This window comes from Pseudonaja textilis, chromosome 1 (assembly GCF_049901715.1).
Source record: "Pseudonaja textilis isolate UNSWEBS1 chromosome 1, rPseTex1.2, whole genome shotgun sequence".
Lineage (NCBI taxonomy): Eukaryota > Metazoa > Chordata > Lepidosauria > Squamata > Elapidae > Pseudonaja > Pseudonaja textilis.
The window spans coordinates 328,253,560-328,375,455 of NC_141990.1; the positions used below are offsets into that span (position 1 = coordinate 328,253,560).

General features: G+C 43.9%; 1 protein-coding gene across 1 annotated transcript; it reads left to right on the plus strand.

The window, feature by feature from the left end:
- Positions 1-53,660: 53,660 nt before the first annotated feature.
- Positions 53,661-121,423, plus strand: ONECUT3 (one cut homeobox 3). Its single transcript, XM_026698401.2, has 2 exons — positions 53,661-54,753; positions 121,131-121,423. Exons 1-2 carry the CDS (start codon positions 53,661-53,663, stop codon positions 121,421-121,423), a joined length of 1,386 nt encoding a protein of 461 aa, XP_026554186.1.
- The last annotated feature ends 473 nt before the right edge of the window (positions 121,424-121,896 follow it).

Sequence of the window (121,896 nt, forward strand, 5' to 3'; positions counted from 1 at the left end):
AACGCAGCAAGGGTCTGTCTATGGCAAAGAGAGTGGTACCATTACTCCCCATTATCTGGGTGGCATAATTCTGCTTGGTGCAGCCTTAAATGATGTCTACTTTTTAGCATCAGTCTCACCTTGCTGATTCATATTCTGTTTTTAGCCAGGTAGCATTCGCAGATGCTCTTCCTGCACCTTGACGTAAGGAATGAAACTGCAGGTGCAAGAATAGTAAAATCAGCCCTGGGGGCGGGGAGCAACTCCCAATCTCAAAGTCACAAAGAAACAGCTAAATTTTTACTGACTCCAAAAAGCGGGTGGGGGAAAGGCCTGGAATTTAGACACAGAAGCATAGAAGTATATTTAGGTTCTGATTTCTGTGTACCATAATAAGCACATCTCTATGCTGATGGCTTCATTCTTGTCTGCAAAAAGTCCTGGCCATGATGAGTTTGGGATTATTGTTGTAATCAAGTTCTTGCATGCAGGGTTAAGGGTTTGGAGAGCCGAAAATTGATATATATGACAGGAAGGCTCCCAGCTACCAAGCCACATATACAGGTAGTCCTCAACTTACTAACTTTCATTTAGTGACCATGCGAAGTTACAATGGCACTGAATAAAGTGACTTTATGACCCCCTTTCACACTTACAACCATTGCAGTATTCCCTGGGGTTATGTGATCAAAACTCAGACACCTGGCTCAGATATATGATGGTTGCAGCATTCTGGGGCCTGTGATCACCTTTTGCAGTCTTCTGACAAGCAAAATCAAACTTCAGTTTACTTTAGCAGTCAGGCCACTAACTTAGTATCTGTTGCAAGAGAGGTTGTAAGAGCCGTGGTGGCACAGTAGTTAGAAGGTTAATTTTGTATTGCTGGTTAATTCTGCTGACTGCCAATTGCCACAATTGGCAATTCGATCCTGACTGGCTCAAGGTTGACTCAGCCTTCTATCCTTCCGAGGTCAGTAAAATGAGGACCCAGATTGTTGGGGGCAATATGTTGACTCTGTAAACTGCTTAGAGAGGGCTGTAAAGCACTGTGAAGCAGTAAATATCTGTGTATGTTTGCCAATTGCACAGTAGCAGATAGGAAAGTGCTCCAGAGAGTTAACATCATTGCCCAGAGGATCATTGGTTGCCCTCTCCCCTCTTTGGAAGAGCTTTATAGCTCCCGCTGCCTTAAGAAAGTTCAAAACATTCTTAGATCCATCTCATCCTGGGCACCCTTTTTTAAAAAAACTATTACCATCTGGCAGATGGTACAGGATAACAAAAAAGAAGGACAAATAGGCTGAAAAACAGCTTCTATCCCAGAGCAGTAACTATATTGAATTCTACTCTATAGTGCAATATTAATGCAATATCAAGAGTTTTCAATTGTGTTTTATTTTTTGAAGTTATAATGTACACTGAAGATGGTGTTTAATTTCATTGTACAAGGTACAACAACAATAAAGTGAACTAACTAACTAATATAAGTCGAAGTGCTATTGCTACGTTTAAAATGAGTCAAAACTGTCTCACTTAGCAACATAAATTTGGGGCTCAGTTGTGGTTGTAAGTTGTGGTCTACCTCTACCTCATTTTACTTCTGACTTTATTTTTCCAAGTGATGTTAAATTTCATTCAGTTAGTTTGAAATCTAACTGTTAATTTAACTTTTTTTGAAACCTAACTTTTTTAAAAAATCTAGCTGTTAATTTAACTTTAACTTTCTATACAATATAAGTTACTTCACTCACACCCATGGCTCCCACAAACATGGTATGCATTTCTTTCATCTTGTCATCAAAGACATTGCTCATAAAGAGTATCAGTCAGTTTAACTCACAATGAGGTTAAAGTACATGGTGGGAGTATATTTTATGCAAAGCATTTGGGGATATGGGGGTTCCCTCGTTTAAAGGATGGTAGCCCCCCCAAGACCGTCTCTGCTCTTCGATTGGGGTAAATCTCATCTTTAATTATTTGTAGGACCATCACTCAAGTCTCTTTCAGGTTGCAGGTGGGGGTTTTTTTGTGTTGTTAATTTAATTATTTTCTGCCTTCCATTGATCCCACCTCTTGATACACTGCTTTCCCATTCCTGGATGTAGCATTCCTGCAAATGCATTTCACTCTTTTTAAAAACATTTGGGCAATGCTTGAATGGGAAAAAGGAGATTTTTGCCTGGAGGAACGGAAAATTAGAGCACAGCTGAAGTTTGGATCCCATCACTAATGTTGGATTTGCAGAGCAGACTAAGGCAAAATGAGATAGGGGAGCAGATTGTGAGAACACAGACATTATCTTATCTGAATAGATACTATTTCCTATATGTTCTGCTTCTAACCAGAGAACATTCCTAATAGGAATATCAGATTTCACTTGCAAAAATTGGAATGACCAGTAGGTGGCAGGAATGAGATTTATAAAGAATTGCTGCCATCTAGGGATGCACTGATTTGTTGCAGCCCAGATACAGGAGTCATTGAAAGGCTCATATGGGGAGATCTAAAAACAGGTTTTCTTAATTGATCTTCCTGCCCACCACGATTTTGTTCTTTCCCTCTACCATTTGCCCCCTCTCCCCCTATGCTGTCCAAAATCTACCACTGTACAGAATAGAGAACACCCCCCACTCTATTAAATTTAATTTGTAAATATAAGAGAGCTCTCACGTATTTATTTCTGCTGACTCTGCTTTTAGTATAAATCTGCAGTTTACAACTTTAAGCTCAAACATTGTTAACTGTGGGCGTTTACAAAGTTTGCATACTACTTTGTAGTTATTTTAAAAACTCTGTTTTTGAAAAGACAATGAAAGGGATGGATGGGTGGATGGATGGATGTAAGTAAGGCAGACAGGCAGGGCAAAGATGCTCAGTGATCCTGTAATACTATCTGATATTTGAAAGGTATCAGGAAATAGAAATGGAAGAAATTACTTTTAATAATTATCAGCTCTGGAAAGACAAAATAGAATCACACCTGCTTCTTTCCTCTGATTTGATGAGTTGATGATGAGGCAGAGAAAAATGGAATAGAAATTTATATTTGTTCATTTTCCATTTGTGGACTTTATTTTTTTTAACAATTATTATTACATTATAAAAATAGCATTTAAAAAAGCTTATAAGTTTGATTGCAGGGATATCTTTTTAGATTCAATATACTTTGATTTACATTTTTATTTAAAATTATTGTTTATTTAATAATATTTATTTAAACTAAATTTAAATCAATTGTCCTGGGAACCTTTCAGGCTTAAATATGAAGGCATACATTTTTAAAACCATAGCTTTTCATGGTTAGGGCAACAATTAATTAGGGTGAGCGAAGATTGTGGAAACAGAATATCTTGCTGTTTACTGGGATTTGGATTATGAGATGAGCTCTTTCTTTCTCTCCTCTCTCCTTTTTCCTGTGCTGAACCCACTTTGGCGTTTTTCTTATAGTATTCACTTTTTTCCCTTCAAAATAGCAGGAAACTAATGTTTTAATGTCACAATCTTAGATAATTCCAACAACTCCAAAAAAGGGGCGGAGTTTGTCTCCAGGCTTCCCAGATGCCAATTCTGCTTTACATTTGAGAAATTTTCTGACAGTGAGAACAATTAACCAATGGAACAGAAGTTGCCTTCAGAAATTGTGGGAACTTCTTCACTGGAAGCTTTCAAGAAGAGACTGGACCGCCATTTGTCACAAATGATGTAGGGTCTCCTGATTGAGGTTGGATTAGATGACCTACAAAGTCCCTTCCAACCCTGTTATTCTAAATAACAATACAAGTTTAGATGATAGATAGATAGATAGATAGATAGATAGATAGATAGATAGATAAATAATAGGTAGATAGACAATATATAAATAGAAAGAAAGAAAGAGAGAAAGAGAGAAAGAGAAAAAAAGAAAGAAAGAAAGATAGATAGATAGATAATAGGTAGATAGACAATATATAAATAGAAAGAAAGAAAGAAAGAAAGAAAGAGAGAAAGAGAAAAAAGAAAGAAAGAAAGAAAGAAAGAAAGAAAGATAGATAATAGGTAGATAGACAATATATAAATAGAAAGAAAGAGAGAAGATAGATAGATAGATAGAGAGAGAGAGAGAGAGAGAGAGAGAGAGAGAGGAGAGAGAGGTGGATAGACGGATAGATGGGCAAACAGACAGACCAATCTTTGGAATTTACCATCAAATATTTTCAATTTGAATCCTTATTGGCTGATACTTGTTCCATTGCAAATAATGCTAACGTGACCCCATATCCTGAGATTGAATTTTAGAATGCCAAGATCAGTCTCATGGGCTTTTTGGATAAGTTCCCTTTGCCTTCTCAACAGTAGCCTGGATCTTCTGAATCCTAGCTCAACTATTACATCTCAACGTGTCCCATTTGTTTTTCTACCCTGGTTCTCTTCTGCAGGCTCAACCGAGAGACCCTGAGTCTCCCTCTTCCTTTTAGACCAGGGGCCTCCAAAGTTGACAACTTTAAGACTTGTGGACTTCAACTCCCAGACTTCCCCAGCCAGGGCTGGGGAATTCTGGGAATTGAAGTCCACAGTGGCCAAAGTTGGGCACCCCTGTTTTAAAGCAAGCCAAATGAGCAGAGCCGCCAAGGGACAAGAAAAACATTTCCAAGGCTTCTGTTCCTGCAGTGTTGGGGAGTCTGGAAGGCGGCAACATGCCGCCATTGACAAGATTCCAGAGCAGGTTGGCTGTGGGTCAGCCAGTGTTTTTCGCTCTCCACTCAATTTCCACTGGACGTCCACCACTCGCCAGAGAAAAAGTCAATAGAAACAAAGCAAGGTTATTAATTTTTCAGAAAAGAAAATGCATTATACATTTTCAGGAGAAATATTGATAAAAAAAAGGAGCTCAATGACTGCTTTCCTTTCTCTCTGCCCCCACTTTCACCAAACCTCTATTCATCTTCAGCTTGCTGTGGCTTTCCAAAACGACATGTGTTAATGTATTGGAGGGAAGTGGGCATCTCTGTTCTTTTCAAAGTGGCTTAAAAAGAAAAAGAAAAAAGTCAGGCGCAAGAATGTCAGGAGCCAAGGTAGGCTTCAAAAAGTACTATGAGTTTATTTCATGCTACCCATGCACCCAAGACTCCGAGCCACGAATGGCAAATTGGCATCAGAGAAGAGTCAACAGACTCTGGGTGGGGGAGGGGTGCTGGATTTAGGTCTCTTATGGGGTTATGGAGACTCCAAACGAATGATATGTTTGACCCCACTCTTGGGCTCAGCCTGCTGATAAAATAATAGCGTTGGAAGGGACCTTGGAGGTCTTCTAATCCAGTGGTCGCCACCAAGAAAATATTGGTGGTCCACAGAGAAATGTCACCCCCAAAGCAATTAATCCAGGCTGCACGGGAACACAAGGCTGCGCTGCCCACATGGCCCCTGGGAACCCTCCCACCCATTCACTTCCTACTTGGCAAACTTGCCTACTAAGTTGCTATTTTTCCTTTTTTTTTTCCCCGACCATCCGTTGTTTTGCTATGCCGGGAGATTTAGATTAGCTAGAAAGCAGGAAATCGTTGCATTTCTTGCTTTCTAGCTAGTCTTTAGATCTTCAGCTTTGCTTTTAAGCAGAGTCGAACCTTCCTTAGGACTGAAGCTTCTATTATTCAGTGCAGACTCACTGCAAGCAAATTTTATGTGACAGACTCAGGTAGCTGATGGCAGATAGATAGATCTCTGAATGATTCTGTGAGCAACTCAACTTGCCTGCCTGCTTTTGGGTAAAAGATGCTCCTTTTTTTAATAAAAAAAATCAATATTTACATAAATATTTATAATATTTACATACAAGCCATATCCAGCCAGTCACATGACCACCAAGCCACACCCACAAATTAGGCCATGCCCACAGAACCCATCGTTAATAAATTTGAATCCCACCCGTGCCTCTGTGTGTTTGTGTGTGCGTGTGTGAGAGAGAGAGAGGGGGAGAGAGAGAGGTTAGATCAGATCTCTCTCTCTCTCCCTCCCTCCCTCCCTCTTTCGCTCTCCCTCTCTCTCTCTCCCACCAATGTCAGCAAGCCACCGTCAGTCAAAATTCATATTAGTGATCCCTGGATTTAAAATTATGAGTTTGGTGGTCCCTGAGGTCCAAAAGGTTGGCGACCCTGTTCTAATCCAATCCCCTGCAGGAGACCCTATATCATTTCAGACAAGTGGTTGTCCAATCTCTTTTTTTGAAAGCCTCCAGTGATGGAACACCCAGAATTTCCAAAGGCAAGTTGTTCCATCGGTTGATTGCTCTAACCCAAGGGTGTCAAACTCATATCGTCAGGGCATCGTCATGTGATGTATTGCAACTTTCCCCCTTTCACTAAACTGGGAGTGGACGTGGCCAGGGTGTGATGCATGCAGCCTATGGGCTGCAAGTTTGACACCCCTGCTCTAACCAACAGGAATTTTCTTCTAGGTTGCTTCTCTCCCGTATCTAATCCTAAGTCCTATATCTCCTACATTTTCAAGCAAACTATGAGATACGTGTTTGTTCTTTTGTTCCGTACCCTCTTAAACCTCCCCCCCCAAATCCCATAAATATTCTAATTTGCCTTGATATTTTTTTTTTAGATATCCTAAACAGAGCCGTGTGGACTTCTAAAAAGGCCCAGCGCTGACCAGGAAGAGATGAAATTTATAATGAAAGCCAGTTATGTCAAACAAGACTTCTGATTCAGTCTTGGGGTGCCATGTGATCCTTCAAGAACTTGCTGATACTTTAACTTCATTTCATTTCCCAATCACAACTGAAGAGCATCAAAACTCTGGCTGACTTGTAGAGTGTAATGGAATGTAGTGAGGAGGTTAAATCCCAGGAGGGAGGGCTGCATTCTGGAGGAGTAAGAGACAACTCAGCCTAGATATTATGTGTGAGAGAAAGAGGGTGAAGACAACTCCTCCCTAATAGTTCACAAAATATATTGTAGATGCAGGTAGTAGAATCCTCAGTCTGGCAAGACTTTGCCTGTAGATGGGAAACAATAAAGAACTCAGCTTGGGAGAATTGCCACGTGCCATTCTTGGTTTGGAACCTGACAAGGACTTTCTCTGCACACCATCACGCTCTTCGAGAGCTTTTATCCATGACCACAAGAAGCTAGAGAAAGCATTGGACTCAGATCATCATTTTGCCATGAAATGGGTGGTCTCCTATCAGCCTCACAGGAGTTGTGTGAAAATCATATTGAAGGAGGAAGAGAAGGACTTAGATACTGCTGCTTTAAACTTCTTGGTTGAAGAGCATGGACTGAATAAATAATCAGGGACTAGAAACATTTTTAAAGATGTTCAGCCAAGTCAGATTGAATTGTCAGCTGTTGTCTCTCTCAGTAATGTTATTTGGGCTATGCCTTTTCCAGAAGTGTTCTGGGTCAAAGAAAAACTCCTGTCTGGATTTCTTCTTCGATTTCAGGTTTCCAAAATCCCAGTGCTTATTTCTGAAGTGGAACTGATGTAGTTGCAGTGGAATAAATAGATATAAGAAACAAAACAGAGACGGCACCCTTCTCAACCCCATTTTAGATATGCTAAGGGTCAAAACCTACTTCACCCCTTTGCCTAATCCCATCAGGCCCAAATTAACCCTGCAACCCCATCTAAATCAGAGAACAGAATCCTCTTCATTAGCTCAGGTATGGCCCAAGGAGAATTCTTACAAGTAAAGAGAAACCAAATCTTCCATCTTCCATCAGCTGATGACTTCAGTGTATTATCTTCTTTAACAATGGGCTTCCCCAGCTCTGCGGCTTTCCTTAAATGTGGATTTTATCTAAATAGGACTCACCTCAGGCACAGCGATAGGGACCGGCCTAGATTTCCCAAAACTGACCAGCCAGTCAGATCCCTAGGCTTTGTCATCTTGTAGCCCTCAACCTCTAGGCACTAGCTAGCAACTGGGAGACGGTGAGTTCTAGAGCTGACTTAGGTCTGAAAGCTGGTTGGGCTTCTTTGGATCAATCATCAGGAGACTGATTACTAGTCCTGCCTTAGGCATGAATTTCAACTGGATGGCTTGTGGCCAATCACCAGGAGACCGTGAGTTCTGGTCCTACCTTAGGCATGAATGCCAACTGGATGACTTGGCCAATCACCAGGAGTCTGTGAGTTCTGGTCCCGCCTTAGGCATGAATGCCAACTGGGTGAGTTTGGGCCAGTCCCTCTCTCAGCCAAACCCACCTCACAGAATGGTTGTTGTGGGGAAAATAGGAGGAGGGAGGAGTATTAAGTATGTTCACTGCCTTGAATTATTTACACAAATAATAAAACATAATATAAACAAGCAAGTACATACATTAAATTTTAAAAAATTCTTCGGGGTCTTTCTTTCTTCTAAAGCAGGCACTCAATGATGGTGTCAATAAACGCGGTTCTTCTCATCGATGTGATGCTTTCTATTCAGACTGAATCCATGACAGCAATCTTCCAATTTTTTAAATGTTGTACAGAACGCCACTGTTAATTGCTTGGTTCTCTTGTGCCCTTTTCCCAATTGTACATAGCTAGAATACTACTGGAAGATGAAAAAAGTTTGGGGCTACATCCAAACTCTTCTCACAAGGGAGTGGTGGAGCCAATGCCTATCAGCAAAGCACAACAGGAAAAGACTCTTGATACAACTGAACTAGAAATCAATTCAATACAGGATTGCTCTTCCTTTCCCTCTCCTGCCCTTTGGCAGAATTTCATCCATGCAGAATATACACTGGTAATATAGAAGGTTCAGGCCAGGTGAAATAACCTGAGAATCGGATCAAGCTGGAGCAGCCCTAATTTGAGAATTAATTTTAGAAATTCTCATTAAAAACAACTTGAGGAGGAATCAGTAGGATACAATTCAGAGCAACAGGGGAACAATGAAACAATAGGAAAAAGTGAGATGAAATTTGTTTATCGCTGGTCTAGAAGTATCCGTTGCCTTTGCAGATGTCCACAACTACAAATCTAGTTGTTTTCCAGCGTATGTGCTCCTCCCTTGATGTTTTTCACACCAGACTTTAGGTTTTTATATTTTTTTTAATGGGAAGCTGATAGGTTGGAAAGCAAAGGCTCAACTCTCCACACCTTCTTCATTTGCAAGAATAATTCTGGGTCCCATGTGACCCCCCAATACCACTTTTAGCAAATAACAGGAGGTTACAACCTCAAGCTTTTCCCATCCCTCTGCCCATCTGCCCTGGGATGGTGGAGAGTGTTAGATCGGGTAGATCGGTCCCCATAGAGACACGAGACCAAAAGTGAACATTCAGCTCTTTATTGAGTATACAGGTCTGTACAAGACCTGCACTTCGCGGCAGCCCTTCATATAGGAACTGTCCGCGGCGCGGCGGACAATGACAGGGCTTTGAATCTCCCGCGATCGGCTCGGCCAATCGCGGTTGATTCTAAGCGCGCCAATCACGGCCGTTTAGTTATCCAATCAGGTTGCAGCCCGTGTGGACCAATCAGGTTTCAGGGTTTGGAGTATGCTAATACAGAACAGAGAGAAACAGAGAAAAACTGGCATGGAAGACAAGATAATTCTTGCATCATCTCGTTAATTCGTTTCTTATAAATCACTCTTTTGTGATTGGATAGGCACCACAGGGCAGCCATTTTGTGAGCATGTCCATGGCCAGTTTTCAAAATTCCAAATGGACTCCTTACCTAGAAAGTTGGCCTGCCTACCCTGGAACTGAGATCTATGTCTCAGTTATCACCTACTTCTGTTTTGTTTCAGCAAATCTTGTTTCTCCCATTGACTTTTCTTGTCGTAAGCCAGTGGGGAAGGTCACAAATGGCAATACCATGACCCCTGGGATGTTGCATCTGTCATAAATAGATGCCAGTTGCCAAGCGCTTGGATTTTGATCATGTGTCCATGGTCTTGCTGCAACAGTTGTAAATGCAAGGATTAGTCGTTTCTTTCTTCAGGATTGGTCACTAAACAAAAGATTGTAAACCGAGAACTACCTGTACAGAAAACTATAATAAGCCAATTAAATTCTGTCCACTTCCCAGCATTGGATCTACTGACCCAGTAGAAGACTGAGCTGGGTTCCATGTCTCATATGTTCTATGCAGAATTATGGCTGAACATAAGGACAATTCTAGGAGTGGTGCAGTGGCCTAGAGATGGAGCTGTCACCTCACAATCAGGAGGCTGTGAGTTCGATCCTAGGTAGAGGCAGATATTTCTCTCTCTGGGCACAATGAGAATTTATCTGCTGAATATAACTCTGCATTGGCAAGGGGAAGGGCATCCGGCCAGTCAAAACTCAGCTCCATTCAGTTGCCCAGACCCCACCCCACAAGGGACTATGGGGTCGTTACAAGAAGATGATAAGGACAATTCTAGATTGCGCCCCTGGTTCATTGGAGACCTATCCTTTTGGGTCAGAAAATGTGTGTGAATGATGAATCAAGAAATGGTATTACAGCCAGGTGAGAATATTGTAGTAGCTGCTGAGATGGTCTCTTCAAGCCATTCATTGCTGACAAACCGTTTCTAATCCTATCAAAGCTCTAAGTGATAGATGGACGCTGTCTCCCTCAATCTCACAATATAGCAAGCATTGATTTCTTGTTTTTTTCCCCTCTTCCACCCAGGCAGATTTCAAAGACAGCCTTCCCTTTAAAAGCGATATGCCTATATGATTTTCCTTCACACCTCTTGGAAACAGCCAAAGGATTTTTCTTGGTATTTAGCTGTGAAAACTAGACATTCTTTTTTCCAGAAGTTTTTTTTTTTAAACGCCATCGTGTGAAATCCGATCTCTATAAAACGGTACGTGATACCTTAAATTGCAGATTGTTTTCTTGATTAGCAGCAAAAAATCAATGAGATACATCCAAAAATGTTCAGGAAGCAAAATCTTTGTGGTCCATTAGAATCACCAAAGCAGGAAGAGAGAAAAGTATGGTAGGTTTACTCTTAGGTGTCATAAACACGCTTTCCCAATTGTGGCAGCTGGGAACTCCTATGATTTATTCCTCTAGCCTTCACCATGAAGATACAGGAATTAATCACCTTCCATTCAAGTTGCTGTGGTGTTAGCATAGCTCAGGGTATACCTCTCCAGTGAAAGGATACAATCTTGGACAAGAAAATAATTTGAAGATGCAACATTTTATCACAGTGGGATTATAACTGATGAATTGGTGTCAGAAAGAAATGTCAGAAAGAGTAAAGCAATGTTTTGCAACCTTGGCAACTTTAAGATGTATGGACTTCAACTCCCAGAATTCCCTAGCCAGCCACGTGAGCCTAAAGTTGCAGAGTTGAGAAACATCGAGCAAAAGTACATTTCATCCTTGCAAAAAAAAAATTCCAGCAGAAATCTATATCTCCTTCAGCATTTCAAGCTCCCTTTTACAGATGAACAATCCTATTTTGCATGAAGAATGACTAATCCCACTGGATGCAATCCCAGGCCATCTAGAGATGCAGCAAGAAGTTTTAATAAAATCATGGGTCTGGAAGGGTCCCTGGAGATCTTTGTTTTTTATTTTATTTTATTTTATTTATTTATTTAGGTTTGTCAATTGCTTACAAGATAATAGGTATAAGTAAAAACATAGTTATGAATACATAGATACATATAAGAAAAATAAAAGAAACAATAGGACAGGGATGGTAGGCATGTTGGTGCACTTATGCACGTCCCCTACAGACCTCTTAGGAAAGGGGTGAGGTCAATAGTAGACAGTATAAGGTTAAAGTTTTTGGGGTTTGGGGAAGAAACTACAGAGTCAGGTAGAGTATTCCAGACATTGACACTCTGTTGCTGAAGTCGTATTTCCTGCAATCAAGTTTGGTGCGGTTAACCTTGAGTTTGTATCTATTGTTTGCTCTAGTATTGTTATGGTTGAAGCTGAAGTATTCATTGACAGGTAGGACATTGCAATGTATGATTTTACATACTATACTTAGATTGGACTGAAGGTGGCATAGTTCTAGATTTTCTAGGTCTAGAATTTCGAGTCTGGTGGCATAAGGTATTCTGCAACGAGTAGAGGAGTGGAGAACTCTTCTTGTGAAATATTTCTGGACTTTCTCAACTGTGTTAATATCAAATACGTAATGTGGGTTCCAGACTGATGAGCTGTATTTGAGTATTGGTCTAGCAAATGTTTTGTATGCTCTAGTTATTAGTGTAATATTACCAGAGAAAAAGCTATGAGGATTAGGTTAACATTTGGATTTGGATTGGATTTGGCTATGTAGTTACAGTGGGCTCTAGCACTTAGATCATTAGTCCAACCCCTGCCTGGGGCAGAAGTTCCTTATTCCATCCAAAATAAATGGTTGTCTAATCTTTTCTTGAAAACCTCCTGCGACGGAGCACCCACAACTTCTGGAGACAATCTGTTCCATTCACCAATTGTTCTCATTGACAGGAAATTCCTCCTTAGTTTCATCTGGGACTTTCCTCTGACAAGCTTCCATCCATTGCTTCTTGTCCTGCCTTCAGATGCTTTAGACAGGGTCTCAACCTTGGCAGAGGTCTTCACTCCCAACCTCAGCTGGCAATTGGCTGAAGTCCACAGGTCTTCAAATTGCCAAGGTTGGAGACCCCTTCTTTAGACAATAAATAAATGCTCTCTTCCCTGTGACAGCCCCTCAAGTATTGGAAAACAACTACCATGTCTTCCTAAGACTTGTCTTTGTTAGGCCAAATACACCTAGTACCCTTAGCTGTTCCCTTCTTACGAATAGACTCCATATCTTCTTGGTTGCTATTCTCTGTGCTCTTTCCAGGGTTCCAGCATCATTTTTTTTTTTTGTATCATGGTGACCAGAATTGAACACAGTACTTCAAATGTGGGCTTAATTAGTGCAGTATAGAGTGATGCCACCCCTCCTCATGATCTTGATTTCTGGCTAATGCATGGGATTAGACTGCGCCCCCCACCTCAAAAAAAGTGGGGCTTTCCGTTTGGAAGGGAGTCACTGGGCAGGAAGAGAACCATCCAATAACCTGTTGAGTTGGTGGCTTCATGTATTTCCCTTTTTCCGTCTCCTGGTTGCCCTTGTTTTATCTCCTGGGCTTTTGAAAGCCGATGCTGTAGCATTGGGTGGAACTCCTGCTGCGCTTCACACAAGGCAAATAAAAGGACAGGGTTTATTTATTCGAAGTGCTTTATGTCATGCCGAAGTCAGTGCAACAGTAAATCATAAAAACAATGCAGAATATATTCTCATAAAAGCTATACACCAGGAAGAAAGGTTGCAATGTACCTTCAGTTTGGAAAAAAAAACAAACAAGGAGAATATAAATTCAATAATAAGTCAATAAATGGCATGTGGAAATCTTTGCTAGTTAAGACTGCTAGTTTGGTCCCTTTTTCAAAATGATTGCATAGATTTTTTTTAAGGAACAGCGCAGAAATATTAATGACCACGAACCGTGGCAGTTGGCCAAGACAATCTAGCTGAGATTCAGGGCTTCTTCTGTCTTCCTCTTCCCTTCTAGAGGCTCCATTTGCTGTTGGAAAGAGAATTTGGGGAACAGGTAGTCCTTGATTCATGAATTTATGCAGTGGTGGGATTCAATTTTTTTTATTACCGGTTCTGTGGGCGTGGCTTGGTGGGCGTGGCAGGGGAAGGATACTGTAAAATCCCCATTCCCTCCGCATCCCACTAGCCTGCTTTCCAGCTCTGTTCTCCTGTGCAGGGCAACCAAAGAAGACCCAGCCAATCAGCTGGGACTCAGGAGGCGGAAAATAGATGGGGTGGGGGGGCAGTCAGAGGTGGTATTTGCTGGTTCTCCAAACTACTCAAAATTTCTGCTACCGGTTCTCCAGAACTGCTCGGAACCTGCTGAATACCACCTCTGAATTTATGTTGCTGAGCAAGACTAAGTTAGTCACTGCCTGACTTTACGACCTTTTTGCCCTGGTTGTTAACTGAATCATTGCAGTTGTTAAGTGAATCATATTGTTCTTAAGCAAATCTGGCTTCCCCTCTACTGATTTTGCTTGTTGGAAGATGGTTGGGAAGATTGCAAATAGTGAATACATGAACCTGGCACTCTGCAACCATCATAAATATATGCTGGTGGCCAAGCACCCAAATTCTGATTGATTGGCCAGTCAGGGGATGCTGCAACAGTTATAAGTATGAGAACCAATCCTTGGTCACTCTGTTCAGTGCTGTTGCAAATAGAGTGGTCGCTAAATGAATGGTTATAAGTCAAGGACTACCTGTATAATGGACATTTTATCCAAACCAGGAAAGCAGTTAATTTCCTAGAACAAGGGTCTTCAACCTTGGCACATTTAAGACTTGTGGACTTCAACTCCCAGAATTCATGAGCTAACATGACTGGAGAAGGAATTCTGGGAGTTGAAGTCCACAAGTCTTAAAGCTGTCAAGTTTGAAGACTCCTGTCCTAGAAGGAGACTCTGCATCACAGCTAAAAGTTGGACCTTTGCGTAACGTCTCGCCCTAAAATCAGGGAAGGAACTATCAACATTGATGTCCTTGTTCTGTTCCTTGTAATCTTCCATAGAGCTTCTGGAATCCAGACACAAGGAGAACGGGGACTTTTGATGCGAATCCTTTATGAATCTTTTCTTATATTTCTTTGATCAGAATCTCTACACTGCAGATCCTAGAACAAGGGTGTCAAACTCAAGGCCCAGGGACCGGATCCAGCCCATGGGGTGCTTAGATCTAGCCCCATGGGGCTGCCCTAGAAAAAGCAAAGGGTTGTGTTTGAACTGGGGTGGGTGTGGCCAGCTTGACATCACTCGTGTCGGGGGTGGGCATCTGTGGTGGCCCGCGGTGCCTCTGCCAGCAAAAACAGAGCTCAGGAGGGCCTCATGCAGCCCTCCCAGGCTCCATTTTTGGCTGCAACGGCCTCCTGTCACCCTCTGCCAGTGAAAATTGAGCTTGGGAGGGCCCAGGGGTGGGATTCTACCAGTTCGCACCTATTCGCTAGAACCGGTTGTTAACATTCTAAGAAGTACGGAGAACCGGTTGTTAGAAGAAATTACTGGCCTAATCCTGTAAGGAAGGCAGGAAGGAAACATTCTGGTGTTGCTTACAGAAACTGCCTCTCTGTTAACCCCTATTACATTCTTGGCAGGACTAGACTTCCTTTCTCAGGAATGTCTCTGGAGTTTTTTCCCCTCCTTTGCTGGTACTTTGCTTGTGTGGAGTGACCATTCAAAGTTACAATGACACTGAAAAAAGTGACTTATGACCGTTTTTCATACGTACAACTGTTGTAGCATCCCCACAGTCCTGAGAGGCCAGGTGAGGAGATGAGTACCTCGATGTGAGTGATATTGAGTTGGCCACACCCAGCCAATAACATGACCACCAAGCTACGCCCACCACCTAAGCCATGCCCACAGAACCGGTTGTTAAAAAAAATGAATCCCACCCCTGGGAGGGCCCCCTAAGCTCCATTTTCATTGGCAGAGGGTCACAGGAGCTGAAAATTGAGCTCTGGGACCCATTTTCACCGGCTGTTGTGGTTTGCCAGCAGCAGGTGTGGATGGCTGAGGTCTTGGAGAGCGAGGACTCAGATGAGGGGCCTGCGTGTGATGCAGGGATGGGGTCAGGACCATCAGGAAGTAGAGTGCTGCCTTCGGAGACCGTGGAGACTGGCAGCAGTGATGCAGAGGTCCCTGAGGAGCCTGTGCCCAGTGCGTGTGCGTGCAAGGCTGCTTGAAGGAAAGAGCAGCTGAAGCAGCATGGGCGATTTGGGATTAAGGCTGTAAGGTAATGGCCCCTTCCTTAAGGGATAAAAGCCACCTGAGAAACCGGAGTTCTTTGCAGGAACCAAATAAGTTTTTTCACTCAAGCCTTGTGGACGTTCAGAATATCTTGGTTGGTGTTTGAAGACTCTTCATGTCTGAAATATTTCTTAGTAACTTTATCTAGTGTTCTTGGCAGCCTTGCATAACCTTGGCAAGGCTCGTTCTTATCAGAGACAATTAGTTTGAAACAGCCTTTTAACAATGAAGGAACAGAATTCGTAAACAATCATTAAAAAGGTTTTGCTGTTCCGTGGAACAAGGTTTGGGTCAGAACGCTGGCAGAGCACTCAGGCCACCACAGATCCCCCTAACATGAGTGATGTCAAGACGGCTATGCCCACCCTGGCCACGCTCATCCCCCGCCTGAGATCAAACACAACCCTGATGCGGTCCTCAATGAAATCAAGTTTGATGCCCCTATCCTAGACAGACAACACCCTTATCCCCTTTTCATTCTGGCAGAGGTGGAGAAGGGCCACGCTAGCAGTTTCTTTGCTCTTTCTCTCTCTCTCTCTCCCTCTCTCTCAATTCTTCCATGCACATCATTAAACCTGCCTATTTAATGGATCTTAATTTAATGTGTTAGCAAACGGATTATTTAATTAATCCTGCAGACCAAGAAAAAGACGCGGAGAAGATTTATGAAAGAAAAAGGAAAGAGCTCTGGGGTGCATCCTGATGGCAGATGGACCATTGAACGACTCCGATTCCCATCAGTCTGAGATAGTGTGACCACAGGGCAGGGATGATGGGAGTTAGAGAGAAAATGGCCAGCCGTTGAGCAGTGTGTACTCTGTTTCCTTTGCTGGCAGCAGAATCAGGTTGTTTGGCCTTCTTAGTTTATGACCTACAAGGAGATTAAAAAGCAATCACATGAAAATGAAATTAGAGAGCTGCATAAGAAGCAAAACGTTGCACTGTAAAAGCAAAAATAACACCACGGAAGTACGTTGCCTGAGCCACCAGAGGCTGGTTTGTTTTTCAGTACATTACCAATGTAGATCGTGCAACATCTGATGACTTTTAAACAGTGTTTCTTAACCCTGACAACTTTAAAATGTGTGGATTTCAACTCCCAGAATTCTCCATCCAACGCACCTGGCTGGGGAATTCTGGGGGCTGATGTCCATACATTTTAAACCTGCCAAAGTTGAGAAACACTGTTTTAGAAATATAAAAATGATATAGGACAAATGTTTTTTTAAAAAAAACTAAAAGGTGTGTGTGTGGGGGAGTTTTATCGGAATAGCCCCAGAGAGGTTGAATTCATAGAACTCAGGAAATGAGGGAGGGTCATTGTGACTGAGATGTATGGAAGATACCCAGCCATGGTCTCAGTAGGCCGTGTGAAACAGGCACTCCTGAATCAGGAGACATGAGGGCGGTGCTCCGGTATCTGAGGGGCTGCCACAGAGAGGAAGGGGGTCAAGCTATTTTCCAAAGCAGCCAAAGGCCAGACAAGGAATAAATGGATGGAAACTGAACAAGGAGAGATTCAACCTGGAAATAAGGAGAAACTTTCTGACAGTGAGAACAATCAACCAATGGAACAGAAGTTGCCTTCGGAAGTTGTGGGAGCTTCATCACTGGAGGCTTTCAAGAAGAGACTGGACTGTCATTTGTCAGAAATAGTATGGTCTCCTGCTTGGGCGGGGAGTTGGACTAGATGACCTACCAGGTCCCTTCCAACTCTGTGAATCTGAATGTGTTATGCTGCAATACAGATGTGATCTATTATGGGAAAGGGGTATGGAATACTATGTGAATACAATGATTCTGTTCTGGGAGGGATCCTTGGTGGTCTCTGAGCTTGGTTGTTTTCTTGTAGACGTTTCATTACTCAAACTAGGTAACATCTTCAGTGCTGGTATAGATAATATCATCAGTTCTAGTCTGACTCTTATGTTTCCTTGTTTGATACAGAACCTTGTCCTGAGCACCTTTGATCAACAAATGATAAATAAACACACACACACACACACACACACACACACACACACACACACACCCTAGCTTCTTCTTGAACAACTCAGTCCCTGTACTTCTAAGAACAAAACGAAACGAGCAGGTCACTCTCTACTTCCACAATAGGCATTTTAAAAAGCTGGAAGCTTCTGAAGAACAACTGGAAATCACAATGCATCTCTCTCTTTTTTCCACCCTCTCCCTCCCTCCCTCCCTCCCTCTCTCTCTCTCTCTCTCTCTCTCTCACCAGTCTGGTAATGTGCATCCAAAAGACTTCACTCACTCAACTGAGTGCCTCATCCACATAGCATCCTAAGCTTAGCTGGGATAAATCGTGGTTAGCTACCAGTATTCCTTTGTATTTGAGAAGTTGCACGACCCTATTGCATGGCCATTTGCTGTGGTTTTGATTCAGTGTAGTTTGCAAACTCTGGCAATGGATTCCTTCAGCAATAAGGTTAAGTGTACTGTGGGAATGCAACCTGCAGGTCAAAATGCAGGTCCTGGAGTCCAGTGTTATGCATCCTTTAGATTTTACATCTGGCTGTTGATGCATCTGGGTGTAGGAGTGGTTTGTAATTCTAAGATGGGGTCCCCAAACTTGGCAACTTTAAGACTTGTGGACTTCAACTCCCAGAATCCCATAATGGGAGTTGAAGTCCACAAGTCTTAAAGTTGCCAAGTTTGGAGGCCTCTGTTCTAAGATTTGTGTAATCTTCTTCTGCCTAATTTCAAGGCCTTATTGAAGAGCTCCATTCAGACCTCCCAAAGCCCAAAGATATTGTTAAAAAGAAAAAGGCATCAGAGAAGGATGGGATGTTCTGTTCTGCTTTTTGCTTAACAGTTGATTCAGTTCAGTCCATTCTGTCTTCTTCAGGCTGTTTGCTTCCAAGGAAACATTGTTCTGCTGCCTCTAATCAGGCTTTTTTTTTTTTGGTCAGTTCTGAGTTTGCTGAGTTTATTTAGAAATTAATCAACCTTTATGACATGTTTAAAACCAGGAATCTGATTAAATATTAACTGTGGGACTCGACATCTTAGCAGCAGAAACAATACTTAGGAATGATGGGAACTGGCGTCTAACCCTTTGTTGGAGTTTAGCATGCTGGCTGGGGAATTCTGGGAGTTCAAGTCCACAAGTCTTAAAGTTGTCAAGTTTGGGGACCCCTGCTTTAAAGGGAGAGATGTTCATAGGATTATATTTACTAGATGATTTCCCTCGACACATATACAGGATACTATGGCAGCCACTCCTTATCTTCAAGGAAGGCAGCCTAAGAAAATAGCTTTCCATCAAGGCATGTAAAGAGCAAGTTTGCAAACTTCAGAATCGTCCTTTTTTAAGTTATTTCATGTTATTCTGACCAGTTCTAAAGAAGAACTGGTAGCGGAAATTTTGAGTAGTTCGGAAAACCAGCAAATACCACCTCTGACTGGAGATTTTACAGTATCCTTCCCTGCCACACCCACAGAACCGGTTATTTTGTTATTTTAAGTTAAGTTATTTTAAGTTATTATTTTAAGTTATTATTTTAAGTTATTTCATTTATTCTTATCCTGCCCTTTCTCTAATAACTGAAGACTTTGGACTTGAGGAAGGAGGTACCCTCTGCCAGTGAAAACAAAGCTCGGGAGGGCCCCCCTAAGCTCCATTTTCACTGGCAGAGGGTGGCAGGAGGCTGTGGCAGCTGAAAACGGAGCTCTGGAGCCCATTTGCACTGGGTGGGGAAAAAATCAAGACAGAATTTCTATCATCTGTCTATCTATCTATCTATCTATCTATCTATCTATCTATCTATCTATCTATCTATCTATCTATCTATCTATGTCTGTCATCTAACCATATCTCTCATGTATGTATGTAGGTAGGTAGGTAGGTAGGTATTCTCTATCTACCATCTTTCTATCATCTTTCTCATCTCTCTATATATCATCTATTTTCTTATCTATTTTATCTATTTTCTTATCTATTTTCCTATCTATCTATCTATCTATCTATCTATCTATCTATCTATCTATCTATCTATCTACAAATGGATTTTTCCTGTGTCCTTTTTAAAGGAACAAAGCAGGTATCTGGCTGTAGAAGAGTAGAAATGGAAAGGAAACAGATCAGTCGATCACTGGGGAGCTAGAGTAGATCCACGAGGTCTTCGACGCCTAGTAGCCAGACGGTAGCATGAAAGCATGGTGGAACGAACGCCAAGTAGGATTTTCGGACGCAAAGGACTTGTGGTCGCTACCGAAGGTGAGGCGGCTTATTGCTGAACTCTCCTCTCAGGGGTGGTGTGAGGGTGGCTGCCTGCAACGAGATAGGGAACCAGGCTCGGAGGGTGAATTCTGCAGCTTCCAGCAAAGGCTGTGGGGTGTCCAGGCACGCGCCCTAACACGCCGAGGCGCAGGAGGGTTCGCATCAGCTGGCACTAAAGCGATCCCTGCGATCCTCGAGCAGGGATTTCCAGGGCAACCGATCTAAGGGATTTCTGGGAAATTGCGCCCCGAGGGAAGGCGACGCGGAGAGCCTGGGCGTAGGAGCACAGGAGGTGGGATTTGCAAGGAGGCTAAAGCAGATCCAGCTCCCCCAATTGGGTGCCCAGAAGGAAGAACCCCCCTGCCTGTTTGCGTGCGGATCCAACTTACTAGCGAATACATTTCGTCTGTCCCAGAAACCCTGCCTCCCATGGGTCCCTTCACCTTTCCCCGGATCGTTGTCAACTGATAAAATAATAATAACCGAGGGGCCCAAAGCGCTGGAAAGTTAGTGGTTGTGGGTGTAAAAGAAATCTGTTTGATCCTCCTCGCTATGAAGTGGGGGCAGAAAAGGGAGAAAGAGAGAAGGGAGGGAGGGAGATAGATACGAGAGAGAGAGACAGAGACAGAGAGAATGATGGATGGTAGACGGATGCGTGGATGGGAGAAAGAAGGAGGGAGGGAGGGAAGGAGAAAGAGAGGCTGAAGGGAAGGAGAGAGCAAAGAAAGAAGGGTTCAAGGGGCAGGTTGGGAATGAAGGGTAAATTCATCAAAGGACGATTTTCCTGTGAATTAGTGGCAATAGAGATGCTGGCCCGTATTTTGGGCCAAAACAGCTCTTGGGGGAAACCTCTGGGTGATGAAAAAGAGAAGATGGCGAAACGTTCCCGTTCTTTCTCTCCGGGAGCCCGGTTGGAGGCTAAAACTTCAAAAGCCATTTCCTCCAATACATCCCCGTTGAAATCAAGGACGAAATCCGGAGACTGGCGGGGCAGCCTTTCCCCGTTGTCACGTTCTCGCGCGCGACGCCTCTTCCTCGCCTTCGAGTTTTTCCTTTCTTCCCCTTTCCCCTCCTCCTGCCGTTCCGTCTCTCTGTCGAAGGTCTCGATCGCTTCTTTTGATTTATTTTGTTTTCGGATTTAAACCGCCTCCCAAAGGCCCGGTGGCTTGAAAGGAGGGGTTGGCCTGGTCCCATGAAAAGAAATTGTACACAGCGAAAACCAACCCTCCCATGGATTACCTCCCCCTCCCCACACCCCCCAGCCCCGTCCTTTGCTGCAATGGGGTGGAGGGGTGGGGGGTGTTTCGCGCCAGGCTTGCTAAGCGGCGGGAAGGGATCGATGGCGATCAATGGCGAGCCCGATCAATGAAACTCCCATTCCGATCAATTTGGCGCAGGATCCCGACCTCTTTGGCTTGGCGCGGGGAGCGGAGCAGGCTACAGCCGGGGCTGCCTTCAAACAAAGCTGTTGGGTTCCTTGGCACTTTTTCACAATGGGCCGGGATAGAAAAAGATGGATTGGGGAGAGGGGGGGCAGCTTGAATAAATGAACTATTAAGCTAGTAATGAGGAAGTGAGGCCTGGCTGGTGGAAAGGAAAGAGACGCCTTGTGTTTTTCCCCCCTTTTTAAAACCACCTTCGGAGGTTTTGAATCTCTCAAAGGAGACTTAATAGAAAAAATCTGATTACAAATTGGCTTGGTTGGTCTTTAGGGGCCTGGTGGGGGGGTCGGAGAGAATAATACACATAGGAGGAGCTGCTCATAGACACACGCCACCAAAGCGGCGTACGGGTGAATTAAGTAGCGAAGGGGCCATGCTCACTTCCTGGTTTTACCCATTGATGCTCTGAGGTCCCCAAACTTGGCAACTTTAAGACTTGTGAACTTCAACTCCCAGAATTCTCCAGCCAGCATAGCTGGGAGTAAAGTTAAAGTTGCCAAGTTTGGAGACCTCTGCGTCTGGACAATCGCACTGAACGAAGAAAGCTGGCCAGAAAAAGACGGCTCAGCCCAGCTTGGCAAAATGGGCAGAGAAAGTGGGGAAAATACATTTAAAAAGAAAAAAGAAAGTGGGGGAGGCCTCGTAAAATTTAGAGGCACGGAATAAATTTTTGCTAAGTCTTGCAACGCGATTTCTCCAGGATACGTTTAGTGAGAAAGCTAAAGCCTGAAGCTCGGCCTGGCGGCTGGGCAGGGCCAGGCCGGGCTGGATCCGGGGGCAACCGGAGGGAAAGAGGCCGGGCGTGGCTTCTGACTACTAGGCCAAGGATTGGGCCCTGGAGTCATCCTGGCTTTTCGGGCACGACAAAACAAGCGCCCGCAGGGACCTGATTCTTAGGACGTGAGAAACCGGAGAAGCGGGAAGCAGGTCCGTTTGCAGAATCAGACAAGCGTAGAGACAAGCGGGGTAAATTTTATTTTAAGGGAAAGAAAAAGCAAGCAAGAGGATGGAGAGGGGGAAATGGTCACGGGTTCTTCCTCGTCTATAGGAAGAAATACACTGGATGCGGATGGAGCAGACTCCGGAAGCATGAAAGTAGACATTATCAACGGCTTGCAAGATTAAATGGAGGGGATATTCAGAGTTAAACTGCAAAGATTAGGACTTCCGCAATATGGCAGACAAAAGTTGGAGGTTGTTTCTTCAGTCTCTTTGCCGCTGCCAGAAACTGTGTGCTGTGGCCCATATCTAGAGGCCTTGTTTAAACTCATCAAACTGAGCGAATACGGGCACTTTTTGACGTTCGAGGAATGAATCGCAGCTTGCTCTGTTTCCATTTTTCAAAAGTTTTGGGGTGTCAGATTTCTATTTCCAAAGCATCACCCGGAGAACTATCAGCCTGCCCGACCTCGACCCTTTTCCAGCAAAATAAAGACAATAAACAGTTAACCAAAAGAATAAAACACACCAAAAAAAGACAGCAAACACGTCGCGGGAATTGAGAGGTGGGGGCAACCATTTCAGCAAAAACAAAATAAAAAATATAGATACAGAAGCCCACAGGCGTCGCTTCCTCGCCGCATTTCCCCTCAAACCTTTCCGTAAACTTTTTGTGTGGCGATGGGAATTTTTTTTTTCCTTCAGGCGAGAGCTCCTTGAAAGAATGAAACCAAAAAAGGGTGTTAATAAAGACCGAGCGGCCATATTCCCCAAAAAAGGCAAAGTTGTCGAACCTGTTTCGAAAAGGGAGAATGAATAATTTCCTTTGATTTAAACCAGCCTGCAATCTGGGGAAACCCGGACTTTGCCCCGTTTAGAGAAAGGGGGAAGGTCCTGCCAAGCCGAGGCCACCCTAAGATGATGCCAGGCGTTGTCAGAGGCGAAAGAAATACAATTAAAAAACAAAATGGTAGGAAAAGCAGCCCTCCCCCCGCCCTTTGGCCTTAACGGCGGTTAAATCCAAGGGCTGGGATTTCAAAGCGAAGGAAGGCGTCGCTTAAAGGCCCGGCTGAGGCGGACTTGAAGCAGGCAAAATAATTTTTCTTTCTTTCTCTTTGGCTTGGATGAAATTTAAAGTAAATTTAAAGTAGCTTCCGGGTTTAGGAGTAGGGATGAGCCTGAGTTCCTACCCATTTCCCTGCCCGCTCCAGCAGTTTCCCTCCCCTTGGATAAGGGGAAATGGCGGAAAGTGATCAGTCCAAGGCGCCTTGTGTGCCTAACTCTACTTTGCCTGCTTGTGGATTAAAAATCCTCCTTTGAAAATGAATCTCTGCAGACCTCCTTTGAAAAGGGCTTTCGCGCAATCTGCCTCAGCTACGGCGCAGATCCTATCCGAGCTACTTCCAGGACCTATAAAATATATGAGTGTATAAGGTATGTGTGCACCTTATATTTGCACTCTCAAAACTTACGTTTTCTCTCTCTGCTACACTCATACATTACACACACACACACATCTAGCTGCGGCCCATTACCGCTGGACTTCGCCAGCTGCCATCCAGGGCCGCCCATGGCGCACGGAACTGGCGTTTCTCGGCGGTTCGAGTCGAGACAAGCCCTTTCTTTTCCAAAGCGGCCAACGCCAGCCTCCCCTCCAGACAACCCTGGCTCTAACACACGCACACACCTTCCTCGCTTCTTTTGGGGTAACCTTGCCTTTGAAAATGCCGTCCGTCCTCCTCCTGCTCCCGGCCTCACATCTGGAGCACCCGTCCCGCTGCCTCCAAGGAAATCCCTACCCGGGCTCCCCAACTTTAAACCACGTTTCCTTTCAAAGGGAAAGAACGACGCCTTTGCAGAGTGCCTGTTGTTTGCCCTCAAAACCGCAGCTTTCCGCATTGTTGATTGGGGTATTAGCCACCCGTCGCTCGCGCACACACACCCCGTAAACCCCCCCTTTCAAGGGCGTGAAGCCAAACCCCCAAATTCAAAATGAGACAAACGCTAAATTTTCTCTCTGGGTCTACCGAATAAAATCGGGCAACGCCAATATTTAGACAGCAAATCTCCTTCCCTGAGTGCCAAGAACCACTCAGGGAAGAAGTTTTGCTGCCTTCCTCCTGCCACGGAAATTCGATTGGTTTCGACGGGTTTGCTGTGCGGAGCCAACTTTCCGTAGGGTTTGAAAGAGGGGAAATTAAGATCCACGAAGAACAGCGCTCTCGTCTTAGTTAAGGGAGTTTCCGGACGGTCTCTGCCGTCCTTGGTTTCGAGGTAGGCCTGGGCCAAGGTCGAACCAGGAGCCCCAGTTTCCTATCTTAGTAGCGCCACTCAAATCTAATTTTCCGGAAAAAAAAAACAGGTCGCAGGATGAATTCCAATTTATTGGATGGCTACAGCTTCCATTCATCTCTTTCTCTTCCCACTGAAAATGTTCAGCTGCTTCACCTTGACTGGAACAATCTGTGTCTCTAGATTCTGCAGCTCATCTTTATTTTTAGGGGATGCGTCTCCCCTAAGATCTTGGGCTTTGGGTACCCTTCCTTTTCCCAGGGGTTACCACCTGGGGAAAGGCAAAGGGAGCCACAAAGGAGGGGAGAAGGAACCTGGGAAAGTATCTTTTTAAGGAGGCAGTGGCGAAAAAAATGCCCTACTTCATTCTTGAAGGGGAAATGTTCGTTTTTACACATTTGGCTTGCCTTCATCTCTGTATGTGTTCAGTTTGTGGACCTACGTGCGTAATTTCTCTCATCCCATCCCTGCCTTTTCTCTGTATTTTTCCGGCCTCCAACTTTGGTTAAATGAATTGTTTTTGTTCCGAAATTATTTCTGACACCCCCCGTACCTCTCCCTTCTCGTTACTGGGACTATTCCGCCTCCTCCACCCCCGTTTGAGGAAAGCCCGGCTCACCGCAAGAGCCACAAATGGAAAATGAATATGGATTTTTTTAAGGGACGCCGGCACGAACCGCATAGTCTATAAAACGGCACCTGTGGGATTCCCGCCTTTAGCCAAGAAGAAAGCAAAACGAAAAGAGGAACAGAGTAAATTCTGAGCTTGCTCACTTGGGCGTTTAATAGGTTCCATTGAGCAGGGCGCAGCTGATGTGCAGATTGTCCCATCAGCCTCAGTGGCAACCAGTTGAAAATTTGAGGGGTAAAATCCACCTGTTGCTTTGTAGCGCGATCCCCACCAGATTTTACTCAAAAGGAAACCAAACAAAGTTGAAGGGTGGATTGCAGTTTGGACCCACTTTTCACTGCACGTGGTTGACTGAGCACAATTAAAACTTGATGTTGGAGAGTTGCGCTGTTATTTCCTTGTGGCCCTCCTTTCTCCCATTTTGGATAGCTGTCGTGCCAGCCTTTTCCACTCTCGTTGAATTTGACATTTGGGGATCCTGTCCAGTCTATCCCAAAGGTGCTCTTTTCCCCCAAGAGGCAACTGGAATTTCTTGTTTTTCTTTGAAGATTTATCTTGTCATCCAAAATGCTTCAGCTTCTTGGATGAGAAGCGAAACATCTACAAAGAAAACCCAAGAAAGTCCAGTTGCCTCTTGAAAAAGCACCTTTGGGACAATGGTGCCCTGGATGAATGAGACTCTCCATAGACAATCTCCAGCCTATGTTAAATGCCCCGATCCTACTCAAGGTTACTGTATTCTTCAATTGGACCTTCTATCCCTAAGAAATATATTGAAATTTGCTGCAAAAATGATTGTCATGTATATAGCAGAGAATACATAAAATAACTTGTAGAGAAAGAAAAAAAAACCCAATCAATTTGAAAGACGTATTGAAATGTAAATAAAACATTGCATCCTGTGGTGGATGCAACAATAAATAAAGAAAATGTAGCTTCTTTTTTTTTTAAAGTGCGAATAAAATCGATTGAAATAAATTTAGCTTTTCGCTTTTGATGCCAACCAGGAAAAAGGAAATCATACAGGCATTTCATTCTCCCAAAAATATTAAAGCAGTTTATTTTATTTTATTTTCTTCTTCTTTGAAAGTAAAAGTTTGGAGCAAGTGAAAGTGAAAGGGGGAGAGAATGCGCCAGAGCAAACTGATGAATTTTCTTGTTTTACTTTTCTACAATTAGGAAACGAAACTTTCCCCATCCGTATATTATATTATACAATATCCACATGCTAATGAAAATTATAAAGGGTACAAGGGATTAGGATTAGGAAACTAAAGTTGAGTTTAGGAAACTAAACTCCACTGATCTGTCTGCGTCAAATATTGTACTCACATTCGCAGACCATACACGAAACGGACTACGGGATATACACAATACGGAAAAAGTCACCTTAAACTCTAAAAAGTTTGAGGCAGGCTAAAAACAACGTGTTTTTTTTTCCCGATGCTCTGAATTTACACTTATATAGGATCATTTGGGAAAACAACCCACAAAACTGAAATGTTTTGCATTCCTCTAAACCACAGGAGACCGATATGGAGGGTGAGGAAATTAACTGTGTATAACTAATATTATTGAAGATAGGGGGGACAGAAGGAGGGAGGATTCCCTTTTTAATGCGCCCTGCCTTGTTTATTAATTCTGTACGGCTGGTAATCAGAAACGTTTCAAAAGAAGGGGCCCTCAGCGTTCAACTTGGGAGGGAGGGAGGAACATTGTAAGTATAGCATTCATTATATAAGATTAGTCGCACCGTCAGCCAGATGTTCAGACCGGATTTGGCATTTTTATCCACCTATCAAGCCCTTCCCAAGGACCTGGAGTAGGCAGATGTGGATGTTTGATGGTGTCAAAGGCGCAGGATGTAAGCTGTTCCGAGTAAAGCTGCCTTTTGCAACTGACTGATAGTGATTTTGTCAACACCGGTAGTATTTTTTATTATATTTCTGCATTCCGGGATTGCACGCTGTTGTTTACTCTTAAGTAACCCCCCTACTTCCTTACATCCACCCACCCATCAAAAGCAGCCTTTTAATCCCCATCCTCTTCTTCTCCTCTATACACAGGCTGGAGGGGGGGAATTTCAGTTCCCATGTTAAGCATTCGGGCTGGCCCAGAGCTCTCCTTCCACGATGGTGCCCTCCACAACTTTCCCAGACTTAACAAACGTCCAGTCCTTTGTCTGGGAAGCCCATAAGGACAAGTCTTGGAAAAATGAGCTCTGTATATTTAGTCTTTGCATAAGTTGGTCGCGGATTAAGTCGTGGCATTATTTCTCTCAGCGCCTTGCCTAACGCTAGCGAACTTAGATGCGGAATTAGATGGCCGTGGGAATCTAACCCTATCTGACTCGCTTTTTCAGAAGGTATCTGCCGGTTCAGCTCCCCAGCTCCTATATCAGTTGATGCGACTTTTGTTCTTCCTAACGATGAGAAAATAGACTATAGGAAATAAGTTGCATTCCGCACGCCCCAAGGCCTCTTTATATGTGGCTTCTCAGAATCCGGATGTGGCATCCTTCCGGTTTTTGACTGTCACCAAGGGCCGTTCCTTCTCCATGAAAGGAAAGATTTAAAATTAGAATTTATATGGGAGTCCTTTATGATGCTCGAGGTAATATTATAATTCATGGGTTCAATACCATTCGCTTTTCTGTATGTATTTATGTTTGTATGTAGAGGGAGGGAGGGAAGGAGGAGGAGCGGGGAAGAAGAAGAAGGGGAAGGGGAAGAAGAGGTGGAGGAAGAAGAGGAAGAAGAAAAAGAAGAGATAGAAGATCGACATGATGGATGGTAGACGGATGGATGAATGGATGATAGATAGACAGACAGACAGACAGACGGACAGATAGATAGATAGATAGATATGGTAGATAGATAGATATGGTAGATATGATAGATAGATTGATTGATAAAAATATAGATATAGATATACAGTAGATATATAGACATACATACAGATAGTTGATGGATGGTAGATGGATCGATGGGAGGGAGGGGGAGGGAAGGAGAGAGGGGGAAGGAGGGAGAGGGAGGGAGAATGATAATATCAAGAAAAAATCTTTTGTCTGGCAAAGTACTAACGACATTGTTCTCCCTTTCTGTTTCCCATATCCTAATTTGATAAATTCCATATTTCTACTTTTATATGCCACTTTTTTTTAAAAAAACAGGTGCTTCCAAGCGAGAAATGCATCCCGGAAGCTGACCCTCACTCTCACCTGCGAGGTAGGACAGTCCGAGGCAGAATCTGCTCCAGGCTAAAAGGAAGCAAGTTTCCCGGTTAAAAGAAGACCGGTCTCAGCCCTGGGCGAAACATCGCTGCGGACCCCGCTTTTCCTACATCTCCTATATAGAGATCTTTCTGTGGGGCCCCTGAAACCGCCTTGTTATGTGATCAGTGATGGGGCCCTACTTAATAGGGCATAGGATGTCCTGTTAGACAGGATGATTTATTATTATTATTATTATTATTATTATTATTATTATTATTATTATTATTATTATTATTATTATTATTATTATTATTATTATTATTATTATTATTATTATTATTATCCCTCTCGAAGGGTGAAGGGTGAGCCCCGCCGACCCAGACTCCGACGTGATTTCTCTCCTCCCTCCGCCCAAGACTTCTCCGGGTATTTTCCAGGCGGTGGGCCCGGAAAGTTCTCGGCCTCGCCCAAATCTGGCTCCGGCCGCCCTGGTTTGGGCTGGGCTGGGGGCGCCAGTGGAGGCGCCGGGATGTATTTTCCCCGGGCGGGCACCTATCGATTGCCCGGGAGAGAAAACAAATCTTTACTTGTCGAGGCTGAAGCGTTTATGATAGATCTGCGGAATGTAGGGGTGGAGGGGACGGAGCGGAGCCCCGAGAAGGACCCGGGGAAGAAAGGGACGGCGAAAAAGAGCCGACTTCCTCTTTTCTTTCCCCGCTTGTTTCATTCCTTTCGTGTTTTAATACTTTCTCTTTAATTGTATATTTTCTCTGTCACCCCTTCCTTCCTTCCTTCCCTTCCCTTCCCTTCGCTTCCCTTCCATTTCTTTCTCTTCCTTCCTTCCTTCTTTCCCTTTTTCTTTTCCTTCTTATACCTTTCCTTGCTCTACTCCTTCCTTCCTTCCCCCTTCCCTTCCTTTTCTTTCTTTCCTTATCCTTTCTTTCTTTCTTTCTTTCTTTCTTTCTTTCTTTCTTTCTTTCTTTCTTTCTTTCTTTCTTTCTTTCTTTCTTTCTTTCTTTCTTTCTTTCTTTCTTTCTTTCTTTCTCCCCCCTCTCTCTCTCCTCTCCCTCTCCTTCTCTCCTTCTCTCCCTTTCTTTCTTTTTCCATTTTCCCCCTTCCTTCTCCCTTTCTAAATTTTCCTAGAATTAACCTTCCATAGTCTCCAGACCAAGAACAACTTGCTTCCTACCCGAGCAGGTAAAATAATTCTTTTTGGTGCAAATCCTAAATTGGCATCCTTTGGAGTCACACATAAGGGAAAACCAAAGAACTGTCCTATTTGAAGGGGGAAGTATTTGTATATAAGGCGCTTGTGCCCAAATGGCTTTGATATAGGAACTTGTTTCACTGAAAGATACTTTCTGTCAGGAAAATTGAATATATCTGCCTTAGAGAGTTTGCAACAAATGACAGAATGTTTACTACCCTAGTAGTACCCCAGACTCACCATTATATCAAATATTATACCAAGTTCAAGGATCTATTAACATGCTGGGAAAATTAAAAATATGCTTTAAATTATTTCAGCCAACTATTTTGATTTCCACTGTTTATAGCTCATAATTTTGGATGTAATAACTGTTTTGGAAAAAAGTACTAGTTATAAATAAACAAATATAAGTTATTTGACCCAGAAATTACTTACACATATAAGCCACCTAACCTATAGATGTAGTAGATATTGATATACCCTGAAACGTAAACAGAGGCAGGTCCTAACCCAGACATTTTGGTTATGTCCACATATTTTGCAGTTATATGTTATGTTGGTTGGGGCTGAGGATGTTGAATTTACACAGGCACCATAATTTGCACTGAGCCAGTCAGATATATGGATGAAAACGCTGGACAAAATCCTTCAGCCATGCAAGCTCATTGGCTGACTTTGGGTCAGTCCCTCCCCCTCAGCCGAAGAGCCAATCAGGTGCAGCAGTGAAGGAGTGGGGAAACCCTGAAGTTCACTGGGCCATTCCTTACTTCTCAGCTCAACCTACCTTACAGGGCTGTTGAGGAGTGCAAAGGATATAGGATATAAATCAGAGGTGGTATTCAGCAGGTTCTGACCTGCTCTGGAGAACCGGTAGTGGAAATTTTGAGTAGTTCAGAGAACTGGCAAATCCCACCTCTGACTGGAGATTTTACAGTCTCCTTCCCTTGCCATACCCACCAACCCACACCCACAGAATCGGTAGTAAAAGAATTTGAATCCCACCACTGATATAAATCTTGCAAATGAGTGAATGATTATGGGAGGCAGCTTGCTGTTCCTTGAACCAGGGCCTGCTAGTTATACCATGAGGGCTGCATACCAGAGGCATAGTTTAAAAAATAGCAGGAAGGTGGGATTAAAACTGAAAATGGATTTACCGTAATTCTATTTTAAGTGAAGCATAACTAACCTGAGCATGCTCTGCATTTAAAAAAGTACAGTTTGATCATAGATTCAGCATATTTCTGGGGGCTGCCACATGGATTTTTTTTTTAAGTGGATATGATATCTTAGGGATCCAAATTGTGCATCTCTACATTTTTGGCTTAGCATCTTGGAGATACCGAGGCAATGGTTACCAAAGCATAGATAAAAGAAACAATGGTTTAAAGTCACATGTAAACCCTGACTTTTCTAACAAAAGCTGAACTATAGAAGGGGACTATATTAGTCGTTTGAAAGTGGTCATGCACAACACCCCAAACCTGGTCTGGCTATTCTGGCAGTTCCTGAGACAGAGAAATCTCCTTCCATCTAAGTATCAGTCTGTTCCTGTCTGATCTGCCTCACACGATTGTTGTCCTTGGGCTAAGGACGAGAAAAGGCCAGCACTAAAGGCAAGCAATGAATTAGTATCAACCAATCTGATCTGGAAGAAGAATCCTGACCTCAACACATGCTGAATAGTGAACGGGGAAACCATCATCTGTGACCTCTTGCAAAAGGTGATTTCCAGAGGAGAGCCTAGAAAGAGATAGATAGATAGATAGATAGATAGATAGATAGATAGATAGATAGATAGATAGATAGATAGATAGATAGGCCTGAGATCAAGAATGACAGGGACACAGAGATGTTGATACTGATTGCTGTCACATCTCTTTCCCCTGTTTAAATATATGTGCATTCTATGTATTTCCTTTTCTTTTCTCCCCTCCTCTCCCCTGTTTTTACCTCCCCTTCCTCTCTCCTTCCTCTCTCCCTTCCATATGCCTCCTCTTCCCTCCCTTCCTCTCCCCTCCCTTTATCAGCTGCCTCCCCCTCTCCTTACTGCCACCTTCCCTTCCCTCCCCACTCCTCCCTCCCATTTCCCATCCCTCCCCTTTGCCCCTCCCCTCTCCCTCTCCCTTCTCCTCCCCTGCCCCTCCCCTGCTCTCCTGTCTTCTCAATTAGTCATTTACTTTCTCCTCTGTCCCCCTGAAAATAAAAGAGTGTTTATTTTCAAGACTTAAATATCTTCCCACATCCACATTACAGCCAGGATCAAGAGTTACCTTAGCTGGGCCAGTGATTGGGTTATTCAAAAATCTATATATTCAAATCCCAGTTTCTGCAGTTAGCAAATATTCCTCCAGATCTCCTGTCTGAAATTTTGATGAGCCTCTGACGGTCTCTCTTGCCAGTCATGAGCCACATGAGCTACCTGGTGTAAAGCAGCTTCCTAGCTGGTCTCAAAAGCAGTTCCTATTCTTTTGTAGCCTTTGTCAGCTGTGAGGGCCCACCACAGAAGAGGCTTCGGCCTTAAATGTGCTGCTTCACTGCATCTTAGAGTAGGGGTCTCCAACCTTGGCCACTTTAAGCCTGGAGGACTTCAACTCCCAGAATTCCCCAGCCAGTAAAACTGGGAATTCTGGGAGTTGAAGTCCTCCAGGCTTAAAGTGGCCAAGGTTGGAGACCCCTGTCTTAGAGCCATCTTGTTGGATCCTGCAGAGTACGGGATGAAGGACTTTTGATATGTACTTTATTCAGCCATGCTACATTGAACAACAAGGCTGCATCTATTTAATAATTCATTTTTTTGCAAAGAAATAAATTATTACTATTAATGGGCGATTAATAATAAATTAATCCACCTTGGATAAGGGCCAGGACATTTCCTGACTTGTGTTCTTAACCAGTTTGAAAATTGTGCTGAAGGGAAGGGAAGGAATGGAAGCCAGGACATTTATAAGATGGTTGAGCGCTTTTTCTTCCTGTTTGAAATGTTGGGAGGGGAAGTAAAATGTGAATTCCTGCAGCATTTTTAAAGGCGATAAAAGATGTGCTATCACATGCATTCCATTAGAAAGAGAGAGAACACTGCATTGCCAAAGGTTATTTCGTCATACATTTATAACTTGACCCATATCAATAGATTTGAGGGGTTGACACTATATATAACCATTCAGATTTATTTTTTTTTAAAAAAAGAACCTACCAAGTGAGGCTGTAGGGTCAGGCATTGAAATCAGAGGTGGTATTCAGCCAATTCGGACTGGTTCTTCAAAACCGGTAGCGGAAATTTTGACTAGTTCGGAGAACCGGCAAATACCACCTCTGGCTGGCCCCACCCACCTGCCCCTTCCCTTTCCTGTCGTATATTCCTGTTCTGACCCAGGCTTCGTCAAACGTAATTAATTACAAACTTGTTTTAAAAGCCAAACCTATTTTATTGCAATGCTGGGAATTGTTTTCATTCCCAGCCAAAACTAATCTTAAACAGTCCCCCAAGATAAGCACACATTCTGGGGAATGCTGCCAAAAACAGAAGTATCCAAATGAAGTATAAAAGAAACCAACCACAGTACAAGAAAAAACCAACCCAAGTACACAGAGCTTGAGGATGACTTGGAACCGATCGAACTACTTTGCTTCCTGCAAAGGTTTTGTCATTGAGGTCTGACTTTTATCCCTTATGGGAGGGGCAATCACTTCCCAGCCTTACTCCCGAGTCACCCCTTTTGTTTCAGCTGCTCTCGCCTTCTAGCAGCTCTGCGCACACGCGCACTGGGAACAGGCTCCCCTGGGTCCTCTACCTCGCTGCTGCCAGACTGCAAAGGCTCCGGAGGCAGCACCCCACTCCCAGATGGTCCTGGCCTCATCTCTGCATCGGATGCAGGACCCTCATCCAAGTCCACTCCGGATTCCCTAACTGGTCCCCTTTCTTCCTCACTGCCTGATTCCGCTGCCATCTGCATAGGCTGCCAGTGAACCACAGCAATTCCCTTGTTTTTTTAGCTCAGCTGATTTGCGAGCCAGAGCAGATTGCCGCGCCTCAGCTGAGCTAAAAAAACAGCCCACCTCACTAGTGCTGACAAAGAGGGTGATTTCCAAGTGCTGCGCGTGTACACACAAAGCTCTCTCTCACAGAACCGGTAGGAAAAAAAATGGAATCCCACCACTGAATGAAATAAGGTAAGTAGATGTGCTGGAACACAGATGAATATATCTAAATCCCAATGAATACAAGATCCAAGCAAATTAATACCAGGCCTATAGAAATGAATCAACATGGAAAGAGAAACTGAAGACGTATTTTTGCCTTAAGATGGCTGTTGATGTGTGATGCAAAAGTGAGAAGTGTCCAAAATGCAAAAATACAAATACAGGTAGCCCTCGACTTATGACCACAATGGAGCCCAAAATTTCTGTTGCTAAGTGAAACTTTTAAGTCAGTTAGCCCTGTTTTATGACCCTTTCTTGCCACAATTGTTAAGTGAATCACTGCAGTTGTTAAGTAAGTAACACAGTTGTTAAGTGAGTCTGGCTTCCCTCTTGACGTTGCTTCTCAGAAGGTCACAAAAGGGGATCATGTGATCCCGGGATACTGCAACCGTCATAAATATGAGTCCGTTGCCAAGCACCTGAATTGTGATCACTTGACTGTGGGGATGCCGCAACAGTTGTAAGCGTGAAAAGTGGTCATATGTCCCTTCTTTCAGAGGCACTGTAACTTCAAATAGTCACTAAACCAACTGTTGATAAGGACTAATCTGTGATAGTGAAGTGGGATATAGACGCTTGGCGCGGCCTTTGAAACACAGCATCAGTTGCTGTCAACATGCAGAGAAAACCAGGGATCAGTTATGGAGAGGTTTCATCCCGGCGTACACCAAAATTAGGAGACCTGGTCAGAGACCCAATGTGGTGCAGTGGCGAAGTTGCTGGACTACGAACAGGCTGACCCACGGGTGGGATTCAAACATCCCAGCAACCAGTTCTAGGCCTGGTTGCTGGGTGGGTGTGGGCATGGCCTACCAGAACTTCCTGTTTCCGGCTTCCGGTGGGCCTCCAGAGCCTAGAGGAGGCTGTTTTCACTCTCCCAAGAATCCGGACACCTCCCCCCGGGCCTCTAGGAAGGCGAAAATGGCCTCCTCTGGGCTCTGGAGGCTCTCTGGAATCTGGAAACAGGCCCATTTCCAGACTTCTGGAAGGCCCATTTCCCCCCTCCCAGAATCTCCGCGCGGACCCTGCACTTACCTCCATCAAAAATGGGCCATGTGGAGACTCCTGGGAGGGGTGCGGTGGGGTGGGACCAGCCGGTTGGTTCAAAATACCGGTTGGGCAAACTAGATGTAACTTTAACATCCGATTTGCCTGAACTGATTCGAACTGGTAGAATCCCACCCTGGGCTGACCCACGTTTTAGTCTCTCAAAGTTCCCAATTGTATTTGGGTGCCTACAGCCCTTCCTTTCTCGGCCCAGCTTACTTCACAAAGCTGTTGTGGAAAAGCAAATAGGAAGAGGGAGCCTTCCATTTCTGACCGTGGGGTACCTTGAACTCCTGACTGTAAGGTGAAATATAAATCTAATCAATTGATCGATCAATCTGGCTCGACCTCTGCGGTTTCCCCAGCTTGACCTGCTTCCTTGACCCTGAGACCTTTGCATTGGCTTTCCAGGATAGGGAATTACAGGGATCCCGGGATAGCCAATGCAAATCAGAATAGGTTAGCTACAGTGGTGGGATGTTGGTGTTTAGAAGCTCTCCCACTTTTTTGGATGAGAGAACTTATTTTCTGTTCCTTTTTGTGGGGTTGGAAAACTGCTTTTATCTATCTGTCTGTCTGTCTGTCTACCTACCCATCATCTATCTATCTATCTATCTATCTATCTATCTATCTATCTATCTATCTATCTATCTATCATCCTCTCTCTCTCTCTCTCTCTCTCTCTCTCTCTCCCCTATCTATCATCTATCTGAGAGACACAGTGGCTCAGTAGCTAAAACACAGTGGCAATTCGGTGGTTTGAATCCCTAGCACTGTATAATGGAGTGACCTCTGTTACCTATCTCAGCTTCTGCCAACCTAGCAGTTCGAAAACATGTAAAAATGCAAGGAGAAAAATAGGGACACCTTTGGTGGGAAGGTAACAGTGTTCCGTGCGCCTTCTGGATTTAGTCATGCCGGCCACATGACCACAGAAATGTCTTTGGACAGCACTGGCTCTTCCGCTTTGAAACGGAGATGAGGACCACCCCCTAGAGCCGGAAACGACTAGCATGTATGTGCAAGGGGAATCTTTGCCTTTGCCTATCATCTATCTCGATCTATCATCTCTCTCAATCTATCTATCTCTATCATCTATCTATCTAATCTATATATATCATCTCTTGATCTATCTATCATCTGTCTATATCATCTATCTTCCACCTTTTTTCTTTTTGTAAATAATTCAAGGCAACAAACATACCTCCTCCTCCTTCCTCCTCCTATTTTCCCAACTATCACAACCTTGTGAGGTGGTTTGGGTTGAGCGACTGGCCTTCATGTCTGAGGCAGGATTGTAATTCACAGTCTCTTGGTGATTGACCCAAAGTTCACTCAACCAGTTTTCACGCGTAAGGTGGGCTGGGACTAGAACTCACGGTCCTGGCATTTCTAGTCTGGTGCTTTAACCACTAGACCAAAGTGGCTTGATAGAAGAGCAGACTCAGTTTGCAGAAGTCTCTGCCAGCTGTACTAAAAGGAAGTAGGAAAGACTCTTCTCTACTTGCCACTCAGGAGATCTACTGTCATTTAAAACAGGCTATTTTAGGGATTATTTGCGCTATAGGGATGGCACGCCTTACCTGGACAGTGAAGCAACCCATTTTATGGATTCAAACAATATGCTGCTTGGGTAGGGTTCATGCATTAGGCTAAGCTGAAGGGAAATAAACCAAGGGTAACACTAAGCATACATTGCATGCATAAGAGCCTTGGTGGCACAATGGTTAGAATGCAGTATTGCAGGCAAACTCTGCTGACAGCCAGGAGGTTGATTCTGACAGGCTCAAGGTTGATTCATCCTTCCATCCTTCCAAGGTTGGTAAAACGAGGACTCAGATTGTTGGGGGCGACATGCTGAAGTTATAAACTGTTCAGAGAGGGCTTTGGAGAGGTAAGTGCTGTTGCTATGTTGTGTAAATGCAATTGGAAATTTTTAGTTGTGTGCGACATGCCAACACTCCCTACACAAGAAAAGGGCCTCTGCACAGGGTTTAGTTATTGACATGACTATAGAGCAGGGGTGGGCAACTCTGACAGCTTTACGATCTGTGGACTTCAACTCCCAGAATTCCTGAGTCAACCAGAAGTCCACAGATTGCAAAGTTGTCATAGTTGACCACCCCTTCTATACAGGGAAGATTTGTATTTCAAGATGGGTTACATAGGTCTTGTCCCTAAGGTACTCTAGAACAGGGGGCTCCAACCTTGACTTGTAGACTTCAACTCCTAGAGTTCCTCCGCAGCTGGCTGAAGAATTCTGGGAGTTGAAGTCCACAAGTCTTAAAGTTGCCAAGGTTGGAGCCCCCTGCTCTAGAGCAGTATTTCTCAGCAATGTGTGGATTTCCCTGGTCAGTATGACTGGGGAATTCTGGGAACTGAAGTCCACACACCTTAAAGTGCCTGAGGGGGAGAAACACTGTTCTAGAGAAGAGAGGCAACTTGCCCCACCCTCACCCATTTGGTTGCCAGTGAAGGATTTCAAATTCATTCCAGCATCTCACCACCAACCTGACAATTTCCCATTCAGCAAAATCAGGCAGATAAAAGACTTCTGAGCTTTTGGTGTCCAAAAATCCAAAACTGTCTGGCAGCACCTTTTCCAAGTGACAAATGACATTAAATTGTAAAATTAAATACCGCTGCTCATGAATCATTTAACAAAATGTGCCAGTCAGAAAAGGTGACACTGGAATCCTTCCAATTTTTTTTTGTTAACTAGACCAGTACAGCTGTCCTACAACAATAAGGACTGAGTTTTTCACAGGCTTGGCGGGTGATTTGCTGCTACAAGATATATGGTACACTCTGCCAGCTGAGATGACTATCATTGGTCATAAGTGAAAGAAATCATGGTGAAGATGTCTAACGACAACTGATCTTTGCAATTTTTGTGTAGTGGTTAAGATACTGGCTTAGAAACCAGATGACTATGAGTTCTAGTCCTGCCTTAAGCATGAAAGTCAGCTGGGTGACTTTGGGCCAATCATCAGGAGACTGTGAGTTTCTACTACCACCTTAGGCATGAAAGATAGATGGGTGACTTTAGGCCAATCACAGAAGATGATGAGTTCTACTCCCGCCTTAGGCATGAAAGATGGATGAGTGACTTTGGGCCAATCACAGAAGATGATGAGTTCTACTCCCGCCTTAGGCATGAAAGATGGATGAGTGACTTTGGGCCAATCACAGAAGATGATGAGTTCTACTCCCGCCTTAGGCATGAAAGATGGATGGGTGACTTTGGGCCAATCACAGGAGACTGTGAGTTGTACTCCTGCTTTAGGCATGAAAGATGGATGGGTAACTTTAAGCCAATCACAGAAGATGATGAGTTCTACTCCCGCCTTAAGCATGAAAGCTGGCTGGGGTGACTTTGAGCCAGTCTCTCTCAGTCAAACCCACCTTGCAGAGTTGTTGCGGGAGAATAGCAGGCAAAAGTATTAGGTACATTCACTGCCTTAAGTAAACTAAATTTCTAAAAAAGATGGGATCGAAATATAATAATTATAATTATATAGCATATTGATATTATAATAATTATTGGCACAGTAGGTGCCATTCCACAAAATCTTGGACAGCACAATGAAAATCTGCTTATTAACAAAATTTCCATCTGTCAATTACAAAAGGCCACGCCACTCGGATCTGCACATATGCCACACCAATACATTACGACACCTCAGGTTCTTGGAAAGAACCCAATGCATACAAAAGCCAATACCGGCTAAGAACTGGCAACTGTGACTTCAGACTGTTGTGTGTATAATAACAGTTTTGAATTGTGCTTCCATAATGGAAGATCAGCTGCTTGGGGGGGGCGGGGGGAGGAATCTTGATTTGTGGAAAAGAATATGAGATTAAATCAATCTGGCACCTGAGCCAACAGGCCTCTTCCTATGCAGGTAGCCCTTGACTTATGACCACAGTCAAACCTCAAATTTCTGCAGCTAAGTGAGACTGTTGTTAAATGAGTTTTGTCCCATTTTACGACCTTTCTTGCCTTGATTGTTAAGGGACTCTGGCTTCCCCATTGGCTTTGCTTATCAGAAAGTCACAAAAGGCGATCACATGACCTGGGGACACTGCAACCATCATAAATATGAGCCAAGCGTCTGGATTTTGATCACGTGACCATGGGGATTCTGCAGTGGTCATTAGTGTGAAAAATAGTCATGTCACTTTTTTTCATTGTCATTGTAACTTCAAACAGTCACTAAATAGAACTACCGTGTCTTCCCCCAAATAAGCCCTATCTCGAAAATAAGCCCTAGTCTGATTTTTCAGCATGTGCCTAATGATAAGCCCTATCCCAAAAAATGAGCCCTAGTGAAGATTGTCATCAGCGCTAAAAATAAGCCCTAGTGAAGATTGTCATCAGCACCAAAAATAAGCCCTAGTGAAGATTGTCATCAGCACCGGGGTGGGTGTTTGGGGAGAGGCGTGGCCAGCACAGGAGGCAGCGAGCGTACAGAGAGAACTGGCCCAGCGGTAGCAGCACTCCCACTCCCATTGGGCCCCAAGCTCACTGCCTCCTGTACATGAAAAAAAAAAAGACAACCCCTGAAAATAAACCCTGGTGTTTATTTTGGAGCCTCAAAAAGTATAAGACCGGGTCTTATTTTCAGAGAAACATGGTATTGTATCGGGGACGAGCCATATGACTCTCCGTAAAAGCAAAGGCATTTGGAGAAATTCTGAAATTTAACCTTTGGTCCTGAATGGCCTACTTTTTAATATTTGGGGCCTGAGGGTAAACTGAGGTGGTGGGATTACAAAATAAGATGCCCCAGAGAAAACAACTCTATTGCACATGGAAAAGGGGGAAGACAAACCGCCCCAAGAATGTGTAATAAATAAATAATGAAGAGAAAAGTTTAAACCTGCCAAGGCTAAAAGGGGAAAGGAACTTCTTCGAAAGGCATCCTTTAGGACTTAAGAGCCTTCTATTGTCTTGTGTCTCTTTCTGGGAAAGAGAGCTCCTCCCCCCTCTCTCCCCCACCCCTCAACCAGCCCCCTCCCCTTCCAAGCTTTAGCACATTTTCTTCCCCTTTGCCTAATGACATTGTATTGATTAAATTAGAGCAACGGGGTGTCACTGCCCAGTGGAAAGGCGAACAGGCAAGCACAGCTCAATTATATTTTATTAATTACAGAGCGGAGGGAAGGAAGGTCCAGCTAACACCGCACAGAGAGCCAAAGACCCATTGCGGCCAATCCAGGCAATTTACAAAGGGGTGGGTGGGTGGAGGATGGATAAGGGGTTGAGGGCCTTTCCAGGGTGGAATTTTTTAAAAAGAATAAAGGCAATGAGGAGTAATGCTTTCTTTATTCTCAGCTGTCTTCTTGTACATTGCAAAGTTGTAAGACATAAGTCTATAGGATATCCTTGACCTACGACCATGATTGATCTGTTGCTAAGTAAGGAAGCTGTTCAGCAAGTTGTACTCCGTTTTGCAATCATTTTTGCCACAATTGTTAAGTGAATACTGCAATTGTTGCGTGAATCACTGCAATTGTTATGTGAATCACTGCAATTGTTAAGCAAATCACTGCATTTGTTACGCGAATCACTGCAATTTTTAAGCGAATCACTGCAATTGTTACGCGTATCACTGCAATTGTTACGTGAATCACTGCAATTGTTACGCGAATCACTGCAATTGTTAAGTGAACCTGGCTTTCCCCATTGACTTCGCTGGTTGGAAACCAGCTGGGAAAGTTACAAATAGTGATCACATGACTCTGGGAGGCTACAACTGTCATACATGCCTGCCAGTTGCCAAGTGCCTGAATTTTGATCACATGACCATGGGGATGCTGCAACGGCCATAATGCGAAAAACCGTCATAAGTCCCTTTTTTCAGCCCTGTTGTAATTTCAAACCATTGCTAACAAATGGTTGTAAGTCAAAGACTATCTTGTATAATCAATATGGGAAAAGGCAACCACCCTAAGCAAACAGAACAGAGTAGAATAACAGAGTTGGAAGGGACCTTGGAGTTCTTCTGGTCCAGCCCCCCTGCTCAAGCAGGAGACTCTATATCCGTGATGGCGAACCTATGGCACGCGTGCCACAAGTGGCATGCAGAGCCATTTGTGTTGGCAGGCAAGCCGCAGGCAAATTTACCTCACTGCACATGGGTACGCCTCACAGCTGATTTTTTGGCTGGTTTGCGGCCTTTTTCGGCCTCCCAGAGGCTTGGAAAAAGCCTCTGCAAGGTTTTTTCAGGACAAATTATAGGCCTGTTTCGTCACTTCCTGTAATACTGGAACTCTGGAAGGCTGAAAAAGGTCTCAAACCAGCAGAAAAATCAGCTGCGAGGCACAGTGCAGGTAGAGGGGTGGCGGGGGGGGGGATTGCACACGCAGGCGCAGGGGGCATGGGGAGGGGCATGCACATTGCATTTTAAGTGCTGGCACGTGAATGCACGCGGGCTAACACGCATGCAGTTTTTGACACAGGAGCCCAAAAAGGTTAGCCACCAATGCTCTGTATCATTTCAGACAAATGGTTGTCCAGTCTCTTCTTAAAATGTTGGAGCATCCACAACTTCTAGAGGCAAGTGGTTCCACTGATTAATTGTTCTCACTGACAGAAAATTTCTCAAGGAAAAAGAAATGAATCTGCAAACGTCCAAACAATTGTACCTATATATTCCCCTTGCAAAAAAGGCTTCCCAGAAAAAGACCCCAAAAATGAGATATTTCCACTACAGTTCTAATTTGGAGATCGTCAGCAAACAAATAAATGCATGTTTGTCAAAATTTCTCACTGGCCACGGTACCTGGAATGAAATGTAGCTTCTTTTGAGGATGACACCCGCACCCCAAATTCCAAGGGGCATATTTAGAATAGAATAACAGAGTTGGAAGGGACCTTGGAGGTCTTCTAGTCGAGCCCCCTGCTTAGGCAGGAAACCCTACAGCACTTCAGACAAATGGTTGTCCAATCTCTTGTTTAAAACTTCCAGTGTTGGAGCACCCACAGCTTCTGGTGGCAAGTTGTTCCACTGATTAATTGTTCTGTCAGGAAATTTCTACTTAGTTCTAGGTTGCTTCTCTCCTTGATTAGTTTCTACCCTTCTTGTCCTGCCCTCAGGAGCTTTGGAGAATAGCTTGACTCCCTCTTCTTTGTGGCAGCCCCTGAGATATTGGGACACTGCTGTCATGTCTCCCCTAGTCCTTCTCTTCATTAGACTAGACATACCCAATTCCTTCTTCATACGTCTTAGCTTCCAGTCCCCTAATCATCTTTCTTGCTGTTCTATGCACTATTTTAGAGTGTCAACATCTTAGAATAGAATAGAGTAGAGTAGAGTAGAGTAGAGTAGAGTAGAGTAGAGTAGAGAGAAGAGAAGAGAAGAGAAGAGAAGAGAAGAGAAGAGAAGAGAAGAGAAGAGAAGAGAAGAGAAGAGAAGAGAAGAGAAAAGAAGAGAAGAGAAGAGAATTCTTTATTGGCCAAGTGTGGTTGGATACACAAGGAATTTATCTTGGTGCAAATACTCTCAGTGTACATAAAAGAAAACATACTTTCGTCAAGAGTCAAGAAGCATAAGGTACAACAATGATAGTCATAGGGTACAATAAGCAATCAAATCATACTAGGAAACAGTCAATATAAATCATAAGGATACAAGTGACAAAGTTACAGTCATACAGTCACAAGTGGGAGGGGATGGGTGATAAGGAGTGATGAGAAGATTAACAGTAATAGTAGTGCAGACTTTGTAATAGTTGAAGAGGGTTGAGGGAATTATCTTTTCATATTGTGGCCACCAAAACTGGACAGACAGTCATACTGTAAGCATATCAATTTATTTATTTCCTTCCAATCATAAATGGTCTGGTCACATCTTTTCTCATTAACAAATGTTATTAAAAGGCATACGCTTTTGCAAAAGCTGCAGCAAAAGCTAATGCCTCTTAATAAAACATGCTAGTTGATAAAAATGTAATCAAATTGTTGTTTGTTTGCTACCATAGCAAGTAGCTTTCTTCCTACAATGTGTTTTTGAAGGATTCTGGGTGTGGTTGCAGGTCTGGGGAAGGTGGAACATATGAACGGGATTCCAAAAAGCAAGAGAGGAGATTCACAGATGTTGTGAGAGGCAGTTCAAAGCAAAAAGGACAGGAAGAAGATGTTACCGAGTAGCTTTTAAAGGCGTGATCCAGTGGGTTCCTGCAAGAATGTTCCAATCAGAAAAGGGAGAACAAGCAGGGGTGAACATCTATGGATCTCTAAAGCAGAGGTCTCCAAACTTAGCAACGTTAAGACTTGTGGACTTCAACTCCCAGAATTCCTCAGCCATCTATTGTCTTAAAGTCTTAAAGTTGCCAAATTTGGTGACCTCTGCTCGAAAGGATTCAAGAAATCAAGGGATTAAGAGAGAAAGGACAGAACCTTTTGAAAAAGCAGGAGATCTTTGAGACTTTGAAAGGACAACCCAAAGATAAGGAACGATGGGGTCATTCAGGTCTCAGCAGGACAAGAAACAATGGATGGAAACTAATCAAGAAGAAAACCAACCTAAAAATAAGAAGAAATATCCTAACAGAACAATTAACCAGAGGAACGGCTTGCCTTTAGAAGCTGTGGGTGCTCCACCACTGGAGGGTTTTAAGAAGAGATTTGAGAACCAATTGTCTGAAATGGTGTAGGGCCATGATAGCGCACCTATGGCACGCATGCCATAGGTGGCATGCAGAGCCATTTGTGCGGGCATGCAAGCCTTAGCCAAACTTATATGCACTGTGCATGCGTGCGCCTCCCAACTGATTTTAACCCCATTTGAGGCTATTTTCACCCTCTCGGAGGCTCGAGGAAAGCCTTTGCAGCCCCGGGAGGCAAAAAAACGGGCCTTCCAGAAATACTGGAAGTGCTGAAACAAGCCGATTTTTCAGCCTCCTGTGGCTGCAAAGGCTTTCCTCGAGCCTCCAGGAGGGTGAAAATGGCCTCAAACAGACCAAAAATCAGCTGGGAAGTGTACAAATGCACAGTGCAAGTAAGGGGGCAGGGCGGGGGTGTTGCACATGCATGCACGGGGGGCCGGGGTGCATGGCATTGTGGTGCCGGCGCATGTGCATGCTTTCGGCACACCACAACAAAAAGGTTCACCATTATCGATATAGTCCTGCTTGAGCAGGGGGGTTGGACTAGAAAACCTCCAAGGTCCCTTCCAACTCTGTGGTTCTGTTATTCTTCATGATGTGTGCTCCACCACCATCTCTCCCAAATAGGAGCCTCACACCCAGCAAAGGAAGGATGCAAGCACCCACGGGCCATCACCTATTTTGCTCCTGTTGGCAGCTGAATAAGATGGGAGTCTCCTAAAGAAAATGCTTTCCTCTTCCACTTGGGTTGCAGACTCAGCCAAGGCCTGGGAGGAACCAACCTCAATGGGAATCATCTAGGAAGGGCTAATGAAAAGGACCGATCCATTATTTGAAGACTTCTTGGATGAGAAGTGAAATATCTTCAAAGAAAAAACAAAAAAGTCCAGGTGCCTCTTGAAAAAGCACCTTCGGAACAACCGTGACCTGGATGACCGAGAATCTCCATAGACCGACCCATTAGTGCTTCTGCTAATAAAGACACTCTCAAACTGAGCTCAGATTCAAGCGATTACACGGTCACATTTATAAAGTGGTTTTAGCAGCAACGGGGACATGCTTTACTTCAAATATGATTGACAGACTCCTCCAAGACCCAGGAGATTCCTGGCTGGAAATAATAGCTGTATTGTATTCCAGGAAATGATCACTTGTCAGGAAATAGTAATTCGGGATTTATATTGCATCAAATCTGAAGCATTTGCTCAACTTTTACTCTATTACTTTCAAAAATGAACTTGATTTTCCTGTTATGTAACTGTTGTTGATGGGCGCTTGTTTCCATGTGTTGTATGCCTGCCCTCCCATTGAACAGGTTTTGTGCAAAATAGGAGGAAGGGTGCTCTATATACCAGTTGGAGCTCCTAAATTTAATCTCTCAAGATAAATGAATAAATTCGACTGAAATCTTCACCACTCATCCAACCCTGTCATCATCAGCCTCTCTTACTAAAATGAAATTACTGGTGGTTTCTCATCTGATGCTACCCCAATTTGATTCTACATATTGCAGCATAGTATATCATTAGATTATTAGATTTATAGTCCACCTTTCTGTCAAGAGCTCAATGTGACAAACATCAGTTTCTCTGTTTAGTTTACCCCACAATAGCAAACCTCTGAGTAGGCTGGACTGAAAGTGTCACCGTTTTAAAGTCTTCAGTGAGTCTCCATGGCTAAGGGTAGACTTGAACCTACTTCTTCCAAGTCCTAGTCCAACATCTTAATCACTACAAAACTTTGGCTTCCTCCCCCTAATCATGGAATATCTAGACACAACCTGGTCCTACTCAATCTTAGTTGGTTTCAAAAAGCAAAGTGGAATTGAACCTGGTTAGTACGTGGATGAAAATTTACCAGAAAAAAAATGTCAAACCTGTTGAATGGAAGTAACTTCCTAGAAGAAGGCATTTCTGAACTGTTGCCAAAAACCCACATGGACCTTTCCCTGGAGTCACCAGGAGTTAATTTTACTCTTCCATTCACCCTCTGTATTTAGTGGAGTTGTTATAACAGATAATCAGAGTTGGAAGGGACCTTATAGGTCATCTAGTCCAATCCCCCACCTAAGCAGGAGACCCTACACCATTTCTGACAGATGGGAGTCCAACCTCTTCTTGAAAGTCTCAAGTGAGGGCACTCCCACAACTTCCAAAGGCAACTTCTGTTCCATTGGTTGACTGTTCTCACTGTCAGAAAGTTTCTCCTTATTTCCAGGTTGAATCTCTCCTTGTTCAGTTTCCATCCATTATTCCTTGTCTGGCCTACAGGTGCCTTGGAATATAGCTTGACCCCTTCCTCTCTGTGGCAGCCCCTCAAATATTGGAACACTGTTATCATATTGTGCAATACTATTAGATACCACAGGAACAATGGAAAGTATCAGTTGCATGTTTTCCTCTACTTCCCACAACTATGTGGTCTACAGTTGAAAAGAGAACCATGGTAGGAAATGACTTTAGAGATCATCTAATCTAATCCCCTGTTCAGTGTGGAATCTATTAGACCACTGTTTCTCAATCTCGACAACTTTAAAATGTGTGAACTTCAAGTCCCAGAATTACCTACTGTAGCCAGCTGTCTGAGAATTCTAGGAGTTGAAGTCTATACATCTTAAAGTTGTCAAAGTTGAGAAATGCTGCCCTAAAACATCTCTGATAGATGGTCATCCAGCATCCATTTGAAGATGTCCAATAAAAAAGAACTCACCATTATTTGTGGTAGCTTATTTAATTGACTGACAGCTCATGTGGTCAAGAAGTTCTGCCTGATGTCTTATCTGAAGCTCCTTCCATTGGGTCTGGTCCTTCCATTGTCCACTTTTCCTTCTGCACGGCAACCATTGACTACTATTATATTGCCCCTTAGACTTTCTTCTGCGGACTAAACTTTCTTTTAACCATTTTTGATGAGTCTTGGTTTCCAGACTCTTCTCTGTCATAACACCCTTCCTTTGAATTTGTTCCAGTTTGTTGCTGTCCTGTTTGGACTAGGTTGCCCAAAAGTGGACACAGTTCTACAAGTGGAATTTGAACCAGGGCAGCTGAATAGAAGAATTACTTCTTAGGATCTGGACGTTATGCTCCTGTAGCATTTACCTTTTTGGCAACTGCATCCCACAGCCAGCTCAAGTTTAGCCTGTGGTTGGTAAGGATGACCTAATCTGAGGTTACTGAGTTGCCTTCTAATTTAAATATCAGTACCTGGGATAGCTCCGCTATTTAAATTCACCAAGGCCAAGTCCTCAAGGATGCCTCTTCTGTCTCTAGGTAGGCCAGAGACTGATCCAGAACTATTCCTCAAGGGAGCAGCACAGTATTAAAGCAGGTCATTGCTCTGGTAGTACCCTATCGAGCCAAAGAGCTTCCATACCATTGATCCAGGGTGTGGGCTGCTGGGGGGGTCGCAGGGGTTTGGGAGAACCCCCAAATCCCAATCCTCCCAGGATTCTTCTCCACAAGGCCTGTTTTGGATGCAGGTACCGTGTTGTACATGGAGGCTCCAGGAGGGTGAAAAATGGGCCTCCCGGAAGTTCAGGAAGGCCAGAAATGGGCCTGTTTCTGGCTTCCAGAGAGCCTCTAGAGTCCAGGGAGGCCATTTTTAGCCTCCTGGAGGCTCGAAGAAAGTCTCCGGAGCCCAGGGAGGGCAAAAACGCCTCCCTCCCCTGCCATGGTGCAGGAGGCTGACTTGGCCACGCCCACTATGGCCACGCCCACCCAGCAACCAGGTAGAGAACCCTTTGCTAAAATTTTTGAAGCCCACCCCTGCATTGCTCCATCTAACATCCCCAAAGTTTGAGTCGGAGACAGCCCTTGGCCAGCTTTGCCTGGCTGGAATAAGGAGTCCATTTTAGGGATCTAGGAACAACAACAAAACTCAGAAAGAAAGCAGAAGTAAACCATGTTTGTATGACTGTCCAGGGAATGGCAGGTTTAGGGACATCAAACTGGAGTTTGACTTGAAGGCCTTTTTATTTTTGTGCTTCTCTAAAATTCAGTCTAGCTATTCAAGCAAATATGTGAGCGCTGATTCTTTGAAGGAAAAGAAAAAATGGAGGTCCACCTGCAAACTCTTCCTGAAATATTTCCTATTTAACCACACAAGGTGAACAACAAAACCATTTCTCTTATAAACATTTTGACATTCTTTCTTGCTAGGGCTGCTTCTCGGGAATATAACATCCTGATTCAGCCTAGCTTGCAAATCCCAGTATTCTTAGAAATGCTAAAATTTAAGAAGGGTGCGCTATCAGCTAAAAGGGACTGAAAAAAATATACTTGCCTATATTCCATGTTTAGAGCTAGTCAGAAAAGCTCAAGCTGCCCAAAGAGCTGCTGATTCAGTTCTACAGAGGAATTATTGAGCCTGTCATCTGCACCTCTGTAACTGTCTCGTTTGGCTCTGCAACCAAACAAGACAGACACAGACTTCAAAGAGTAATTAGGACTGCAGAAAAAAAACAATTGCTACCAAACTGCCTTCTGTTGAGGACCTGTATACAGCATGAGTCAAAAAGAGAGCTGTGAAAATATCTACAAACCCCTCACATCATGGGCATAGACTGTTTCAACTCCTACCCTCAAAACAACACTATAGAGCACCGCACACCAGAACAACTAGACACAAGGACAGTTTTTCCCTGAACGCCATCACTCTGCTAAACAAATAATTCCCCCAATGCTGTCAAACTACTGTATTACTATTCTTCTTCTCATCCTTCCTATTACCTATCTCTTCCAACTTATGACTATAATCGCGTTGCTTGTATCTTTACAATTTATATTGCTTTATTTGTTTCCTAGTATGATTATTTGTTTCCTAGTATTAGTAACCTATGACTATCATTAAGTTTTGCACCTTAGGATTCTTGATGAATGTATTTTTTTCTTATGTACACTGAGAGCATATGCACCAAAGACAAATTCCTTGTGTGTCCAATCATACTTGGCCATTAAATAATTCTATTCTATTCTATTCTATTCTATTCTATTCTATTCTATTCTATTCTATTCTATTCTATTCTATTCGACTCGACTCTATTCTGGACAAGAAGAACCAACCATGAGTACATACACTATCTTTATTGTAAGACAACAGCAAAGGAATCTTGCAAACATGAAAGTACATTTCTCCCCTGATACCTTTGCAGTACAAGAAACTAGGGAGGGTCCTAGCTGAGATGTTTGCCAACCCCCATTGTTTCTGGGACTAAGTTGTCTCTTATCTCACTGTTGCCCTATCTGCTGCTGCTGCTGCTTCTATTGCTCTGTCTCTCAAGAACATTCTCACATAGACAGTTAAAAGTTCCAAGTGAAATCATGGAACCAAAGTAATTCATTCCCTCTGAGTTGGAACCAAAGTATAGGTAGTCCTCGACTTACAACACTTCATTTAGTGACCCTTCAAAATTGCAATGGCACTGGAAAAAGTGTCTTGTAACCGTATTTTACACTTATGACCATTGCAGCATCCCCATGATCATGTGATCAAAATTCAGATGCTTGGCAAATGGTTCACATTTATGACGGTTGCAGTCTCTCTGGGGTCATTGAATCACCTTTGGCGACCTTCTGACAAGCCAAGTCAATGAGGAAGCCAGATTCACTTAACAGCCAGGTTATTAACTTAACAAGTGCAGTGATTCACTTTAAAACTGTGGCTAGAAAGGTTGTAAAATAGGACAAAGTTTACTTAGCAACTGTCTTGCTTAGCAGCAGAAACTTTGGGTACAATTATGGTCGTAAGTTGAGGACTACCTCTAATTCGTTCCCTCTTTCTTTTTCTCTGTCTCCTGAAAATCTTACAAAGAAAGAGACAATTGCCTCCCTGTGCTAGTCAAGATTGACTTTGGATACTTGATATGTGGGACAGTTTCTAGTCCAGGGGTCTGCAACTCGTGGCTCCAGAGCTGCATGTGGCTCTTTCATTCCTCTGCTGTGGCTCCCTGTCGCTCAAAACATGCATCACAAACTGCTTATGTGCGACACCTGACAGCATGCGATTTATTGAGCTTTTTGACCCATCCTTTTTTTTTCAGAGTTCAAAATGTTTTTGTTGCCTGCAGAAATAAAAATTTGTTTTCTCTGTAGCAATTCATTGATTTCATAAATGCAACACACTATAGCTTTTTTATACATAGCATAATGATAAAAAAAAATGATACATGCCGTGTTAACTTCATTTTAAATGTCAAAAGAGTTTTGTGGCTCCCAGTGTTTTCTTTTCTGTGGGAAATGGGTCCAAATGACTCTTTGAGTGCTTAAGGTTGCCGGCCCCGTTCTAGACTTTCAAGAGTGATGTGGGACCACAAGCCATGGAGTTCTTGAAACAAATCACTTTGTTCCACCCTGCCCAAGTCTGACCAGTTGCAGCTTTCCCCCATCCTGAAGCAGGGACAGTCCTTCTGCAGGATGAGATAAGTCAGTGGTGGCTGTCAAGGATTTGAATGCCCTTGAAATACCCTTGGGGGCAAAAGTGGCAGGTACTCAGCCAATGATATTTTGTGGAAGGTAAAATGTAGGCTGCAATTGGGAAAAATGTGTCCAGCTCTGAGTGGGATGTTTTTGGAAGAACAGTGAAGAGCATGGGCAGAGTGTGAAATAGAGGTGGTATTCAGCAGGTTCTGACCAGTTCTGGAGAACCAATAGCGGAAATTTGGAGTAGTTTGGAGAACCAGCAAATATCAACCCTCTGACTGGCCCCACCAACCCCATTTATTCTCTGCCTCCCGAGTCCCAGCTGATTGGCTGGGTCTTCTTTGGTTGCCCTGCACAGGAGAACGGAGCTGGAAAGCAGGTTAGAGGGGTGGGGAGGGAATGGGGATGTTACGATATCCTTCCCGCCTCCATTTTTTGCCTTTCTGGGCCCCAGGGAAGCTTCCTGGGAGCAAAAACCTAGCTGGCTGGAGAATTCTGGGAATTGAAGTCCACATGTCTTAAAGTTGCCAAGTTTGGGGGCCCCTGGTTCAGAAGGTTCTTAGTCTTTAATATTAACTCTCTCACAGAATTGTTCTCTGAGATGAAAATAAGAAGAGCAAAGATTTAGCTGGAGTGTTTCAGATACCTTTGTGTCAGGCTTGAACTTCACAGGAGAGAGAGTCCAAGCGGTATTTGATTGGGAGACACCAGGGAGTGCCGAGGCGATAGGTGGGATGAAGGGACACATCCAATTTTGCCCCTGTCTTCTGCCAGGATGTTTTCCAGCTTCCCACTTCGATCTATTGCCCTGGATTCCTCTGGTGACTCCCACCCACATGTTACCTAACCTGACTCTGCTTGGCTTCCAAGCTAAGTTACAACATCCGAATCATGATATGTACATAAAATAGATAGATGATGTTAGATAGATAGACAGACAGAGAGATATAAAGATAGATAAGGTGTAACAGATGAAAGGTGGGAGATTATATATATATATATAATCCTTAATCAGTATGGATGACATCTGGATAACCCAATTGGTTGCCTGCCTTCCTTAGCTTATATTCAAAATATTGTGTGGACTCAGACAAATGGGTTAATTCAGTAATCGGCCATAAGGACAGCTGTCAGTCTCCCCAAGTGAAAAGAAGCAAAACCTTTTATTGCTTTTAATGACTTTTGTTCTTAAAAGTAGTTAGCAGCCTTGAATGCTCCCCAGTGGAGAACAGCAGGGTGTAAATCAAATAAATAAACCGCGGGCTGCTTTTCTTAGAAGGTAAATATCATCGAGGGGACAGGAATCTTTATTGTGATCGCTTTATTGACAGTGCGCTTGTGTTGTTGGTGTTGCTGTTGTTGTGAGAAGGAGGGTTCTTCCTTTTTCTGAACGGCTGGGCAGGAAAGGCCCTTTCTTTTTCAAGCTCACCCTCTCTCCCTTAAGAGCCAGACCGTTGGACTTGCTTGCCAAAGTTCACTACCACAATATGAACAGGAAACTCGGGCTGGACTTCGGCAGCTGCTGCTCAGAGGCCGGAGGGGAGGTGTGGGGAGAGGGGGCGGAGAGGGAAGGACGGGGTCTTAATGGACAGGTTCTACATTCACACGTCGGCGAGGGCTCAGCAACGCCCTGGCGTTGGTTTCTCCTGCCACGGCTGGGCTTTGTCCCCCTCGAGCTTGGGCTGAAGACCTGTTTGAAGCCTTGGGATAGAGCGCAAGGGCTTGGCGGAGGGAGTTGTGCTTTTGTGTTTGTGTGTGTGTGTGTGCGCGAGGGGCGTGGGGGGTATTCCAAACGGTGTCCCCCCACCCTCACTAAGCATCCTTCCTCCCCTTCCCCGAAGGCTGCCTACAGAGCATCTGCAGCCTCAAGTAAAAGCTTTTCATCCCCCGCTCCTCCATTCCCAGCGAGCTGCGCGATCGATAAGGGCAGCTGCGGGAGGGGGCCGTGTCGCGGAGCCGGAGAAAAGCCCCCTTTCTCAGCGCCCCCCCCCAGCTAGCTCCAAAAGCGGAGAAACGCGGGGTGTGGGTGTGGGGGGGTTACGGGGGTACGGGAGGGAGATCAGTTTGGGACTCTCTCTCTCTCTTTCTCTCTCTCTCTCTCTCTCTGTGTATGTGTGGCGGGCGGACGGACGGAGGGGGGATCCACACAAAGGCAGAACTGGAACAAGACGGGGGGGGTGGGGGGGACGTGGAGCGCAGTGGCGGCTGCTAGGCTGCTGCTGCTGTGCGGACAGCAGGCGCACTCCCCGGCCTGGATGGATCGAGCAATAAAGCAGAAACGCCCGTGATAGATGGACCGGGAGATTAGGCGCGATGGAGTGCCGTGATGTATGGCTTGCTGATACAGTCCGGGGCGGAGGGGCCGGCAGGCAAAGAACCGAGCGCCGTCCTCCCACCTCCGACAACCTGTCCCAAGTCAGGTCCTTCCTACGTCTGGCTTTCTCTTCCTCCCTCCCTCCCTCCCTCCCTTCCTTCCCCCCTTCCTTCCTTATCGTTTTTCCTCTTCTTTCTCCAGGTCCCTATCGATCATCTTTCCATTCTTCCTCTCCTTTTTCTTCCCTTTCTTCTTTACTGGAACCTATCTTCCTTCCTTCCTTCCTTCCTTCCTTCCTTCCTCCCTCCCTCCCTCCGTCTCTCTCTCCCTTATATCCCTCCCTCCCTCCCTCCCTCCCTCCCTCTCTTCCTTATACCCTTCCTTCAGATAACAGATAACAGACCCCCTTCCTTCTTTCCTCTCCACACTCCACACCAATAAATCTCAGCTCTTTCTCAACACTTCCAGCCCTCCAACTCCGGGTGGGTCGGCCTCCCGTTCCCAACCAGTAGCGGGCGACCGTAGCCCACCCCACCCCAGCCCACCCCGGAGGGCCCCAGGTTGGGGGCGTCTGGCGTCGAGTCTGCGCTTGGCTCAACCTCCAGCAGCCAGCATTGATTTTTTTCCAGCCGCCTCCTTCCCCGAGCCCCCCGCCGCCTCTCGTCTCTCCCTCGCCGCCTCCTTCTCCTCCGAGCGCTGCTTGCAACTTTCCCATTTTTCTCGCGCGACGTGGAAGCAGAGCTCCAGGCCGCTGTGTTGGGGCGGCACGGAGCCGAGAGAGCCCGGCAGGCGAGGCCGGCAGGTGGGCGCTCGCTCCTCTCTCAGCGGAGGGTCCGAGGCGCGTGCCCGCGCCCGCCCGCTCCCCCGCCCCCCCCCCTCCGCGCCTTGTGGCTCTGGGCGCGCGCGCGCGTCCGGGAGCGAGGGCGCGCGCCCGGGCGGGGAGAGGCGGACAGCCCGGTGCTGGAGAGCCGTGACGTCAAGGCGAGCGGGAGGCAGAGCTGAGAGGCAGCGCGGCGATTCGCAGCCCCGGCGAACGTTGGAGGAGGCGGAGGCGAGCAGGAGGGCGAAGCGAGAGAGGCGAGCGCCCAGCCCCGCAGCCTCGGGCAGGAGGGGAGCCGCCGCTGCCGCTGCCTCTGCCGCTCGCGTGTCCAGCTGTCGCCGCTGCTTCTGCTGCCGCTGCCGCTGCCGCTGCCGTCGCTCTCGCCGCCGAGGCTGCGGGCGCCGGGCCCCGCGGATGGCGATCCCTTGAGATGGCTGGCTCTCTGGCTTGAGGCGGCGGGGCAGGAGGCGGGGAGGCGGAGATCCGGAGGGGGGGCGGGAGGGAGGGGTGGAGGAGGCGGGGGCCACCGGCTGGCAGGGGGAGAGCCGCGAGCGAGCGAGCGATGGAGCTGAACCTCGACGGACTGGGCAACCTCCACCAAGCCGGGGAGCTCTTGAGCCCCGCCGGGGCGCACGCCAGGCAGCCGCCTCCCCCGCCGCCGCCGCCGCCTCCGCCGCCTCCGCCTCCGCCGTCCACGCACCGCAACTTGGTCTCCTCGCACGGCCGGCCGGCCATGGTCTCGAGCATGGCGTCCATCCTGGACGGGGCGGGCGACTACCGGGCCGAGCACAGCCTGGGCGGCCCGCTGCACCCGGCCATGAGCATGGCCTGCGAGTCGCCCTCCGGCATGAGCACTTACACCACGCTGACGCCGCTGCAGCACCTGCCGCCCATCTCCACCGTCTCGGAGAAGTTTCCCCACCCGCACCACCACCACCACCACCATCACCACCACCACCACCCGCCGCACCAGCGCCTGGCCGGCAACGTCAGCGGCAGCTTCGCCCTCATGCGCGAGGAGCGCAGCCTGGCCGCCTCCATGGGCAACCTCTACGGCCACTACCCCAAAGACATGCCCGCCATGGGGCAGCCCCTCTCCCCGCTGGCCAACGGGCTGGGCGGCCTCCACAACGGGCAGCAGTCCCTGGCCCCCTACGGGCCCGGAGGCCACCTGGCCGGCGACAAGCTGCTCTCCCCCAACGGCTTCGAGCCGCACCTGCTCTCCCGCAGCGAGGAGCACCTGGCTCGGGGGCTGGGCGCGCCGGGCGCCGGCATGATGCCCGCCCTCAACGGCCTGCACCCGCACGCCCACCCGCACGCCCAGGCTAACGGCTCGCTGCTGGCCGAGCGGGAGCGGCAGGGCTCGGCCTCGGGCTCGGCGGGCGGCGGCGGGGGCGGCGGCGGGGCCGGCCAGGTGGAGGAGATCAACACCAAGGAGGTGGCGCAGCGCATCACGGCCGAGCTGAAGCGCTACAGCATCCCGCAGGCCATCTTCGCCCAGCGGATCTTGTGCCGCTCGCAGGGCACCCTTTCCGACCTGCTGCGGAACCCCAAGCCCTGGAGTAAACTCAAGTCCGGCCGGGAGACCTTCCGCAGGATGTGGAAATGGCTGCAGGAGCCCGAGTTCCAGCGCATGTCTGCCCTCAGGCTGGCCGGTAAGGGGCTTGGGGCGGGAGGCGAAGCGCCGGGCGGCGGGGAGCGGACCGAGAGGCGCGCGGGTCGGGCTCAGCCGGCTTGGCGGGCGGGGACGCAGGAAGCGAGGGAGCGGGCCAAGCCAGGGACTGCGAGGGCAGGAGGCCGGGAAGGAGAGGAAGGAAGGGAACGCGCGGCGCGGCGCGTTGCTTTGAGAGTCAGGACCGGGGGTGGGGGGTGCGGGGGGCGAGGTAACCCAGGTGCCCAGGACCTATCAGCCTGGGTCCAGCACGCAAAGCCTTTGTTTTGGCGGTTCAGCCGACCCCTGGCTCACCCTCTTCAAGGCGTGTGTGTGTGTGTGTGTGTGTGTGTGTGTGTGTGTACAGTATGCCGATCCACGGGGCTCACACCGCGTCGGGATCGTTTTTTGCCGGAGCTCCATCCAACCTTTCTTTCCACCGTGCGGCCCCTTCTTTGCCTCTTTTCCGTCTGGGTTTGGGGGGGTCTCCCGAGGCGCTCGGCGTTCCTTGCCAGGCGAAGGTGCCGCGGAGGATGCATCTGAACGCGCAAGTGCCACAGGCGCTGCCCAGCTGAGGAAAGGAGTTCGTTCCGCGGGCTGGTCAGCAGATATGCCCCCCACCCCCCACCCCCCCCCACCCACACACACACAAATTCCGCTGTTGAAAACGGCAGTGGTTGTGGAATGACTTGCTCTGCGTATTTTGAATCCGTTCGGTTCTGTCTTGGGATGGCGGGAATTTAAAAACCAACCCATCCACAGTGAGCCCGGTTAGGGAAAACGGGTGTATATTATTGGGCATAAATGTATGCATAATATGTCCCTAGATACACACGGGTGTAGGCACACACACGCGCCTACAATACGCGGAGGCGTCCCTAAAACCTGCTGCCAGGCGAACGGGTCGTACTGATCGGCAGATTCCCTGTGTGTTTCTTCATCCGTCTGTCCATCCATTCCAGATTTCTTTTCCCTCTCTAGCTGAGGTCCACAATACGCTCCGAGGAGGCTCGAACCTGGCTGGATCGCCAGTTGGTTCCAATGCCTTGTGGGAACCCAGCCATTGTCTTAGCAGGTTGGGTGAAACTAGGAATCCACTTCGAGCCAGTTTCTTTGTTCGGACACCGCGCGCTCTGCCAAGGCAGCTGCAGTTATGTTTGGTGAACCGGCTTTTAAGGTTTAGCGCGGGGTGGACGAACCGTGTGTGTGTGTGTGCATGGTGTGCATGGTGTGCATGGTGTGCATGGTGTGTGTGTGCGCGCTTGTAATAATAGGTTGCTCTAGAACGACTTCGGGGTATACGTGGCCGATAACCAGCCCTTAAAGGATTCCTGGAGCGGCTCTTTCACAGAGCAGCTTCTTCGCTCGCCGAGGAAGCGGCAGGATCGCGGCTGATCTCGGCTACTTTTAAAACTTATTTCATGGTGCAGCTGGGTTAGCGTTTGTTTCCTCAGGGCGAGCGTGTGTGTGTGTGTGTGTGCGTGCGTGCAACCCTTTACCCTAACTCTTTAGACACCGCCTCTGCCGTGGGGGAAATCAGAGTGCCCCGTCTGCAACCGATTCCCACGCCCAGCTATTTTTGACGGCAAAGGAAAGAAAGGCCAGAGTTAATTTCTACTATTTATTTTTTAAAACGTTTCTGGATGACAGAGTAGATGGGCATCCCTTCATTTTATAGTAAGGAAATTGTTTTGGGTGATGCTTTGGTTACTAGTGTGACCTCAACACATTTTTAAGAGAGTCAGTAGCTTTATTTTAAAAACCCACATCCCGCTATTGTTTGGTATTAAAGGTGAGCGTGAGAGAGAAGGAATGAAAAGGAATACCTGGAAGGGGCGAAGGTCCTCTCTGAGCTTGGCTTTCTTTTCGTGCAGACGTTTCATGACCCAAACTAGGTAACACCGTCAGGCTGGTCCACTTACAACGTGTTACCTAATTTGGGTCATGAAACGCCTGCAAGAAAAGAAAGCCAAGCTCAGAGAGCACCAAGGACCCCTCATGTCAACCCTGAGCTACAAAAATATGCTCAGCCTTAACAATCTCTGTTCTCTGTAACAGGCATCTCCGCTCAGGGTGTGAAATCTCGCCTTTCTCTGCTTTGCCCCATGCTCCAACCTTGCCTTCTTCGGCCAGTGGGGCTACCAGTGGTTGCTCCCTCTGCTATAGGCAAGAACTGGGAAAGAAAAGCTAGGATCCAGTATCTTGGATCACAAACCCGATGTACTTTGGCTCCCTCTCTTAGCGAGGGAGGATCAGGTCGTCTAGAAAGTCAGGAAGGCGATTGGATAGGCCTACCTGTTCACACCTAAGGTATACTGCCCCTGAACGTGGGGGCTCCACTGCCTTATCGTACCTAAAATCCTGATGGGCAGGCTGCTCTGCTCTCGCTCGACCCCCACCCCACCCCCCCAATTTTCTAAAGCAGTAGGGCCACTTTGGCTTAGGGTAAAGGGGGGGGGGGGTCGCCTGATTTCTGTCTTGTCGGAAGAGCGAATAGTCAGCCTCCTTTTGTCCCTCTTGAATCTGTTGCCAGATCGATTCTGAGGATGAGATGGAATTCTTGTGGAACGGGAGTGTGAAATATTCCTCCCCCCCCCATTTGTCATTTGGAAGCCTAGAGTCCAAAGGTGGGGGCTCTGGGGACCCAGCCCCTTCCTCTTTCTTGACAGAACCGCCCCTCCCCCCTCCAATGCAGGGGATCCCCCCATTTTCCTCGCTGCTTTGGGGTGGGAGGAATTTTCGGCAGGGGGAGGATGGCTATCCTCTTTATTCCCTACAATCCTTCCTTCTTTCCTCTTTTTTTTTCTCCTTCCTCTCTTTTCCTCTCTTTCTTTCTTTACCTATATATCCATTCTCTTCACCCCTTTGTAACATTTCCCACATCTTTTCTATTATCTCTTATTTCTTTTTCTGTAATCAACTCTCTTTTCTTTTTTTCCTTCTTCCTCCCCCACTCCTTCCTTTGTCACCCACCTGCAAAAAAAAGGGGGGGGAACAAACCTAATTTTGCTACACACCTACACACCAGGCCTAACCACACACAGCCCTGCAGGTCCAAAGGCCACATTGCCTCTGACCTCTACTTCCCCTGCCTCCCCATCCCCCCATCCCCCCCCCCCCCATTCTCCCTTTCCTCTCCCTCCTGGTAGATAAACTTCCTCCTTCACGCTCCTTCATGAGGAGGAGTTGTGTCTCTGCGAGTTGCATTGATCACACCGTGGTGGCCACCATCTTAACTTGTTGGACCACAACATGCAGACAGTCAGATTTTACCAATGACAGCATGGATCAATTCTCTCTGGAGAGAGAGAGGGAGGGAGAGAGGGAGGGAGGGAGGGAGAGAGAGAGAGAGTGTTGGAAGAAAAGGCAAACTTGGCTAAAAGGAAACAACAGCAAACATTTTGGTCACTTCTGTTGAGGAGGAAATCAATTCCATCGGGGATCTGATAGAAGAGAGCCCATTCGGTGTGATTTCATGAAGGGAAATCTCATCAGGGTTCGTTTTGGGGAATCGGAGTTCTCCTTGACTCTCAATCTAGGGTTGGCTTTATACATAATTTAATTACCGGCTTACCTATCAATGGGAGAAAAACATACTTTAATACCATTATTAGGAACCTTTATCTCCTCTTAGCTGGTGATAGTTCTCTTTCCTTGTCCCAGTTTCTCCTGCCTTGGCCTTCAACATTCCCAGCTATCACTGTCACATTTTCTTGTGGCAATGAGTTACGTGATTTATTCTTTACTTTTGTCCTTATTCTCTTCTCCTTCCTTCCTTCCTTCCTCTTTTGTACAACTCAAGGTAGGGCATATAATCATTACCTTGGGTTTGATCCCAAGTTCTTCTACAATAAGGAAAAACGCATTCCCCCCCCCCCCAACCGTTCATAAATGCCCTGTTTTAAATACAAAGACCCCAAAATATACGTTGGAGAATATTTTAACTATGACACAATTACATCACACTATTATTATTACACACTCAATGCACTACAAGAAAGGCTTTCTTGATGCTTTACCTGGGTCAGGCACACCAACCCAGTGTCTGTATTCTTATAACTTCTTAACTTTTGTTGGATTTGGGGGCAGGTGAAAGCAGCTTTTCCATTTGGGCAAACCCAGCCTCTTGGATCAACATGCGGTTCTATGTAATGGGTGAATCTGGAAAAATGAGTAAATCCTGGGTTAAGCTGTTGTCCGAAGGGTCATCTATGGTGCTAACAAAGCATGAACAATTGTCAAGAATTTCTGCAGAAAAACCACCAGCCTTACGCCCGACAGGAACTTGTTCCAAAATGCCAGCCAGGAATTCTTTCACTTTCTCCAGAAAAGAAATTCCCTCTCGGATAAATGAAGAAATTTTTTTTTTGGGGGGGAGGTGTCTTTACATGTTCATTTCTCAGGCCACTTCCCCCAACCTGGTGTCCAGGAGGGTTGGACTACAACTGCCATTTTCACCAGCCTGCAAGGACTTGGCACTTTCTTATCTGGTTTGTGAATAGAATTTTTGTTCTTCCTCCTTTTCCCTCACTCAACTCCCTGATCGATAACATGGCCGATTAACTCCATCCCCACATTCTCTCTCCTGTCTTTCCTGCCTTTGTCTTCTGCTATCTAGGCTCCACCGTCTCTTTCCTTCTCTGGTAGTGATGGCGTTCAGTCCTATCAAGGTGTGAGCATCCCTTTCTCTTTGCTCTCTTAGGACTGAGGAAATGCAGACAAAGAGGCGTGCAAACTCTGTTTTAAATCCAGCTCTACCTTGTCATTTCATCCTCCTTTTCATTTTCTTCTCTTACTTTCTTCCTGCAATTCAATTTGTAAGCGTTCTGAAATTTTTCTTTGAGTTTTGAGGTATAGTTTGATGGCAGATGGTGAAGGAAAAATAAGAAGGGGGTAAAAGATGAGGATTTGAAATCATGTTTATCTATTGCAAAGTTGTCACCCAGCCATTGTCATCCAAAAAGGGGCACGTTCAAAGTGTTCTAAAATAGAAACCATTAAGGCATCGAAAGCCGTGCAATTCCAAGGAAAGTCAACCCTGAAATAGGGTTATTTAATTCCTTCCAGCCAGGGAGCTATCTGTAGGATTACATCCATCTTGGGTAAGAAATATAAAAAGCCAAAGCTGGATGACTGAACAATCAAAACCATGGGTTATATAGTCAAATATATACAGAGAGCAATCACGGTTTGGGCTGCAGATGATATGGTGGATGTAAAAGAAATACCACCGAGATCTTTGCGATTTTCTAAAAGAAATACAAGTAGGAGACAGACAGACAGAGAATTTAGAAAAGTCAGCGAGATTGTTCCAACCATTCAGAATCTCGCATTTTATGGGGGAATTTACATGCTTAAATTTGATGGATTGGACGCATTCCGATGCTGCTCCAATCCTGCCAGCTGTTAAGAAAAAGAGAGGAATTTTCACGGCTTTAAAATAAGTCAAGGACCCTCATTGGTTCAAAGCAGTCTTCCTTAAATATGGCTGCCCTGAATTCAGCGGGATCTGCTTTGAAGCTCTGAGCCTGTAACCTTTTCAGTCGTTTCCTCCCTTTCATCCTCAAAAATATCATTTGGAATGGATCAATTACCTTTCAATAGGGCTCTCTTAAAGTCTTGTCATGCTCAGGTGGTAAAAGAGAACTAAATAAAGCCAATAGTGACATCCGTTACTTATTCCCAGGCCTTGTGTACAATTTAGAAAGACAGATCAGTCAGGATAATGAATATAAATGGAAAGCTGATATTACACTGTGCCTAACATGAAGCCCAGAACTAGCACATAATCTGTTAAGGGCCTTTCAAGATAAGCAATAATTCACCGGATAAAAAAATAATTACTGGAAAAAAAGAATGCACAAGAATTCTCAGCACACTTAAACATTCTGTACAGATCTGAAGAATTGCATTATGGAATAAGTACACACTGTACACACCCCCTCCCCCACATCTGGACACCCCCACAGGTTTTCTTGTAATGGGAGCGCCTCTGGTTTCCCAAGGCTTCCCATAGTCTACAGGGAAACGGTGTCTTGAAAATGGGAGGATGTGAGTTAGGAATTTAGTCTCTCAGCTCCCCAAGCCAATCTGAGCCCACCCCAATGCCAATTGGTGGCCCTGAATTCCCCTCCACCCCAATTATCCAAGATCAGCCTTCCATAGCTGAGGGAGTCAATGCAGTATTTGCCCAGGCTTAGTGTTTTTTTTGTTTTTGTGCTATTTATTACTGTGACTTTTTAGATTTTCATCAGTTTTATATTGGCTATTTTATCTTTGGCTGTTTGCTGTCAAAATTCCCCTTTGGGACTGTTAGGCTGTTATATAAATTTTATAGATAGATAGATAGATAGAGTGAGGCGGGACAGACAGATAGCTATAGATAATGATAGATAGATAGATAGATAGATAGATAGATAGATAGATAGATAGATAGATAGACAGACACAGAGAGACACAGAGAGAGGGACAGACAGATATAGATAATGAGAGATGAGAGATAGATAGATAGATAGATAGATAGATAGATAGATAGAGATAAACAGAGAGACAGATAGATATAGATAATGATAGATAGATGATAGAGGTAGGTAGGTAGGTAGGTAGGTAGATAGATAGATAGATAGATAGATAGATAGGAGAGAGGGGTGGAGAGAGAGGGAGGGAGATGTACACAAGGTAGTATACATGACACCCTTTTTCTCATTGATCCCACAACAACCTTGTGAGGTGGACCAGGCTGTGCATGAGAGACTGGTTCAAACTCCCCTAATGAACTTTTGTGTTTGACAGAGGATCTCCCTGTTCTACACCAATACCTTGACAATCTCACCGCAGGGCCCGGCCTGGATCGTACCCCACCTTCTCAGCACACTGTCTTTAATGCAGGGGGGGGGAAAGCCTGATGCTGGGGCCAAAGTTCCTGTTCGAACCCAGAATTATTGACCTTGATGCCACAGGGCAACTGAAAGCTTGCGAAGCATGCAAATAAAGTCCTTAAAGGGTAGACGCCCAGAGATTTGTAATATCCATCTCTTGTTGGGCTCAACTGCTCTTCTGCAACAATAGAAAGGTGGCTGGGTCTGGAGCTAAAGACGCCCAACCTAGTCTCTGCATCATTGTTGCCAGCATGATCTTCTCAAAGGAGACCCATAGACTCCTGTAAATCTACAGCCTATTTCTTTTTTTCCCTTCTACAATCTGTTTCCTGCCACGTAAGTTGATTGTTATGTAGTCACACATACAGAGGAGCTGTGGTGATATTGTTCTCTAAGGCAATGCTTCTTAACCTTAGCAACTCGAAGAGGCGTGGACTTCAATTCCCAGAATTCCCTAGCCAGTTCACTAAGAGTGACAGTCCATGGACTCCCCCCTTCTTAGGAGTCATCCAGCTGTGGGGTCTAAAACAGCACAACTCTTCCAATGAAGAGCTAATTTATTGCGCTGTCCTTTTCTGCCATCGTATTGAATGGTGCTCTTACATTCATGCACATAAAAGGTACAATGGGCCGAACAAAGTGTTTCTTATTCAGGTTGGTTGGACTTTCAGATTATGAACCTATGAAGAGATTCCTAAGGCTCGTTCCTTCTTCTATGGGAATCTACCCAATATCTGGGTTCACGCCACTGGTAAATTCTAAACCTAGTTTAACAAAATCTGATTGCCGTGTTGGAGCAAATATGTAGTGCTTGCCCTGAGTTAAGGTGATGGTTTGGTTCATGTAACTTGCTAGGATGATACCCATAACAGCTAACATAACAGCTATGCCAGGGGTCTTCAAACTTGACAGCTTTATGACTTGTGGACTTCAACTCCTAGAATTCCTCCTCCAGTCATGTTGGCTCAGAAATCCTGGGAGTTGAAATCCACAAGTCTTAAACTTGCCAAGTTTGAAGACCCTTGAACTATGTATGCTACACCTGTGTATATAGCCTGTTGTGTAAAGCACAGTGATTGTTTTTATCAAGTGTTAGAAAGGCTGGCTGTGTTTTAAGTAAGACTAGTTGAAAAACCAGCACAGTTTTTCTCAACCTTGGCAATTTTGCAACATGTGGACTTCAACTCTCAAAATTCCCCAATCCATACAATGGATTAATTCACTAACCAAACAATATCACATAGGTCTCTCTGGTATCACTTTTTCTGATTTGAGAAAGGAGGGAGAACCGTCTATTTTGATTCCACTGGATTCTCACCAGCACTTCCATCCAATTGGTATTAGCTCCCTCCCAACAGGGGTAGCGACCACACTGCAAGGTGTGGTCAGAAAAGTCAAGATGGTGGTGACAATAATGTGACCACTGCTGGGATTGTACCATTGTAGTCTCTGTCTTCACTTTTTTTTGACTACCCCATCAAGAGAAATCTATAGCAGAAATCTATAGCAGTACCTTTGACATCAAGGCATCCAAGAACGCATAGCACAGTCTAGAGTCCTTGAGTTTTGCACACAACAGCTTTTATCAGTGTTTTTCAAACTTTAAGATGTATGGACTTCCATTCCCAGAATTCCCTGGTGAACTTGCTGACTGGGGAATTGTGGGAGTTGAAGTCCAAACATTTTAAAGTTGCCAAGTTTGAAAAATAGTGGTTTCCATACTTGCCATTCATTCACATAACAAATTTCCTAGAAATGGGAGGGGTAATAACACCCTAATAATGCATCTGATCATTTGCCCTCATTTTACCTGACTCCTGTCTCATAAAAACCAAAGGACTCAACAAAAAGTCATCTAGAGACTCTCCAGTAAAAATTCATCCAGTAGAAATCCAGTAAAAATCTTTTTACTGTAAAGATCCAATAAAAACCTTCAGATTTAGGCTTATGCTTCAAACAATTCTTAAAGAAACCCACTAAGTTCCAAGATTTACTGAGATATATCTGTAACAAATATGAACAGAAATGGTAACACAGGGTGGATGGACTTTAAGCTTTTTTTTTGTGGAACTACATTTATATTTGATAAATTTATTGTTTTTGCATTTATTCTTAGAGTTATCTTTATTACGTAGTACTGCATTTACTATCGCCCATAACAGGCGGAAATAAATCCATAATTTATAGTAGATCATATCTTCTTGATCTATTGTGAATCTTGGGAAAGTATAAAAATGCTATAGATGAATAAATGTTAATTATACATTTATACTGCAAGTACAACATAATTTATTTTGATTACTACACGGAGAAGCAAGTATACATCTGTATATGTGTTTGTCTATTTAAAAGGAATGAAATATATGGGAATCTCACAAATATTTCTAGAATATTAGAATAATTCCAACATCTCTTGGAATATTTCTAGAAGGATTGTCTTTTGTGAATTGTGGTGGATTAGACAACTGCGGGACCATGTTTTAATTCTACTTATTTTATTAAGAGTTGAGATTTGGTAGAATTTTCATTTTTTTAAAAAAAGGATAAAGGGCTAGATCAGAATTGGTTGTGTGGAAGATATGAAAAAAGGAACAGATGTCAAAGCAGAAAGTGATCGATAGGAAGACAAGAAGAACAGATTGGAGAAAAAGAGAAGGAGGAAAGAAAAATCTTTCGGAGCACACACACACACACACACACACAGACACACACACACACACACACACACCAGTCAGGCTTTCCTGAAGTAATTTATGTAGAAGCAATCCACATCGATTCTAGCAGAATTTATTTAACTGCTGTGGTGAAGAGGTGGTGGGAGAGAGCAAGCAAGCATTATGCCTTTCTCTTAACCACGTTTGGCTAATCGGGAGTTGGGAGTTCGTAGGCCGCAGTGTCAGGGAGCCAATCTGATGCCAGGCAATATATAAAAAGCGGGTCTTTAGAAATGAGGTGGGGCTAGGCGGGAGAAGAAATGGCCATTGATTTCGCTGGGAGGCTCCATGTGTGTGGGGGGAGGAGGGAAGAAAGAAAAGGAGGGAAGAAAAGAAAGAAAAAGCAAAGGATTCAGGGAGGAAAGATGAAAGAGAAAGAGAAAGGGAGGGAGGAAAGAGAAGGAGGGGAAAAAAGAAAGGCAAGGGAAAGGAACCAAGGAGGAAAGATGAAAGAAAAAGGGGAGGGATGGATGGAAGGGGACAGGAGAGGAAAGGAGAAAGAAAAATAGATGGGAGGAAAAGAGAAGAAAAGAAAAAGGGTTGAATAAGAAATAAGAGATAATAGAAAAGATGGGGGAAAGTTACAAAAGAGTGAAGAGAATGGAGAAGTAGATAAAAAAGAAAGAGAGGAAAAAAGGAAGGAGAAAAAAGAGGAAGGAAGGAAGGAAGGAAGGAAGGAAGGAAGGAAGGAAGGAAGGAAGGGATTCCCTGCCATTCCCTCCACCACCACCCCCTTTCCTCTCTTCCCTCCTTTAGAAACGCGCGTGGTTCTCCTGCGAGTCCACGAGGCAGCTGACCGGCTGAGTTGAGCCGAGCCCTGACCGGCCGAGAGCGGCTGGGGCCTTGGGTGGCGGGGCGCTTCTTCGGACCTGGCCTCCCTTTTCTCCCAGGTGTCTCGCGTGGATTATTTATGGGGGCGAAGGCAGCGCCTTCCCTCGGCCGGCGTCTCGAGAGCGATGCCGGCGGTGTTTAATTAGGGCGGGCGAGTGGCATCTTTTAGTTCCAGTCGATGCCCTATTGAAAAGCCGTTAATAGCATGCAAATTGTCCCCCAGCCTTTACAAGGTTCTGGTAAATAAAGATTTAAACACTCGCCACAATTGGCTCTTTAAGTACCCCCGTTGTTCACTCTAATTGACCGTCCTGTTTTATTTCCGATGCTGCTAAATAAATAATAATTTAAAAGGTGGAGAGGAAAGAAAAGGGGGGGGGGGAAGAGAGTGGGATCCACAACAACCAGGAGGAAAGTGGAGCCGCGCAAGATCCAAAGCGACCTTTAGGAACTCGAGGCGGCAGAAGGATTTTTGAACACTCTCGCCCACCCCAAAGACACCCCGGAGTTTCTGCGCGGATTCAAGAAACTTGACCGCTTTTTATTCTTGAGTAGTCGCGATCCTAAAAGTATTGGGATAATTAAATATACGGCTCATTCACTCCCAGGCATTTAAAAATTGGGGGGAGGAATTGCGCAGGTTTAAAGGTTTACGTCCACCCTGCTTTTACTATATCAGGCCTGGGAGCAAGCAAATCTGAATACGGTATTATTTCTGTATTTATCTTTGGGCACAAACGCAGTTTCGCCTTGTAGTGTGTAGCCACCCTAGGGCCAAAAAATAAAAATAAAGGCTCGTTGTTTTTTCGGCCAAGAATCACGATTTGAAGTCAACGATCGGAGTCGTGTGTGTGTGTGTGTGAGAGAGAGAAGAAACCAAATTTGATGCCACCCGCCTCAATTAAAATCAAATAGAGAAAATAAGCAAGCTTGCCAGCCGAGGTTTATACGTGGCGAAACGTCGCAATTCTGTGATAATTTTGGGGAAGTTTGGGAGAGGAGCCTTTCTCCCAACCTCAACCCCACTTCCAAATTTTGCACTTTTGAAGGATGGGGGTTTGCAGACGACGAGATCCAAGGGTTGGGATGCTTGGTTCGCTTTCCGGGAAGATCCTTGTGACTCGGCCAGATTTACTGGGAAGCAAAAACTGGTTTGTAGAATTTGCAAGCCAATTCGGGCTCATTTTCAGCCACAGTTTTTCACCTCGGCAAACTGGCAGTTCCTCGTTTGGTATCCGAGGTGGCGGTTTTCCCATCCGGTTTTACTTGGGCGCAAATAAAGGGAGCGGATTTGATTTCCAAGAGGAAAATCCGAGCCAGGTACACAGCTCGACTCCACAGCAAGACGTCTGGATGAAGAAACCAAAGAAAAAGTGCCTACTTTTCTTAAAAAACCTTATTTCTCCCCCCACCCTCCGCCTTTTCACACACACGCACACACACCATGTTTCTGAATTTGTCTGGGTCTTTACCTACTTTGCGGTGTTATAGGTATCTAATTTTAACTGAGGCCGGAATGGTTGGAAAACTGAACGACTGAAGTGAAACTAAAACAAAAACGGGAATCACTGATTACCAGAGCGATTTTTAAATATTTTAAACAGAGAATTAAACTCTGATTTTCCTGGGTTTGTGTGCCGACAGCGTTTTAAGGAACCTGACATGTTTTGGACTTATATTCAACAAACGAAGAATAAGCAGGAAATAAAACCGAGGCAAAAAGATCCTGCCTGCCTGCCTGCCTTCCTCTGCAGTTTCCCCGTCCAGCTTTCCTTCTTTGCTGCTAAAGGAACTTAAAGCTTCCAGGCGGGGAAATATCGGAGAAGGCCTACGAAACTGGTCCCAATTGCTCCCCAGATGGGAGGGAGGTGAGATGCCAGGCAGCTTTCTTAGTCACCCCAGTCCTGCAAATGCACCTCCCTTCCGACGACCAAGTGCGAAGCCAGAGACCTAGAGATGCTTCGAAGAGAATCCTTGTTTTTGAAAAGGGTTCCAACTGGTGCCAGCCTCCGCCTCTTCAAAAAGAGATATTTCTGAAAGGATGAAGCAACCCCCTTCTATTATTTCTCCTCTTTTCTTCTTCGTAGTACAACCATTGGGGAAGTCAAATCAAATGTAAAATCAAAAGTCTCATTAATTTTTTATTTTGTTTTGTTTTATCTCCCTCCTCTCCTCTCTGTCCCTTTCACTCCCAGTCTGTCTGTCTTCCTTCCTTCCTTCCTTCCTTCCTTCCTTCTTCCTTCCTTCCTTCCTTCCTTCCTTCCTTCCTTCCTTCCTTCCTTCCTTCCTTCCTTCCCGCTTCTTCCTCCAGGTTCCCATTGATCATCCTTCCATTCTTTCTCTCCTTTTTCTTCCCTTTCTTCTTTCCTGGAACCAACCTACCTTCCTTCCTTCCTTCCTTCCTTCCTTCCTTCCTTCCTTCCTTCCTTCCTTCCTTCCTTCCTTCCTTCCTTCCTTCCTTCCTTCCTTCCACCGGCTTTCCCAACCTCCCCTCAGTCTACAACCCTCTTTCTCCATCCTCTCCTCACAACTACCTATTAGGGACTTGTCTCCAGAAGATATCACCGACCTGGGGCCCTACTATCTGGATAGCCAAAGACTCCCAAAATGCAGAGCCCCCTTCCTTCATCCCACCGCAAACGAATTTCAAAGACCACCCTCCCCACCCCCACCGACCTCAGTCTGCTCCCAGATAAATGTATTTAGGACAGATGGCCGAAGAAAAGATGCCACTAGGCAGAAAGGAAGAAGAAAGCCAGGTTTAAAAACTCTGACTTTTAAAATACTTTTCTTTTTCTTTTTTTTTTTTTAAAGGTACCCACCCACCATCTGCCGCCACCAAAAAACACGTATCCATAACACGGATGCGTTCAGTCAACGCAGTTCCTGAGCCACAAACTACTAGCCCGTTGGTTCTGAACCCAGACCCCGTGGATGGTTTCTCCTGCCATTTGTCCACCCAACCCCCCAAAACTGAGTCAATTGAATAAGCCACATTTAAATTAAGCATGACGTGCGAACACCGGCTCCCCTGCAGGTTTCTACTAGGCGCGCTTTCCTGGGAATAGGCCTCTTGAAGGCGACGGGAGTGAATTTTGAGCAGAGAGACCCGGGATCGGACAGCTAGGGGTTCCTCTTTCCCTTCCCACCCCAAGAGAAAATGGGGCTTTCTTGGGGAGGAAGTGCCCGAGATTGCTGAAAATCTTGGCAGCCCATTTTCTGCGCAGCAAAGATGCACACGCATCAAAATCTCCTCTAAGGATCTGTGGAGCGAGGCGATCTTAGAGGCTAAAAAGCCCAGCAAGTTTACCATTCACACGGTCTGTTAATTCGGTGCGATCAGAAGGCATTCATTTTCAGGCACCTCCGTCTTATGAGATACCGGCTCCTTTATTTACCTGGAGTCCCCATTCTGTTTGTGTTGTTGTTGTTGTTGTTGCCTTTCTGGTGGTCGTTTTAATTGTTACAACCGCCCAGCAGCGTCTCTGATTTGATTTGCGTTTGCATTTGGGGTGGGCTATATCTCATAAATAGAATGAATAAATACTAACTTTCCCTATAGTGATTGTTGGGAAAGCTGTATTATTTACTACGAGCCTACACAGGCCTGACTTGACTGCTCAGGAGCGAAGTCCGCTGACTTTATAGGACTTGCTGTGATCAGGGAAATGCCTACGGAATTGCAGAGCGAAAGCAATGTTGATCACTGTAATATTGAGTTGAAATGTATTTGAATGTTAGTAATAATATTGAGTTCATTGCTTTAAAAATACAGGAAGTAAAATACTACCAGTTGATGTGACAGCCTATGGTCGCTACTACTACTACGAACGGCTACTACTTCGCTAATAGAAAGTGTCTATATTCCTAACAGCTCAGTCCTATACGCGTTTATGCAGCGGTAAATCAGGCGGCGTTGAATTGGGTTAGCGCCCGGCTAAGGTTTCGTTCGATTGGCGTTTATCGCTTATTTACTTGGGACTAAATGCCAATTAAACCGCAGATAGGATCGAGGGAGCCTCGGCCGGAGGATGGGGCATTTGAACGTTAAAATGGAAAGAAAAAGCAAGATAAATCTGTGGAGCATTTGAAATTCACGGGAATTTGGTGATACATCTTTTGGAAACACCACCGTAATGTTAAAAATCAGAAAGCGTCGGATAGCACTTTTTAAGACCAGCAAATTTCATTGTAAGGCAATATCACCGGTATAAACCTTACAGCTTATAATGAAGTGTTTCCTCTTGACAGAGACTATTAGATATTTTCTGATATTTGGCTACCGTAGAGGAACCAACAGGCCCGCATTAATGTTTAGGCACCGGGAGACGAGCATTTGTGGGGTTTTTTAAAAACGAAAATAAAAAGGGAGTTCTTTAAAAAAAAATTTTGTGGAGACAAAAATAATCTCCTAATCTATTTCAGGCTACAGGGATAAAATAAACAGACCTGCAGGCCTATTCAGTACTTGGTGGACTGCGGGTAGCAGAGATAAAATTAAGGATGTTTTTTTAAAACTCCCAATTTCAGCAAGCCGGCACCGAAGCCAAAGCATTTGTGAATTAATAACAATTGTGTGCCTATATTAAACTCTTATCTTTTTTCCCCCATCCATCCAAAACATGGAAGGACTCATTCTTCCAGATCCAGACCCTCTGCGGTGTCGCTGGTCACCAGGGATTTACTCCCAAGTAGTAGTAGGGAAGCCAGCTCAACTGGGTCAGTTCCTTTTCGACACCTCCCTCCGGGTCCCATTCTGTCCAAAGGCCTGGGCCCCTGGCTCCGCAGATGAGTTGTGTTACAAGACCCCAAGATCTGTTGGAGGGGCTCTGACATCGTTCTCAGCGGGATCAGGTGATGGCCGATCTGGCAAAGGATGATGGCAGATGTATTCCAGGAGGCCCCAAGTTTTGAGGGGGGAAATAGACGAGGGAAGGGAAGGGAAGGGAAGGGAAAGAAGAGGCAGGCAGAAAGAGAGAAAGAGCAGGAGAAAGAAAGAAAGAAAGAAAGAAAGAAAGAAAGAAAGAAAAAGAAAGAAAGAAAGAGAGAGAGAGACAGAGAGAGAGAGAGAGAGGAAGGAAGGAAGGAAGGAAGGAAGGAAGGAAGGAAGGAAGGAAGGAAGGAAGGAAGGAAGGAAGGAAAGAAAGAAAGAAAGAAAGAAAGAAAGAAAGAAAGGAAGGAAGGAAGGAAGGAAGCAGCCAGGAAGGAAGGAAGGAAGGAAGGAAGGAAGGAAGGAAGGAGGCAGCCAGGAAGAAAGGAGGAAAGAAAGGAGGAAAGAAAGAAAGAAAGAAAGAAAGAAAGAAAGAAAAGAAAGAAAGAAAGAAAGAAAGAAAGAAAGAAAGAAAGAAAGAAGGAAAGAAAGAAAGAAAGAAAGAAAGAAGGTAAGCCAGGAAGGAAGGAAGAAGGAAAGGAAAGGAAGGAGGCAGCCAGGAAGAAAGAAAGAAAGAAAGAAAAGGAAGGAAGGAAGGAAGGAAGGAAGGAAGGAAGGAAGGAAGAAAGAAAGAAAGAAAGAAAGAAAGAAAGAAAGAAAGAAAGAAAGAAAGAAAGAAAGAAAGAAAGAAAGAAAGAAAGAAAGGCGAAGTGATTGCATATCTCTCAGAGAAAGAAGGAATGTCCAGAGCGAGGCCGGGAATGAAAGCCAAAGAAGGAAAGGGAGGAAAGTGGGGAGAAGGAAGCGGGGGGGCTTGGGGGAAGGAGAAAAAGAGCCCTCCAACTCAGTGCCGGGGATCCAGGCTTCCTTTTGGCCCTTCTGGGTGGATGGGGTGGGGGTTGTCCGTCCCTGCCAGACCGAGAGCCAGAGTTGGCACTTCGGACTTAGTTCGGGCGGGGCGGGGAGGGAGGAAGCCCCAGGGGGCGGCGGCGGCGGCGGCGGCGGCGGCGGGTGAACCCAGGCGGCAAAGGCTCCGCTTTTCCTCCGTCGGCACCTTTTGTGTCTGGAGAGCCGCGCGCTCCCCTGGCAGACACGTGCGGCGGGGAAGAGGATTGGAGCAGGGCGAGGAAGGAAACGGGAGAAAAGGGACGGCCCTTTACCGGGGAGGTGAGAATTGCGGCGATCGGGAGAAGGTAAGTGGGGTGTGTGTGGTAGCGGGGTAGGAAAGTAGCGGGGTAAGCGAGGGGTTGCGGAGCGCGGCTCGCCGGCTCCATCCTCCCCCTCCCCCCGATGTTCCCAGGGATCTGCTTCCGCCTTTACACATCAAGGACTAAGATTAACAGATTAATTTTTATTAAGATCGGAGAGCACCAAGGATCCCTCCCAGGACAGAATCATTGTATTCGCATAGCATGCCGTACCCCTTTCCCATAATAGACCACATCTGTATTACAGCATAACAACATTCAGATGAACAGACTTGGAAGGGGCCTTGTAGATCATTTAGTCCAACCCCCTGCCCAAGTGGGAGATCCTACACCATTCCTGACAAATGGCAGTCCAGTCTCTTCTTGAAAGCCTCCATTGATGAAGCTCCCACAACTTCCAAGGGCAACTTCTGTTCCATGGGTTGATTGTTCTCACTGTCAGAAAGTTTCTCCTTGTTTCCAGGTTGAATCTCTCCTTGGTCAGTTTCCATCCATTGTTCCTTGTCTGGCCTTCAGGTGCTTTAGAAAATAGCTTGACCCCCTTCCTCCTCTCTGTGGCAGCCCCTCAAATATTGGAAGACTGCTATCATGTCTCCCTGGTCCTTCTCTTCTCTTCTCTCCTCTCCCCTCTTCTCTTTTCTCTTCTGTTCTCTTTTTTTCTCCTCTCTTCCCTTTTCTCTCTTGTCTCCTCTTTTCTCTTCCCTTCTCTCTTTCCTTCTCTTTTCTCTTCTGTTCTCTTTTCTCTCCTCTCCTCTCTTGTCTTCTCTTTTCTCTTCTCTCTTCTCTTCTTTTCTCTTCTCTCTTCTCTTCCTTCTTCTCCTCTTTCTTCTCTTCTTTCTTTTCTGTTCTCTTTTCTCTTCTCAATTCTCTCTTGTCTTGTCTTTTCTCTTTTCTCTTCTGTTCTCCTTTCTCTCCTCTCTCCTCTCCTCTCCTTTCTCTTCTCTCTTGTCTTCTCTCGTCTTCTCTTTTCTCTTGTCTTCTCTTCTCTCTTCTCTTCTCAGTTCTCTCTTGTCTTCTCTTTTCTCTTCTCTTCTTTCTTCTCTTTTCTCTTCTGTTCTCTTTTCTCTCCTCTCTCCTCTCCTCTCTTCTCTCTTCTCTCTTCTCTTCCCTTGTCTTTTCTCTTCTTTTCTTTCTTCTCTTCTTTCTTTTCTGTTCTCTTTTCTCTTCTCTTCTCAATTCTCTCTTCTCTTCTTTCTTCTCTTTTCTCTTCTGTTCTCTTTTCTAGACTAGCCTCCTCCTCCTCCTCCTCTTCCTCCCCCTCTCTCCCCTCAGGTCTTTCTCCGGCCGGTGGGGCTCCCATTTGTTTGATTGCCTTTAAACGTGTCATTATCCCAGGTGAGGGTGCCCGGGCGCGGGGAGGTGGCTTGGGCCTCCCTTATTCATCACCATGTCCCTGATCGATTCATCGATCTATCAATCCCTCGCTTCCTCTTGGCTGCAGCTCCCGCTTGCCGTGGCTCCTCGCCTGCGGCTCCCAAGCCCAGCCTGACTCCAACCGAGGAAGGGGGGCAGGCAAAGGAGCTCTCTGTCAGGACGCTCCAAAAGTGAGAGAGACTCCAGGTTGAGCAGGATGGAAGGCGGCACTCTGTGTATGCTCAGGAGTCACAACTGTTTTCGCCCGGTGGTGCTATTGGCACGGCATACCTCGCCTTGGTTTGCTTTTCACTGGCTCCAGTCTATTATTGGCTTAGTTCAATCTCTGCAGATCCAGAAATGTGAAATCGATAATCGGGTGAGCGGGTTGTGTGAACGCAGCCTTTGAGCGCTGTCTGGGGAAAGGAAAAGGGCGCCTATTGAGGATGTGACTTGCCTCCTTCTCTCTCTAGGGACTGACAAAACCTAGAGATGCCAAATCAAGCAAGGAAAAAGAAATGAATCTGCAGACGTCCAAACAATTGTGCCCATTTATTCCCCTTGCAAAAAAAAGGCTTCCCAGAAAAAGACAAAAAAAAGTGAGGTATTTCCACTACAGTTCTAACTGGAGATCTTCAGCAAACAAATAAATGCATGTTTGTCATAATTTCTCACTAGCTCCGGTGTCTGGAATGAAATGTAGCTTCTTTTGAGGATGACACCTGCACCCCAAATTCCAAGGGGCATATTTAGAATAGAATAACAGAGCTGGAAGGGACCTTGGAGGTCTTCTAGTCCAGCCCCCTGCTTAGGCAGGAAACCCTACAGCACTTCAGACAAATGGTTGTCCAATCTCTTCTTAAAAACTTCCAGTGTTGCAGCATTCACTGCTTCTGGTGGCAAGTTGTTCCACTGATTAATTGTTCTCACTGTCAGGAAATTTCTCCTTAGTTCTAAATTGCTTCTCTCCTTGATTAGTTTCCACCCATCGCTTCTTGTCCTGCCCTCAGGAGCTTTGGAGAATAGCTTGACTCCCTCTTCTTTGTGGCAGCCCCTGAGATATTGGGAGACTGCTGTCATGTCACTCCTTAGTCCTTCTCTTCACTAGACTAGTCATGCCCAATTCCAGCAATCGTTCTTCATATGTTTTAGCTTCCAGTCCCCTAAATCATCTTTGTTGCTCTTCTCTACACTCTTTCTGGTGTTTCCACCCCCCTGTTCATTTCTCCTGTTCCGATCAACCAGCCAGCCTGGGCTCCAGCTGTTAAGGAAAGACACACCCGCCTTCTTTTAAAACCCCAGCTGGATCTTCTTTAGCCTCTCTGAGTCTTAATTCTTATTTTATGAGTTTCACCACACTTCCATTTATAAACAAGACTTAAGTTGCAGCACATAATTGATGGTTTTGCACATTTGCCAAGCGATGGCTTAATTAACCACATGGCATTCATTAAGCCACAATTTACTGGGTTCATGTGACACACTTAACCATTTTTCATGGTTTACTAACCACCGCAGCTGAGCTAACGCAAGTCAAAAGTGAACACATTGAGGCTTAAAGGTGATACACAACCCTGTCCTCTGTGTGTTGGCATATTTGAGATCTCTGTCCAGCACTGCAGTTTGCCCATATCAAAGGTGCCCTGGATGACCAAATGCTTTCCCCCATCACAAATATTCCCTAGCAGAACTATAAATATCCCTTAACCCTCTCTGCTTGCTTTAGAACAGGGGTGTCAAACCTTGGCAACATTAAGCTAAGGGATTCTGGGAGTTGAAGTCCACAAGTCTTAACTTTGCCAAGGTTGGGGACCCGTTTTAGATATTTAATTCTAAATTACATTTCTCTTCTTTTCTAATGCATTTACAGTCAGGTCAAAGTTGTTTTTCCATGTACTTCCAAGAACAGAACAGAATATTTCAACTATTGATGGGGGCCAGAAGAAACCTCCGGGGTGAACATAAAGGGCAGTTGTGAATCTAATGGCTGTGTTTGTAGAATTGCAGAACTCCCTAAGGGTTAGCTTGCCTGTTCTTTTTCTTAAAGTGGATTTAATATGTGTATTGTGTGAATCTAAACTATGGAGCTAGTTTCTAATGCAGTGCATGAAGTTGGTCCAAGGAAGGTCTGGAATATTTTTGTGGGTTGTTGTTTTTTTTAAAAGCCTTAGGCCAAATCTACTGCCAAGCAGGGTTCAGGATGGTGGCACTGGTTTTTGGTTGCTGGCATGTTAATTAGTCTAAATACAAGTAACTGTAGTTACATCAGCCAATTTTCTTAATGGCCCTCCTCGGAATTGCGGAGCTGAGAATCGGGGGTGAGGCAGAGGCTGCCTTTGCATAAGAGCTTAATCAGGCCCCTTTAAGACCCAGTAGCTAGCTTGCTTTTTCTTTCTTTCTTTCTTTCTTTCTTTCTTTCTTTCTTTCTTTCTTTCTTTCTTTCTTTCTTTCTTTCTTTCTTTCTTTCTTTCTTTCTTTTTCTTTCCACCCTTCCTCCCTTCCTCTCTCTTTCTTTCCTTCCCTTTTCTTTCCCCTTTCCTTCCTTCCTCTCTCTCTCTTTCTTTTTCTTTTTGTTTCTTTCCTTTTCTTTCTTTCTTTCCTCCCTCCAGTCCCCCTCTTTCCTTCTCCTCCCCTCTCTTTCTTTTACTCATTAGTTTTAATTATTATTTATGGCTTGTGAGAGCCAGTTTGATGTAGTAATTAAGGCATCAGGTTAGAAACCAGGAGGCTGGGAGTTCTAGTGCTTCCCGGGGTACAAAATCAGCTGGGTGACCTTGGGCCAGTCTCTTTCTCTCAGCCCTATGAAGGAGGCAATGGCAAATCATTCTGCAAAAAAACAAAAACAAAAAAAACCCTTGCCAATTAAACTTCAGGGACTTGTCCAAACCATTTCCAAGAGTCAGACAAAGTGGAATGTAAGGGGGTGAAGGGAAGTATGCCATAGTACGTTGCACAAAGGAGGCCTATTTGCTTAATTTAGGGTCCTATGGATAGTGTGAGTCCCTCAAATGAGTTTCTTCAGTAATTTAATTAAGCTTATTTTGGAAACTGATCTCTGGATGTTAAAAAAGGGAAAGGATTCAATTTTCAGGAAAGCAAAGGGGATGGGTTATTTGGGGGAAAAAATATAAAGACCAAGATGGCGGCTATGATCATGTGATAGTTGTCCCACTCCTCTACTGAAGGCATCACACGTGACTTTGGTATGAGGTTAGGCTGCCATCTACACTTTTTGGACTATCTCTATGGGCACCTCCGCAGAAATACTGTGTATCTCCATGTACTTTTTCAGGGCCATGTACAGGTAGTCCTTGACTTATGACCACAATTGAGTCCAACATTTCTGTTGTTAAGTGAGACATTTGTTAAGTGATGTTTGCCCCATTTTATGATCTTTCTTGCCTCGGTGGTTAAGTGAATCACCGCAGCTGATTGGTTAGTACCCCGGTCTTTAAGTGAATCTGGCTTCCCCATGGAGTTTGGTTGTCAGAAGGTTGCAAAAGAGGATCACATGACCTCCTGGGACACAGCAATGGTTGTAAATATGAAACAGTTGTCAAGCGTCTGAATTTTGATCATATGATCATAGGGATGCTGCAAAGGTCATAACTGTGAAAAGAGATCATAAGTTGGTTTTTTTGAGTGTCATAACTTTGAACGGTCACTAAATGAACAGTTGTATATTGAGGACCACCTGTACTATGGCACACAATCTATTGTGACAGCAACATCTTTGTTTATCCTATGGGCAGCCACTGGTTGTGTCTGTACAATTAGTTGAACAGGGTCATGGAATTAGCTTGGTTTTTTTTTAATCCTCTGCACAGTATGGAACAGAAGTTGCCCTCGGAAGTTGTGGGAGGTTCATCACTTGAGACTTTCAAGAAGAGATTGGACTGCCATTTGTCAGAAACGGTGTAGGGTCTCCTGCTTGGGCGGGGGGCTGGACTAGATGACCTACAAGGTCCCTTCCAACTCTGATTATCTGTTATCTGTTACAGATTGAACCAAAAATTAAGCAAATTGGTTTGATTTATAGAGCATATTAAGCCCACATGAGGTAAGCTCACCACACAGACACAATGACCAAGTTTAAATGCAGTAAGATTCAACATATTTTGTGAAGGTAACTGCTGGGTTTGTTACCAACTTTGGTAAGCATATTGTATTCATTCAGATACTGTTTAAAATTAGGCACTTTCATATACTGTGGTCTGTATGGGAAATTTTTTTAGCAAAAAAATTGGAGCCCATTAAATGGCTTGTGTGATGTATTGTCACCGGGGTGGGTGGGTGGTTATTTTATTATTTTATTATATGATTGCTTTCTTTTATTAGTTTTATATACATATACATATATATATGTGTGTGTGTGTGTGTGTATATATTGTGTGTGTGTGTGTGTGTGTGTGTGTATATATATATGAGGTTTTTATATCCTTGTAAGCCTCTTTGAGTTGCCGTGTGTGAATAGGCAGCAATATAAATTTCTTAAAATAAAATAAATAAAAATAAAATAAAATAAAATATATTCAGTCTAAAAGCGAATGTGTTGGGTGGATTAGCCCATGATGAATGCTAAATATAAGTACCCTTGGCTTTGCGGTGGGTCAATAGACTTCTGAAGAAAATCCCCATAGCGTTTCGTGCCCAGTACATATTCGTTTTATTTCATTATCAGGTTTTATTACTATTATTGATGAAGAGCTAATCATGATGAATCCTCTATAGAAATCTTCTATATGGGAAGTGGCTAAAATGTTCTCCCACCCTTTGCTAGTTCTCTTCCATTTAAGAAAGCATTCTCAGTCATATGATAAATCAAGAGAAGTTGAGAGAATATGCCGCCTATGTATGTGCTAGTATGTAGTGGGCTTGCACCTCCAAAAGGCTTAAGTCTGCCAGCAGACAGTTTTACAGAAACATGATAAAACATGCAGAGACTCTGGAAAGGGTGCAGAAAAGAGCAACAAAGATGAGAGGTTAAAACAAATGAAGACTTGGAATTGGAAACATCTAATTTAATGAAAATAAGGACTAGGGGGTGATGTGACAGCAGTGTTCCAATATTTGAGGGGCTGCCACAGAAAAGAGGCAGTCAAGCTATTCTCCAAAGCACCTGAGGGCAGGACCAGAAGCAATGGATGGAAACTGATCAAGGAGAGAAGCAACTTAGAACTAAGGAGGAATTTCCTGACAGTTAGAACAAATAATCAGTGGAACTAACTTGCCTCCAGAAGTTGTGAATGCTCCAACACTGGAGATTTTCAAGAAGAAATTGGACAGCCTTTGTCTGGAATGGCATAAGGCCACCTGCTTGTGCAGGGGGATGTGGACAAGGTCCCTTCCATCTCTGTTATTCTGTTAAGAGTCTGATAGGATCTTCCAATAAAACATCTCTATGATCACATCACAGTCTGTAGGTTTTCATCCACACGGTACTGAAGGTCAAATGTGAGGATATTTTGCGGCTACTACCCAGCGTGCTGGAGAGTTTCTAAGACGGTGTCTCTTTGTTTTGTTTTGGTTTTTTCTCCTCCTCTTTTCCCTCCCTTTGCCCATTACAATCCGTTGTAACTGCAGGCTGCCTAATTTGTCCTTGCTGTCTTTCCTGTTAGATTATTTTCCCACGAACAGAGGCAGGGTAAGGTGTTTGCCAAGGCAGCGTGAAGGAAGCATTATTTGTTTGTTTCAGCAATTCCTCCTTCTTGAAAGAGATGGAGTCATGGGGTGGGGGAGGAGAGAAAAAGGAAGAAGAAATCAGACTGATAAGCTTCAGCTAGATGAAACAAACCAGGCCAGAAATCTGAAAAAAAAAGGGGGAAAAATCAGCCTAGCGGATCGATCGATTCCAAGCACAAAACAGCAAGTCTGGTATTGACAAATACATCTCCTCAACTCCCCCATCTGGGAGGGAATGAAAGGGTGAAGAGGGGGAGAGGGAAGAGTTGGGAGGACAAAGGAAAAAGAGAGAGAGAGAGAGAAACTGAGGTGGAAGAGGCAGAGAGTACAATCTAGGTCTTTTCTTATATGCATGTAAAATATGAGTGTCATATTCAGACACCTAAAATATTTTCTACCTCCAGCATGTAAATATGTAACTGTTGAGTATAAACTCCAAGAGAATAGAAATGCAAGTTGATCTATAGAAAAGGAGATCTCCCTATCTGAATCTATAATCACAGACGATTTGCACACTCCTATGTTGTGTGAATGGTGACACAATTCCTGAGCTGGAAAGCTAGAAGATGCAGACAAATGGAGTGAAATACCTAGCAACATACATGAACAGAATCATTTTAGACATTTCTCCACCTCTGGGGGTTTATTGTCCAAAGCCAGTGAAATAAACTCACGACATAGCCACAAAAACACAGGCAAGAACAATCTTTTAACATTTTAGCATTCTCTGCCAGGAACAGAGTGGGAGGCAACAGAAAACGGAGGGGGAGGAGGCAGAAACCAGACATTTTATTATAATTTTTGGCCATTTATATGAAAGCAATCAAATGGCACCTTTCATTTCTTGCAGCAGTTTCCAGAAGACCCTGTTTCTGTGGCATTATCTGCAACATTGACCTCTTGCCATAACTTTTATCGTGTTCATTTATTTAAAAAAAAAGGAATGTGCAACTCTGAGATTAAGATGAGGATCTTTACTGTTAGCAAAGATTTTTTTCTAGCTCCTGGCTGTCCAATCTTCTTTCTCCAGACTCAGTTTTGATAGAAGACAGTTTTAGAGAAATGAAAACTCACCTAAGCTATTTAACATGCAAAGAATATTCCTAACCCACACTTTTCCATTCCAAAAAATGTGGCTGTTTTAACAATCCCTTTCAAAATGACCGTTTGGGATTTTATTACTAATAATAAAAATAATAATAACAATGAAAAAATAGGGACCTTTAGACTTCCTGCAGGATGCTGGTGGAAAAATCTATGGAAAAAGGATTGTGTGACTCCCTAAAAACACTTATTTGAACCCAATTTAAATGGTCTCAGTAATTTTCTTTCTCTCTCCTTCCTTCCTTTCTTTCTTCCTTTCCTTCCTTCCTCCTTCCTTCCCTTCCTGTAGAGAAGCTTTGTAACTTTTCCAGGCTGCATTGGCAGTGATGAATATCTATTAAATAGCGCTATTAAATCTATGCTGGAAAACTCTTGACAGCCATTAAATAGCATTAGCGAGATGCAGAACAGACACTGCATAAATTCTAAAACATGCAAGTCAAATAAGATTCTCTTTTAGTTTGGTTTTGCACATTCAAAGAAGACCTCCCCAGGTTTTCTTCCACGTCGTTGTTCTGGTTCCGAATCGCGTTGCAGTTCTATGCAAATCCAAAGTACGGTTCTTTACTGTATGCGAGCATACGAGACAATCACCACCACCAATTCCACATGAAAATGTCCCCCATTCCATACTTCGCTTGCTTCTAAAATCGAATTGATACCCAGCTTCAGGTCTCGATGAGCCTCTATGTATGGCTCGTGGAAAATGCACAAAGGAAGTGAAGAATTAAAACCGCACTGGAAGCGTAATTGAGAATTTACGAGTTGGGTTGATTCCTTGCCGCCATTCCCACACTGCTTCCTCACCTTTGGGGCTTGCGGAGTGTGTGTGTGTGTCTGTGTGATTTTGGCAACCTTGAATCTGTGTTTTCATCCTTTTCTTTGCCTACTTGCTCACGTATTCACCGGAAAAGAAGGCATGTTGTTTTTTAATAATTCATCTTTAAACTTTTACTCTTTGCTGAGAGTAAAAGGAAGCCAAAGCTTATTTTTCTATTTCAGCTTCCCTCTGGGAAGTTTATGTTGAGAGATCTCTTGCTTTCCAACACATGTAGCATTTATTTACACACTCTTCTGACGATCAGGACCCCCGGACGCTTGGGTACACCCAAACAAGCCAGGATGGAAACATTTTAAGGGCATAAGAAAACTAGAAACGCGGGGAGGTGGAAGTAGCAGCTCTGTTCCTCGGAAACACGGTGTTCCTTGAGAATGACTGTACACACGAGTTAAGGCTAGGATCGCGTGCGCATTTACGTGGGAACGAGGCCAATTCTAGGAAAGAGAGCTGTTTTAAGGTTTGCCTCGGTCTCCTCCTAAGCGGAGAAAAATAGTAGACAGCTGGTGTCGTTAATTAATTCTTCGCCTAGTAGTTGAACCGATGGGAAACTTTTGGATCGATGAATGCAGAAGTAAAAGCGTCCCTTTCAGGTCGGTGAGCCTTATTTTTAATAGGAGCGTGCAAAAATAATAATTCCCCAGGCAGAGATCGCCATGTTGGGAGGGGCCTGCTTGCCCGTGTGTTCAGCCCAGAGACTACCCGTCTGATTTCTCAAGGCAATTGCATTTGCCAGATTGCGACCGTGGTGCAAAGCTACCAGTAGTCTCAAAGTGCAAAACTACTCAGAAGTCCCCCATTTACTCCCATGCAAGCAGTCTAGACTAGAGGCTGCCTCCCAAGCGACGCCCCACGTACTTCTTATTAATGCCTCAGGAACCCCAAGCACCCACAGTTCAAAAGAATAAATCTGCAATTTGCGGACTACCGAGCTGGAGATGTGCCAAGGGGCGGGGCCTAGAGAGAGAGAGAGGCGGGGCGCTGCCGCTTGGGAAATTGGGAGGGGCGCTGGGGGGGGCGTGTCGTGGCTCGAACTTCTGGACGTTGTGAGTGGATGCGCTTGGGGCGGTGGCTTGGGTAAATCTTGGCTTTGGGGTACAATGACCATACTGCACAGCCATTATTATAAAGGCAAAGGCTTTATTTCAGAAACCCGGTCTTTAGATTTATTTATTTTTCAAAAAGACTGACATCCCCTTTATTTTGGTCATTTAACTTTTACTGGACCACTTAATGCGCAGTCCTTCCCGTTCATATGAAAAATAGGGAAGTTGGCTTGTCTTTTAAAATCAATGTACATGTGCTGTTTCATTTCGGATGTATTTTTAAAATCAGAACATGCAGTTTGTACAGTTTTTCTTGAGTTTGCTCTTGAGTTTTTCTTTATAAAGCATAGCTATCAAAACAATTCTTATGAGTCTCTTAAAGATGCTCAAGTCGGTCCTTCAGTTTCCCAAGAAAATATGGTCACTATGCTTTTGTGGTGTTTGTGAGTTCAGCGGCAGCTTGATGTCAGAATGCCAAGGGAGTCCTAACTATGCAAAGCAAAATAATTTATGCTGATATCTAATCAGATACATTCATATTCTGTGCCCTGTCTTAATCTGGAGTTCTAGGTATCTTGTATCAGAGCATATAATTTATCAGTCAAAAGGTATCCTTCCAACAGGCATCTTAACATAAGTTGGCAATTCAACACCTTGAGTCTGAATCCCACCTACCTGTGCTATTTCACCTGCATTATTTCTGTAACAACAACCCCATGAGATAGGTCTGCATTCCTTCCCCATCCTATTTGTAATATGGACATTCACACTGAACTGGAAGGCCTAGTGGGCAGAAAATGGCTTACTTCTGAGTAAATGCACAATAGCATCTAAGATGTAGCATCCTTGGGAAATAGGTGCGGGGATGTCCAAATAAAATATAGTGGAAGATGCCTCACAGCTGAATCCCTGCTACTGGATAAGTATTCCAGTCTATTCTCACTAAATGCCTGTTTTTAATTAAAATATCTCAAGTTTTGAAAAGAAAGTAAGGCAGAAGAGGAAACCAAAACATAGCTTAATCCTTTAACTGAGTGTATCTCCAAACAGTATGGCTTCTATCCATACAAAGATATGATATACCATACTTAAACCAGTTGTTCAACATTTCAGTACATGATATGGAAGAAAAGAGTTAAACATTGTAGCTGATTTCATAATAATTTCAGCTTCCTTCCCTCTTTCTGTCATCAATTATATGTGTTCATAAATGGCGCTTTATTTCCCCCAATTTATTTTCTTTATGACAAGACAAAGCAAGGTCTCTGTTTAATGGTTTTGTACCCATAACACTTTCAACCTGGTTAATGAATAAATCCATTTTCTGGGATCTCACAGTATATCAAAACTAAATTGCAGGTTCTGCCAGTCATAAATGTACCCGTTTCCTTAAAAAAAGAGAGAGAGAGAGAGAGAAGGTGTTGAAGTTGTGATTGATTTACAATGTCATGTGAAGTTGCAACCCCAACAGCTCTCCTGTAAAAGCAGCTGAGCCTTTAGTAATCCACCCAGCCTGCCTGGGAGAGGCAAACAAGTGGATTGTAGATCTTTCCCTTCCCCGTGATCTGTTCAAAAAAAGAAGCAAGAGGGAATAGAAAGGAGAGGAAGGAAAATAACATTGCAAAGATGTAAAAACAACAACAATAACCCTGAACATATTTCTAAGATCTGGGTAGAGGAAGAAAGTATAAAAGAACCTGTTTTTTTAAAAAAATATGATTTCTATCTGAGTCTTCATTTTGTAATTTGTATGATCGCCTTGATACTTCCTCACTGAGAAAAAAATGCTGTTTGCTTCACCTCCAACTTCCTTTAATAAATATTCGAATGTGTGTTTGTATGAGGATATGTGGATCCTAGGATAATCCTAGGATCCCATTATCCCCAGTATTTGGTTCTGCACTCCATTAATTTGTAAAGTTCCCAGAATGAACTTTGACTAGGGAAATGAGAAAGATTGTGTCCTCATTTCCCCATCCCTTTTTTCCATTGGGCTGATGGATATCAAGCAAGTGAACTCTGTTTTCTTTCTTTTCTTAGAATATTTGAAACCTTCAAATCTTTGGAGCCCAGGTGAAAGGACTTTCTACTTACTTGGATGCAAACCCCCTAGAACTTAATTACTTTCAAAAAGATATGCATCATAAGCAAAGTGGCAGGAAAAAACAAGTCAGATTTGGTGGTGAACTGGAGTAAAGATATAAATGCAGGGCGTTTAAAATATTTTCCCAGGAATATTTAATTGGTGAAAAAGGTTTCTGGTTAAAAGGAGGAGGTGATTTTAAGCAACCATCACTAAAAATAACATCTTCAGTGGACCACATAATTGATTTTAAGCCTTGATTCCTAATATTTTAGAACCACTTTGAATTTGTAGCTAGAACTGGGTGCTAGAGTGGTAGTGGTATCAAATGAACCTGTAGAGAAATTCTGGTGGTTGTTTCTTTTCTAGGATTAAGATATCCCAACTTGTTTTGTTTCATTAATCACAGGTTGAAAGGAAGGGAGAGAAGAAGAAAAAAAGGAGAGAGGGAAGAAAGGAAGGAAAAGAAGGAAAGGAAGACGAGAGAAGGAAAGGAAAGCTTCTACTTAAACATCTTATTTAGTACTTCATGTGTTAATTATAAATAGAAATATCCTCAGAACCACAGCTGCCCTATCTATTAGCAGGACTTAATTATGATAAATAATTAACAGATAAATCTTTGCTGGCTACTCCAGAGGCCTTGTTAAATTCATATCAGTTTCCATTTAATTCCCTTGCAGCAAAATAAAATATTTCCCCCCCTGCTTGCTTGAGCTCTGTTAGTTTCAATTTCTTTTCCCTCTCTTTCTCATCCATCTTTCCTGCATCTTTAAGTCCTTGTTTCTTAGTCTCATCTACTGTATTTATATCTCATCTCCCTATATTATAATATAAAAAGATATAAATATCAACAAAGCAAATTATCAGTCTAAACATAAGCTAGTGCATGAAATTAAACACAGTGGTCTTTCCATTTTACTGCTTTTTCTCTGCCTGCCGTGGTATTTCCACTTCTTCATTGTTTTTGTGTTGAGTTTTCAAATTTCCTTTACAGAATAATACAGTTGGAAGGGATCTTATAGGTCATCTAGTCCAACTCCCTATTCAAGCAGGAGACCCTATCTTTCTTCTTCTGATCTTGTTTGTTTCTTTGCAAAACGCACCTTTTATTGTGCTTATTTTATGAATTAGTACTTCTTTATTTACCCACTAAAATGTCTTTCATTCATCCCTCCCTCCCTCCCTCCCTCCTCCTTTCCCCTCCTCTTTCCTTTCCTTTCTCCTTCACTTTTCCATCTCCTCCCCAACCTGTTTCATCTCTCCCTGAGCTTTGCCTTCCCTGCTGCCCGTTGCCACTGGTACCTTACCGGAGAGATAACAGAGACGTAGAAACTTCTCCGGTGACCTTTGAATCAATTTGAAAAAGCTCATTTAACTGATAAGTCCTGAAAGCCACAGAACTAATTTGAAAATACATCTATTAAAATCCCATCGCTGGTGCCTGAGCAGGGCTGGGAGGCTGTCGCCAATTTCAGCACCCGCCACCCTGTCTGCTCTTGGCCGGGACCATTGGCAGAAATGGTCAACAAAGAAATTATACTTTTAGCGGGGGTGGATGAGGGTTATAAAGGTTGAAGGATACAAAGGCCTTCCTCCTCTTTTATTTTAATGGAAGAGGCTGGGCCAGGAACCATTCATTCCCCCAGGAATCGGAGACAGAATATTGAGTTTAAGTACATTCAATATATTTTTATTTAGAGAAGTTTTAACAGTAAGGATAAGCTTAGTTGAAGAAAAGACAGAAATAAAAAAGAGACTTCCTATAAAAAAAGTTTTACTTTTGTGCAGCAGGTGAAGCTTAAGGTATAACCCGCTTCAAGTTTTTTAAACATTTGGGCTGTGTTCACACAACACTTAAACAAGTCAGGTGGTTGACCTAACCCAGGACAAGTAGGGAGACTTGGCTCTTCTATCACTTATGGACTTCAACTCCCAGAATTCCTGAGTGAGCCATAAAAGGTTCCCCATCCCTGGCCTACTGGTTTTTCAGTTGTGGGGGAAATCATTTTTTGACTTGAATGGGACTGTTTAATATACAAATGTAGCACATATTCTGAAAAACCAGTAGGCCAGGGTTGGGGAACCTTTTATGACTCACTCAGGAATTCTGGGAGTTGAAGTCCATAAGTGATAGAAGAGCCAAGTTTCCCTACTGACCTAACCAATCTTAACCGTCTAACAAATGCAGGCCTCTAGAAAATGTCTGACTAACATTAATCTTGGTGGAGTTATTGTGGCAGTTAAGTTTAATAACTTACCTGCCACAATAATGGGTAAACTAATAATAAATAATTAGTTTGTGACTCAGATATATTGTTCACCTACCAAACACCCAGTAACTGGTTTAAGCATATTATTTGAATGCAAACTTTGAGCAGAGGAATTGGCTGGGTCTGACCCAAACTTTGTTGCCTCTAGTTATTTCAGTAGTGATCCAATAAAGTCAAGTGCGAACTTGCAAAAAGTGGGGATAAAAATGGTGGACTAGTAGTTCCATTATTTCTCACTCTGATAAAAGTTGGCTCTTTTAATAAATATTTGCTGGCCTTGATCAAACATTCAGTCTAGTTTGGGAGAAACAAGGAAATAATCTTTAATATGAAAACCCACATTTTGAGTATAACGCATTACTATAAAAATCCCATCTGATACAGTATTTCTCCCCCAATTCTGTATGGTGCTCTCGAGCTTAGCTGTTTGCTTGCAGACATTTCATTACCCAACTAATTTCATGACTCAGTTACAGGTAGTCCTTGACTTATGACCACAATTGACATGAGGATTTCTCTTCCCAAGCAAGGTGGTTGAGTGATTCATGTCCAAATTACGACTTTTTTTGACATGGGAGTTGACGCCCACAAGTCTTAAAGTTGCCAACATTGAACTCTCCTGCTTTAAGGGCTGTCACGAGGAGGATGGAGTGGATTTATTCACTCATGAGTAGAACAATATACGGGAGCTTTACAGAGAGGGATCCAGCCCAAAATCAGGAGGAATTTCCTCATTGTGAGACTTAACTAAGCCGTGGAACAGCCTCCACTGGGAGTCACAAGTGATCCATCACTGGAGGCTTTGAAGGCAAGGTTGAAGTCATTTATTTGGAAGGACCTTGGAGATTCCTAACACAGGAGGAGGTTGATTCTGAAGACCTCCAAGGTGCTTCCAACTTTATGTTTTTTTTCCCCTATAATAATTGCCGTTATTAACTGTGTTTATGCAACGTACCTGGAAAATTACCCGACTTTCTGTGTTTGCACAATACCATAAACTCACATGCTAGATTCATACAAACTTAGTTAATATAAAACACACAGACCCCAAACAAACAAAAAAGAAATCCTACAAACCATACACTGCAAAACCAAAACTATCTATAACAAACTAACTAAAGCATTTTAACAATTTTTTCACCCTTACCAATGTTTCACTACCCTACCAGATAATGCCATCAATGCATTGTTGATATTACCTAGTTGAGCAGAGAGCATCAGGGGCCACATACAGCAAAGTGTTTTTGGAGGGGGTCTGCCATCACCTATCCCTTTGTCCTAGTCCCTCTTTTTGGGAGCCTATCCCCTGGCTTAAGGTATACAAAATACTGTATTTTGTCAGAATGTTTGGACTTAGAAATGTCCATTTTGAGTTTGGAATCATCGGTTCAGCCTTAGTAGAGAGGATTATTAATTTTGAACTGGATGGTATCTAATGAAGTGTGCTTCAGTAACAAACTCAATTTGCAAGGTTGAGTTCAGACAGGGTTAATAAGGATGGGGCTCCATATCTGGAGTGCACAAATTTAGAGATAAGATAAGAAGGCTGCAGAAATACACAATGCCTAATTTTTGCTAACATTCAGTGGACAACTGACAAGTTAGAACCATTTGTTTAGTGACCGTTTATAAAGTTACAGTGGCACCGAAAAAAGTAACTTGCAACTCTTTTCACACTTAGGACCATTGAGTATCCCCGTGGTCACATGATCAACCGTGTTACTAACTTAACAATTGAGGTGGTTCACTTAACAACTGAGGCAAGAAAAGTTGTAGAAAGGAACAAAACTCACTTAGCAAACGGTCTCGCTTAGCAATGAAAATTTTGGGCCCAATTGTCGGCATAAATCGAGGATTATCTGTAGAGTGAGTAAGGCCGTGGATTTCCTAGTGAAACTGAAACTGGGCCCTTCCTAAATTACATCTGGACTTAAATGTAGAGGTCAAACGTTCTAATTTTAGAAATTATGTCCCTAATCAAGCTGCAATAAAGGCAGTACAAAGGAGTGGTTCTGAATGATGTTCTCAAACAATAAAAGAATGAAATGAGGGCTTAATCTGCTTAATCTGATGTTTAGAAACAAACAGGCTGTAATTGATGGGAAGGGGAAATTGCACCATAAATAGCACAGGGTATATTTGTGTGTATGTGTGTGTGTTTCTGTGGCCACTGATTTCCATCGCAATTATTAATGACCCAATGCAGGGCCTGTGTGCCAAGAGACAGGCTGGATTTGCTGATTGAATGGAAATTGGAAAACTCGTTAACACCTCAACTGATGATATGGATCATCTGGAAGAAGATTTAAACTCAGCTAAGAAGTGACTGATGGGTTTTAACACTTCTTGGATCTTTAAATTATATTTATCATATATATCATTATATTTATCATTTTAGTAAAGCTAAAATGGAGCTTTCCTTAGTCTCGGGAAAGCCAGGGGTGAGATGACAAGTTATCTAGACCAGTGCTTTTCAACCTTGACAACTTTAAGGCGTGTGGATTTCAACTTCCAGAATTCTCCGGCCAACTTGGGAGTTGAAGTCCACACATCTTAAAATTGTCAAGGTTGAAAAATACTGGTCTAGATGCAGAGAGTAGATTCAGATTTGTTAATAAAGGTGCCATCTTTATATCTTGATTATCTTTGGTTCATCTGTTTCTTATCATCTACAACTGGGGTTCTTTTATGGCAACTAAATGGAGTTGTTGACATTTTTGCTTAGAGAAAACAAGTTGGAGGCAACCTGTCTAATTCAGAATAAGGGTAGAGTTGAGTTGCAGATCCTGAAGCCATAGGACCACTTGCGATTCCCTAGACCCTGGGGGATGGCCACGGAGACTTTCAAAAATTTCTTAATAAGACCCATTAAAAATTTATCTGTTAGTTAATGCTTGCATTAGTTTTACTTCATGCCCTTGGATTCTTATTTTTTTTTTTTGTATTCTGCATTTTATCGATTGCTTGCCTCCTTGAGTGCTCAAATGGAGCAGAGAAGCAGGATATAGATGAAATAAATTGACTAAATTGTAATTTTTAATGCGATTGAAGGGGGAGGGGAGGAACTATTAAATACACAACTCTTTGGGTTTTGTCCTGGTCCCACTCACTCTCTTTTGGAGGAGGGCCTCTGGCATGTCACTCAAAGCTCAGGTCCAGCCTGAGCCTGCAAGAAGCAATGGATGTTGTTCTGCACCAAAAAGATGGATTTTCTGGCTCCTTTGCATGCTATGATAATTGGAGTAGCCACACACTTGGCCTGTTTGGTTGCATTTCATTCACTCATCCCTCCAAACCCCATCACTCTTCCGTTAAGGAAGGCCCATCAAGGCTAAAGCAGAATTTCTGGTGTCATCCAAAAGGCAATTGCTTTTATTTACTTAGGAAATTGATATCTTGCCCTTGGGTCAGTTACCTGCTAATAACAAATTGCAATACAGGTAATCCTCGACTTGCAACCATTTGCAAGGAGATCGTGAGGATTTAGCAACCATTCAAAGTTATAACAGCCCTGGAAAAAGTGACGTACAGCCACTCCTTGCACTTATGACCGTTGCAGCATCCCCACAGTCATGTCAGTGAAATTCCAGCACTTGGCAACCAGCATGTGTTTGCAAGGGTTGCAATGTCCCAGGGTCACGTGATCACCATTTGTGACCTGCCATCCAGCAGAGTCCATTAAGCAGAGTCCACGAGGGAAGCAGGATTTACTTAATGACCGGGTGATTCATTTAAGAACTGTGGTGCTTCAACTTAACCAGCATGGCAAAAAAAGGTTGGAAAAATTGGATGTGATTCATTTAACGGTTGCCTTGCATAGCAATAGATATGGTTAAATTATGGTCCTGTTTGATTTTGCAGTGGGCTACGAGCAACTGGCAAGAAAGGGGTAAGCAATTTTATTTATCACATTGCTAAGGCCCATACCTAATATTTCCTTAGTGGATGGCTGGGGCCAGATTGGGTCTCCTCCACCCACATTTTTGCTACCTTATTCTACCTGCATTTATACCATGGGCTTATTAATTGGGCTATTGACTTTATCCAAATTGAAATATAGGTAGTCCTTGACTTAACCACAGTTTGTGATTGTTTCAAGTTACAAAGACACTTATGACGGTTTTTGGAATTTTGACCGTTGCGGCATATCTATGGTCATGTGATTTACATTTGGATGGTTGACAACTGACTCACATTTATGACAGTTGCAGTGTCCTGGGGTCAGGTGATGGAGCCAAGCAGAGTCAATGGGGAATCCAGATTCACTTAACAACCATGTTACTAACTTAACAACTGCAGTGATTCACTTAACAACTGTGGCAAGAAAGTTTGTAAAATGGGGAGAAAGTTAAACTCACTGAACAAATGTTTCACTTAACAACAGAAACCTGGGGCTCAATAGTGCTCATAAATCAAGGACTATCTGTATAGGTGGAGCAATGCTGACAGACAGCTAGAAATAGCCATCCAACACTGGACAAATTACCATATTAGCCCTGCAAGGTAGGCCAGACCAGAAGCACAACCAGGAATACTACTAACTCTATCCCTATGACAAGGTTACATTAATTAACAAAATCTTGTAAGATTGAAACTATTTCTCCCTTCCTTTTGTTTTGCTCTCCGGAAAACCAAGGAAGGTCCCTTTTCCCAAACCCTCCCTTCTGTGGACCAAGATATTTTCCACATACTAGTTATCCAGTCTTCAGCTCTTCCTTCTGTCTCCCAAAGTCTTTCCCACATTCCATTAAAATAATCCACCACTTCCTGTTTCATTTTCCTGAAGGCCAACTAAAATCTCTTTCCTTATAATTTAAGCCCCTTGCTTCTTATCCTCTCTTCTGGAACAACACTGAATAAATTTGCCTCATTTTCTATATGGATCCTTTTCAGAGACTTAAGACAACTCTAGAGCAGTGTTTCCCAACCTTGGTCATTTTGAAGATGTATGGATTTCAACTCCCAGAATTTCCCAGTCAGTCTAACTGGCTGAGGAATTCTGGGAATTGGAAGTCCACATATCTTCAAGTGTCCAAGGTTGGAAAATACTGCCTAGAATCTTCTGTTTCGCCAAGCTAAACTGTTTAATGAATTCATTTGTTCCTCTTAATGTATTCCTTTCATGTCCGTTTTCATTTTGGTTACTTTCCTCTGGACACATTCCAGTTTATCAATGACATTCCTAAAATGCGGTATACACAATGTTCTAGGTGTCGTCTGACCAATAAACTTCTATCAAACTTTGATGGGACTAGAACGGAGGTCAGGCAAAGTCAAGTGGGGAAGCTGGATTTGCTTAACACTGCCAGGAGTTCGATTCTGACCGGCTCAAGGTTGACTCAGCCTTCCATCCTTCCGAGGTTGGTGAAATGAGGCTCCAAATTGTTGTGGGCAATAGGCCGACTCTGTAAACTGCTTAAAGCACTGTGAAGCGCAATATAAGTCTCAGTGCTGTTGCTATTTATCGCTCCGTAAATTCTCTTTGAAATCATATCCTATTCATTTTGATGGAACTCCCTTCCAAGCCTACATTGAAAAGGCTGTGACTCTTTTTTAATTTGTACTTTGCCATTCATCACTTCTACCCTGTCTGTCAAAACGATCTCTCTCCCCACCCCCGCCCCGGAGAAATTCAGTCAATCGGAGAACAGGGGAATAACCCATTTGCCTAAGATCCCGCTGATTTTTCCAGCTTCCTCCTTAAATGTATGTGGTTTTGACTATTTGGGGTAAAAAGGCAAAAGCTTTCCCTGCCTGAGAAATACCATAGATGATTGCATTGTGCCGTCCTTAGGAGAACAAAACTTCCCAGCTGACGTTGCCTTTAAAAAATGACCTCCATACAAAGCTCTTGCTTTGGGTAAAGAAGCTATAAATCATGGGGAGTGGGTGATAGATTTCCAATCAAATTTTTCTTCCCACAACCCCCTTCAACCCGGCTACAGGAGTAGGCTCTTGTTCTCCCCTCCCCTCCGCTCTCATCACCCCTCCCCACTTCCATCCTGACTTCTGTGCACACTGGTGGGTGGAAGTAAAATAAAGTAAAAAAACAAAAACCCCTCCAGGATGGAAAATTGATCCCTGAATCTGTCAATTTTATTGAAACCCCCAGGAGTAGTTTTAGAAACAAAAGTGTTGGATGTTGTGGCTGGCCAGCTTTGATTGCAGCGCGATCAAGGGGAGGTGTGTGGGGGAGTACGGGGGGGCAGAGGGAGCCTGGTGAAAAAAAACTAGGAAGGGAGGGGAGGGATTGGAATCAAGGAAGGAAGGCATCAGGTGAGTGATGGGAAATGGGGACGTCTCTTGACAGGTGGGTAGCAAAATGACTGGTTGGGCCTGGATTTGGTTCTCTTGGGGGCAGGGTGTTGGAAGGGATGTTGGAGGGCCTTGATCAGCACAAGAGCTAAAATGCAGGATTTTGCAGTTGTAGCATCTCCGAGGGATGGTTGACTGGCCTGTGATTAAACATCTCCAACAGTCCAGCTGCCTCTTGTGCAGCCTGTTCTGCTGACTGCAGTTTATACAAACAACGTTTCTCAACTTTAGCAACTTTAAGCTGAGTAGACTTCAACTCCCAGAATTCCTCAGCCAGCTTAGTAATATTTAGTAATATTCAGGAGTGTCCATAGAAATATGTGGATACTTCCAGAGTAGCCAGGGATGTACTGAAAAACAGAGCATGCATACATATAAATTATTTCTTCTTCTTCTTCTTCTTCTTCTTCTTCTTCTTCTTCTTCTTCTTCTTCTTCTTCTTCTTCTTCTTCTTCTTCTTCTTCTTCTTCTTCTTCTTCTTCTTCTTCTTCTTCTTCTTCTTCTTCTTCTTCTTCTTCTTCTTCTTCTTCTTTCTTCTTCTTCTCCTTCTCCTTCCCCCCTCCTCCTCCTCCTTCTTTCTTCTTCCATCATTCTAGCCATTGTCTATCTATCACAGGATGAAGGCCTCTTCCACTTGTTTCCAACCAATAGGTCTCGAGCTTTCTTTTTGCCAATTGGGCCTGCAATACTTGCTGATGTCGCTTCATCTTGTTTTAGGTCTCTTTTGTGGAACACAAATACACACAAACACACAAAGATACACATCCTGTTGCTACTGCTTTTCTGCAATGTTTGACCGATCTTCTGCTTTCCATTATGCAAGTTGGAGGTTGAAAGATGCGAATGAAGAATTCTGTGTTAGTGCACAGAGCCAATGTTCCCTTCTGGGACTGATTTTAGCAATTCTCCTTTAGATTCTTTTCAATGTAAAATTCCTTTAAATTCCAGGAAAAATGGAATCGAGGTTAGGAGAAAAAGAACAATAAATCATAGGCAGAAATACTTGTCTTCCCTTTAAAACATCCTGTTTAAACTGTTTCAACTCCTCCCTCAAAATGATGCTATTGAGCACTACACACCAGAACAACCAGACACAAGGACAGCTTTTCTCTGAATCCCATCACTCTGCTAAATAAATAATTCCCTCAACACTGTCCAACTATTTACTAAGTCTGCACTACTATTAGTATTAATCTTCTCATCACTCCTTATCACTCCTCCCCTCTCACTTGTGACTGTACGACTGTAACTTTGTCGCTTGTATCCTTATGATTTATATTGACTGTTTCCTAGTATGGTTTGATTGCTTATTGTACCCTATGACTATCATTAAGTGTCGTATCTTATGATTCTCGACTCTTGACGAATGTATCTTTTAAGTATACTGAGAGCATTTGCACCAAGACAATTCCTTGTGCATCCAATCACACTTGACCAATAAAAAAGAATTCTAATTCTGATTACAGCTTCCTACTGTTACTCGAATGAAGGTACAGGATAGGATAACGGGATAACTATCTTTTGACCACCCTATAATTCAAGATGTTCATCAGAAGATTGTATTTTAGATCTGGGCCTGGCCAGATTGACTTCATGAGCTGACAGTTGGTTTTATTCTTTATTTATTTTTAGAAAATTTATATTGCCACCTACTCGCATATGGCAACTCAAGGAGGCTTCATCATGCACGCTGAAACATAGTGCTCCAAACCAATGTTTTCTGTTTGTCTCTGGATAGTTTTAAGAAATATTTTTCTCATTAATATTATGGGTTATTGCCATTGTTATTTTTATGTTATTTTCCCCATCATGCTGCCTGGGGAATTCTGGGAGTTGAAGTTCATCCATTTTCAAGTTGCTGAGGTTGAGAAATATCACTCTGGATAAAGTAGATGCCAGATGGTGGAACTTTGGAATTTGGCAGCTTCCGATTTCTCTCTTCTTTTAAATAAAATTTATTTGAAAAACAGTCTGGTGGGGCAGGAAGCCTTCTTGGTGTCAAGAGAGGAATTCCCTAGACACTACATTATCTACTTTTTGGCTTATAGTTAAGTTTAGCATTCTTCAATCTAACATTCTCAAATTCTGCTGGAGATAAGACTTTCATTCCCCAATATGGCCAGTGGGTTAAGCTGAAGATGACGGAGCCCAACACCTGAAGAATCCATTTTTGATAAGTCCCTGCAGTTTTCTTGACCACAATTTTTCAAAAATAGTTTGCCAGGGTCTGCTTCTTAGAACAGAGAGAGAATGACTGGCCCAAGGTCACGCAGCTGACTTTTTGCCTAATGCAGGCCAATCTCCCAGTTTCTAACCTGGTGCTTTAAGCTAAACTACATCAAACTGGTTTTGAATGGCATTTTTGCTTACTTTACTTTGCAAATTCCCAGACTCTTAAGGAAAGACAAGATTTTTTGACACGTTACTCGACGTTTTAACTGGAAATGCTTGGTAGTTCCTGCAAGCGAAGCATATGCTTCCCCCTTGACCTACAGATAGCCTCTTGATGAACAAATGAAATTATGGGTGCATGTAGCCCACCATTATGCACTCTAAGGGTCACTAGGCATCTCTTTTTCCAGCCAGGCTGCCAGAGGTCCCTCTTCATTAGAGACTGAATCTCCTCTTGACCTTTTTCTTGCAAAGTCACTGACCCTCAACCCCACGGCACTCTGTAAGCCTAGAGTCAGCTCCACTGTCATTCAAGAGAGTATGAAATCTGCAAGCCATTGCAATAATGTTCATCATCCTTTCTTTATAAAAAAAATAAATCCAGATGAATGAAAGATGGGGGTTGGGAAACCTATTCCTGTAAAAGAAAGTTAAAAGAGCTTGTAAAAAGAGCACAGGCCATCTGCAGTAAAAAAAAAAAAAAATCTTCTGCTGTACAGCTAGAACGAAGGAACAGGAAGGCCATGGAATTGAAACCAAGAAATTCTCCTCTTTACAAGTGTTCCTCACTCTTGGAAACTTTAAGCTGTCTCTGGACTCCAACTCCAGAATCCCAATTGTGGTTGGTTGTAAGTCAAGGACTACCTGAAGCGATCCTGTTTCTTCTTTTTGTTCTCAAAAGGACAAAAACAGCCAATAGGATCTGTGTTGCCGTTCTGCCTCCCAGTTTGCATGGGGCCCGATTTCTTCCTGCATCGTTCTGGAGTGTTTTTTGGGAGGGTGAGAAATGGCACAGAACATTCAGATAAAATTTGTGCGAAGATTGCAGGTGAGCAGCTAGGAAAATATAACTCTTGGCTATAATTTCAGCACCAATGAACCAAACCCCCAATTCCTCTTTGCTTTTTGGGTTATGGAGTCATGGAGGGAGAGACCACCTGGCTCGTCCTCAAACAGCAGCGCTGATCCTTTTTCTTGATGCTGTCTGTGCAGCCTTGTCTCATTGTGGCTGGATTCAAAACTCTCCACTACCTCGTGGAAGACAGCTATGCTCATTTGCATTGGTGGGATAAAACACCGTCATGTCAGTTTTCTCCTGGCCGGCAGCTGAGGTTTCCCCTTGCCTATTAGCTGTAATATCAGTTAAATATTTCGACAGCTTAACAGGGACATTGATTGCTCATTACTCCAGACAGGATTTTGATGGGGCTGAGAAGATGTTGCCAACGCTGGACGGGGGGCCAAAGTACAGGTAGTCCTTGACTTACAACCATTCATTTAGCAACCATTTGTAGTTACAATGGCCCTGAAAAACAGTGACTTATGGCCGTTTTTTTCATGCTCGTGACCGTGGTTGTTGCAGCATCCCCGTGGTCACGTGATCAAAATTCATTCGCTTGGCAACTGGCATGTATTTGTGACGGTTGCAGTGTCCTGAAGTCTTGTGAACCCCTTTTGTGACCTTCTGACAGTCAAAGGGGAAGCCAGATTCACTTAACAGCTGTGTTGCTAACTTAACAACCGATTCGCTTAATGATTGTGGCAAGAAAAGTCATAAAATAGGGCAAATCTGATGTAACAACTGTCTTGCTTAGCAATGGAAATTTGGGGCTCGTTTGTGGTCCGAAGTCGAAGACTACCAGGACTTGAAAAGGAGGATTTTTTTTTTCATGTTTGGAAATGTTTTTTGCAAACCTTATTGTGCATTGAGGGGCACAGCCTGGGCTTGCACGGTGCACAGACGGGGTTGAGCAGAGTGGAATTCAGTGCGCTACATGAGCCAGGGTTTGGTGTTCAGACGTAATGAGGTTTCTTTGGGCACAGCGTAGGACAAGGGCTTTGTTCAACTGTGATTTGGTTGCAGCGAATGGTAGGAGCTGAGCTAATCAGAGTGGTTGCTGGAAATGGTATCTTTGAGCCTTTTCAGATCACTAGAGAAATGACAAAAGTGTCCCGAAAGCCAAGATGGTGGCCGTGGCAGTGTGGTTGAAGCTCCACCTGCCTTTTTGTGTGAAATGTGACTGCCATCTTTCCTTTTTTAACCATACGTTGGAGGAGGGGTGGGCAGCTATGGCCCCCTTATGACCTGTGGACTTCAAGTCCCAGAATTCCTGAGGCAGGAACTATGACCACTTTACGACCCTTGTTAACCTCCTTTCTCCTTTCCAGACCCCCTTTCTCTTTGCTCCTTCCCCTTCCTTTCACTATTCTCCTTCCTTCTCTGTTTCTTTGTATTATATGAAAATTTAAGAATTGTATTTTCTAACAACCCACCTTAGCTTTCCTTCTCCCTTGAAGGACAAAGTTGCGTGTTCCCACAGCCCGTCCTTAAGAGATCTCTTACGCTGACCTTTCTCCCTCTCCCTTTCCCTCCCTCCCTCTCTCTCTCTCTCTCTCTCACACACACACACACACACACACACACACTCACAAATAGAGGGAGGCTTTTGCAATACGATTCGATGGCATGCATGCTTCAGCACATGCTTATCAAGGGAAAAAATCTGTAGACCACCCTCCCCCTCCCCCTCCCCCTCTTCCTTATGTTAGGAATCTTCTTGGTAGCAACCCTGATTCTCAATGATTTACGATTTTTGCATCCAGAAAGCATGCCTCATTTTGAGGTCACTCTTACAGACACTTTACAGATTTGACACTTGAAGACAAGAGCCTGTCTTTTGCACCCTTTAAATTTACATTTCCAGCTCTTTAACATCTCCAAACCATCATCAATTATAATGAGAGCCTGCTTGGCCCTGCCCCCCACCAAATTCCTTCCAGTTCTCCACAATTAACTCTTGAAAATGCCGCAGGGAGAAGAGCTAATAACATCTGACGGTGTATTAAGAGATGCTCAAAAGATGCTCATTTCAAGCTAGAGTAAACCTGCCATCAGACTGTTGAGGGACCAGGAAATTCTGTACAGTTTCCAGCTTGATCCATTCAACCTTTGAGTTATGTTCAGGGCTTCAAGTTTCAAGATTTTGGGGAGGGAGAGAATAAACCTACAACCAGTTTTGAAGGACATCTCTAAGGAGAAGTATATTTTAGTTCACTTGGGATAAATCACTATAATGGAATTCTGCAGGTTTCCAAGGTGGATGGGAATATTAATATAGAGGTAGGGAGAATTCAAGACTGAACCTGAACAGATATGTACTTTCTCAACCTCCTGAGGTTCCCAGCTATAAAAACCAGAGGTTTCCTGTCTTGCAGGGTAAGCTGTATTTGAATTTTGTTTTATTGAAACTTCCATTCTTAAAGCTATATGCCAGTGTTTCTCAACCTTGGCATCATTTAGATAAGTGGACTACAACACCCAGTATTTACCAGCCAGCCATGAAAGAAAAGGAAAGAATGAAAGGAAAGGAAAGGAAAGGAAAGGAAAGGAAAGGAAAGAAAAGGAAAGAATGAAAGGAAAGGAAAGGAAAGGAAAGGAAAGGAAGGCAGAAAGAAAAAGGAAGGGAGGAAGGAAGGAAAAAAAGCAAGCAAGCAAGCACCTACAGTTCTATAGGACTGTAGGAAACATATATCATACAAAGAAAAACATAATAATAAAATCATAAATCAATTCCAGAAACATAAACCAAACTCAAATGCATACCAATTTTCTTATCTTGTTGCCAAGAAATTACCTGGGTGTTTCCATGAAGTCATGGGGAATCAAATGACTCAAACTAAATTTTACCATTTAAAAAAACAAGAGATAAGAGAAACATGATAGTATAAATTGTGAAAGCCTTTAAAAAGGCAGTTCAATTTCTCTTCATTTTTTTTCACAAGATCCCAGTTGATACAGTTCTCTCAATTTATTTATTTGTGCTTTTGAGTCAGTTTTTGACTCCTGGAAACTGTCTAGATCAGTCCTTGCAGTTATTCTTGGTAAGTTTTTAAAAAATAGTTTGCTCTTTTCTCCTTCCTAGGGTTGAGAGAGAGGCCATTTTTATATGTGTCACAATACAGGTAGTCAACTTACAAACCCAAAAATTCTGTTTCTAAGTGAGACAGTTGTTAAGTGAGTTTTGTCCCATTTTACAACCTTTCTTGCCACAATTGTTAAGTGAATCACTGCAGTTCTTAAATAGTAAAAGTAGTAGGTTGTTAAGTGAAGCTGGCTTCCCCATTGATTTTGCTTGTCAGAAGGTCACAAGTGATTCCATGATTCCAGAATGCTGCAACCGTCAAAAATACATACCAGTTGCCAAGCATCCAAATTTTGATCATGTGACCATGGCGATGCTGCAACAATTAGAAGTGTGAAAAATGGCCATAAATCACCTTTGTCAATGCCGTTGTAACTTCAAATGATTACTAAATTAACTGTTATAAGGTGAGGACTACTGTATTCTTTTATGATTCACAGGTTAGTCTCATTAAGCTGCTGAGATATTTTGGCTAGATGGAACTTGGCCTTTGGCTACCTGTTAGAATGTCTATAAATAGTTTTCAAAATTGGGGACAAGTATTCCTCTCAGTATATATTGCTGGGAACTTAAATAAAGATAAGAGATGGCTGCTACATTCATATTCTCCTTGCTGAGTGTGTTCTTTGGTGAGTCGAACAGCATTCTTCTGAGGTACCAAAGGATGATAATCCTGAATTTTCCCTAAATAGACACAGAGGAAAATCAAATTGAAAAACAATGTTTCTCTCCATCTTCTTTTCTCATAAAATCTAAGATGTCCGTCCCATTTTAAAAACAGATTTAAATTTTAAAAAATCATTGTCATTTTTCCACCAGATAAGCCAATTTCCTATATTCCATAACTCCTGCAATTAGTAATCTGTGAAATTAACAAATTGTTGATGTCTCTGCTGCCTTTTCATTGGTGAAAAGGAAACCAAGTTGGCATTTCCTTCCCCCCCAAAACCCACTTTGAGAATAAAAATAGAAATGAGTAAATACCGTGGAGGAAGGTAGAACTCTGATGCTGTTTCAAAGATTAAATGAAAAGACCTTGCGTTTCTGCTTGAATTGACAGATACCTCTTTTTGAAGCTTCAGAATACTGACATCACAAAGGTTTATGGTTCAGAAAAATATGGATTTGTTAAGCCAGTGATGCTAGAGCATTTTGACTTAATATCATTTCACTTCAGTAGCTTACAATGAAAGCAACTCTATAGCAGTGTTTTTTAACCTTGACAACTTTAAGATGCGTGGACTTCAACTCCCAGAATTCCCCAGCCAGCCCCAATCCATACATCTTAAAGTTGCCGAATTTGAGACATATTGTTCTATTGGGTGCACAAAATGCCATCTTCTTTCCACGACACTCTTGTTGATCAATGTGAAACTGCACGGAGCATAACAGAGAGAGCTCTAGGTATATTTATCAGGTATGACAGACATTTCCCAGGTAAGGCTGAACTGTAATGGAAACATTTAGCATTCTCTGCTAAAACAGGATAAATAGGAATGATTCTGCATATGGCTTCCCATATAACCAGTCCAACAACAGCGCAGGGCAGACACAGAAGCTCAGCTTCTAATTACGCTGTCAAATTTCCTCGGCCTTGGAATGTACTTGGCGAATGAATAATAATAATAATAAATTTGAAAAAGCCCATCGATTGGTCTCTCTAATGAATAGCTTTGGCTTGGGGTATTTCTAGTTGGAGGCCCATGCCACGAGTAAATTTATTGGGAAGCCCCAGTGGCTGGGGCTCGCTCGCTCGGCTGTGCCAAGAGGAAATATTTCTTCATCAATCTGCCTTCCAGAGTTTGGAGCCAAACACGGGAGGACGATCAGGGACCTCACCCAACTGCCTGTGGCTTGTTATATATCTCCAAATGACTTGTTAGAAGGTGTGAAAGCACAGTCAGCCTTGGCTTTGCCAATCCATGTAAAAATTATAGTTTCTGGACGCTCACACCGGCTGACAGTGCCAACTGTAATCAGAATCGCTGGCTGCTGAGGCTGTATGCCAAAGCCGAAGTGAAAATCTGTGGTGATGGGGTTACAGCTAGTCCTCGACTTACAATAGCTCATTTAGTGACAGTTCAAAATTACAATGCCAGTGGTGGGATTAATTTTTTTTTTACTACTGGTTCTGTGGGTGTGTCTTGGTGCACGTGGCAAGGGAAGGATTCTGCAAAATCTCCATTCCCTCGCCACCCCTGCACTAACCTGCTTTCCAGCTCCATTCTCCTGTGCAGCAGGGGTGGGATTATACCAGTTCGCACCTATTCGCTAGAACCGGTTGTTAATATTCTAAGCAGTTCGGAGAACCGGTTGTTAGAAGAAATTCCTTGTCTAATCCTGTAAGGAAGGCAGGAAGGAAACATTCTGGTGTTGCTTACAGAAATTGCCTCTCCGTTAACCCTTATTATATTCTTGGCAGGACTAGACTTCCTGTCTCAGGAACGTCTCTGGAGTTTTTCCCCCCTCCTTTGCTGGTACTTTGCTTGTGTGGAGTGACCATTCAAAGTTACAATGGCACTGAAAAAAGTGACTTATGACCATTTTTCACACTTACGACTGTTGCAGCATCCCCACAGTCATGAGAGGCCAGGCGAGGAGATGCGTGCCTCGATGTGAGTGATATTGAGTTGGCCACGCCCAGCCAATAACATGACCACCAAGCCATGTCCACCTGGTCACATGACCACCAAGCCACGCCCACTAACTGCACCATGCCCACAGAACCGGTTGTTAAAATATTTGAATCCCACCCCTGCTGTGTAGGGCAACCAAAGAAGACCCAGCCGATCAGCTGGGACTCGGGAGGCAGAGAATAGATGGGGGCGAGGCCTGTCAGAGGTGGTATTTGCAGGGTCTCCGAACTAATCAAAATGTCCGCCACTGGTTCTGCAGATGGTCAGAATCTGCTGAATATCACCTCTGTACCAAAAAAAAGTGACTTATGACCATTTTTCATAGTTACAACCTTTGCAGCATTCCCCATGATTATGTGGCCAAAATTCAGATGCTTGGCAACTGGTTCATACCGTATTTATGAACATTGCTGTGTCCCAAGGTCATGTGGTCACTTTTTGTGATGTTCTGAAAGCAAAGTCAATAGGGAAGCCAGATTCCACTTAACAATTGTGTGATTAACTTATCAACTGCAGTGATTCACTTAACAACTGTGGCAAGAAAGGTCACAAATGGGGCAAAACTCAACTAACAAATGTCTCACTTAGCAGCATAAATTTTGGGCTCAATTGTGATCATAAGTCGAGGACTACTGGTGAAAATTAAACTCAGTGAGGAGTCCTTAAGCCGCCACATGGGATCAAGAAAAGGAACACCTTTTCTTTTTTAATTTGGGACATTAAAAGAAGGGCCACCTGTCTTCACAGGTATTCTACTTGTTAAGAGAGAAAGAAAACAGGTTGTCCACGCTAAACAACTGCCCTGTTTAGTGACTTTGGTGCTTAAAAAGTAACTCTATGGACAGTTTTCGTACTTGCAACCATGGTAGCATCCCACAGCCACCCCATGATCACTATTTACACATTTCATAGCCGGTTTCTGACAAGTAGAGGAAGGGTCCCCAACTGTTGCGGCTTGGCAGCCTGGCTGGGGTAGTGGGGAGGGGAACTAGGCCACACAAGTGGTGGGCCTGGTGGACGCACAAGTGCACAGACCTTACGTGAGTGGCGAGCCAATACGAATGTGCGCAGCTCAAGTTGCACAAGTGGCGGGGTGGTGCACACCCACTGGCCTGCTGCTCGCACAAGTTGAGTTGCATGTGCATGCTTCAGCCCACCACTCAAATGGCCCAATTCAGAATAGGCCTTGGCCTAGCAGTGGGCTGCGGCCTGTCAGTTGGGGATCCCTGAAGGAGAGCCAACAGAGAGCCAGCAGTGAAATCACAACTCACAATCCTGTGACATCTCGCTTTATGACCAAAGTGATTTGCTTAATGTCCAGTCATCTGATTTTTTCACTTAGCGATGGAGTTGCCAGTCCCAATTCTGGTGGTAAAGTGAGGATTACCTGTAGTCATAAAAGGGTGGAAGCCTTCCCAAGAATTGCCAATATAGATAATCATTGACTTACGATTGGTTGCTTAGCAACTGTTCAAAGTTCCAATGGATCTCATTAGGGGTACTTATGATCCAGTTTTGATGCCTACCCCCCCCCGGGTCATGTGATTGCATTTCAGGCGCTTGGCAACCAGGCCCCATGCACAACTGTTTGCAGTGTCCCATGGTCACAGGACTGTGTTTTATGTTGTTTTTGCTAAAACCCAGCATTTGCTTCTAGTTTTTGGCAAAACTGGCAGAGAGCAAACAATTGATTTGCTTAACAATCAGAACGTTTAAGATCACTGTAAAAACAGTTGTAAAATATATTTAGTCACACAGATGACCTATTGTAACACCTGTCACAATGTATGGCTGTAGTGGGAAGGCTCCATTATGGTTGTATGTTGAAATCTACCTGTAGTTTACTGCAGGAGGGGAGGGGTGAAATTCAGCCCTTGAGGGGAAAATTCTGTTGAGCGTTGATGGCAATTGTGTAAATCTTTCTTGAACAAATTAAATAAAGTTTAAAGCCCTCCTCAACAAAAGTCCACTCTTTGGGGGGTTTGGGTGTGTGTGTGTCACATGTCTATTTAAGTTTTTTGGGCAAGAATACAGAAATGATTTTCCAGTGTCGTCTTCTGGGGTATTTTTTAAAATTTCCCAACCTAGACTACAATTTGGGATCTTCTAATAGTCTAATAATTAAGATCTGACCCTTCTTAGTTTTTCAAGCTGTCACCTTCCGTGGTTTAAATTATCAGAGATCCCCTTTCATAGCCCTTGTCCCGCAATTTTATCTCACAGCAGAGGTTTCCAAACTTGGCGACTTTAAGACTTCAACTCCCAGAATTCCCCAGCCAGACACGGGAGTTGAAGTCTTAAAGTCCACAAGTTTGGAAACCCCTGCCTTAAGGCAAGATATCGGTGTCATTTCACATAAAACTATTTAAGTCCCCACTCACCACCTTTGCAAAAGTAGCTTTATGTCAAATGTGTACTATTTTGTTTTAAAAAGTGTGTTTATGGGGGTGGGGTGTAATTAATCATGGGTGGGATGCAGTCTTGAAGGCCCAAACCTTCCTTCCTTTTTCCTCAGCTCAGGTTTTGTCCCTCATCTCCTCATCCAGCCTTTCTCTCGCATCCACAGTACGTTCCACCTCCCCTCCAGCCCCAGTCACTCTTCTCCTTGCACCAGGTATAAATTGAGCTGTCAGAGATTTCTCCAGGTACCCTCTGGCACCCAGGCAGACTTCAACTGCCATGTTGTGTCACCGTGGGAGTTTATTAGGAGTATTTGCTTCATGTTGTATTAGCTGAGGCTGACTCAGAAGAATTAGATATTGAGTGGGAAGGGAAGAAAGACTTCGTTTACTTTTACCCTTTACTTTCTTTTCCATTCTCACCTTCCTTCCTTCTTTGCTTCCTCCCTCCCACCCTCCCCAGATGCCACTTCCCTCCCCCTTCCCTCCTTTTTCTACTACCATCTTCCTCCTTCCCTCCTTCCCTCCTTCCCTCCCACCTTCCTTCATTCTTTTTATTAGATAGAATAGAATTCTTTATTGGCCAAGTGTGATTGGACACACAAGGAATTTGTCTTGGTGTAAATACCCTCAGTATACATAAAGAAAAGGTGCATTCGTTAAGAATCAAGAATCATAACGTACAACACTTAATGATAGTCATAGGGTACAATCAACAATCAAATCATACTAGGAAACAGTCAATATAATTTTTGTCTGAAATGGTATAGGACTAGAAGATCTCCCAAGATCCACTCCAACTCTGTTATTCTATTCTATTTTTCTCCTTCCTTCCTTTCCTTCCCACCCCCTCCCTCCCTTCCCTCCCTCCCTCCCTCCTTTCCTTCCTTCCTTCCTCAACCAAGTTCCTTTCAAAAGAAACCTAGATCAAGAGGGCAGCCCATGGCTCAGGAGCTTTTTGTATTGTCTTACAGCCTAATTTGCTGAGTTCAAAGGAAGATTTAATTTGCTTTGCGGCAGACAGTCTGCTTGGGCGAGCGGGCTTTCTCAGGACATGCCAGTTGCATATCAATAACTACTGAACAGAGAAAGCCCATCTTCAGTTGCTTCTCTACTGCAACCTGTCCCCATAGCCAAGCAGAGGACTTCTAACCCAGTTTCCTGCCTCCCATAGAGGTCAGGAAGAAGAGGTTTGTTAAGAGACTCCATGTCCTATTTCTTCCACCATCCCCTTTTATTGAATTTCATTATTTGCTCTTGGGGGCAGATCTGTGGCACAATTAGCGCAACGCAGTGAGGCGATGAAGCCTCCTAAGAACCTGCAAAACTCTGACATTCTGGTATCATCCCACTGAAATGGAAATCCTTTTTCATTCAAGTTGGCATGACTTTAGTTACAGGTCAGGATCACATCCTTTCAATAAGGAGAGTCAAATTCTGATGAAGTAGAAGCCCAGTAGATAGTGGACAACGCAAAAGGAAGGCAACTATGGTGACTTGTGGACTCCCAGAATTCCTGAGCCACCCATGCTAGCTGGTGAATTCTGGGAGTCAAAGTCCACAAATCTTAAAGTTGCCAAGGTTGGACTTCCCTAATATACTATTTCTGTCAGCTAAGAATGGTGGCCATTCATTACTAGCTCAACCTGTACTCTTGCAGCTACAGACTAAACCTACCTTCCATTTCACTTTTGTGCCTACTGGCCTGACCGACAAGTCAAAGTATGGAGAAAGAATATGGGGTGAAGAGCAAGGGAACATTGATGATGTTACCTAGTTAGGCAGTGAAACGTCTGCAAGAAAACAATCAAGCTCAGAGAACTCCAAGGACCCCACAGTTCAACCCTGAGCTGCATGCATTCTCTATACTATCAAAATAAATTCCGCTGATAGATCCTTGTGGCTACAAAATCACAATGGGTTTTCTTTTCATTTCTGCATACATCACCTATCTGTCCCCTCAAAGCCTTTCCTGAACCAGCTCCTATCAAGGCTTAAACAGCTGCTTAAAAAATAATAATAATTTTGCTCCATCCATGCTGTTCCACCCTCCCTTCCTTAGTTTTGAGGCTAAGAACATTTCCCGGGTCAGCTGCATGAATGCTATGCAGGAGCCAATAAAGAGTTTCTAGTTTTAACCGCAAGCAGAATGGCATCGCGCTATAAAGAACCCGCAGGCTATTCTCCAGAGGCAGCTCTTGCTGTCTCAAGCACAAAGCTAATAGGGGTGTGGGGAGCGTGCCCTGAGTGTGTAAGGGGGCAAAATAAAGCCTCCCACACATGTGGCCCAATTTGTTGGTCGGTTGCAACTCAAGCAAGGAAGACGTTCTGTTGCATTTCAGTCTGCTGTGCAGGGCTTACTTAATCAAAGGCAAGAAACTTTTTTTTTTTTTTTTTGCCGAGAAAAGATCATTCTCTCCGTCCTCCCAAATCATTTCCTTTTCTCTTTCTCTCTCTGTCCCTGCCTCCCTCTGCCCACCCTCGGGCAGTTGATTAAGGAAGAGGCAGATGGCAGCTCCCAAGTGCCTAGGGTCTTCACTGATTGCTCTCAGAGGGCTGCTGCAATTAGCCCAAGGGCCTTTGGAGGTTCAGGATGGACAGGTTACCCACCCTGCTTCCGTGGAAAATGAGACTCGGACAGGAGCCAGAATGGGACAATTCACCACGGCCATCTTGCCACGGCCAATTCGCCATGGCCAACTCAGAACAATGCATCAAGGCCAATTAGCCGTGGGACAACTCGCCGTAGGACAATTCGACAATGTTATTTAATAATTTAAAATAATTGAAACATTATTTTTCATCATTTCCTTAGTGATTCCTCATTGGCGACAAGAAGGGCATCCGGCCAGGAAACACTCTGCTAGCGCCATTCAGTTGCCCAGACTCCACCCCGCAAGGGATTTTGGGGTCATTAAAAGAAGATGATTTCTTTAGGGGTTCTGTTTCATCGTTTCGTCGATATTACGTCACTTTGGTCTTGTGACAAGTTGTCCCGCAGCAAGTTGGCCATGGTGAATTGTCTACGGCAAGTTGGCAGAGGCAGGAATTATTGGGAGTAACTGGTGTAAGAATTGATGAGGGGGTAAAGGCTACTCCTGAGGTTCTTTTGAGTTGCTTCTTGTTTAATAAAAGAAGAACTGGGGTTTGAAGTTCACTTACCAAAATTGGAAGAATTTCTAAAAAAAGAAAAATTCAAAAGGAAAAAAAACATTGGATTGTCTCTTTCAGGTTTTTTAGTAGCACCTGGGGGGTGTTTTTACACAAGACTTTGGGGGCACTCTTGACTCTGAGCGACTGCTAGAACAGCCCCCTGCAGATTTTGTGGCAACATATTTGGAGGGAGTGACTGGTTCAAAGACACCCAGCTGGCTTTGTGTCTAAGGTGGGATTAGAACTCAACATCTCCTAGTTTCCAGGTTGTTGCCATCATTATACCTGGGCTGCAAACTTCCACAGGACCAGTAGGGGACAGGAAAGTGTCAGACCACCAGAGCTGAAGAAGCTTCTTGGATGAGAAGCGAAATGTCTTCAAAGAAAAACAAAAAACTCCAGTTGCTTCTTCAAAGAGAGCTGTGATGACTCAGAGTGTAACACAAATGTAACAAAATCTAAGATGTAAATAAACGTCCTTTAATACCTCCAACTTGGCCCCACTGTGCAATAATTCTCAGTTGGAGATAAAAATAACTCAAAAATAGTCTTCAAAAGAAAGCAATATAGCCTGAATTTAATGAGCAGATAGAGGTGAAATACAAGACCAAACAAACTACAATGACAAAATGTCCACAACAGAACGGGAGAAGTATTTACCAAATTCAAGGAGATAACAAAGCACGGTCTGTTGGAAGGATGTCAAGCAAGATAACTTCAGACCAAAATAAAACATGCTTGCTTCTGGCAACCTGTGTTCTAACCGTCTCTCTTATATAATCATCTCCCCAGCTGTAACCAGTGAGGAGGATCATGGCTGCTTCCTTTCTCGCAAGCCAAGTTGTTGCCTTCTCCTTTCCTCCCTGCGTGCCCCAGGATGCAGAGGGGATGGGCCTGGTTCTTCCTCTGACCGCCCAGCCAGCTCAGCCCTTCTCCAGCTTCCTTCGCAAGCTCCAGAGCCACCCCTCCACTCCCTGTCGGCTGTTCCTCCTCTCCCTCAGTGTCCGACTCTACCAAGGGCATGACAAGAGCTTTGCATTAGACCAATATTCCTCAACGTAGTCCAATGCCTGTCAGGGCTCCAACAAATCCATCCCCATTCAAATCATAAGTCTCAACCCGCATCTCTCAGAGTAAAAAAAAAAAAAAGATTTATTAGGAGTGGCCATGTTGGCGTTAGTTGGGTGCAGCTGATACTAAAATACATCATTCATTTCCCCCTTGACCCTGGTCTTCCTCCCACCCCCTGGATGTATATTCTGCAATGGGACACATCCATAGCCAAGAGTCATCAATCATGCTCTCCAGTAATATTCTTGCATGCCGACAGCTTTGGCCTGCCAAGGTGATTATCCAAGGCATTTAAGAAATGCACTGCTTTCCCCACACTCCTTTTCTGCTGGCAACTAAAAAGACCAAAGGATTATTTTTTTAGTTGACAATGCCCTGTCCTATACCATTTCAGATAAGTGACTGTCTCTTCTTAAAAACCTCCAGTGATGGAGCACCCATGATTTCTGAAGGCAAGCTGTTCCACTGGTCAATTGTCCTTACTGCTTGGAAGTTTCTCCTTAATTCCAGATTTCTTCTCTGTTTGGTTAGTTTCCAACCATTGTTTGCTGTCACCCTGCCCTCCTGTGCTTTGGAGAAGAATTTGACCCCTTCTTCTTTGTGGCAGCCCCTCAAATACTGGAATACTGCTATCATGTCGCCCCAATTCTTCTTTTCTTTAGACTAGGCAAACTCAAATCCTGCAGCCGTTCTTCATATGTTTGAATCTCGGGGCCTTTGATCATCTCAGTTGCTCTTCTTGGAATTTTTCCAAAGTCTCAACATCTGTTTTTGCAGTAGGGTGACCAAAATTGGTTGCACTATCCCAGGTGTGGTCTTACTAGGGTTTTATGAGGTGGTACTAATACTACATGTGACTAATGACCGTTTCTCATACTTATGACCATGACAGAATCCTTGTGATGATGTGATCAAATGTGAAGTGCTTGGCAGCTGGCATGCATTTATGATGGTTGCAGTGTCTCCTGGGGTCATGCAGTCACTTTTTGCAACCTTCTGACAAGCAAAGTAAATGGGGAGAGCCAGATTCACTTAACAACCCTGTAACTAACTTAATAACTACAGTGATTCCCTTAATGGTGGCAAGGAAGGTTGTAAAACGAGGCAAAGCTCACTTAACTATCTCATTTAGCAATGGGCTAAATAAATAAACAATTGGGCTCAATTGTGGTCATAAGTCAAGGACTACCTGTATTGTAATACATGTAAAAAAATGGCATCCTTGCTATTATGTTTAAATAGCAAGAATAGAAATTTCTTCAATCTTCAGATAATGCATTAGGAGGAGATCTGTGTTAGCCTATGATGGGCAAAAATCAGAAGATGTCAGATAGCACCATTTTGGACTAAGACTTTTGATTAAAAAGCCGAAGCTTTTAAAAATGGGTTGATCTGGAATGGTCCTACTGGTTTCCTTCTGATTATTGACTTCCAAGAGAAATGCAGTTCTAGAACATGGATGTAACATTGGGCCCTCACTCAAGCATCTTTGGAAAAAAAGAAGAAAAGGATTAGAGAAATGAACAAAAAAAAAATATAACTTTGTTAAGGGTGGTTTGCCCTGAGGAGTCTCTTTTGCCACAGCAGCAGTGATTCTGAAGGACAACCGGGGCTGATGATCCAGCAAAATGAAGCGGGATGCAGAAGGTTCAGAGGTGCAGGAGCTTTATTAAGGGGATTATTTCTATTGAGTCAAAAAAATTAAATTTCCAACGATGTACAGTATGTACAACAGCTCTCTTTGTGTAAGAAAAGGTTGGACTGGGTGTGAAAGAAGAAAAAACGTGTGTCTGTAAAGCCATTCCGCCCCCTACTGGCCAAGAGCACACATAACCATTGGATCTGTTTTTCCCCACTCTTATTGTTGCAGGTAAAGTAAACGTGTATGGCCTGTTTTCCATTGTGTTTCCTAGATCCCAACAAGCGCCACTAGAATAAGCTATAATAGAGCAGGGTGGGTGATGCTATTCCTTTTCCCCAAATATGCCCCATTTTACGAACTTTCTTTCCACAGTCGTTAAGTGAATCACTGCAGTTAAGTTAATAACACTGTTGTTAAGACAATCTGGCTTTGCTTGTCAGAAGGTCATAGAAGGTGATCCACATGATCCCTGTCTCTTGGTCTTCTGGAATGCAGCCCCTCCCTCCTGGGAATCCAAACTACATTCCACCACACAATTGGAGATAGGTGATTCCTCAGATAACACGATTAGCTTCATTTGCTTGATGAGTTATGATAGCAATAGCACTTAGACTTATATACCACTTTACGGCGCTTTACACCGCTCTCTTAAGTGGTTTACAGAGTCAGCATATTGCCCCCAGCAATCTGGGTCCTCATTTTACTGACCTTGAGCCTGTGAGATTCGAACTGCTGAATCGCTGAATGTCTATGGAGATTCTCAGTCACCCAGGTCATGGTTGTCCTAAATGTGCTTTTTTCAAGAGGCAACTGGACTTTCTGGTTTTTCTTTGAAGACGTTTCCATCCAGTCAGAGCTGAAGAAGCTTCTTGGATGAGAAGTTGAAACGTCCTCAAAGAAAAACCAGGAAGTCCAGTTGCCTCTTGAAAAAGCACCTTTGGGATGCCGAATTGCTGGCAGCTGGCAGTCAGCAGAATCAGCCTGCAGTACTGCTTTCTAACCACTGCGCTACCACATGATGTCACCATGGCTTCTGTCATACACCTTGATTCCCAGTTTTAATTTATGAATCTTTTCTTTCTCTCCCACATATATGCTTGCTCCAGTATCCCAATCTTCTAGGCCAGTGGTTCTCAACCTTTTCTTCACCATAGACCCCCTTTATTTACCCTTTGTAGCCACAGACCATGCCCACCAACCCCAAGATTTAATTGAAGATTTAAATCAAAACATTTCTTCAAGCCTTCACAGATCCCCTGTGATGACATCACGGACTTCCAGGGGTCCAAAGACCACAGGATGAGAACCACTATTCTCGGACCATTAACCTAGTTAAGCTCCTTTTCCATAAGACATTAGAATGTGAGTACCCATTGCTGCATCTATAGAGAAAACACTGCGAGCAAGTGTTACCCAGCACCTAGCATGGCCCTTATGTAGACTTGCTGATCTATCCTGTCTAGTAGGGACATTCAGTCTTTGGCAGTAAGAAGACTGTGATAGAGATATCCAATCAAAGGAGAGCTCAGCCTTGCTCAGTGGCTAAGACACTGAGCTTGTCGATCAGAACACAGTATGGCTGTTCGAATCCCTAGCACTGTGTAACAGAGTGAGCTCCTGTTATTTGTCCCAGCTTCTGCCAACCTAGCAGTTGGAAAGCATGTAAAAATGCAAGTAGAAAAATAAGGACCACTTTGGTGGGACGGTAACAGCGTTCTGTGCTCCTTCGGTGTTTAGTCATGCTAGCCACATGACCACGGAGACATCTTCGGACAGCGTTGCCTCTTCAGCTTCGCCCCCTGGAGTAGGAAAACTAGCACCTATGTACAAGAGGAACCTTTACCTATAATTGAAGCAAAGCAGTTACTGTACTGGCAAATATTCATTTCTACTATGTACAGGTATATCCATGGGGGTGTGATAAAAAAAAAAACCCAGATAGTACAGTATAAGCTCCACTTGTTTTTCAGTGTGCCACTGTAATGGTGTGTGAGAATGACCTTGGGAGACAGAAGGACAGACAAGGCCACAATCAGACAAGTGACAGCTGAATCCTCAGAAGGAATGGGGGAAATGCAAATGTCTCAGAAGAGATGCTACCTTGATTTTCAGACCATAAAAACAAGGTGGGGGAGTCATAACTTCAGACCTTGAACATTCTGTTAAAGTAACTTTACAATAAAGTTAAAGCAAGTACTTCCGAAGTGCTTCTTCTCTTGACTTGCCTCCACAAGTGGTGGATGCTCCAACAATGGAAGTTTTTAAGAACAGATAAGAGACAGATAACAGATAATCAGAGTTGGAAGGGACCTTATAGATCATCTAGTCCAACCCCCCGCCCAAGTGGGAGACCCTACACCATTTCTGACAAATGGCAGTCCAGTCTCTTCTTGAAAGCCTTCAGTGATGGCGCTCCCACAACTTCCGAGGGCAACTTCTGTCCCATTGGTTGATTGTTCTCACTGTCAGAAAGTTTCTCCTTGTTTCCAGGTTGAATCTCTCCTTGTTCAGTTTCCATCCATTATTCCTTGTCTGGCCTACAGGAGCTTTAGGCAATAGATTGACCCCTTCCTCTCTATGGCAACCCCTCAAATATTGGAAGACTGTTATCCTGTCTCCCCTGTTCCTTCTCTTCACTAGACTAGCCAAGCCCACTTCCTGTAACCCTTCCTGTAACCGTAAGAAGAGATTGGACAGCCATTTGTCTGAAATGGTATAGGGTTTCCTCCCTGAGGGAGGGATTGGACTAGACGACCTCTAAAGTACCTTCCAACTTTATTATTCTGTTCTGTCTGGACTACCTTGAAGAGCTGACAGTCACATTTTAAAAATATCCCGAGGACTCAGTGCACTGTGAATCCCTGCATATAGCCCAGCACCTATATAAGTACAGGACGTTTTTTTAATCACATCTCACAGTCCTCCCTGTACATAGTAGAAATGAACACAGGTAATCCTCGACTTATGATTACAGTTGAGCCCAAAATGTCTATTGCTAAGTCAAACAGTTCTTAAGTGAGTTTTGTCTCATTTTACAACCTTCCTTGCTTTAGTTGTTAAGAGAATCGCTGCAGTGGTTAAGTTAGTAACATGGTTGTTAAGTCAATGGCTTTCCCATTGACTTTGCTTGTCAGAAAGTCACAACTGGTAATTACATGACTCCGGAACACTGCGACTGTCATAAATACGAGCCAATTGCCAAGCATCCAAATTTTGATCATATGACCATGAGGATGCTGCAATGGTTGTAAATATGAAAAATGGTCATAAGTCACTTTTTCTGTGCTGTTGTAACGTCAGATGGTCACCGAATGAATGTTGTAAGGTAACGACTAACTCTATTAGGTTGGAGTTTGGTTTGATGGATGTCATAAATCCATTTCTATAGAAACTTTTATGATTGGCATATCTCTTTCCTCACAAATCCCCACTGTGTCTGCATTTATCTTACCAATCTGTGGTTGTAAACACGAGTAAGCCGAATACGTGCGGCATGTTTTATACATTCAGGTTCTCAGAAGAGGGATTAGATGGGGCCAGATGGTTGGGAAGCTGCAGCAACCCCTCTATAAGGAAAGGTCATAAGGTCTAGGAACTTCTCATTGAAAAGAAAGGCGGGTGAAAGGAAGTGAGGGAGAATTAGGATCAGATTGCTCCTGAGTGACCCCTTCCTGTACATCGATCCAAAAGCTTTGGGGTTTGTGGAGGTACTCGACAGAAGAGATGGGGAAAGACAAAGATTGAGTCTGACCCAACACATGTTAGACTGCAGGGGTCTCCAACCTTGGCAACTTGAAGACTTGTGGACTTCAACTCCCAGAATTCCTCAGCCAGCTTTGCTGAGGAATTCTGGGAGTTGAAGTCCACAAGTCTTCAAGTTGCCAAGGTTGGGGATCCCTGTGTTAAGGCCTATATTAGTGATTACATTACAGGTAGTCCTCAATTTATGACAGTAATGGATCCTTCTGAGCTGGGTGAGGCACAGCCTTGCTCTCTCCTCTGGCAGGATGAGTCCATAAAGCTGAAGGAGATGGACGGGTTCTTGGAGCTGTTTGGATGATCACCTGTATGTTCGATCTACTGTATGTGTCTCCTAACTGCTGCTGAAGGCCTCCTAAGGGTGAGCATATGGTTGGGTCCAAGCAGGGGTGACGTATCCTTGTGTGAAAGGTTGCTTCTGCACACCTTGAAGGAAGTGGTGGTCTGTTTCCTTCTCAAAAAGCTGTCACTGGGACCAACGACTGTATGTTAGCTTTTTTCCAACCTTCCCATTTTGGAGAAGGTTCTGGAGAAGATGATCAAGATGATCAGCTCCAGAGGTTCCTGAAGGAAACCAATGGCCTTGATCCTGTTCGCACCAGGATTCATTAGAAAAATAACAAGTGGTGCGGTGGCCTAGAGGTGGAGCTCTCACCTCACAATCAGGAGGCCGTGAGTTCAATCCTAGGTAGAGGCAGATATTTTCTCTGTTTGGACACAATGAGAATATATCTGCTGCGAACTCCACATTGGCGACAGGAAGGGCATCCAGCCAGGAAACACTCAGCTCCATTCAGTTACCCTGATTACGGGGCCTTAAAGATCTAGCTGTTCCTGTAGGCACCAGGCCAGATTTCCACAATGTGGAACTATACTAAAATGTCAAGCACTGAATCTTTCCCCTGTGAGGCTGTTTTACTGCTGTTGTTTAACAGCTGTAAAAAAAAATTCTAGCTGTTCTGTTTTGATCACTAGGAGTGTGGGTAGCCTTAAAATTGAATAAGAAGCAGGGGTGGGATTCAAATTTTTTAACAACCGGTTCTGTGCGCATGGCTTAGGTGGTGGGCATGGCTTGGTGGTCATGTGACTGGGTGGGCATGGCTTGGTGGTCATGTGACTGGCTGGGTGTGGCCAACTCAACATCACTCACATCGAGGCATGCATCTCCTCGCCTGGCCTCTCGTGACTGTGGGGATGCTGCAACAGTCGCAAGTGTGAAAAATGGTCAAAAGTCACTTTTTTCAGTGCCATTGTAACTTTGAATGGTTACTCCACACAAGCAAAGTACCAGCAAAGGAGGGAAAAAAAACTCCAGAGAAGTTCCTGAGATAGGAAGTCTAGTTCTGCCAAGAATATAATAAGGGTTAATGGAGAGGCAGCTTCTGTAAGCAACCCCAGAATGTTTCCTTCCTGCCTTCCTTACAGGATTAGGCCAGGAATTTCTTCTAACTGGTTCTCTGAACTGCTTAGAATGTTAACAACCGGTTCTAGCGAATAGGTGCGAACTGGTAGAATCCCACCCCTGATAAGAAGTACTAAAATAAATGAGAAGATTCATAAAAGGACAGAGGGGAAAACAGACACAAAGAATGGTGGACAATAAAATGGAATGAGACTTGCATTGGAGCTGAGTGAAAGGAGCTTCAGCTCAGATTGAAAAGTCTTCTTATGTACAGGACACGGTGAAATTCCTAACTCAGTAGTATAAGATGTAGCCATGGCCGTCCATGTGGAAAATTATAAAAGGCAATTAGATAAGGGAAGTCCACAAGTCTTCAAGTTGTCAAGGTGGGAGACTCCTGTGTTAGAGCCCATATTAGAGATTACATTACAGGTAGTCCTCAATTTATGACAGTAATGGATCCTTCTGAGCTGGATGAGGCACAGCCTTGCTCTCTATGGAGAATGAGGTTTTCAATACATGATGGTGACGATGATAATGGCAACCACAATGATGATGACTCTACCAAAGGTCAAATATGGGACTATCAACTTCAGCTTGTAGGCTTCCTGGAGATATATGGCTGGATTTTATTTCAGTGTTTCCAGAAGTGTGGACTTTCACTCCTAGAATTCTCATCAATGGTCTAGCTGACTATGGAATTCTGGGAGCGGAAGTCCACACTCCTGGAAACTCCAAGGTTGAGAATCCCTGGTTTAATAGATTGGTTTTTGTAGCTCTTCTATTCAATACCTGTCTTGAGCATTAAACAGGGAAAATTTGGGGCCTGCACCAACAACATTCCTGTCACGTTCCTAGATCTCTGATTCTCACCTCAGTGAATTTAAGATGTGCAGGTTTCAACTCCCAGAATCCACCAGCCCATGCATGGGCTGGAGGATTCTGGGAGTTGAAGTCCACATACTTCTTGTATGGCTGAGGTTGAGAAAAACTGTTCTAGAATCTTACTAGCTCATTCTAAGAATCCCAATAGGAAGTTGCTCTCAGTCAAAACTCAGCTTCTGGGTTGTTGTGAGACTAGACAATACAGGTAGTCCTTGACTTACAACAGTTTGTTTACAAAGTCACAACAGCACTGAAAAAAGTGACTTATGACCATTTTTCACACTTATGACCATTGCAGCACCCCCACGGCCACGTGAATAAAACTTGGATGCTTGGTGACTGACTCATATTTATGATGGTTACAATATTCCAAGGTCCCCTTTTGTGACCTTCTAACAAGAAAAGTCAATCAGGAATCCAGATTCATTTAACAGCCCTGTTAATAATTTAATAATTGCAGTGATTCACTTAACAAAAGTGGCAAGGAAAGTCATAAAGTGAGCCAAAAACCCACTTAACAAATTTCTCACTTAACAACATAAATTTTGGGCTTGATTGTGGTCGTAAGTCGAGGACTACCTGTACTGGTGAAAGATACCAATCACAGCTGAAATCCAGTACAGGTGGTCCTCGACTTAAGATCGTTTTTTTTAGTTATTGTTAAAATGACACTGACACTGGAAAAAATGATTTATAAACCACTCTCTGCACTTAGATAAGATAAGCGAACCTTTATTGTCATTTTTGACTTTGATCAAATTGGCACAATGTTGCCCACACTTAAAACCATTACACCGTACAGCATCAAAGAAGAGGGAGTCAAGCTATTCTCCAAAGCACCTGAAGGCAGGACAAGAAGCAATGGATGGAAACTAATTAAGGAGAGAAGCAACTTAGAACTAAGGAGGAATTTCCTGACAGAACAATTAACCAGTGGAACAACTTGCCTCCTGAAGTTGTAAATGCTCCAACACTGGAAGTTTTAAAGAGGAGACTGGATAACCATTTGTCTGAAATGGTATAAGGTTTCCTGCCTAAGCAAGGGGTTAGACTAGAAGACCTCCAAGGTCCCTTCCAACTGTTATTCTACTCTACTCTACTCTACTCTACTCTACTCTACTCTACTCTACTCTACTCTACTCTGCTCTGCTCTGCTCTACTCCATTCCATTCCATTCCATTCCATTCCCATGGTGACGTGATCAAAATTTGGATGTTTGGCAACTGGCATATATTTACAATAGTTGCAGCGTCCCAGGTCATGTGATTGCCATTTGCCATCTTCCCAACTGGCTTCCTACCAGCAAACTCCAAAGGGAAGCTGTATTAGCTCAATGACCACATGACTCAAATTAGCAGCCATGGCAAAAAAAAAGACTGTAAAATTAGACGGGGCTCACTTCATTTTTAGCCATGGGAATTCAGGTCCCAATTGCCGTGGTGAGCCGAGGACCAGCTGCATGGCCTTCTCCTGTATTTTTACCCAACTTTGGTTACATCAGCAGAAACATTGCTGCCTCCCCACCCCCACCCCTCTCACCTGATGGTGAGATGGAGACGGCCCAGGCAATCATCCGTGGGGAGATGAGCATATGAAATAGCCCCATCTGTTGCAGCTCTGGAGACCCACAGTATGTAGTAAATTCAACTACAGCAGCTATTGATTCCTACTCTGTGGAACAGTAATTATATTGAACTGTGAACAGACATGTTAAGCTGCGGAAAGCTTTCTCTTCTCCTTTGGTTTTTTTTTTTTAACCACTTAAAAGAAATGAAGAATCTCTTTAAAATGTGTATTTATCAGTGTTACACGTGGAGAATAATGGCCATTTCATTAATAGGAGGAAAAGGCAATCTGTACATGCTCGCAAGCTATTTCTGTCTTAGTTTAACGCACAGCAAAGCTTAACTATGGACTCAAAAGACCCTCCCTGAAAATTAACAATCCCTATCATCATATGTGTGGGTATGATTGTGGCATGATTGTGTAAATCTGAAAGATCTAAGGTCCATGTTTATGTGTGAGAGTCCTGCTGGTTGGAGCAAGGACCCAATGAATTTACTACCCCCTTTCTAGCAGAAGTTACCAAATGTTTGGGAGGGGACAATAACAGCAGGCATACTAAAGTATATTACCTTGGAATATGGAGGTTCTGTTTAGTGGTTTGCCAACAGTCTTTCCTAGTTCTTTTTCCATGAACTGAAACTGGTTTTGTGACCGTTAAGGTACTGCATCTTTTTTCAAATTAAAAGAGAGCGGAGTGGAGTGTGGAGTGGAGTGGAGTAGAGTAGAGTAGAATCATAAGATTAGAACTACCATAAGAATAATTAAAATATAGGTATTCCTCATTTAGCAAGCACAATTCCAACCAGCAACTCAGTCATTAAGCAAAGAGGTTGGTAACTGAAACCACGACTGGGCTTATAATCTTATTTCAGCCTTCCTTTGCTTTACACAGACATGCAAAGGCCAAAAATGTGGGGACTGTGGTAAAGTTACTTTTTCATCACCATTGTAACTTTGAACTCTCTCTGAACATGGCAAGTCGTTAAATGGGGCCTCCCATGTTCCTGAGCTGTTCCATTGTCCTCTGGTTTAAATGAACTCATAAGCTTCCCGGTTGGTTTAGATTCTAGCAGATCAGCACATCTGCAAATGTTGGTCTCAGAAAGCCGGGGAAGTCAGTCTCCATGGCCCTTGGCAGCTTCTTGCTGGTTCCAATTGTGTCTATAACCTAAAATACTGCAGAATAGATTCTGCTGCTTTGTTCTTTCAACCCTGCCTGGACTTCAGTATTGACCTCTGCCGGTATGAACGCTCTCAACTAAATCTGTGTGATTCTCATGTCTGTTTTCTGCTCATCATCTGCCCACAGGCTGAATTTATTGGGTGGATTTTTATTTTTGCTTGGCTTCTACAGCATCAATGTATTTGCAGACCGAATCAATTTTGTGCAGTGGGAAGCCAGCAAGGGAAGAGGGGAAAGGAAGGGGAAATGAAAGGGCTGTTTTTTTAAAAAAAAAAAATTGTAGTGAATGCTTTGATCCAAATTTTGATTTGCAAATCTTATGTCGTTGCTATTGGTCTGTTTTTCTTTGGTTTTGATTTCCTTTTAAAATGTTGGTATCTATTTTTAAAAAAATTGAAAGAGAAAATATTAATGTTTTTTGTGCCAAAAAAGGCTTATTTTTGTTTGTTTTCCTTGCAAGCATCTGATGGTCATAGGGTAGGTGGTTCATTCATCTGCTGGGGTTTTGATGGAGGTACACAGCCAGCATTTTTACCTTTACATGAATTAAATGTCAGTTGGGACACAATATAAAGGCCTTTGGCCGAAATGTCTTTTGTCCGTGCTGATGTCTCCTGTCTCACAGTTGCACCGAATCAAACGGATTTGGTAGGTTTTTAATGCAGTGCAAAAACCTACTAAAGCTGTCACGAACAGGTGAACAATGACCAGATGCAGACTGTGGGAAGTAGCCATCTCACTTTCAAAATGTAGAAATTGTGGGTTCTTTTTTCTAAGAGCGAACTGAATGTTCCCACTAGTGAATGTTCAGGTCGAATATGGGCTTGGATGGGTTGAAAGGGGAACTGAATTCTGGAGACATTTTTCCTAGTCCTTGGTGCCTTTTGAACTTGGTTGGGTTTTTTTTTCTTCCAGACATTTCATTACCCAACTGGATAGCAGTAGCACTTAGACTTATATACTGCTTCACGGTGCTTTACAGCCCTCTCTAAGCGGTTTACAGAGTCAGCACATTGCCCCCCCCCCAACAATTTGGGTCCTCATTTTACCAACCTTGGAAAGGTGGAAGGCTGAGTCAACCTTGAGCCAGTGAAATATGAACTGCCAAACTGCTGGCAATTGTAGCCTGCAATACTGCATTTTAACCACTACGCCACCAAGGCTAGATAACATCTTCAGTGCTAACACTTCCTTAGCACTGAAGAGGTTACCATGCTGGGTAATGAAACATCTGCAACAAAACCAACAAGTTCAGAGAATACCAAAAAACTCCACAGTTCAACCCTGAACTACATATATTCTCTTCTGCTTGATTGATGATGACATTTTTCAAAACAAACAAAAAAAACAGAGACTCCATTTCTGGGTTTTATCCTAAGTTGGATTGTTTTCTGAACGATGTTATGCCAAAATTGTGCATTCTACACCAGTGGGCCTGGTGCTCACCTGAACCAGCCTTTCTCAACCTGTTTGGGGACTTCAACTTCCATCACCTTTGATCATTGGCCATATTGAAAGTTGATGGAAACTCTAGTCCAAAACAGGTGGAAGACACCAAGATTAGGGAAGCTGTAGGAGATAATTTATGAGGAGACAAGAGTTAAAAGGTTACTAGTTACTGGGCTTATTGGGAACTTCAGGAGGGTTTATCTGATCAATTCCCTCTGTTTTCATAAAATCTCAGAGTTGGAAGGTCCCTTAGAGATCATCTAGTCTAACTCCTGCTCAGTACAGGATCACTAAACCATTCTAAGATGACTTTTGGCTACCCTTCATCCTCCAACCCATTCTCCTGAATAGAGCAGGTGGAGTAAGGCGCATTTCAAAACCGCCACAAATCATCTCTCCAATTTAAATGCGCAAACGAACATACCATTTTTTTTTAAAAAAAAATCATGGTTTTCTAGACTTCCCTTCAGGAATCACTATGCCTGTCTCAGCTCAAGGCAGGATTTACAGTTCAATCGATTTAAATACTAATGATTCTCTCTCACAGGGTAGCCAGTCAGGGAACATGTGATATCAATGGGAAGCCATAATGCTTCGATTCAGACAAAGCTCTGTGAACTAATCATGATAAATGAATACAGAATTTAAGTGCAGACACTTTGCTATTTGGTTTTTAGGAATAAAAACCTCATTTCTAGCCCTCCTCAACCACCACCACCACAACAAAAAAAACCAGATGGATAGCTGCAGCGATGCAATCTTACAGTTCGGATAGACATCAGAGATTGTTACCTTAAATCTCACCTATTTCTGCTTGAGGAATGGAATCAGAATATTTTACACAAATAGACACTTCCATCACATTGAAACTATATACAGATAGCCCTTGACTTACAAAAGTTCATTTAGTGACCGTTTGAAGTTACAATGGCCCTGAAAAAAGAGACTTATGACCATTTTTCACACTTACGACCGTTGCAGCATCCCCATGATCAAAGTTCAGACATTTGGCAATCGACTCATATTTATGACGGGTTGCAGTGTTGTTTTGTGACCTTCTGACAAACAAAGCCAATGGGGAAGGCAGATTCACTTAACAAGTGTGGCACGAAAGATCGTAAAAATGGGGGCAAAATTAACAACTGTCTTGCTTAACAACAAAAATTGGGAGGCTCAATTGGGATCGTAAGTCAAGGGCTATCTGTACATTGGTTATGTTTTTTAAAAAACAAGAACAAAATTTGGAATAGAAGCCGTGCTAATGAATGAGAGCCGGTTTGGTTTAGTCGTGGATAAGGCATCAGACTAGAAACTGGAAGGCTAGTTGTAGTCCTAGTCCTGCCTTAGGTACGAGGCCAGCTGGGTGACCTTGGGCCAGTCACTCTCTCTCAGCCCCAGGAAGGAGGCAATGGCAAATTATTTCTGAAAAGCCTTGCCGAGAAAAAAACTTTAGGGATTAGTCTGAGAATTGGACACGATGGAACGGAAGAAGGAAAAAAACAAAATGCTAACGAAAGCCATTTGGTATATTCCTTTATCTGAAGGTGGGTCATTGTAAAAATGTTGTATGGGGTGGGGAGGGATTGGGGAGGAGGAAAAAAAAATGGAAAACAGGCTTTGATGTGCATGAATTTGATAGCCATGTTATTTTCTTCTCTCTCTCTCTCTTCCCCCCCACCCCCCCGCCTCCCCTTCACCCTCTTTTCCTTTCAAAACCGCCTGCGTAGCCTGCAAACGCAAAGAGCAGGAGCAGCAAAAGGACCGGAATCTGCAACCGAAAAAACAGCGCCTGGTCTTCACCGACCTTCAGCGCCGCACCCTGATCGCCATCTTCAAAGAGAACAAGCGGCCTTCCAAGGAGATGCAGATGACCATTTCGCAGCAGCTAGGCCTGGAGCTCAACACCGTCAGCAACTTCTTCATGAATGCCCGCCGGCGGTGTATGAACCGTTGGCAAGAGGAGCCAGGCCCCAACCCCGGCGTCCCCTCTTCATCCACAAGCACTTTTTCCAAAGCATGATTTCTCTCTCTCTTTTTTTTTTCTTCCATACGCCTCTCATAACCCTTGCATTCCCCCACTTGAATGAGCTCAACCCAGATGAGGGCCCATTCCCTTCTCCATGCGTGCTCCCCTCACCTGCATACCGCATATATGTTGAGCAACGACAACGCACAGTGCCCACTTCACAAACGCCCACGGTGGAAGCCTCTGGGGTGTCCCAGATCTTCCAGAGGCCTCCCATAGCAGCAGCCGCCAACTTTGACCTCCCTCAAACCTTCCCGTTTGTGGAAGGGCCATTTCTTCTCCTCATCTGGGGAGCAACTTTCTCCCAAGCTTTGGGTTTTAGCTGAGGGACGTCTTTCCTCCCTGGAGGTTTCACCCAGTGAGTAATTACAGTGTCCTGATGGCAGAGGGGGAGGGATCTGTAAGGAGCAGCTTAAGAGCAGAAGCTGTCACAGAAGTTGATTTGAAAACTGTCATCATGGGAACAC

Bases quoted from the DNA above. Each gene is read 5' to 3' on its own strand.
- ONECUT3 (XM_026698401.2), top strand. From the start codon at position 53,661: ATGGAGCTGAACCTCGACGGACTGGGCAACCTCCACCAAGCCGGGGAG. The intron at 54,754-121,130 runs GTAAGGGGCTTG...CCGCCTGCGTAG, and splicing joins GTCTGCCCTCAGGCTGGCCG to CCTGCAAACGCAAAGAGCAG.